At 47.5% G+C, this 142,869-nt stretch overlaps 6 protein-coding genes across 9 annotated transcripts in view; all 6 read right to left on the bottom strand.

Annotated features, from left to right (window-relative positions):
* Window positions 1-29,078: 29,078 nt before the first annotated feature.
* Window positions 29,079-32,532, bottom strand: LOC141963288 (uncharacterized). Its single transcript, XM_074912481.1, has one exon. It carries the CDS (start codon window positions 32,530-32,532, stop codon window positions 29,695-29,697), a length of 2,838 nt encoding a protein of 945 aa, XP_074768582.1. The 3' UTR covers window positions 29,079-29,694.
* A 3,770-nt stretch (window positions 32,533-36,302) lies between these two features.
* Window positions 36,303-39,159, bottom strand: CPN2 (carboxypeptidase N subunit 2). Its single transcript, XM_074912227.1, has 2 exons — window positions 39,036-39,159; window positions 36,303-38,148 (listed from the first exon to the last, which is right to left on the bottom strand). Exons 1-2 carry the CDS (start codon window positions 39,045-39,047, stop codon window positions 36,502-36,504), a joined length of 1,659 nt encoding a protein of 552 aa, XP_074768328.1. The 5' UTR covers window positions 39,048-39,159; the 3' UTR covers window positions 36,303-36,501.
* Window positions 39,160-40,229: 1,070 nt separating this feature from the next.
* On the bottom strand, window positions 40,230-43,481 carry LRRC15 (leucine rich repeat containing 15). The gene has a single exon (XM_074912196.1). The coding sequence runs from the start codon at window positions 43,479-43,481 to the stop codon at window positions 41,754-41,756; it is 1,728 nt and encodes a 575-aa protein (XP_074768297.1). The 3' UTR covers window positions 40,230-41,753.
* Window positions 43,482-54,289: 10,808 nt separating this feature from the next.
* GP5 (glycoprotein V platelet) lies at window positions 54,290-56,212 on the bottom strand. The gene has a single exon (XM_074912723.1). It carries the CDS (start codon window positions 56,210-56,212, stop codon window positions 54,290-54,292), a length of 1,923 nt encoding a protein of 640 aa, XP_074768824.1.
* Window positions 56,213-60,089: 3,877 nt separating this feature from the next.
* Window positions 60,090-122,045, bottom strand: ATP13A3 (ATPase 13A3). 4 transcript variants are annotated; one of them, XM_074911654.1, is made up of 34 exons: window positions 121,871-122,045; window positions 120,449-120,502; window positions 99,082-99,175; window positions 96,909-97,082; window positions 95,939-96,109; window positions 95,562-95,632; window positions 91,879-91,959; window positions 90,101-90,170; window positions 89,110-89,244; window positions 88,244-88,316; window positions 87,350-87,481; window positions 86,162-86,341; window positions 83,127-83,284; window positions 82,283-82,471; window positions 81,293-81,354; window positions 80,562-80,712; window positions 80,013-80,129; window positions 78,986-79,003; window positions 78,741-78,894; window positions 78,534-78,654; window positions 77,220-77,344; window positions 76,124-76,302; window positions 75,552-75,674; window positions 75,389-75,468; window positions 74,681-74,723; window positions 74,474-74,583; window positions 73,551-73,647; window positions 72,630-72,702; window positions 71,631-71,808; window positions 70,778-70,965; window positions 70,234-70,322; window positions 69,925-70,005; window positions 65,989-66,078; window positions 60,090-64,469 (listed from the first exon to the last, which is right to left on the bottom strand). In XM_074911654.1, exons 2-34 carry the CDS (start codon window positions 120,484-120,486, stop codon window positions 64,272-64,274), a joined length of 3,843 nt encoding a protein of 1,280 aa, XP_074767755.1. In that variant the 5' UTR covers window positions 120,487-120,502; window positions 121,871-122,045; the 3' UTR covers window positions 60,090-64,271. The 4 variants fall into 4 exon arrangements, with proteins under 4 accessions (XP_074767755.1, XP_074767754.1, XP_074767756.1 ...); XM_074911653.1 differs by having other exon boundaries at window positions 121,909-122,045; XM_074911655.1 differs by having other exon boundaries at window positions 89,110-89,217; window positions 121,909-122,045.
* Window positions 122,046-141,411: 19,366 nt separating this feature from the next.
* The window catches only part of TMEM44 (transmembrane protein 44), a 2,033-nt gene continuing 575 nt past the window's right edge, over window positions 141,412-142,869 (bottom strand). Inside the window, exons 3-5 of the mRNA XM_074912480.1 lie at window positions 142,532-142,698; window positions 141,976-142,062; window positions 141,412-141,507 (exon numbers count right to left, since the gene is read on the bottom strand). Coding sequence (XP_074768581.1) covers window positions 141,412-141,507; window positions 141,976-142,062; window positions 142,532-142,698 — 350 coding nt within the window. The remainder of the gene's footprint in view (window positions 141,508-141,975; window positions 142,063-142,531; window positions 142,699-142,869) is intronic.

Raw genomic sequence — 142,869 nt, 5'->3', positions numbered from 1 at the left:
GGACTATCTCTCTCTAACTGTGAGCAGCAACTGACCCCTTTGACTTGGGGATGCCCCATTTCCAGGCGAGATGGAAGCCCTAGATAGAGGTGAGCAGCAGTCTCGGTTACAGCTTGCATCGCCCTTCTTAACAAGTCCTAACTCAGAGCGGACAGCTTTAAAACGTGCCAGGATCCACTGGGGATTCCTTCCAAATCCTGCTGCAAAAGCTTGTTGGATTTTGTCTGGATCAGCCAGGTGCTTGACTGTATCCAGGTGCTGGGGTAATGAAAGCTGGGGATATAGATAGACCAGACAGATTAAACCTGCTGGGGTTTGAGTCCCTCCCCAGCTTCCTCTCCCCTTCTCCCTGTATACAAACACATTCTCCTGATCTGAAAATACTTCTTGGGGTGGATTTTGAAGGGGGAGAGAGGGGTGTGTCTGGGATCTCTCTGCAGGGTGTAGCGAGGAGGTTGGGGCCAGTTGCTACTCTCGTATAAAGGGACTGCAGGGGCTCATCTCCCTGGATGATACAGAAGAGCGTCCCCTTCTCTGTCTCCCAACACCTTGCTAGCCTGCCTTCATTGCCACGCTCATGGTGCTATCCTGCAGCCAGGTTTTGTGTCCCAGGCTTGGGAATCTGCTATGCCTAAGGGAGGCGTTTAGCCATATGGGCTGAGCCTATGTCCCTTTCACCAGCCATAGCGTCACCTTTCTGTGCTGGAGGTACCCGAGCCCACCTTGTGTTCAGAGAAGTGGTCACAGGAACTGTCTGGGAATTGCATCAGGTCAACTACATGTGTGGAGCTGATGCAGACCAGTACCGCATCACCTGTAGGAGCTGAGGCTGTTCCAGCTTTGCAGAGTTCCTTCTCTACCGAAGCGGTTGATTTGGAAAGCACATTAGAAAAAAAAAAAAAAAGACTTTGCTGTAGGCTAATGGAGAACACATAGCAGATCCAGGAATGAAAGACAAGATGAACCTATTTGCTAATGGAGTTTAAATAGCCTAGTATAAAGCCATGCTTGGACTGGTTTCTCCAAAGCTTTCTGTGTTTACTCTGTCCCACAGCCTGTTGACATGAGAGATCTGCTTGAGTTTGTGAGCTTTGAGGGGATCAGAGCAATTCCCAGGAGCTGCGCTCTTGATGCCAATTCACTGAGCCCGTGACAAATTGGGATGACAAATGCAGGCTATGGTTTCCTGGATCGTTATATGCAGGAGTTACCCTTGAGGTGCAGCAAGGGCCTTCAATCTGGTGAGGCGGGATGAGCAGGCAGGGGTAAGGGAGGGATGGGGTGCTAGGGAAAGGACAGGGCTGAGCTGCTGGATGGTGGCCCCCCATTTGGCTGTGACCCTGCACAGGGCTGTGGAAGGCAGGTAGCAAAAGGGACTGGACTCGGTGCTGTCAGACAGCATGCAGCTCCTGTTGGCTTCCCTGGGCACCCTGCTGAGCCCTGCCCACCAGCAGGGAAGACCCTGGGGAGGGCTGGAGCCGCATCTGTCTGTCCCTCTCACTTTATGGCTCTTGGTCTTGTAAGTGGTTTGCCACAGTCTGGTGTGTGCATTTGCAGCCCAGAGAGCGCTGAGCTGGAGGGAGCAGTGCTCCATCCCTGCCTGCAGCACGCCTGCATGGGGGTCTGCGGGCTGGGCACTTTGCCTGCCACCCCAGCACCCTGCCATGCTCCCTGCCCACCATGGAGCTTACGTCCCTGGCTACCCCTCCATCCCTGCAGCTCCCTTCCATCGGCCGCTCCTGCCGTCCCAGGAAACCTGTCATTAAAGTCAATTAACTTTTCCCACACTCCTCCCGAGCAGCGCAAAAACCCCTCCTCGCTTCCTCCTTGGCTCTTAAGTGCTACCATATGGCACAGGCCCCCGTGCCCCCCCCACGCCTGCCCTGCCTTTGATTCCAGCCAGACAGCCGGAGCTTTATGATTTAAGCCGGGAGAGCCCTCGTACCAAGCCCTGGGCCGCTCTGCGGCCAAGGTGGTTTTTTTAGCAGGCAAGGCTGTTTTCTGGCAGGAAATGAATAGCTCCCAGATGAGCTCAGGAACCTGAGAGGTCGTGAGAAAGGAGCGAACCCCCGGCGCGGTGGCGGGCTGCCAGGCGGCGCGGGGAGCGCGGGAGGGAACGCGCTGCTGCCGCCGGCACACGAGCCCGCTCTGGCCCCCGCTGGCAGGCGGCGAGGCCGAACGCCGGCAGCCCGTGGCCGAACGCCGGCAGCCCGCTGCCGCACGCCGCCCGCACGCCTCAGACGAGACCCGGCCCCGCGGCGGCACAGCCCCCCAGCCGGCTGTCCCAAACCATGGTCCTCGTTCGTGCCAAGGGCCTGCGGCTGCCGGCTGACCTTGGGCTGGGATCCAGGCATCCGGCCTGCAGAGAGCATGGCGTTGGTGGAAAAGCAGGCTGGCAGCCCGGCTGGGATGAGGGGGGAGCGAGACAGGAGGTCTTAAGGTGCCGGGGCAAGAGCCCCCCAGGACCAGCGCTGCAAACCTCTCTTGGGGGCTGCCTGTGACGGGCGTGCGAACAGGTTTGGGCATGGCTGGTTGTTGCTGGGACCAGGATGCTCCAGCTCCCCGCCCTGATCAGGGCACACAGCCCGATGGTGGGGCCAGATCCTGCCCAGACCCAGGCATCCCGTGACTGGGGCTTGCACCAGCACCTTGAGGCCAGTGCCCGCCTCTGCTCTGCCGCTGCCCTCAGGGCAGGGCAGGGAAGGGGACCTGTGATTTACAGGGGTGACATGTGTTTTACTTAAAACAAGTCAAACAAAAGACTGGTTTGTTTTGCGGAGTGCAGACTTCCTGGGGGGGTCAGCCCAGACAAATGACTCCACTCCTGTTCATTAAACATTCCCGGCCACACCATCAGCTGGCGCTGGGGACCATGTTCCCGGCTGGGCTGGGACAAACTTGTCCCCTTCACAGACTGCAGCAGGAGCCATTTCTGACATCCCCTGCCCCAGCAGAGCTGTGCCCACGGCACAGCCATGCCAGAGCCGTGCCCCAGGGCTACCACCTCCCTGTCACGGTGCCTTGCAAGTGCCCAAGGACAGTGGTTTGACCCACACAGGCTGTGGTCCGCTCTTCTTGCACACAGCCATGGCTCAGCCCTGGGCTGGCACCCATGACGAGCACCGGGAGCAGGCTGCGGGCACGTGTCCTTCGGCCAGCACCGCAGTGAGGGTGGCATGGGGGCTGTGTAGCATCGGGGGGGTGTGGGGCTAGAGGGGGTCTTTCCCCAGTATCTTTGCCGAGGAGGGCACAGGGGCAGCAGCACAGGACAGAGGTGCTGTTGCTGAAGGACAGCCATGGAGGTAGGGCTCCCTCAATCTGTAATGATTAGGAAGCTGTTTCCAGCCAGGGTTTATTGCCTATAAAGCCAGCTCAGCACAACTGCTGGGGCATTAACTCTTATCTGCCCGGCACGGTAAGAGCCCTGGGCTTTGCTTTCAGGCCTGAGGAGAGCAAACACCCGGGGCAGGGCACCGTGCCCTGTGGCCCTGGGGACATAGCCGGTGTCCTGTGTGGGGTGGACATGCCGCCTTGGCATATGCTTCCAACACCCCTGGCCCCAGCTCCCTTCGCCTGCTGCACAGGGGCAAGCAGCAGGAGCCCGGCCGCAGGAGCGAAGGCTTAGTACCCGAACTCCTGAGGGGTTCAGCTGTACAAAAGCAGCATCCTCCTTAATTAAAAGCAGACTTGCTGTAACGAGCCTGCCAGCACACCAGCGTGGCTCAGGCAGCTCTGCTAGAGCAGAGGCTGGGACTCTGCCTCACCGTGAGACTAGAACATGCAGTGACCCAGGGGCTGGGAGCCAGGGCAGGGTCACCCTGTGACTCCCTGTGAAGCCATGTCTCCCTTTGTGCCCTCCCAGCCACCCCGAGGAGACACAGCCTGTCTCAGATACAGCCTGCTGCTGCTTAATACCCCACTAAAAGTCATCCCTAAAATGCCCCTGGGGAGGGTCCTGCCCCCCAAGTGGGGCTCCACGCCATCCCCAGGCTCTTGGCTCCCATCACACTGCCAGGAGCATGCCTGCCCTGCAAGGGAGACGTCTACCAGGCAGCACCGGGAGGAGGCTGCTCGTTGCTTTGGGTTCTTGGGAACCCGGATGGCACACACCCCTCTGGATCTGGGCACACCAGGGTGCCTCGCAAGAGGCTTTCTGAGGGTGCCCTGTGTTTTGTCGGCTTTTTTTGGCTGCCAAGGAGGTCAGAGGGCTGTCAGCAATGACTGGAGGCTGCCACGGCTCTTCCCGCTGCAGAAGATGGGCTGCAGCTCTGTTCTCTGGAAAACATTATGAGTTTTTGAAACCATAAAACAATCTGGCTGGTGTCTCTCCCTCTGACGTTGGAAATCTGGACAGCGTTTGTACCAAGAGAGGGAGCAGGATGTAGAGACACATGCTGAACCTCGCAGTTACGTATCTTGCCTGGCTCTCGCTCCCACAGCCCTGCTGCAGCCCAGGCACAGATAAGCCCCCATCTCTGGCAGCCCTGACACACGTAGGGCATCTGCCAAACAGGGGAGACAGTTCTGGGCCTGAGCCCACCACAGCCCAGCAGTGTCTTCACTGAGGCTAACAACTAGTATAAAGAAGACCAACACAGGCTGATCCTGCCGTGTTTGGGAAACATTTGGCTTTGTTTGCAGCTCCAGCATCAGGCTGAGCCCCATCCCTGCCGCAATCATCAGCAGGCTCAGCTCTGGACCTGGGAGACAACCTGCCTTTGTCCCAGCAGTGAAATGAATCTGTTTTATGGCAGGGGAGAGCAAATGGTCTGCTGCACTCGGGTTCAACTGCAACACGTAAATGAAGAGAATTACCAGAGCCCTTCCTGGCTACGGAGGAGAGACCAGGACATCCTCAGGGCCCCATCATGATGGGTGCTGGAGGAGACGATGAGCCTGGGAAGGGGATGGGGAAGCTTTGGGATGGTGATGTGCTGGGCCAAAGCCTTCCACTAGGCAGCATTCCAAACCAAACCAGTCCCACATGTAGTGGATGGACAAGTAAATTAGAGCCCTCATCTCCAGCTCTGCATCTGGGAGGGCTCTGGCTGGTCAGCAGCTGCACGAGGGTCTCACGGCCAGGACCCCAGAGGGCCTGATGGATGCTTCCTTTCTCCCTGCAGCCAATCCTCACTCCTCACCATGGGGTCGGCGCTGGCTTGTCCCGCAGCACGGAGCTCCACACTTCCCTTCCCACGGCATGGCTTGCTTTCAGCCATCCTTCGGCATTCATTGTGCTCGAAACAGAGGGGCTGGCAGCTGGACAGCCCGGGCTGGTGTTTCTGAGCGGGCTCCAAGCAGCTGTTTGTGCTCGCAGACGGCGCTGGCGCTGCTTGCCTTCCCTGCTGGGCTCAACTGCGTGCGGGCAGGCTGCAGGCAGAGGCTGTGGGCAGCCCCCTGCCTGTGGCGCTGCCTGTTTGGGTCAGCTCTTCCTGGAGGTTTGTGAGCAGATCTGGTGCTAGGTACTGGGTGAGCGGGGTCACGTCTCCCCAAAGGGATGAGGAGCTGGACCACCATGGCCACCCACTGCTGGACAAATGGACAAGGGCAGTGGGATGGGAGCAGGCAAACCAGCAAGGGGCCTTGACCTGCATTGTGCTTGCTCAGACAGCATCACAGAGAGCACGAGGGTCGCAAGACACCTCTCAAGGAGCTCATCCTGCACAGAGCACCTCATGGCATGGCTGCTGCTCCCTGCTCCCGCCCTTGCCGCCTGCGACAAACCTTGCACAGGGTGAGGGCTTCCTTATCGCCCGGTGTTTGCCTGTCTGGAGGAGCATGCTGCAGACAGAGCTGGTTAACCATCACCCATGGGAAACAGGACAGGAAAAGGTCTGATGGAACTGGCTGTCCATGGCCCCCATCCTTCATGGGGAGCCTCAGACCCCAGCTGGCCCCATGCACTTGCTGGTGGCTGTGGGCTGCTCCAGCAATGGCTTTGGTGTCAGCCACATTTCACAGCTCAGAGATGTCCCTCCTGCATTAAAGCCTGCTGAGACCCTCCTCCCAAAGTAAACAGGAGTTAGTTTATTGCTTGCTGGAGTCGTTTCCCTGGGAGGTCAGGAGGGCTCTCCTTTGGGCTTGTGACAGCCTGCTAAGCTCCGCTGAGCTAAGGTGTTATGAGAGCACCATGCACTGTGAAGAACAGCATTTACCCCTGGCGATGCCTGCAGCCTGCTCTAAACCCTGGGACAAAGTCCTGTTTGTCTTCCCTTGCTCTTCAGGGTGCTGTGCTCTGGGCTCCCCTGCCTGCTTGTTTATGGCACTGGTGCAGAAAATTGCAATGGCTGTAATTGCCAGTGGTTTGCTGATTTTGCGCCTGCCCAGTTTGCTGGGCCAGAGACAAAAGCCCTAAATCCCCTTACAAGGTTTGAAATCATGTCATCCCAACAAGCAAGAAGGGGAAATGATTTACTTACACATTTGCTTAAAGAGTGCCTGGATGTTAAAATAAGACTGGTACACCTCAGGGCAAGAACAACTCCAGCATCCCTGGGGACTGCCCTGTAACACCGGCTCGCTGCCCCCACATACCTCCCAGCACGGGGGAAGCAGCTGGACACCCCCACACCCCTTCCAGGCTTCATGTGCGGGAGGCCAACACCCGCACAGGCTGCCAGCTCTTCTTCTGGCACCAAGCCCTCTGCAGCCCAGGCAAATTGGCAGAAAGCTTTCTCCGGGGGCCGAGGCACCACAGACCCAGGCTAAGTGTGCCCGAGCCAACCCAGCATCCCGGAGGACCACTCCTGGCAGGGTCCCTGCCTCCAGCCGGATGCTGCCGGGAGGGTCCGCAGGCTTTGGAGAGGGGGGAAACCCCACCCCGCGTGTGAGAGCCCAGCAGGAGCTCGGCAGCAGCTGCAGCCGGGCTGAGCAGAACGATGCAAGATGTCTGGAGACGGCCAGCTACCGGCAGGAGCGCGTGGGAGAGGAGCTGCCCGCCACCGGGCTCTGCCTGAACGCAGGAGGGACCACACAGACGCTTCGCCGTCCGGCCCTTCGCAGCCTTGAGGCGCCTGGGAAGAGCAGCACAGATTCTCCATCCGCCCCCAGGCTGGATCCCCCCTCCAAGGCTGCTTGATCACCCCCAAAAATATAGAGGGGGGGGCAGTGCAGCCGCTGGCAGGGGGCTGGGGAAGCTGTGCTTGTGCAGCTGGGTGCTGGGGGGTGGGTCAGGCATTGGTCTCAGGCCTGAGGGGGGTCACTATGTCTGAGGGGGCTTTGCACAGAACCCCAGGGAGAAGGGAATGAGGATCTGGCCCTGGGAGAAGGGCAGCAGAGCTGAGGCTGGTGTCAGCACAACACAGTGATGGGCACAGGGACACCCCGACGTGTCGTGCAGCCACAGCCTTGTGCTGTACAAGCCGAGGAGCACAAGCTTGGCTACAGCCCTGCCAAGTCCACAGGGAAGGACCCTGTGCACAGCCACATAGGAGCACATTTGCACAGAAAGAGTAAAACTTCAGACACCGGGTGTTGTTTCAACCCCAGAGCCTCCTCAATAGCGAGCTGCCCTCCGGAGACCTCCCCTCTGGCCGCAGAATGGAAGTAGCAGCCTCAGCACTTTGGCGGGAGCAGCGAGCTTTCTGCCTCCCGGCCCCACTGAATAGCGGCAGAATTCATTATAGCCCCGTTCACTTCTCCCTCCAATTATGCCCCTGGACAATGGGCTGGGGCTGCGGCGGAAGGTCCTTTTCAGGACGTGCCGGTGGCAGGACGTGCTGCTGGGGCTCGGCTGAGAGCCCCTTTGCTGGAGGGCAGTGACCTGAGTCCAGCAAATGCCACTTTTTGGCCTGGGCGGTGAGCGTGCATGGGGCGACACGGCCAGCCCGGCACCAGGGACGGGGGGATGCTCCCTGCAGGGTGGGAAGCACTTGTTAATGAGAGCTAGCTCCAGTCTGCAACAGCCCCACACACCTGCAGTATGGGGGGATTTGGGCCAAAAGTAAGATATCGATGATTAATTAAGTACTAGAGTGTCGTTTTGTCTTTACAAACACAGTGGTGATTCAGCCCATCTGGCACTTCTCTCTGCACAGTGACTCTGGAGTCAACAAAGACCTCAGGTGCTATTTGCATCGTGGCTCTGGCTCAAGGAACTGAGCTTCTGCAGGTGACACCACACATCCAAGGACAGATGTCTTCCTTGCTGTGCTGTGGCCACCCAGATCACCTTTCTCCAGCCAGCCATGTGTAGGCCATCAGCTGCTAAGGTGGGGAAACTGGCAGCAATCATCGCCGGAGCCCACTGGGGCTCTCTGAGAACCTGGAGCGGTGCTTGGGGGTCACAAGATGGACATGACACCAGGTAAGAGCTGGTCTTCACCGGTCCCTCCCTGGTTGCTTGGAGAGTCCCCCCTCTTCCAGAGATGCTCTGTCCCAACCATACCCATTGCCACACAGCTCCCCAGCTCTGCCCAGTGGAGCAGAACTTGCTGGAGGGAGATCTGAGGGTGGTTGATGCTTCGAGCACACTTTGGTGTGGCGAAAGGGGGAAGGGGCAGGTGCCCAAAGCCCACAGACTTCACAGGGGGATTTCCATCTGTACAGGCAGGGAGAGCCTGGAGGTCTGTGCAGCCACCCCATCTCTTTCACCATGGGCTTTGGAAGATGTAAGGGCTGTTTTGGAGGAGCTGGCACAGGGGAGCCTATCCTGGCACAGCCAAGGCCATGCACATCACCAAAGCAGGCTGTACCCCAAGCTGGAGAGCCTGCAGAGAAACCCCGGGGGAGCACAGTAAGGGCTGAGGATGTTTCCGATGGAGGCAGACAGGACACTCAGCCTACTTAGTTTATCAGGAAGAAGATCAAGAGGCGGCTTGATTACAGTCACAAGGACCTTGGTGCGTAAGTACCTTGGCAGAAATAACAAGCCATGTACTTAAAAGCTCTTTAATCTAGCAGGGAAAAGCAAAACAAGGGCCAATTGCTCCACATTTCTAGCAGTCCGGGTGATTAACTCCAGGAGAGGCAGGAACCCAGGCTGCTGCAGGGCTGGCTGGGGGCTCCCACCCCAGCATCACCTGGAGCAGCATATTTAACATAAGGTACAAGAAACTTCTGGAGATGACAGAGGGGCTGCAGGGCTGGGGCAGCATGGGGTGGCTCATTAAATGCTTTGGCTGCAGAGGGCACACCTCTTCTTGGCAGGTGAAGTGGCCACTGCTGGTCCTTGGGACACGGCAGGGTGCAGGTGGCATTGCCCAGGAGCAGTGAGTAGCATGGCAAGGGGCAGGTGGCTCTGGCCGCAGAATCTGCAAAATGGCAGCTGAAAGCTCTTTATGCTAGAGGGATCTCCAGCTGCTGAGGTTCGAGCTCTGGGGCAGAGGGACCATTGATCCCCTCTCTGCAAGTTCAAACCCAAGCAAAATCTCCTGAGGCCACAGAGGAGCTGGATCACCCAGCAGCCAGCAGCACCTGAAGCTGGTCCCAGTAATGTGCTCCTGGGATCTCCTACTGGACACAGCTAAGAGGTGCTAGGCAGCTGCGACTCCATCATTCCAAAAGCATGGTGATGCAAGAGGAATGGAGCAGCTATCTCACAGAGACTTTCATTTTTCTATATAAATCCTATTTTTCCCCTGTTTTTTACAGTTTTCTGGTTAAAAATCAACAGCGTGGCCAGGGCCCTGTTGCAAAGCATCAGGTGGGGGTGTTGGTGCGGGGCTCCCTGTGCAGCCCTGATGCCCGGCGTGCCGCCAGCGGGGCTAACAAAAGGCCAGCAGCAGGGCCAGCCCGTGCTGGGAGCGCCGCGGTGCTGCTGCTGAATAGCTCTTCCCGCACAGAGGAAGGCATGAAGAGGCGTAATCAAATAAGGGTATCAGCATGGTGCTCCTTGAACGGCGCTCCCAGCGAGAGCCGGCGGTGGGGCCGGGCGGAGGTGACAGGTATCTTTATCCTACCACGCAGGAGAGCTCCAACATCCCGCTGGCAGGAATTTGTCTGCAAATTTTCCTCCATTGAAAGGAGCGAGGGGGCCAGCGAGGCGCGGGCTGAGATGATCGCTTGATTAAGGCCGGGGCAGGCGAGGTGGAGAGACGGGGCAGCTCCCGGGGAGCTGTGCTCCCAGCCCTTAACCTCTCCTCGGGAGACCGCAAATTATATCTGTTAATGTATCAGCCCCCTGGTATTCTACAAATAAGTCGTCTGGCTAAGTGCGTGTCAGACATTCGCAGGAGGAGATGTTACCTTTTCATCACTTAATCATTTTCATTATCATCATTTAATTTATCTCGCAATAAACTTTAACCCGGTGAGTCCCGGGGAAGGCAGGTAAAGAGGCTTACCAGCCCAGCTGGACTGTAAACACAAGCAGGAGGCACCGGCTGCAGAAGGGGTTTGAAGAGAAAAGGGAAATGGGTTTCCCTGCTCCCCCATGGAAACGGGAAACCCTTTGCCGCAGGGGCAGGAGTATTCTCATCCCCGCTTCCCATCCCGTCCCCCTGCCAGCTGGGGTGTGCAGAGATGGGGTCCCCCTGTGTCGGGGACTGGCCAGAAGGAGGATGCTCCCCCGGTGTACCGGGGCTGGGGAGAGGGGGGTGCACATCACACATTCCCCCTGGGTGCCAGAAGTGATTTACACAGTGCACCCGAGAGCAGAGTCAATTAAGGTCACATTTCTGTGTTGCTAAACAACAGGCGGCTCTGGGTTCAGGCCCGCTGAAAAGAAAACAAAAGCCACCCCTTGAAACGGGGGCTTTGAGAGGGTTCAAAGGAGCACGAAACAAAAGGCGGGCTTTGTGGGCTGCCCTCGCCCGCGCCTTCCCGGGCCCTTCCGCCACCAGAGACACCGTTAATGTGGCAAGGGGGAGTTTTTAATTGTCCAGCACAAACAATGCTGGCATATTTAGGCCGGCCTCATTACAGAGCCATCCGAAATGCTTGAGAGGCATTCCCACCGCTTAGCATAAATAGCAGAAACGCTCTTTCACAAGCAGAGCAGGTCCCATCTGCTCCCAGTCCGTCCTCACCTTGACTTGCAATGGTGAGCCCGTGGGGTCAGCCCCTCTGCCCCGCTGCTCCCAAACCCCGGCGCGGGAACCTGTCTCCCTGCCCTCAGCTCATCCCGCTGTAGGGTGCTCCCTGCACCCCGCAGGAGCGGAAGGCAGGAGACATGGGAGTCTGCAGTGAGGGGTGCTCGACCAAATTTGCTGGTGGTGGGAGCTCCAGCTGGGGTTTGCTCTGCCCGCCTGGCTCTGGCAGCTCGGCCACGGGTGATGGGGGTTTTGAGGGGCATCACTCTGGTCAGGCTCCTGACCAGACAGGGTCTTTTGCATGTAGCCTGATGTCCCTCAGGGGGAATGAGACAGAGAAGATCTTGGGGACTTTCCCCAGCTGGGCAGAGCCAGAATCAGGAATAACACTGACATTTCCCAGAGAGACCCAAACCTGACTGGGGACCGGGCTTTGGGCTCTTGTCAGCCATGGCTGTTTCAGGTTTACACCGCATAGCACTTACCAGAGCTCCCTACCAGCTTCCCAGTGGGTGCATGGGTGCTCTTGACCGCAGCAGTGTCCCACCAGCCCCTTGCAGTGAGCCATGCCAGCAGGCCATCCCCCTGACCGGGCAGAGGAGCACGTGGCTGGGAGGGGGCTGCCCTGTCAGGGACGCAGCCCCCCGGGGCTGGGAACTGGCATGGCTGCGGATGCCGCTGGGCCAGCTGCTGCCGCCAAGCCCAGCCATGCGCCTGGCATTTCCCAGGCAAGTGGTGCTGACAGGTTGCAGCCCAGCAGCCAAGGCAAGGGCAGAGCTGTGCTGAGTGGGGCGACGCGGCTGCCGGCACCACCGGGCCGGAGAGCTGGCACTGCGGCACAGAGACAAGCCAGCCCCAACCCCCTGGGCTGGGGGTGCCTGCAGGGACCGAGCTCCCCTCCCTGCACCCGGATGGCTGGGAGTAGTAAAGGCACTGTGGCCACCCACCCTGCGTGTCCCACATGTTCAGGGAGCACAGGGATCCCTTCGCAGCCCAAGCAGTTTCTGTGCACCCCACCCTGCCTGGCTCCCCACCTTCCCCCAGGACTTGCGGCTCCCGTCCCTGGAGCGAGCCGCCCCGGCAGCCGCGGGCAGCCTGGTGCAGGGCACTCGGGGCGGTTAGCCTGTTTTCACCGCGTGGGTCTTGGCAAAGAGCCTCGTCAGCCCACAGGGATCAAAGCGAGCGGCGTTTCCCAACCGATACCTGATCCTGGAGCTGGAAGGGAGCCGGGAGGCTGCTGAGTGCCTCCTGCACCGCTCCCACCGCCACGCAGTGCCGAGCGTGCTGAGGGCCCCGTGCTGCCGGGCTGTGTTTTATGGCACTGTGGTTTCTGCCAGCTCCCTCTTCGCCCCCTTTGCCTCCCCTTACTTGGAGGCAACCAGCTCCCCACGCCCCACAGTTTATTAAAAATCCTGGGTACCTTGGAAGAGACAACACAATAGTGTACTTGTTACAGCTGCCTCGTATTAATAGACTGCCCCTTTTGATTTTAGAGTGGAACTTCTGGCAGAAAACCAGAATCCAAAAGGGAAAATGGCTGTAAAACTCAGCAAAAAGGGGAGCAGGGGGGAGGGGGAAAGCCCCCAGCTTTGATCAGAAAGGCTTGAAGATGAACCGCAGTGATGCCCAGGCATATTTGCTAGAGGTGAAGCTCAGTTGCAGAGGGGAGCCAGGGCAGGCGTGGAGGTGGCTGGCCGGGGCGGCAGTGGGGCTGGGGTGGAAGGGAACTACAGCAGCCAGAGGTTCAAAGGCCTCTGCAGCGAGGAGCAGAATTGGAGGATTATTCACTTTCTATATTTTCACTCCTGCAGCACACATGGGAATCTAATTGGCCAGGATGAGAAATACAGCCAGACAGCTTACAAGTGGGCTCGAGAAGACAGAAAAATATTTGCAGCTGCAAGCCATTAAAGGCAAACCCAGCCTCGCTCTTACACTTTAATTACCCTGCTGTACGCTCTCCTCCGTGTACCAGAGCTAACGTCAGTTCAAAAACCTTTCTGATCTTAAAAAGCCAAGCGCAACACCTGGCTGCACCAGGGCAGCAGCGCTCCGGTACAGTGAGAGCTGCACACCTCGCAGGGCATCCAGGCATCAGCTCTCCCCACCACCCTAATGCACACCCTGACACTGCTTCTGCAAGGCTGACAGCAGCCCTGAGCCCTGCCCAAAGGGGTTAAGCTTGGCTTTTTATGGAGGGAGGGAGCCCAGCCTCGTGAGGCTGGGGCTTCTCGTGCAGCTCATGCTCTGCAGGGTCTGTCCAGGCTCATCCCAGCATCTCCCAGCAGTCGCGGCGTGTGGCAAAGCCCTTTGCAGGGTGATGTCCACGGGTGCACCCTCCCAGCCTCCCCAGCTATATTGCTTCTTCTGCATTTCAGCCAAGCCGCTTATTCCCCAGGATCCAAAAGCACTTGTTGGGTAGATTTTTCCCTTCCCGGCACCTAGACCCACACTGATGGCTGGAGGCAAAGGGTGACGGAGGGACCCCATCTCCACCATGGCAGCCACACGTCCAGGTGACTCTTCTCTTCCCAGTGCTGTGGGCCTTGAGGCTGCCCAGGGGACCACGCTGCCCGCGGCTGCAGCGCAGCCACCCTGGGGTGCTGGTGGCACAGCACTGCCCGTGGGGGCGATCAGGATTTAGCGAGGGGTGGTGGAGCGGCAGTCACAGCCCAGCCTGCCCAGCCACCACCGTGCTGCTCCCGGCTCCTTTGGCTGCTCATTTCCTTTTCCGCTCCTGCAGTGACACCGAAGATGTTATTGCAGGTGCCGGCCCGGCCCCACTTGCTCCCCCACATGGTTCAGCCTGCTTCTCCTGAAACCTGAGGAGAAGTGAACTCATTTTATGTCATTTTATTTCAATGCTCTGAGGGTTAACCCTGTGCCAGGCATTTTTAATCCAGCTATAAACAGAGGAGAGGGGCTGCAACTTTGCTTAATGGGGCAATATTTTATTATTTTGAAGCTTTGATGCAATCTCCTTCCAAATGCATGAGCTGCATGGGGGGGAAGAGAGTGTTTGAGTCTGGACTCATTTTAAATTGAGCTTAAAGTTACTTGGCGACATCACTGCAGGACATAGGTGAGGACCCCAATAGATGGGGAAGGACCCTCAGGTGGAAGATCTGAGATGAATATATGGTGTTTGCACTAGTTTGAGACATTAAACCCAGGTGTGTGCATGGGATAAAGGGAAGACCCGTCTGGAAGTGCTGGTGCTGGGACTGTGCACTGGGGTGTAGGCAGGGAGCTCTCTGGTCCTGAGTCCCCATAGTGCTGATCCTGGGAGGCTGAGAGAGCTGCCCTGCTTCTGGGCAATATGCTTCAAGTCTAGCAAGGAAACACAGGGCCAGGCGGGCTCAGGTGCAGCCCAGCAGAGTCTCGCAGGCAGGACAGCACAGCGCCGCAGCACTGCCGGCAGCCCCGGCAGGCCTCCACACATGGAATGCAGCCAGCAGGACCCAGCCTTTCTCTCTCCTGCCCCAAACCCTGCCAACGTGGCAGGAGCTGGCAGGGAGGGCAGAGTGCTGTGCCCTGGGAGCCCACCCATGCCCAAGGGTGGGAGGAGGCGGCCACAGCCTTGGCCGACAGCTGTGGAGGGTGAAGTGAAGGCTAAATGAGGATGCTGGCTGCTCCTGCCTGCCATCCCAGTGCTGCTCCTGCAAATCACCCAGTGGAAGATGAAAATCAAACCCCAATGGGAAGATGATGCTCGGGGCTGGGCTAAGAGCCAAAGGAGTAGTTAGCTCCTCCACAAGGTACAGGCCAGCAGGGACCTTTACAGGCATCATGTCCCTAGCAGCAATTTGCTATGAGCTGGTCTCACTCCTTGGAGGGGGTGGAGGTTCCCTGTGCCCCCCAGGAGAGGACTGGCCAGGGGACATGTCTCAGGGCTGGGGAGCCGGGTGGCTGCCGCGTGCCTGGGCCAGCACTGGGGCTGCTCCCGACTCTGCCCCGCTCGGCTGCTCCCGGCCCCTGCCAAGCCCCGGGGGGCAGCACGGGGGGAGCGGGGGCTCCAGATTGGAACCACATGGAAGCACATTCGCAACGAATTAGGCCGTGAGCCAGCAGCTCTTGCTTGGCCGGGTGTGCAGCCAATCTTTGGGGATTGTCAGCTCCTCCCAGGTTTCCACAGCGGATGTTCCCCGGCCAGAGCGCAGCTGGGCTCTGCGCGAAGCCGTGGCCAAGGCAGCCCAGAAGGAGATGAGCACACGCATGGGCAGGGACCCCCACCCACACGCGCAGCCCAGCCAGGTTGAGCAGGGCTCTGCATGCTCCCCACCCCAGCTGGGGATGCTTTTTGGGGGTGAGGATACCCCAGAGCTCTGGGGGAAGAGGAGATGGTGCACAGGAGGGGTTATTCAGCTGCTTCCCAGCCTGGCAGCCCTGGGGTGAGGGGACAGCTGCAGCGGGCATCATGTCTCCCTGCCTGCCCCAGCTCACAAACACCTCAAGCTGTACCCAAAATTTGGCAGCCGGAGAGCTGTGGCTCAGGCACTGGTGTGAAATTGCATCTCGGGGGTACCTGAGAAAAGGGCTGAGCCCAGAAGTGGGGAAGAAAAGCTCCACCTGGCAGCCCTCACGGTGGGCAAGAGGGTTAAACCAGTGGTACAGAAAGGCTTTGAGTGTGCATGTCAAAGAATGACACTAACAACTCATGTGACAACCTGCCAGGAAAACTTTTCAGATCATAATTCGCAAAGCGTTTGTATCATGTTCCCTTCCTGTTTAAAAAGGCAATATGGAAACCATGCAAGGGGTTATTTGCTGGTCAGGCCGGTTTGCTGGTTACACTCCCTGTCACGCGCGTCCCTTTAGGAAGTGATGCCACCATGGCAGACATCATTTCTAAAAATAACACCATCCCATGCATTAGTCTCCAGTGCATTTGTTCTAATAATTCATTCCCAGTTAAAGAATAATGGCTAATGATTAGCAGTGGGTGCATACTAAGCGCCTGGCAGAGTAAGAAATTGGGTTGCCTCTCCACAAACCACCTAAGCATCTTCATTGGTGGCATGTCCTACCGATGGCAGAGGACAGAGAGGGGGTGCTGTCTTCCTCTGCCCAGCCCAGCCATTTCAGCCCCCACAAACCTGTCAGCAGTATTTCATCAATCCTCCCCCACTTCTAAAAGACAAATCCTGAGGGCACCCAGAGTCCTGACATAGCCACGGAACCACAGCACAGGTGCTTGACTGGATGTGTGGGGGCCCCAGCAGCGCTGCAGCTCTCCAGTAAGGCCGTGTCTGCTGTAAAACAGACTCTTGATTTGTGAGTAAGGATATTTATGAAATGACAGGCTGCAGTGTTAATCTCTGGTTGGCAAGCAAGCATGCCAGCAGCGTGGCAGCCGGACACAGCCTGTGAAAGCCTTTTGCCACAGTCCAGGCAGAGAGGCTCTTGGGGAGGTCCTGGAGATCAGACCATCTGCCGGTGGGTTTCACCTCCAGCATTTTGCATGGCCCCAGCTCCCCGACACCCGCACTGCCCGTGCCTGGCTCCCGGCACAGAGGGACTGGGACAGGATCTGCCCGTGTGTGGGCATCCCCAGCTGCAGGAGCTGACCTGCGAGCCCCTCCGCGTGTTCCTACTAATGGCCCTGCTGCAACAGCGGCCCAAACACAACTCCCCCTCGGATTTTTTATCACCCGCATAGCGCTGGCGAAGGAAGGGAGGCCACCGCCAGGGAACATCTGGGCTCCATTGCTCATTGTCTGGCAATTAATGTCAGTGCTGAAGACAGAAGGGACGTCAGATATTAAATAAACACAACCGCACTCTGCAGACCGAAACAGCCCCCCCGGGGAAAGGCACACATGCACCCGCATCCGCACACCCCCCCGGCACGGCCCCGGCCAGGGCGCAGGACACGGGCGGCTTGCCGCACACACGTGTGAGCACAGCCACACACGCTCGCAGGCTCCCACACAGCTTGGGTTTCACGTCAGCTAAGGCAGAGCAGGGGAAAAAAATAGAGCTCCTTTTCCTTTTTCATTTTCCAGCAGGCAGATTACATCTGCAAGTGCAGAAACTGCCAAAAACTCTACCCTGTGAAACAGGGTGATGCAGGGAAGGTGGTTGGGCCCCCCCGGGGTCTGGGTTGGCTGGTACCCCCACAGCCAAAGCTGGTGCTTGGGGTCTCACTCCTGGGCTGGACACATGCCTCTGGCAAGCAGCAGCCATGTGCTGGTCCCTGTGGGTGTGCACTTCACACCTGGGGCTGTGTGGGCTGTGCCCTGCCTTTACCACCACAACCAGCCCCTCCTGCTGCCCCCAGGGTCCCGGCACTGCCCGGCACATTGTGGGGCTGATGGCAAATTAGCACAAGGCCCTGCCCTATGGGTTTCTGTGCATCCTGCCAGCCAAACAGCAGGGATGGACAGTCCCACCCCGCATTCCATCAGGCTGGTTAAAGTCTGTGTTTTCCCCCTCCCTTCCACTTCAGTGGACACCAAAAACCTTTTCTCCTGCCCTTTCCCTGCCTGTGCTCAGAGGCAGAGCAAGTGTGAGAGCAGCTGGATCCCTGGCGAGCAGGGAGGCTGCCTGGCCACTGCGCAATGGCAGACGCATGCCTCAGTGCTGCTCCTGTGGGCTGCCAGCCCCTGGGCAGAGCAAGCTGGTGTGCTGTTTAGTTCACAGGCTGGGGCAGGTATTCCCCACGGGCTGCCTCACACCAGGCAGAGGATGCACAGCTGGGCCGCTGGCCCAGCTCCAGCTCACAGATCAAGCCAGCGGGTTGCCGGAGTGCAGCAGGGCTCAGCATTACCCCAGGGTTCAGGCTGTGGCACGGGGCTGGGCTTGGCTTCACTCTGCGGCATGGATGCTGCTCTGACGTGTGTGTAAGAGCCACACCACAGCACCAGGGCATGACACAGGCTGACGCTTGCCTTGCAGATGTCCCAGCACAGCATAAGGATGTTTCTGACCTCTGCCCGCTGTTGCTGCATCACTGGAGCAAAGTTTCCTGCATCCCAGCATCTTCCATCAAACAAGGGGTGTTTCAGCAAGGCTCATTCACCCTGTGCAAGTGTGGGGTGGAAAGCAAAACAGAGCAGGCTGGTAGGTGCCCAGGCTCAACCTGGGTGGTCTGTCATCCCATCTGCCCTTAAACCTGTGAGTCCTGTAAAGGGCAGCAAGGAAAGGGACAGGCAGTGAAACATGTCCTGTTCACACAGGAGAGGAGTGTGGCACCAGCCAAGGGCAATGCACAGGGCTTCTGCTCCTGTGTGCAGCAGGGACTCATTAGCTCAGGGCTGGCTGTGCCTACTTTATTCTCTGGAAGCTTTTGTTCTCTTACAGAAATGTAGTCTCTCTCTCCCTCACCCTTAGCCTCTTTTAATATTAAGGTCAATAGGTTGACGATTAAGCAGGAAAAGGGCATGAAGAATCAACCAAATTAAATCTTGTGTGCAAACAGGTGGGTGTGAAATTTCAATCAATGGCTGGTGTTAGCGGGGACCCCCGGGATCCCGATTTCCCAGGGGAAGACTGGGCAGCCCCAGGGGGATTTAGGTACAAAAACTCCAGACATGGGAGAATAGAAAAAAGTCTTCTCAAAAACCAATATTGACAAGGTCCCTGTGTTTGCACCCCGGCTTTCCCCAGCAGCACAAAGGGAGATGATTATCCTGGGTCCGGTGGGGAGGGGATGACGGGAGCTCAAAGGTGAGCCGGGCCCCCCCTGTCTCCCCTGGCCCCAGCCCCTCCGCTTAATCCCCCTCTAGCCTGAGCTTTGAAGTCGCCAGAGGTCGAATACGGGATGTAAATCACGTTAGCCGCAGTGTGTGATCACAACGCCGCTGTGAGACAATGCCATGCTTCCCCCAGTGCCCAGGCATCCCGCCGCGCCACAGCCAGCACCGGGCTATAAACAGCCCCGAGCCGGGGACGAAAGCGGGGACCGAGGGTGGGCTGCAGTGGGGGGCATCCATTGCAGGCGGGAGAGAGCCTCATGCTCCGCCACGGAGCCAGGAGCGGGAGCCACGGTGGGCACCGGCACCCAGCGGCCGCGGGGCTGCTGATAGCAGGAGGCTCATCCCTGGGATTAATTAGCAAAGGCTGTGGCTGCAGAGCAATGTAAAACACGAGGCATTTGCTGGGGCGTTGGTTACCGGGGCTGTCCTGCAGCGTTGCACATCTTGTAAGCATTAGCATCACGTAAGAGGAGCTTACACAGAAGGACATGGGGTTTATTGGGTTGTAAACCGCGTTGTTCCCGTTACAGTAACGATGTTGCTGGTAGAGAAATGTGCCTTTCGCACACGAGGCTCTGGAACCAGGTGTGCCAGGAGGAAACAGCAGGGTTTGGAGGCTCTGTGGTCACCACTGGGATAACAGAGAGAAACAAAGCAGGCGTGGGAGAGAGCAGGAGGAGGCACCAAGGAGATGATACCGCTGCGCCCAGGGCTGCTGTGCCTTTCAGCCCTCTGCATGTATCTGTCCCAGACCCGGCTCGCCAGTGCTCAGCCCCCCTGCTCCCCGACATGGGGCTGCACACCCTGCCCGCTGCCTGAGAAGTTCAGATCCAAGGCGCAAGGGGTGACTGGGATACAGCAAGTATCTGCCAGCTCCACAGCTCTGTTCTGCTGCCCCTCACTCTGCTTTGTGCTGGCACTCGCACTGACTCCCGCGGCACCTGGGAAGATGTGACACATGGGGTTTGCTGCCCAGCACAGCACAAGGGCAATGCTGCCTGAGTGAGCATCCCTGAGCACCAAACGCTTCACTGTTCTGTGGAAAAATCTCCCGTATTTCATTTTCCCTTAGCCAAGGAAGCAGCCTCCAGAAAATGTGATGGTGGACCCAAATAATTAACCCGTTTCATTTTTTTCAACTATCAAAAATGCATCCATCCTCTGCAGGCAGCAAGTCGGCTGTTTTCAGTCTTTTTTCAGCATTTCACACACAAACCAGGACTGATTGTCCAAGACCATCAGCAGAGCTTATCTGCCATCACTGTCTGGCTGCACAGATCTGGATGAGCATGACCCCACCAGCCTGGCTCCAAATGCCCCTGGTTTCTCCCCAGAGCTGCTACCCACCTCGGTGGCCCCAGCACATCTTCCCAAGCAAGCGCCTGGTGGGAAACACAGGACCTGTGACCCTCCCCCCCGGTGATGAGTGACAGAGAAGAGCTGGGTGATGCCAGGGATCTGAACCACATGGCATCAATGTGACCACACGTACCCACTAACGGGACGCAGGCACGGGCACCACCCCAGCTCACCCCCTGGGCTCCCCTTTGCTCCTCTGCAGCTGGAGGGGCTGCTCCATCCCTGCCTGCTGCTCCAGCGCCTGAGCACAGGACCCTGGCAGTCAGAAAATATCTGCTTTCAAAGCTTTTTTTCTTTCTTCTTAATTGGGAAACCGGATGATTTTTTTTTTAAAAAAAAAAACAAAATATGTTGTTATTGTGGAAAATATCTGCTCTCCACAGAAAATGCCTTGCGTTTGCTGTACACATTGTGGGCCATACCAGAAAACATCTGATGTGCTTCCAAAACCGCCGGGGCATTTCTTTTCCTATTAGAGTGGAAATTTTCTTCAGGAAACGAGTTTTACCTAGTTTGCACTGACATTTGCCGCAGCAGAAAGCTCTTTTCTGCAGAAAGTAGCTCTGTCCCCATGCTACCCCTCCAGCTCTGGGAGGTGGCACTGTAGGGGCACCCTGGCATGATCAGGCACCCAGCCCTGCAGCACAAATCCTGTCTTTGGCCCAAGCTTTGGCCCAAGTCCTGTGGGCCACCAAGCACCGACCACCAGCACCCGCTAGGCCTGGTCCGAGGGAGAACCATGGCTTCTTGGGGCAAGATGACATGTGTTTGAGAAACACAGAGGAAAATACATTATTTTAGTCCTATCAACAGCTTCCCGGTGCCATGCGAGAGCAGAGAGGAGCTCAGCATGCCCACCAGGCTCCCAGGGTCACGCTGGCCCAAGAGCAGTTATGGAGATGCCCTTTTCTGCCACACTATGTGAGCTGCCTGACACTACGGCACTGCTCTTTGTCCCAGGTAGGAAGAAAGGTCTGAAATTTACTGTGGAATAGCAATGTTTGACTATTGGATCCGGAAAAGTGACCTGATTGTATCACCATATCTTCTGCCTGTATTGCTGGTGTTTCGAAATGTGAAGTACTAACAGTGCCTAAGACAAACATCTAATATATTTAATATTAGCCAGTATGGCTGTACAGCATCAACACTAATTGAAAGTTTTGAAAGATAAGTCAAAACCAAACACTGCCATTTCAATTTAGCATTTCCCATGCTTATTCTATAGAAATGGGAAAAAAATATGAAAGAATCTCCCGAAAATCATGCAAAACTTCACTCGTGTCTTTAAAATTAATCTGTGATTAGCATAGATGTCAGGATAGTGATTATAGCAACTCTACCCATTGGTTTTCCTTCTGTGTCTATAGTACAAGGTAGGAAACACCTGGGGATGACTGTTATGGTCCCTCACAACAGCTCCATCTGGGTCTGAGTCTGACAACCTGGGACCTAAACTCTGTCTGGCTCGGGAGGAGATGCACCCTTTCCAGGTGTAACTGGAACTTCTCCCTCCAGAAATGCCTCTGGGGACAGTAAAGAAAATTACCCGTGTCTTCCCACCTGAAACACGCCCTGTTTACTAACCTGCCCCCATCAAGCTTTTATAGGTGCAAAACCACAGCGGCTCGCCTCGCACACTGGCAAGCTCAGGGTCTCGTTAGGCGAGGGCTGGCGTCGCTGGCAGCAAAGCCCCTGAAGATGCTGCGGTGCCGCGCGGCACAGCCAGCCAGGACACAGCCATATTCTGAATTTCTTTCTTTTTTTTTTCAAACAGACTTCTGAAAAAACATCTGTGCCCCAAGCCTGCACCGGAGCTGAAGATCAAAATAAAGGACTCTTGTCTTTTTATTAAGCATTTTAGCAAACGTGACTATTACATTCATATTATATTTCCCTGTTTTGTACAAACACATTTAAGTCAGCACTAAGAGGATTATGTTTATGGCACACCAATCTCTGCTCAAATGGGCTGACTAAAGAAACTCTTGTTAAACAGTATTTTCTCTAATGCCTGTTGCTTTTCTTCCTTGCTTTAGTGCTCAGACATCTATCCAGGCTACCTAAAGCCACCCTCCTCATAAGCTTTCAGATCAAGACTCTTCCCTCCTCCACCCCCCTCCACACCCTTTAATACAGCTGAAGATGAACATTAGTGCTTGGTTCAACTGCACTGGAAAGGGAAAGGGCAGATTCATCAAAATCTTTATACCTCCATAGAAAAATGTAGCCTTTTGCCTTTCCTCAAGTGAATGCCTTTTCTAGAGGGTATTCATTAGAGGTTCGGTCTGTTTTTGCAGACAGCTCCACAGATGTTGACATTTTTTTTCTTCACTGGGTTAAGACGCCTTCTATAGGCTTTCAGTCTTCATTTGTTACTTCTTTATTATCCAAGAAGGGTTTTTCTTTCTTTTTTTTTTCTTCTTTTTTTTTTTTGTCTTTCTTCCCAAGGAGTTGACTTGGTTCTCTGAAGAGAGCAGTGGTAGTCAGGCTCATTATTATCTCAGACCCTTTTTCATCGCCCCGGCAGGCCGGCCGGGGCCGCGGGGCCATTGTGGCGGAGCAGCAGGTAGCTGTGGCACGGCGGGGTCAGCGCTCCGGCCGGCACAACGCCTTTGTGCGCCCGCCTCGTGCTGCCGGCTCCATTTGTCCAGTGGTGGGAAAGGTCAGGAGCACGCTGCCACTCCGTACCTGAGGTTTTGTCTCCAGCCGCTGCCAAGAGCTTCTGGAAATAATTTGTTGGAAAGCAATAGCAGGAGCTAGTGGGGAAGCAGAGTGAAGGGGTGGAGGTGTGCCGGCGGGGATGGGGGTGGTACCAGGGCTGTATCAGAGATGCTGTGTCTTGGCCAGAGCTGCCGCGTGCTGCTCAGGAAGCCACAGGCTTGCCACGGTCCACAGGGCTCAATATCATCACCTTTACACATTGAGATACCCAGTTTCCCATGGTGAACTTTGCAAAGAGAGCAATTTGGCTCAGGTGGAGGCTTAAAGCATGATGCAGGCAGCACCCTGCACTGATGAGCCCATCTCTGAGACCAAACACACCACTCTTCAGTCAGGACCCATCGCCCTTGCCTGCAGACATACACCAGCCAAATACTCATCCCAGTGCCAGCAGCTATCCAAATACCTCTACCCCAGCTCCCAAAGAAAATTTACTCTGTATCTAGAGATTTTTCCCCAAGAAAGATTCCTGGAACAGACGTGGGGACAGACAAAGGCATCATAATTCAAGTGGTGCTTCAGGACCTGCCGTAACAGAAACCAGAGGTAAGGACTCCAGCCTATTCACAGCTGGGCTCATTGTGTTGCCCTGCCATTGCAGGCCATGCATTATCTCGGGGAAAAGGAAAACCCTCCTGCTCCTCCCGGGAGCCCTCCTGGCCCATTCTCACACTGGCCAGGGTCACCAGCCCCACAGCCATGGGGCTCCCCAGGCATGCTCCCAGCATGAGCGTGCAGAGGTGACAGGTATCTTTATCCCACCACCCAGGAGAGCTCCAGCATCCCACTGGCAGGAATTTGTCTGCAAATTTTCCCCCATTGAAAGGAGAGAGGGGGCTGACATGATTGCTTGATTACAGCCAGGGCAGGCAAGGTGGAGAGACAGGGAAGCTCCCAGAGAGTGGTGCTCCCAGCCCTTAACGTCTCCTCCCCAGCCTGATGATTTAATGCCTTAGCGGGGCATGTCGGCTCCAGCCATGGGGCAGCGGGTGGGCATTAAGGGTGACATGATCCCAAATAGCGCTTGCTGTCTAAATAACGCCGGCTGTGGTTGGGAAGGCAGGTGTCTGGCCTGCAGGCACAGCATCCTCCTGCCTTCACAGCACCACAGGGTTGTGCTGCTGCCGGGTGCTCATGCCAGGTGCCCCAGTGGTCCCCAGCTGCCCTTGGCCAGGCAAAGGAGAAGCAGGAGAGGAGCAGCTCCTCGCTGCCAGCTGCAGCCCTGTGTCACAGCCTGGGACACTGAGCTCACTGGCTGGAGTCAGGATGGGAATAATGATGCAGACACCAAAAAACACCTCATCCAGCCCCCTCCAGGATGCTAAAAGCTCCTGCCATTTTCCCTTTTTATCACAGCCTTAGCAAGAGAGATCCCATTAGCTCTACACACCATCCCTGGGGAAACAGTGCTGATAGATGTGTGAGATCAAGCAGGTGGATTTTCTTTTCATCACTTATGCCAGAGAAGTCTTACACTGCTAAAATCAAGAAGAGAATGAGCCAGCTCTTGCAGCCTGCTAGTGATCCAGGCAGAGTGTCACAGCTGGATTTCACGTGCCTTGCTCTGTGCTGGTGCCTGGGGGCTGCCTGGCCTCATGGGAGGGCAGGATCTGGCCCAGAACAGCACTGACTCAGAAGCACTTTCCCTGGGACTGGACTCCCCATTTCCTCCTGCACAGGGATCGATCCCCTCTCAGCTCAGCATTTCACCCCAGCAAACTCCCAGCACAACCACAGGCTGAAAGCAGATTTTCTATAAAAGCAAAGCAACGGCATCCCTGGCTGTGCCTGCCCTTTCTCACGTTTGTGTCAGCCGTTTTTTCCCCCAAGCGTGCTGCAGGCTGGCTGGTGCTGGCTGGCTGGCACTCACACGCACCGACCAGCATCAAGGATGTGAAGGAGCCCCGGTGCAGGATCCATAGCAGCCTTCACATGAACATTGCAAGCACTGAGGTTTATAACCCAGAAAATCTGGGCTCTGAAGGGCTCTATCTGGCAGGGCAGGAGGCGTGCCGCCCTGCCCAGAGCCACTTTTATGCCATTGTGCCTTTTCAGCATTGCATTAAGGCAGCCAAAGAAGGGGGATTTTTAATGGTTCCAGGGGAACAAAGCGGGAACATTCGGCCCAACTTCATTACAGAATCATCTGAAACGCTTGAGGAACGTTTCCCACTAATTATCATAAATAGCCGAAAAAAATCTTTCCCTCCCAAAGCAGGTTCCAGCTGCCCCTCTGTGTTTTCTCACCTCCACTTCCAATAGCTTGACCTTGCCCCTGCACAAAGGGGAGACCCCATCTCCGCTCCCCCTGCACTCGGGGGCTCTAAAGAAATACAAACAGGCAGCAGATTAACAGCACTTGTTTGCACCTTAAACAAACAGGCGACTTCCGCCCCGCTGGGCTCTCCCGCTGCCCAAGGGAGGATGCGCCCGCTGGTTTTCCTTGCCCTTGCTCTCATGCCCTGCCCAAATTTCTGGATAAAAGCATGAGCAGCACAAGGCATGAAGCAGGAGGAACAAGGATGGGAACACCAGGGGTGCCAGCTCTGTACCCCCTTGAGCTCTGTCCCCCATGCCTGGGTGTCCTCTTGCTGCCCCAGCTGCCCTGGGTAGGGGGTCAGGCCCCAGCATGGTGGCACGTGGCTGCAGCCCTGTTGCAAGAGAGCTGAGAGATGCCAAGGCCAAAGCAGATGAATGAATGTGCCAGTTCAGCTCCTGCCCTGTGCATCTCCCAGGGCTTCTCAGCAAGGAGCAGCCTGACACGGCTGGATGGGTGCTGTGAGTGGGCAGGGGGAGGGATGCTGCAGGTGAAGGATGGGGAGGGAGAGACGGACTGTCCAGAGGACACACGGAGGAGTGGTGGTGTTGTTCAAAAAAATCACCTGCATCGAGAGGGCACAGCAGCAACACTGAGAAATTACTTCCAGACCACAATCATCTCTGTTGAGTGCAATAGGGAATGGATGGGTGCTGGACACACCTGCCCAGCTGGTTCTTAGGTGATCCCAGGAGCCGCAGCTGCCTTTGCCAGGGAGCTGCCCCAGATGGGGTCCTCACCCTGCAGGTCCCATGTCACCTGTCCCACCCGTCCAGGTGGCACTCCCAGCACATCCTTGCTCCTACGGGACCTGGACCCAAACCAGCCCCTTCTCGCCCTGCCCACAGCACACAGAGCAGCCAGCTCCCAGCCCCCCCACCACACTGGGGAAGGCAGCCACAAGAGATGTGTGTGGGCTCAAACCACGCCAGCAACTGGTGAGACGCTGCTCCCGGCACAGCTACGGCACATGTTTGGGACCGGTACATGAGGCGGATGCCTGCGGAGGAAGCCACGGCAGCACGGCTGCGGGCTGGGGCAGGTTCCCAGCAGCAAGCCAGCAGTGGGACTTGCCCGCTGGAGGCCCAGGTTTGCTCCCTGCCTGCATTATTGTACAAACCCCCCATGCAGGTGTTCTTCCTGCCAGCCACAAGAAAGGGCTGTCACTGGTGAGCCCCTTTCCTGCCCATGGGGTGCCTCAGGGGCAGGAAGGGGACCGGAGGCAGGTGTCAGGGGCAGGCCACTGCACCCGCAGCACGGGGGGCTCCCAGCAGGGCTGACAGGCAGAGGGGTTACAGGTCGGTACTGCAGCATGATGACAGGGCTGCGGGGACCACGTCTCATCTGCACAGGGCAAAAAGAGAGCCAGTGGTGGCTGTGGGACTCCCACGATGTGCTGGAGAGCCCTTGGTCCCAGCAACACTCAAGGACATGCACACACAGTGTCTCATCTCTGCTTCTAACTGGTTGTCACCTGAGGCTAACTATGAGGACCTCAGGCAGTCGCAGCAACTGGGAAGAGGTTTACAGTATCACAAGTAGCCTGCAGATGCCACACAGAGATGCTCACCCTTTTTTTTCCAAAGCAAGAACCAGGGGCATCCCATGCAAGAAGGGGTGAGTGAGGGGAGAGCAGGCAGGGGTGATGCTTCATTCAGTGCATGGCCAGTCCTGGGCACTCCTTGCCACAGGGTTACCTGTGTTCAGAGAAACCAGAGAAATTCAAGGATGCAAAAAATCAAGCATTACTCAGTGCAATGGCTGTCCCGCAAAGGGCTGCCTGGGCTGCCCGCAGCAGAGCGGGAGGGTGTGCTGGGGGCTGTGCCACTCCCTGGGCATCTGCCCCAGCCACATTCCTCTCTGCTGGAAGGAAAGCCTCTCATTGGCATCACAGCGAGGTGCAGCTCCAAAGCGGCAAACCTGTACACGGGTCTCCCCAGTGCAGATCCTCCTGTGCTCTGTCCCATTCCTACATGCTCTCTGGCTGCTCTTGCTCAGTGATCAGGAAACCCAAGCGTCTTCCCCCCCAAGGCTGCCCAGGCACATCACCCCCAGGACAACCTGCATCCCACCCGCCTCTCAGCTCCTTCCCTTCTGGGGGACACCAGAGTGAGCAGGGGCAAACAGGAATGGCTGCTAATTCCTCCCAGCCCAGCATACCTGTAGCCCTCCAGGGACTGGCCCCACAGCGATGGAAGGAGCTGGCTCCTGCCTGCGAGCCAGCTGCACCAGCCTGGCCCCGGGAACACGGGCGGCTGTATTTTCATTGCAAATTAGAAATCAATCATAGCAGGAAATTCCCGTGCTGAGAACACCCTGGCTATTATTATTTTACAGCACTCAGAGGTGTTCCGGGCACTTAGAAAGACGTGGCCCTTTTGGGGTATTATGGGGCAAATTAGTTTTAAAGGCTGCTATAGGAATGTCGGCCATTCGGTTTCCGGAGCAGGATGGGCACAGGTGGAGGCTGCAGGGCTTTGTGCTGCTTTCAGATACACCACTGCTCTGCAGAGGGAATCAGCATGCTCCAGTGTGAACACCTCTAGCCTGACCCCAGCTTTATTAATAACAAGTAATTAATATGAGAGCGGACGTGCCTTGTGTCTCTGAAGACCTTTTAAGATGTGATTATGTTGTGCTAATCTCACCCCGAAGTACTTCCCTGTTTAGACTGCACTGGGCCATTAAATATCTGAAAAGCCAGTGGAGACCCCCCCCTCACCACCTCGGGAAGTGCTTGGGTTCTGTTCCCCAGCAGCCAGGCCCCACTTTCAAACCCTCTAAATCAAGTATTAAGTTGAGCCCATCTGGACTGCCAGGAAAAACACTCCCTCCCCCTCATCTGTGTCTCATTACCTGCCGTGCCAGCCCCGGCCCTGGAGCCGCTCGCTCCATCCCGCCCAGATGTGCTGCCCCACGCTCGCCTCCCGTATTTCACAGCCGTCAGCAGGACTTCAAGGAGCAGCCGAAGGGCCTGTAACACTGCACAGGCTCTTAGCAAAGACATATATCCAGGTCCCTAACGCATAGCTGCAGGCACATACCCTGATGTGAAGCCTCTTTCCCCTCCCTTGCTCTTGCACCAGGCAGGGACTGCTCGGGCGTCCTTGGCCAGGAGATCTGGGCCACTTCCCCATGGCTCTCTGCCCAGCACATGTCTGGACTATTGATTTTCAGGGGTTCTTCCCCCGAGACCCCCCAAAGCCAGGCGGCCCTGTGCCCCACACCTGGGGAAGTGCACCCAAAGGCAGGGCAGGATGGAGCAGGTGCCAGCAGCAAAGGCGAGGAGCTGAAGAACTCCTGAAGACAGGAAATGCAACCCTGTAGTAACCAGGGTGATCAAAGCTGGGAGCAGCTTGCCTGCACAGGGCGAAGTCAACACTGAGCCTAGAGCAAACTAAACTACCCAAAGACTCAAACCAAGGAACAACCCCTGTGTTCATTGGCTCAAAAATCTCCTGGGCTAAAGCTTTCTGGTGAAAGTTTCAGCACTTTCTGCAATAGCAGAAATGCCACAGAAACAGCCACTTTTGTTTAAGTGTGGCACTTTCCTGGCCCTGTCAGCATCCCAGGACTGCAGAGGTGAAGGTGCACATCAGCCCTTCAGTTATGAGGGGAGTTAGCCCCTTCCTCCCAAGCTTCCAAAGAGCCAGCGTCCAGCCTGCAGATGGGCTCAGCATCAGGTGATGTTATGGTATGAGAACCACATGGCTGGCCATGCTCAGCCATGACTTCTGGAGAGGCCAGGGCAGGCAGCATCACAAAGAGGTTTGGGGACATGAGATTTAAGAGGGGAAAGAAAAGCATGTCTGCTGTCTCACTATGCTGCTGCACATTAGGCAGGTGTGCAACCCTGGTCCTACACCAGCCCCTGAGGGCTAGCACTGACTGGGGACCCCACACTCCAGCAAGCAACAGGAATCCCCCACACCAGTCACGGTGAGAACAGCCCTAGGATGAAAATAGTCCTCTCGCCAGCCCTTCAGTGCACAGCAGAGGTGCAGGGGAGACTTTAATATCAGTGAGGAGGAAAGGGGTCAGGGAGAGGGGAAGAGGTCAGAGTCCTGTGATGGACGTATGGGCACTGACACATCCCACAACACGACATGCCGAAGAAGCCGGTGTGAGGGGTGGGAAGCCTTGGGATGTCATTCCCCAAGGACTCCTTGCACCCTGCAGATAGGTACCTGCCAGGGATGGGGAGGAGATGCAGGCAGGAGCCCCGGCCAGACCCTGCAAGCAAGAGCGGGCCGTGCCCGAGGTCCAGCTTGGTCCCCTGCTGGCCGGGTGCGGGCTCTCAAGCATTTCGGTGCGGTGCCTCCGGGGCCACTGGCCGCCCTCGCTGCTCCCGGTGGCCCTGGCCCGGCGGTGGCAGCCACTGCCTGTGTCGGGATGCCATCTAGTGTCGCTTGGCAGAAGGGCCTGTCAGGCAGTGACGCCGTGCATAGTTTCCCCAGGCTCACAACACCTCCAGGGGTCAGCTGGGAGGCACCCCAAAACAGCCTGGGTGCTGGGACACCCACCCCGGGGGCACGGTCTGTACCCCAGGACATACGCACCCCATGGCCAGCACAGCTTCAGACCCCAAAGGAGGACGATGGGCATTGCCCAGGTCATGAAGCGAAGCTCACAGCGGTGCCAGGGCTTGCTCAGGGGGCCCGGGGGCAGCCAGGGCTTGGAGCGTCAGCAGCCTCACCGGTGGCACAGGGGGGCCCCGGCGGCGGGTGACTCGGTGCAGCAGAAGGGCGAGCCTCCCCCACAGCAACATGCAGCCTGCCTGCAGCGCCAGCGCGGCCAGGCCCAGGGCCAGGGACACCCAGCAGTGCCACGGGCTGGACCGCAGGGCGAAGCCCCAGGCACGATGGCTGCTGCGGGCCAGGGGTGGGGGAACCGGCCAGGGGCCCATAGGATCTGGCAGCGGGGGGACGGGAGGTGTCGGAAGCAGGATGGTGCTTGCAGGGCTGGGAGCAGGCCGGGTGCCAACCGTGGACAAGCCCCATGCAGTGGCATGGTCCTGCTCCCTGTCTGGCACGGGAGCATGGTGGGACGGGGAGTGTGAGGCCAGTGGGACCATGCCCGGCACAGCAGTCCTGGGGGGTGGCCAGAGTGCCTTGGGGGGGGCTGAGACAAGGGAGATGCTGGGTATTCCCCGTGGGATGGTGGCTGGCCTCTCTGTGGGCACCAGAAGAGCAGGAGGTACTTCTCTGGTGGTGGCTGCCAGTGGGCTGGTTGGCACCAGTGTGGTGGCAGAAGCTAGAGTGGGCAGTGCAGGCTCTGGACTGGTGGCCCCAGGAGGCTGTAGGCTTATGAAGGCTGGAGCTGGACACAGGCTGAAGGCCTCCTGTGGCACAGCTGGCAACGGGGTGTTGATAGAAGCCTTGGGCAGCATGGTTGATGATGGGGTGGCAATGGAGGCCTTTGGCAGCACATTTGGTGGTGTGTTGATGGAGACCTCAGGCAGCACAGTTGGTGGTGGGGTTGTGATGGAGACCTTCAGCAGCACAGCTGATGATGGGGTGGTGATGGAGGCTTTTGTCATCATGGTTGATGGTGGTGTGGTGATGGAGGGCTTGGGCAGCACAGCTGGTGATGGGGTGGTCATGAAGACGTTCGGCAGCACAGTTGATGATGGGGTGTTGATGGAGGCTTTTGTCATCATGGTTGATGGTGGTGTGGTGATGGAGGGCTTGGGCAGCACAGCTGGTGATGGGGTGGTCATGAAGACCTTCGGCAGCACAGCTGATGATGGGGTGGTGATGGAGGCTTTTGGCATCATGGTTGATGGTGGTGTGGCGATGGAGGACTTGGGCAGCACAGCTGATGATGGGGAGGCTTTTGGCATCATGGTTGGTGGTGGTGTGACGATGGAGGACTTGGGCAGCACAGTTGGTGATGGGGTGGTGATGAAGACCTTCGGCAGCACAGCTGATGATGGGGTGGTAATGAAGGCCTTAGATGGCACGGCTGGTGATGGAGTGGTGAAGAAGGCCTCCTTTGGCATGGTTGGCAATGTGACAGAGGTGGCCACAGGTGACAGCATGGTTGGAAGTGCCACAATGGGAAGGGCTGCCAATGACAGTGTGGTTGGTGCTGCAGTGGGCAAGGCTCCGGGTGACAGCAAGGTTGACATCCCTTGTGATGATGTGGAGGTAAATGGCAGAGATGGGGTAAAAGAAGCTGAAAGAAGCAGAGTATCTGGGCAAATTAAGCGGTCATCCCTCAGTGATGTCACTGCTTGTCCTGACAGGTGGGGTGGACTCTTGCATGACACTTGGGTGGACAAGTTGACCTTCTCCCTGTTGCCCAGGATCCAGCTGTGCAGGTAGTACAGGTTGCAGTCACATCTCCATGGGTTCCCACTCAGATACACTGAACTGAGCTTCTTCAGGGGGTCCAGGAGCCCTCGTGGGACACTCTCCAGCTGGTTCTTCCAAAGGTTGAGAGTTTTCAGATCTGGGAGAGAAGCAAACACCTCATCATCCAGAGCAGAGAGCTGATTTGTGTCCAGTTGGAGGTCCAAGAGCTTGCTGAGCCCAGTGAAGGCTCCTCTTGGCAGGGCTGCTAGCTGGTTGTGAGACAAGATGAGTTTGCCAAGAGATGTGAGGTTGGCAAAGATGCCATCTGGAAGTGTGGCCAAACTGTTCCTGCCCAGATCCAGTTCTCGCAGGTGTGGCATGATGTCAAAAAGACAGCAGGAGAGCTCCGTAATATGGTTTGAACCCAGAGTCAGCAGCTTCAGTTTTTTTAAACCAAAAAAGCCCTGAGGTGGGAGAAGCCTGATGAGGTTGTTGTCCAAAAGGAGTGTCTCCAGGTGAGGCAGGCTCCTCAGGAGCATGGGTGGCAGTTCCCTGAGCCTGTTCCTCTGGAGACTGAGCTCCAGCAGCCCCCACTGACTGTCTAGCAGCCCCTCTGGGAGGTCTTGCAACTCATTCTCATACAGCCGGAGGACTTGCAGCCGGTGGAGTTTGCTAAAGGCATCCCCAGGAAGCGTTGTGAGCCTGTTTCTAGACAGGTCCAGAAATGTTAGATTGACAAGAGAATCAAAAATGCCTTCTGGAAGAGAAGGGATTGCATTGATGTGCAGGGAGAGCTCTCCCAAATTTTCCAACCCATCAAACAGACCTTTGGGGATGTATCTGAGGTGGCTGTCTCTCAGCTCTAGCCTCTGCAAGCTTGGGAGGTTTTGGAAAGTGCCCGCAGCTAGTTCTTCTAACAAGGCACCAGAGATGTCCAAGTCCCTCAGCTTGTCCAAATTATCAAAGGCTCCAGGTTCAACTGTCTTGATCTTGTTGCCAATAAACAAAATCTTGATCAGGTTGGGCATGTACCTGAAGGCACCTTTCCTTATAGCAGTGATGCTGGTTTGCACAAAGATCATCTCAGAAATGAAGGGTTTTGCAATCTTTGGGATCTCTTTGACATCATTTCTTGTCCCTCTGTAGACCTCCTGGTAGTATTTGGGCATTTCATATGGATCTTCACCCAGGATTTGATCTTGGCATTTATGAGGATGGAAGGAGAGGAAGAAAAGGAAAAGGAAAAGGAAAAGGAAAAGGAAAAGATGGTACATTGTCCTGAAAAAGAGGTTTCAAAAACCAGTTATGAAGAACAAAAAAAATCTCTGTCCATAGCTCATGAACTGTGGTAGCACACTGTCGTTCAGCTCTCAGGACTCTTCTATTCACATATCATGACTCATTTTATGAGAAAGAGAGAGACCGTACAAGCCCACGTACACTGCATTTACAAGAGTTCACTGCCATTGGTACCGAGGGATGGAGACGAACGGGGAGCGAGCCAGCTCATGGCTCGGCACTGGGAGATGCTCCAGGGGGCAGAGGACTGGACAGTCTGTTCTCTGGCCCTTCTTCTCCCACATTTGGGCTGTAGGCTTGGCCTCTGTCTGGGTGAAGAAGGCAAAGTGCTGCTGCCCATTAGCACTGCCCCAGTGGGTCCAGTTACTCAGCAGGGCAACAGCCCATTCATGCAACAACAGAAGCAGTCAGCCCTGCGCTTGCTAATGAGGGATCAGCAAAGGTTCCAGGAGCCAGCCAAGACCAGATGACCTTGTTTACTGAGAATTTCCACACTGTGCTGGATGAACTTACTATTTCAGTTCAGGGGAATGATTTAAAACATTTAAAACATGGCTTCTAAGCATCTCCTTTTCAGGATTCTTGCTAATGGCATCATATTTTGGCCTTGGTTATGCACCTCTGTTAGATAGAAATGGTTAACTTGTGAACAGACACCAAGCTTTAGAGCAAGGTTCATTAAAGGACGATGACATTTCCACAGATAAACTCTTTAATACCTAACATTTAGGGCCCTGACCTGCAATTAGAAAGTGAAGTCACTGACGTACACCCACCAGTAGCCATGTAAAGTCCACTATTTCCATTGAGTTACCTGGAAACAGCCAGCTAACACATGAGCTGGGCTTTAACAGCTGTGAGCATTGTACTGGGACCATAGTTTCCAGCTTGTGATTCACAGCCCTGGGTGGGAGCAGGGGAAAGGGCTGTGGGTTGCTTCTTGGGTGTCCATCAAAGCTGACCATGCAAAAAAACTTATGCTGGGAGGTTAAATTTGCTATGAAAGGTGGGTTTTTTTGAAAAATGTTGAGAGGTCAGCAAATACAGGAGGTTGAAAGCCACTGGGTTGAAAGAGAAACCGATGGGAGGTATGTGCCAGCTGCCCCGCAGGGTTCCCCAGGGCAGAAGCTGCTGCTGATCTCTGCTCATCCTCACCCAGGGAGACTCGGGTGCAGGAGCCGGGGGTGTGGGTGCAAAAGTGCCTGCTCCACTTCAGCTGCAGGGGCAGCTCAATGGGTTAAATGCACAGGTGGGAATGGCTGGGCTGAGGGCATGCGGATGAAAATAAACAGTTCTGAACTGCAAAGCTCTTTTAAAAACCTCCCTCACGTTGTCTGGCTGTGGTGGACTTCAGTGTGGTCCCTTGCTTGGCCCACCCTCCAACAATGCAGGGACACAGAGGGACAGACCCAGCTCACGGCACTGCAGCCTCTCCTCCTCCTTACTGCAAGGAAACAATCAACAGTCCCCCAGAACCGCCCTTCCCGGCACATTTTAAATAGCAAAAAAAAGCATTTTGCATCACTTACTTGGCCGAGCACTTGGGAACGAGTCCAGCCACCGGAGTGAGCCCTGCCGTGTGAGGAGTGAGGCCACCAGACAGGGGGTTCCATCACCTAGCCAGCTCTTTATCCACAGCCCAGGCACAAGGCTTGGTTTTGCAAGGGGTCAGGGCAGAGGTCTGTGTGGGGAGATAAGGCACGCCCGGGTTGCAGGCAGCGAAGCTGTGCCCCCGGTGTGGGAGGCTGTTGCAGAAACTTCTCGGAGAGGATGCAGGCATGTACTCCCCAAGCGTTATCTGCTCGTGCCACTTGACTAGTCACATTCAGGGAAACCTGAAGATCTCCGGGACAGCCTGTTTTGTAGCTGACGGTCTCTGCAGTCTCATATCTCCACCAGTGTAAGCCACCAGCTTCACAGACAGCACCCCCGCCAACACAACAGAAAGGAGTTTTCCTATTTAAAGTAGCTGGCTGTTTCCTTCCTCAGGAATTGGCTTATGTAGCTAAAGGTGCTGCTCTGAAGCCATTTGTTTGAGCTTATAACAGGGTTAACGTCTGTGGCCAGACACACACTGACACCTGAGCTCTGGGTTCAGCCCCACGGCCGTAGGGCTGGGGCTGAGCGTTGTGCTCCCCTCCACCCTGGCACAAGCCAAAGACCCTCCCGCAATGATACCCAGGGCTCCTGGCCGGTGCAGGGCACCATGTGGGAAGAAACACCCTGTCTGATGCAAAGACTTAAAAGTGACAAGGCATCCATCACTTCCCAATGGATAATTGCACTAATTGCATTTAAATATTTCTTCTCTAGTTTCCTCCTGCTCTTAGTAAGGCTTAGCTTGTGCTTGACAGGCTTCACTATACCTTTCTTGGCAAATTTAAAAACACTCAAACTACTGCACATTTTCAGCAGCCTTACCCCTTTCCACTGTCAATGCCGGATGCATCCAGGTCCCTGCCTGGTGCCAGGCTGCTCCAGAGGCTGGAGGGTGGCAGGAACCAGTGTGCGTGAGGGGACAGAGCTCGCAGCAGGAGTGACACCCAGGCTGTGGTGTGGCAGCTGTGACAGTGTTTGGGGAGCTGCAGCCAGCCACAGCATCCCTGGTCCAGGCTTAGACGTGGCCACGCCAGAGTCACCTGGGAGATGGCTGCAGCACAGTGGCAGTCCCCTGTGCAGGGTGGCTGAGTGGAACTATGTCTGGGTGTGCAGCATTGCCCACCTGCCCTCCAGGAGCACGGGGCCAGCAGTCCAGAGCACGGCTGGGATCATCGCCCACTGCCGGGGAAGGTCAGGCTAACACCACACGGAGACTCGGCTCTGCTCCCGGCTGGGCAGCAGCAGGAAGGGGCTGGCAGAGACGCACAGCCCCAGGCGAGGAGCCCAGCTCCCCAGTCACTGCGGGAAGGCTGGCTCAGAGGCTGGCCAGGTGCAGGCAGGGCTCTCCCAGCATTGCCTGGCCCAGGAGATCCCAGGTCCCAGCAGCTGGGAGACGGTGTGGGAGCACCACACCACAACTCCGGGCATCAGCAGCCTGCTGGGCGTGCACCTTGCACACACACACACATACACACACCCACGAACACACACACGTGCATGCACACACACACGCTCTCTTAGCCCACCTTACCTGCCAACCCCTGAGCGGACAGTGCTGCTGGGACTTTGTGCCCCATCTCCATGGGTCCCTGAGCCTCTCTGGAGCAGATTGAGGGGCTGCAGGCCAAGCCCTGCCAGGGTGGGTTGGGGACCTGCCGGTGTGCAGCCCTGGGCTGGAGTCCCCGCTGCAGCCGCACAGCCCGTGCCCCTCGCCGGGCAGTCGGCAGCACTCGCCCACCCTTGGACACCCCACAGCAAACCCGTGCCCTGGGGTTAGGGCCAGGCTGCAGCTGGGCCTCTGCACTGCTGAGGGAAACGGGGCAGGAGGTGGGGCTGGAGAGCTGCAGCAGGCAGAGCTGAGCACCCCAGAGCGCGGCATCTTCCCACCGCCAGGCACCTGCAACCCTGCCACACCGGCACAGCCCCAGCCCAGTCCCCACCGGACCACAGTGACCTTCACCGCTGCCCCCAGATACACGGGCAGAGGCGGGGGAACAGTTTCCCCTCTCTGCCATGGGAACTGGTTGCACAGAAATAATACATACAGTTTAATTATCTTTGAAATACACAGGAAACGCAGAGCTGGAAGGATAAATACCACCAGGCCAGCTCTTGTGGAGAGGTTGGTGTTGGCTGATGACCGTGGTACGGGTAGTGAAGTGAGACGGGGTGCTGTTTCCCAGGCAGGTCCAGAGGGTGCCAATGCAAGAGCAGCGCAGAAGCAGGTGCCTGCCCGAGCCCTAGGGCACAGCAGGGGGACCTGGTGACGTGGCCTCATCCCCGTTCTGTGCTCTGACAAGGACGCTGACCTGCAGTGTGCCACAGCGGGAGTGCAGCACCCAGGCATCCTGGTACACCAGCCCTGGCCCCGATGTCTGCCTGGGAGGAGTAGGAGGCGGAAGGCGAAGGCTGAGCTGCTGGCAGCTCGTGGCATCGCAGGCCACGCTTACAGTGCCCTCAGCGTTGCTGTAGATGCACTGCCCCGGAGCATTCTTCCCCGGCTCCCCATCCCAGCCCTCCTCTGGGGGAATGCCAGGAGCTCCCGGGCACTCCAGCTGCCCCTGAGGGACCTCCATCAGGGACCGTCCCTGGAGAGCGGCCGGGCTGGCACAGGAGGCTTGCGCATGGATGAGGGGCTCAGCAAAGGTCTGGAGCCAGCCCAGGAGATAGGCGAGGCCGCAGTCACAGGCCCAGGGGTTGTTGGCCAGCAACACGTGTGCCAGCTCCTCGTTGGCATCAAAGAGCCCCGGGGGCAGGTGGGACAGGTGGTTGTGGACCAGTGCCAGGGTGGTGAGGAGGGGCAGCCCGGCCAGCAGCCCAGCCGGCAGGCTGGAGAAGTTGTTATGGCTCAGCTGCAGTGTCACCAGCCCCGCTAGCCCCTGGAAAACCCCAGCAGGGAGGTGGCCCATGGCGTTGTGTGAGAGCACCAGGGTCTGCAGTGCCGACAGATTGGAGAAGAGCTGCTGAGGCAGAGTCTCCAGCTGGTTGCGAGCCAGAGAGAGGTAGAGCAGGTGAGGGGTGCTGGTGAAGAGGGCGGCAGGCAGGGCGGCCAGGCGGTTACCCTCCAGGCTGAGAACTGTGAGGTTGGGAAGACTGGCAAAGATGTCAGGAGCCAGGCTGGCCAGGGCATTGTGCTGCAGCTGCAGCCGCTGCAGCCCCCCCAGTCCGGCAAAGGCGCCGGCTGGCAGCTCCTCCAGCTGGTTACCATCCAGGTGGAGCTCAGCCAGCCGGCCCAGAGCTCTGAAAGCACCAGGGCACACCTGTGCCAGCAGATTGTCACTGAGCTTGAGGAGGTGAAGGGCAGCAAGGGGAGACAGCAGTCCGGCTGGCAACTCGGTCAGGAGGTTCTGTGAGAGGTCCAGGGTCTGGAGGTGCTGGAGTGGGTGGAAGATGTTGGGAGGCAGCACCTCGATCTTGTTCCCTGCCAAGCGCAGCTCCTGCAGATGGTAGGTGGTGGTGAAGAGCCCTGGCTGCAGGGAGCGGATGGCATTGGCACCCAGGGAGAGCTTGCTGAGGCTGGGCAGCCCCACCAGCACCTCTGGGATGACTGCTGCCAAGGGGTTGCCTGACACTTCCAGCTCAGCAAGGCTGGGCAGCTCCTGAAAGGCGCCAGCCTCCAGCTCTTGGATGTTGTTGTTGAGGAAGACCAGCTTGGTGAGGGTGGTGCTGGAGCCCAGGGCTCCTCTGCGGATGCTGCTCAGGGCCGTCTCCACAAAGAAGAGATGGGTGACATTCCCCGGCAGGCCTGCGGGGATCTCCCTCATCTTCTCCTCCGAGCAGAAGACTTTGGAGGTGTCGTAGCACTGGCAGGTGGGAGGGCAGGGCAGGGGCAGCCCCCTCACCAGCAGGGACCCCAGCCCCAGCAGTGCATAGACCACCAGCCTGCACTGGAAAAGGAGCCAAGGCTCAGTCCCTGCCTTGGCGAGGCAGAAATCTGCACCCACAGGTGGGTGCTGCTGGGGGTGCAGCTCCTGCAGCCAGAAGTGCAATGGGAGCAACCTCTGGCACGCTGCACGGGCATCCCTCCAGCCCCAGTTGCCCACACCACCCCTTGCAAGAATGGAGAGCGCTTCCCTCCCAGACGTCTCCCTGCCTGGCTTGTGTGGCGTATCAGGGCTCTTCCTCTGCACCCCAGCCCACCCTGTGACAACCAAAGGTCCCCATGTCCTGCAGAGCAGCAGCCAAGGTAGGACCCATGTGGTCCCACGGGGGTCTTGGGGGAACTTGTGGCCTTGCAGGATGTCTCCACGGGCACAAAGCTGGGCTCTGGGGTGGAGAAGCATGTGAAGCATGGGGATGGGCTGCACACACTGGGTGATGGGGACAATGCTGCAGGGCTGCTCTGTGCTCAGTGACAAAAGAAGTGGGCTCCAACAGTTGCATTTCTAATTGCCCATCAAGTACTTCTTTCTCTTCAAGCAACCGGAGCAGCATCAGACCTGCCCAAGAGGTATTCAACTTGACCAAATGCCTGTTCACAGCCCACAGGAGGCACTTCTTGAGGCGGTGGCCTCTAAACCTCTGCCAGTCCCTCCCTACTTGGGATACATGCCAGTGCTGCCCCGTGATGGGGGATTCTGCCCACCCCACAGCAACGCGCACCTGACAAAACCCCCGCGCAATTGGGGCTGTCCTGGACTTACACCAGCACTCAAGTACAATGTTGGGCTTGGCTTTCCCTTCCCACCATCTCACTTGTTTTCACCAGAGCCAACAGTATCTCCCACCCATCCCTGGCCCCCCAGACTACCCGAGGAGCATGGCCACCACTTACCGAGCATGGCATTGTGGAGACTGCCACCAAACCTGCGGCAGGTTTGCAGGGACGCTGCTCGCCAAGATGGGACAATATTTTCTGGGGCGGATGGGAAGCTGGCTGATGAGCTGTTCCTGCTGGGGCGGAGCTGCCCCTTGCTGCTTATCGGCAACAACAACCCGTGTCCTTGGAGTGCTTCAAAAAACAACCCGGCCCCAGAGGGACTGGAGGTGAGGCCAGAGGCAGCCGCCAGCAAGGATCCTGGCAGGGAAGCGAGGTCCCAGCCCCGGATGTCCACTGGCCTGGGGACGGTGGCAGGGTGCTGCTGTCACAGCTCCTACACCAAGCTCAGCACATTTGTTTCCAGCCACCCCCCAAGAGACCCCCTGGATTTTATTAAATCTCACTGAGAAATGGTGCTAGCAGGCATCTCCTGCACAAGAGAGAGGGCAGGCACAGCTTAGCAAGGCAAAGCAATGCCGTGGGGAAGGGACCACTCTGGGACCATCTTGTTGAAATGCACCAGATGTTTTGCAGCCTGTGACGTGCACCCAGCCAGTGGTGGGCTGGCCAGAGGGACCTAAGGACCACCAGGACTCCCTGGGAGCTTGCAACCTGCCTGGGGGAGCAGCATACACCACCTTAAGGGCTGCCTTGCCTGTGTTGTAACGGGCTGTGGTGGTGGCAGCCAGGGGCAGGAGGAGGGACACTTAGGTGCACTCAGCCAGACTGATGGAGCAGACCGTGGTGCACAAACTCAGCTGGCACAAGCCAGAGGCAGCTCTGAAGGGAGTCGAGAGAGCTCCCCACCACCCTGGGTGGTGCTGGGTCAACCCTGGGGGCTCTGCTCCAGGGAGCGGACTGCGCAAGAGGCAGTCAGTGTCTCCATCGAGGACCTTGCTGAGGTCTCAGCTCACTCTCCCAAAGCCATCCCACTGCTGTTCAATGGCTGAGCCTTCCTTACTCCTTCACCCCAGGCTGGAGCCCAGTGACCAGCACAGGCTCTGTGACCACAGCCCACTAACCCTCTCCCAGCCCCACCAGCCTGGATGGGCTTTTCCTCAACACAAATAAAATCTCTCCAGAGTGGAAATCAATTGCAGCTCCTGTCCCTGCTGGGTCATTCCCTGGCTCCGCACTGCTGAGGAGAGAATAAACAGCTCTTGGCACTGGGGGCGGTCAACTGCATTTTAATGGAGAGGTCACAGAGCATCACCCAACAGCCCCACGGCACAGTTTCATGTCTCCCGCCACAGTGTGGGTCTCATCCCAGAGAAGCATCCCATCATGTGCATGAACGTAGGACTGCTTGTGCCAGCACTGGTTCCTAGGGTGCTGTGAGTAGCCAGCACTATGGGGTGCACACCAGGTGTGACCCTCATCCCATGGCAGTGATCTCCAGGCAGCCTGGCACCGCTGCACCACACCCAGAGGTGAGCTGGACCTCTCTGGCCGTGCCACAGCTGGAGGAGGCAGGGTGGCCACTGGATGCAGGGGCTGCGGGGGGGGTGTTACAGCACCCACCTGCAAATTGCAGAGCAGCCAGTGCTTGCTGACATCCCCCCACACTGTGCGCTGCCAGCGTCCCCACTGCCTGAGGACTGTGAGCAGGCAGCAGGACTGGGCACGTACAGGAGGACACTGGAGGGAGGAGGAGGAAGAGGAAGAAGCTTTGCCAGGCAGAGCAGGCTGCTCACTAGCTGGTGAAGCGTGCACGAGGGTATTGAGGCAGCGAGGACCAGGGATGGGGTGTAGCAGGAGCAGCCCTGGGGCACAAGCACAGGAACCTCCCCCAGCCCTGGCAGACTTCACACCCATCGTCCCACCCCTATAATTCCCCCACAGTGGGGGCCGGTACAAGCCCCCCAGCCCCCTGCGGGGTTGGGACAGGGTACTGCAGGCACAGCCACAGGAGGGTTGGCACCAGTGTGCAGCGAGGGCTCAGGGGCTGCCGCTGCACCCAGACGCCAGCATGCTGCCCCGCGGCTGTCCTGGCAGGAGATGCACAAGGGCGTGGGGAGCAGGAGGCTGGCTGTGGGAGCAGAGGAAGATGCTGGCTGTGCTCTGGCCTGCCCTGCCTGTAGGCAGGGAGGGCAGCTTGGACGCGGCCAAGTCACTCAGGGTGTGCCACCCTAGCAGTCCTGGCAGCCCTGTCCCACGGGGATCCCTGCCCGGACACAGGAGAGCTACAAAGCAGCACAAGGACCTGCCGCTCTGCCGGGGGCGAAGGTGCTCGCTCAGCTCCTGGCCCTGCGTGAGGGCCAGCGCCTGCCTGTCCAGGCAGGGCCAGAGGCTGAAGGCAGGGCGGTGGCGGGGGAAAGATGGCGAGGAGAGGCAGCCCTGGAGGGGACGATGCAAGGTGAAGGATGGGGAAGTCCTGTTGTTTGGGGTAAGCACCATCATGGCCAGGCTGTGGCTCCCTGCTCAAAGGGCTCCACTCAGCACCCTGCACCCCAGCTGCTGGCCCCTGGACAGGGAATGAGCACAGAGGCTGCACTTGGAGGCAGGAGGGGCTGGGGACAGAGGGTAGACATGGGAGGTCACCCAGACGGGATGCCCTGCTGCAGAGCAGGGACAGGACAAAGCAGAGCAGGACAGGGGACTCGCAGCACACAGGGTGGTGCTGGCTCATCCCAGTCAGCAAGGGCAGCTGATGAAGAGCCACTGTCATGCCCCTTGGCCCCATGGGGAGGGGATGCCCCATCAGCACTGCTCCTCCCAGGGTCTGCAGGGTGCTCAGGCTTCATTGGGTGCCTTCATCCTCATGAGCACAACATGGCTCTTCTTCCTACAGCCATAGACCACCAGCGCCACCAGAGCAGCGAGCAGGGCCACACAGACCAGCACGATGACCGCCACCACCACCCCACTCTGCATGCGCGTCAGCCCCCACCACCCCCTCTCCTCTTCCTCCTCCTCCTCCTCCTCTTCCTGTGGGGAGACTGGCAACCCCATGGGGGGCTCCGTCCAGGCACCCTCTGGCAAAGCCACCTCAGAGGGGCGAGCAGGGAGCAGGGTGCTGGGATGGGGGGAGGCAGTGGGGAGCTGGGGGTCAAGGAGCTGGTCCCGCGGCAGCCCAGTAATGGGGGTGCCCCGCAGGGCAGGGGGCTGGGCACACAGGGGGGGAGTGTCGCCCACCTTGTGGGGGTTGTCCTCCAGCCAGCCCCGCAAGGGCAGGATACCCTCATCACAGCGCCAGGAATTGTTGTGCAGCTTCACCTCTCGCAGGGTGGCCAGGGGGGAGAAGATGCCAGCTGGCAGGTACTCCAGGGCGTTGGAGTGCAGCTGCAGGTGCCGCAGCCCTGGAGTGGACCCGAAGAGGCCCCGTGGCAGTGCCTGAAGCTGGTTGTGGTGAAGAGAGATGTTCTGCAGCTTGGGCAGCCCCTCCAGTGCCCGGGCATCCAGGCGGCGCAGGGCATTGGAGTGCAGGGACAGCTCCAGCAGCTCCCCCAAGCCCCGGAAAGCCCCCGGAGCCACCGAGCGCAGCCGGTTCTTGCTGAGGACCAGGAGCTGCAGCTGGGTGAGGTTGCTGAAAACAGCAGTGGGAAGGGTGGAAAGCTCATTCTCATAAAGCCACAGCTCCCGCAGGTTGGGCATGGGCCCAAAGGCGCTGGGGGAGATGTCCCGCAGGCGGTTGACATGCAGAGTGATCTTGGCAAGGGCTTGCAGGGGCAAGAAGACGCCACTCGGCAGGGCGGTGAGGAGGTTGTTGGACAGGTAGAGCTTCTGCAGGTTCCCATTGTGCACGAAGAGCTCCGGGGACAGTATCTCCAGCTGGTTCTGGTGCAACCCCAGCTCCTGCAGCTCCGGCAGCCCATCGAAGGCGCCTGCTGGGATCTGCCGCAGCCGGTTCTCATAGAGCCGCAGCACCTGCAGCCGCGCCAGCCGCTCGAAGGCCCTGGGCGGCAGGCGGTCGATATTGTTCCTGGCCAGGTTGAGCTTGGTGAGGCTGGTAAGTTGGTTGAACACCCCCTCGTTCAGCTCCTGCAGGTTGTTTCCGTGCAGCTGTAGCTCCTTCAGGTTGCTCAGGTGGGCGAAGTGGGAAGGCTCAACCTGGAGGATCTGGTTGCTGGAAAGGAGCAGAGACTCCAGCTTGCCCAGGGGCTCAAAGACCTGCACAGGGAGCTCCTGCAGCTTGTTGCTGGCCAGACTGAGGTAGCGCAGGTCGGGCAGGTGCTGGAAGGCCCCAGGGCTGATGCGCGACAGGTTGTTCTTCTCGATGCGCAGCCCAATCAGCAGGGAGGCGTTGCCAAAGGACGAGTCACCCAGCTCGGTGATGCGTGTGTTGATGATCTGGAGGGTCATGGCGTTTGCAGGGATGGGGCTGGGGACCGTGGTGATGCCGGTGCCGGAACACTCCACCTGGGCAGTGCGGACACACTGGCACTGCTCTGGGCACTGGCCACTGGCCAGCTGGATGCCCAGCAGCAGCAGCAGACACCACTGCCAGCCTCCCTGCTCCATTGGGCCTGCAGCAAAAACAAAGGAGGGCAGCTCAGTCCCTACAATTTCCCAGCTCCCAGGGCCACAGCCAGGGATGGGTGCTGCTTTTGCCCAGGAAAAGGCCACAGAGGCCGTGGCCATCCTGCCCTCAGCATGGCAGTGAGGCAGAGGACGGGTGAGGAAGGCTAGGAGAAGGCAGGGCTGGGCACAGCCCAGGCAGGAGTACAGAGTGGGACAGAGCCGGGGCCACAGCGCCTGGCGGCCATACCACAGCTATTAGTGGCATCCCTGGCGTCCCCCTTGCTTGGCTCTTCCAGCAGCCAGGAGTGTGGTTTCCTGTTTTGCAGCAAGCGCGGTGAGCTGCTACCAGTGGCACTGGCCTCCTGGCACCAGCAGGCAGCTGAGACCTTCAGCAGAGCCAGTCTGTGACACCCGCAGCCAAGAGGGTCCTGGGGATGCTTGTGGGGGCAGGAAGAAGGGTGCTGCCCCCAGCACCCCCAAGCACCCTCCTGGCTCTGCCTGGCAGTAAGCAGAGCTGAGCTCCTGTGGCAGAGCCAAGAGCAGGGCAGGCTCTCGCTGCCCAGGTATGCTTTCACTCCAACCCTGCAGGAGCCTGGGTCAATGGGACCCTCTGCCAGGTCCCCAGCCCAGGCTGGGTACAGGGGTGGCCCTGCTTGCAGACCATCCCCAGCAGAAAGTCTCAGCCCTGACTGATCTGGGCTGTGAGGGCAGGGTACCCAGTGTTGGCACCTGTATGCAGGCTGGTCCCAGGAGTAGTGTCCAGGGAACCCTCGAGCCTCAGGGGACTGAGGGGTTTACAGCAGGGCCCTCCATCACCCCACAAGCATGGCCACCGTGGACACCCTCTCCTTCCTCCTCTGGCCTGGGAGCTTCCTCCCTCCCTAGATTAAAACAGCAGCCTGGTGCCAAGCTGGCATGGAGCAGCCCCCCACTAACAGCTTTGAGCAGCACAAGGGAGGGAGAAAATCCACGTTTCCCCTGGCCCTGAGCATGGCTCAGCCAGACAGACAAGTTCAGCAGTGCATGGGTATGGGCACAGTGTCCCGGCTGGCACAGCACCCCAGGGTGCTGGGTCACAGCCCCTGCCCCCCGCCCCGGGCTCCCTCCAGGGAACATGCTTACACGCTGGCTCTCCGGCAGGGAGGGAGGAACCATCCACAAGCCAGCACAGTTTATGTTTCCCATATGGAAACAATTTGCATCCAAGAACAGCTTCGTTTATAGCGAGCCATTTATAAACTTCCCCAAACACTCTGAACATCAAAAGCCCAGCTCATGTCACTCCCTCGTAAGGCAGCTCAGAGAGCATCCACGCTGGAGCGTCCTTCAGGAAAGACAGCTGAAAACAATTTATCTCCTCTTTTCTTCTAGGGACAAAAAGCTTACAGACCAAGCAGCTGAATATTCCCTACTGCTCAGCCCCACAACATCCCACTGCTCCTAACCTCAGCCCCCCTAAAGGTTACTTTTCTCCCCTTAATTTTCTCTGTTGGTTATTTCAGATAGGTCGCCTGTGCAACTATTTCAACTCCCACAGTGCCTGAGTGGTGTCGCTTTTTTGGAGAGCCCTTGCAAGACAAACATCTCCATCAAATCAAAAGATGCTGAACATGCAGATCCCACCACCGAACCACCACCACCCCTCAGAGCTGCCCAGGGAGTCCCCTGGGCCCGGGGCCACTCACAGGGCTGGTAGAGGAGAAGAGACTCACCCGAGTGTCCTGCAGCCACAAGCGCCGAGCAAGCACAGCTCTGTGCTGGCAAGAGAGCCGAGTGTGGTTCATGCTTCCCCTCCCAGTATATAACCCGTCCAAATCAATGAATCAGCACAGGGGCAGCGTCGGGGTTAGGGAAAGCGCTGGAGCAGAGCTGCTTCCAACTCCTGTTTCCTCGGCAAACACAGCAATAGTCTCAAGGATGAAGTTTTGGGTTTCCCTCTCCTGAACCCCAGTGCTCTTGTTTGAAGACAAGCAGATGGCCCCGTGAACGCACTGCTCATGTCAGCCAGCACCCAAGTGGCAGCTCAGTCCCCTGGTTCCTGGAGCGACATGACTGGGTGACCTGGCCCATGGGGGCAGGCGAGGCAAAGCCAGGTCCCTGGGCACAGTCCTGCACTTCACTGTCACACATTCACACCCGGGCTGCTCCACGGCATCGCCTCAGCACATGCACAGTGCTTGCCTCCCTGGCTACAGCTTCTGCAAGTGCCAGGACCTCTGGCTGTGCCGCAGGCCAGGGCCAGCAGTGCAGGCAGCCCCCAGCACCCCAACCCCGCCCAGGGCCACAGCTCTGGTTCACTGCCCCCAGCCACTGATGCAAACGGGCCAGGAACCAACAAGCTCTGCCTCACAGGCACCTCACCCAGCCCAGCCTGGGAGTGGGCACCAAGCAGGGGTCAGAGGCATGACTAATGCCAGCCAGAGGCCAGGCTGCTTCAGAGAGCCCCCGGCAAGCCAGAGCGCTTCCCACCAGCACTGCCATGCCTGCCAGTGCTGAGAAACCCCCTCAACTCCAGTCACAGGCAGCCTTACAACCCCAAAACAGCACATGCTGCCACCTCCCAGGGGCTGCCGTGGCTGTGCCACAGCCCGCACACTGCCCATCCTCAGCAGCCCTGACACATGGGTGATGGAGTCCAGCACCCAGCAGTGTCTGGCAGGCTGGGTACAAGCCCATCCCACCCACTTGTTTAGGGCACCTGCTACCACCCTTCCCGTACCTCCTCCAGTCCATGTGGGTGCACAGGGTTTCCCCTGGTCCCCACGGCCCAGCCCATGTCCTCCCCCCGTCCCTTTCCTGGGCAATCCCAGTCCAGCAGCTGCTGGGAACGGATATTCGGGAGGAAGCAGCTAAGGCAAGCCAGCACGTGTGGCCCGTTTGGGCTTCCCAGAGCTGGAGCAGCCCTGTGCTAACCACGGGGCAGCTGGTATTTTCCTGACCATGTCTAATTCCATCTCAGCCCACCCATGTTTCCACCAGCCGCAGCAGCCCCTGCTCAGGTCCCAGCCAGCACTAACAAGCTGCTCAAGATGGGAATAGCACGGGACTGCTGCCGGAGAGGCGGGAGGAAGGCTGCTCCATCCCCATGCTGCAGTGGGTCCTGCCGTGCCACGAGGGGTGGGAGAGCACAGGGCAGTGCTGGGGACAGGGACACTCTTCAAAGAGGGGACCAGACATCAAACTGCAGGGATGGAGAGGGGAATATCCAGCCAGACTCAGAGGAAGGTGACAGGGATCGTGGGAAGAGGGTAGGGAGTGGGGCCACAGCCAGAGGCAACCACTCCTGGTATGTCAGATTGTATGGGGGGCCTGGCTGCCATGGGACATGCTGGATGGCCATGGACCCCTCCCTGGCCGTGGAGCGAGCACCGAGGCTGGGGCTACCCCCAGCCACGCTCCCTGCCCAGGCATTTGGTCATGGAGAAGGGGCATTCTGAAACCACCACCCACAAGTGCTTTAGCCCACGCTCTGTTGACACAGCAGATTTTCCCAGCACTGTGGTTCCCAAAATAACCTCCTCGCTTCCTTGACAGCAGTGCAGCTGGAGGTCAGGCAGTGGGCTTGGATGCTGCCCGCTGCCTGCAGCCCTTGCAGGAAAGCAGAGCTCTCATGGCCTTATCTCACTCTTATCGCCGGCTCTGTCTGCCTGACGCCAGCGCCAGCACTGCTGGGTTCCTGCCTGCTCTGACTCATCCCAGAAGCACACAGCTTTTCAGCAAGGCAACACAGAAATTAAACCCCAGCACTTCCGAAAAACCACCACCCGAAGCCCAGTCCACAGAGGAATGTCAGACTCAGCTGCTTCCAAGCAGCGGTGCCCCAGGCGGGAACAAGGATGAAGTGGTTGGTACCCTCAAACACTCTGCCCCCAGGAAGGGGGGTGGTCAGGTTATGGCCATTACAGCCATGCAGAGTGCCCAAAGTTTCAGAGGAGCTCAGACAACAGCCCTGTCAAAAACCCAGCTGCCTCTGCCCAGGCCTAGGGAACTTGGCTCCTGCTCCTGGCTCAGAAGAATGAATCTGTTTTCAAGACATGCCTAAAAATAAAGTAAGGCTGAGTAACAACTCAAGCCTGTGCACCGCACCCGCAGCAGAGAGGGAGCCACTCCCGGAGGTGAGCGCACAGGAGCTTGCCCCAGGCTATGCACAAGGGAGAGAAGCAGCCGGTGTGAGAGCTTGAGACAGCAGCATGGACACGCTCTGCACATCTGGAGGGGAGAAACAGTTCCTCGAGACAGCATGTGGATGTGAGTGAGGGTGAGGTAAGTGTTTTGCAGAGGGAGGATGCTCTGCATAACTGTGAGCTCACATGGTGCTGGATGGCGTGGAGCAAGCCTCGCACCGCAGGAAAGCCCCAGGGTCCGGCAGTGCTCTGGGAACCTTCCCCACCTCCAGCTGCACTGGCCAGAGAAAGGCTGAACCTCCCAGTCCAAGCCTGGGATGGCATGGAGTCACTGCCATGTCCCTATGCCTCTAAGGGGAAGATGGACCCCAAGGGAGGGCATCTGCCAGACCCTGTGTCCCCATGAGATAGGACTGGCAGCGGAATCTGTGCTCAGGGCTGGACTGGGTGGCAGCTCCTTCCCCCAAAGCCCCCAGCCCTCCTCCTCTGCACAAGCACAGTTTTCTCATCCCTCACCAAAGGCAGTGGCTGAATGCCATAGTGAAGGAAAAGCCAGAGTGCATGGTGCTGCCTCACAACCCCTCTGCTGCCGGCAGCCACTGCCCGGGCTGGAGGTGCCCTTGCACCCGAGAGCCCCCAGCACTTTCTGCAGGCATTTCTCCACCTGCTGCTGAGCCCACAGGAGGGCTGAAGGTCCTGGGGCAAGTAGTCCCAGCTAGCACTACCCCTTGCATTTTGACATAACCCTGCCTAGGGCTTCTGAAGGTGGGCAGGGCCAGAAGCAGGCAACCCTTGGCCACACTCTCTGAGCCACTAGCATTTAATGCAGTCTGGGTTCCCAGTGCCACCACAGCTCCTGTCTGTCCTGTGACCTCTCACACAAGCCCCAGTGCTCCCCCACACCAAGCTCTGCCCCAAAACACAACCGGCCAGAGAGGATCCAGAAGCCTCAGAACAGGAGTGTCACCAGTTTTTGGGGAGGTCTGCCTCGCTCCCGGACAGCGGGACTGTCCTGGGTCTGTCAGTGCTGGCACACCTCCAGCGCATCCTCACAGCAGGGGTGGTGGACCCAGCAAAGCAGAGCAGCTCTGAATCACCAAGGGACTTGAGACTGCTTGGAAAAAATCATGTAATTGCTAAAATTAGCAGTTTGTGGGCTTGGCTGGGAGAGTGCATTGCTCATCTGCCAAACAGCTGAGCACACTCACCCACACCGTGCTGCTGCACAGCCCAGCAGTCCCAGTTCCCCCCAGCGCTCGCCTCAGCCCCTGCTCCCCTCACACCTCCAGCTCTAGCTGAAATGGCCCCCCTGGGAAGGATGGGACATCCGCAGACCCCACTGTTGCCCTCAGCACAGGGCTGGGACCCCCCTCACTTATTTTACACTGCTGCAAAGTGCTCACCACACAAAGAAACCCCCACGGTGGCCCCCAGTGCTCGCTGAGACTGGCTGTCCCAGGGCATCGGGCCAAACTCTGCTGAAGCAGAGGAGGGGGGTGGAGGGTTGGGCCAGGGGCCAGAGGAAGGGGTCCCCTCAGTGCTTTAGCACAGACACCTCCAGGCCTGAGTCCTGCAGCAGGACACACAGACTTGAGCCAGAGCTGATGGATGAAGGAGAGTACATTCATCCCTCAGGCACCAGTGCTGGGGCCCCCCCATCAATTAGAGAGGCACCAGCAGCCCCTTCCCCACCACACGCCCACTCTAAGCCTTGAGGAGCCCAGAGAGCTCCTCCATCGGGCCAGTGAGCCAGCTCCTTGCGGCATTTTCAGCTCCCTGCTTGACGAATGCAGGGCCAGGGCTGCCTTGCTGCTCACAGCCACAGGATGCCACCTCTGCATCTGCCCCAAGGGATGGGGACATGTCCTGCCTTCTCTGGGAAAGTGCATGTGCAGGGTGGGAGTTTTGGGAAGAAGCAGAGGCCCTGGTCTCTCCAGAATGGGGTGCAGGGCTGGCCATCAGACTAACCTCCATCCAAGCACCAGCACAAGACCCATCACAACTCCCCTGGAGCTTGAGAAAAATGGCATTTAGAATCTCCAGCACAATCAGGACTTGCTCAGGCAGCAGAACTGTCGTCTTCAGGCTCGGCCCTGGCCCAAGCGCCGAGCGATAGCAGCAGCACACAGGGCTTGGCGCAGGCTCAGGGCAGCGCTAGGCTGGAAGGAATGCGGGGCTTGCAGCCAAGTCCGCCTGGAGAGATAATCCAAAGCGGAAAGAGCTTGTCCGATGGGCGCTGAGAGGTGGGGGGGAAAGGATCAGCTGGAGCAGGAGGCAATGGCAGGGGACTATCTCTGCTCATGCATTGAGAGGTGGTTGCTGGATCAGCTTCACCCCGTTCCCCATCTCTGTAAAGCCATCCCTGGCACCAGAGAGTGCCCCAGGGACCCCTTTGCAACATCCCAAGGGGGAAGGGGCCCCATGTCTCCCCAGTGCCCAGGGAAAGGCAGCAGAGGAGGACACAGCAGGCAGGGGAGCCGCTGCCAGCCTCCCTGGCTCCCTGCCCTGGGCTTTTTTTACCTAGAGAGACACAAAAAGCACAGCTGGAAGTCTGGCATGTGGGGGAGAAACACAATAGTCCTACAGCAGCAATTGCACAAGAGCAGCCCCCAACACTGCAGTGAAGTGGGACTCACCCCATGGCCCAAGCAAGAGGCCTTATTGACCCATAAACACCCAGGCGGGAAGGGGATGCAAGGCCAGACTTTGACTACAAAAATGAAGGCATTAACACCTCCAGAGCTTGCCCATCTGGATGAAGCAGTGGCAAAGCAGGAGCTTCAGGCCTCCCAATCACTGTAAGAGTTTGTAAACACTTGCAACCCCAGCCTTGTCCCACTGGTACGTGCCTTTGGCTGCATCTCCTTCCAGCTATTCCGTCATCCCTAGGAAATGCCGTGCTCTGATATCGTGGCTGCTGAATCAGCATCCCCAGGCGAGATGTGCTGGTTGGAGGCCTGGAGGAGACACGGCCAATGCTCCATAACGTCAGGCAGGGGGTCCCAGAGCTGCTGCCTTGCAGCCAGCCGTTGCACGCACTCCTGAGCCACGGAGCACTGCTGGGTGCCTTCTCTGAGCACATCTGCTGTCACTCAGCTTCTCTTTGCCACTGGAAGAGGGAAGATCTGAGGTACAGGCTCCGATCTCACTGCTGTGCACTGGAGGCACCTACCCGAGCTCACTCCCCTCTGTGAGCAGCAACAAGGACCCTCCAGCAGCTACTAGCCTCACATAGCAGAGGTGAGACAGAAAGGACGGAGACACTAGGGACATAAGCACAGGACACAGGTGTGGGTGGCTTGGAAGGGTCCTGCAGCAGCTGGGAAACAGGCAGAGAGCTGCCAGCACTTAGGGCAGCAGTTAATTCTCTCTTCACCACCCGGCTCTTCGGGGTCTCTCTGCACTCAAGTCCTGACAAGCAAAGGAGAATGGTGCCTGCTGTGACATCAGGCTGGAAACACACTGCGTACTTCCATGGGCCGGCATTGGGGATTAGAGCTCCTACTGCTCCAGGATTTCCTAAAGCAGAGAGAGCAGGAGCAACTGCCACAGAAACAAGCATTTGAGGGAACGGAGTGAGTTACAGAAGATGCCTGGCTAGGCTGCGTTTTTGATGTATCCCAAGCACTCCCAATGAGGATGGGTCCCCTGAGGCAGCTCCTGGACTCAAGGACTGGTTAACATGCAGGGCTGTTAACCCATGACTCTGCATCCCATACAGGAGCCAAGAGTATGAAGTTGAGACCCCTCAGCCACTGAGTGCAGACGTGCTTCACATCCACCCTTTCCCCCGGAGCAGGGACCCCCCAGACCAGGGACTAGACACCTCCAACCTTTTCCAGCCCACTCTACCCCCATGCCCAGCCTGGTGCCGAAGGCTGGGCAGTAGATCATGAAGATGTGGGATGCAGAGACCAGGAAAAAGCTTGCCAATACACTGGTGATGGCAAGCCATCCGTGTCTGGAGACAGCAGCAAGGCAGTGCTGCCCAGAGAGAGGGCCTGAGGTGCAGCTGCACTTTTCCCCGAAGAGACCTTCCCGCTGCCTCCCCACCTGACATAACCACCATCACCTGACCTCCGGGCAAAACGGAGATGAGATTTAAACAAGCATATCCTTGGATTTCCCAGGCCAGAGAGTTTTGCAGGAAGGGCTGAGCTCTGCTGGGCAACAAGCAATGAATCAGAGGCGGCTCAAAACAGGACAGCTCAGAGGAAGAGTTAGTAAAACACCCCAGGCCCTTATTGCTCCAGCCTTTTGTTGTCTGCTGACTTCACTTCCCCGTCTGGCTCAAGAGTGGGGAAAGCCCGATGACAGCATGTAAAGACGAATCATCCTCCTCTTAGCACTTGACTGTACAGAGCCATGTGCCAAAGCCCCCACGTGCTCAACAACTGTGGACCGGGAGCCCAAGGAGCCGTGCAGAGACCCAGCTGGCCTCACTGCAGGGCTGGGGTGGCCAAAGGAGGGTGCAGAAAGATGGCAGCTGCTGCTAACCCCCTACTCTGCCAGAGGTCAGACATCAGGGTGTTGTATGCCCATATGGCAACCAAACTGTTGCTTTTTCTTAGAAATCAGTGTGCATCCGAGTGCCCATAGCCCTGGGTGCACTGCTTCAGTGCCTCACCAAGGCAAACAATAACCAGTATCATTTGTAGAACAATTTCCTTGTTAGTCCAGATTATACTTATCTCCTCCCTGCTGCAAGCAGATGCTTGCGTGGCATCAGTATGACATGCTGAGGCTGGCACAACACTAACTGGTCATTACAGTTGTCCAACCAAGAACCTAAATTTGTAACAACTGTCTTCTTTTAAGCACTAGCATGTAACCACCCAGAACCACCACCAAGAAAGCTTTCTGTTGCTTTTGTGTTTACTATACAGCAATAAATACTCTGGAGTTTCTGTTTATGAATCAGTCCCAGTTTGCTTTGCATCCACTGTAGCAACTCGTATTTCTCCTTTAGAAGCCAGGCTCACTAAATTTTGTTAAACCTCACTAGCAAGACAATGGTTATTTAACACCATAGAAGTACATAGTCTTTTCACAGCCTAGAAGAAGTATTCAAGTCCAGCAGCAGAGCACCCTGAAACAAAGCAGTCTTTAGCTTATTTTCATTGCCTGAAGTAACACATAGCAGGGATCAAGCAACAAACCTGCAGCAAATGCAAGCTCTCTTCACCTCAGGCTTGCACTGTGCCATTTCAAGGCTATCCAGGAAAGACCTCAACAGTCAGAAAGTCAGTAAGGCTACAAAAGGACTCCTAGAGTATAGGGCCTCCTGCCCAAGGAGCCAGGAAACCACACCCAGAGGCTTTTGAGCAGGACATTAGAGTTTTTGAGAACAAGCTAAGTCACGTAATTAAGAAAAAAAGCTAATAATTAAATCCAAGAGCTACCAAAGCACATGCAGTCCAACAGCTACCAGTCTACTTGCAAACTAAAATATTCACGCAATTCAAAATAGTAATAAACATTTCAGCATGAAGACCAAAATTCACACCATTGCCTTGTAGTTGCCTTTGTATATCAACACTTGAAAGGGCTGGAAGTCAGGGCGTAATACGGTAAAAAATACAGAGACTGAATATGCTACTGCATAGTGCAGTTTGATGGAGGTGTGTCTGTTCCTCAGCCAACTTCAAAAAATGTGGTGACGCTTCAGGGCCCTCAGTTCAGACAGGCTCCCTGTCACTTTGCTGCACCCCCATGTTTTGCCAGACAAGCCCAGGAGAGAGCATCCCTTTTCTCTCCCAGCTCAGTCGGGACCAGGTCTCAAACCAGCCATGCTCCTGGGGAGCCAAGCCTCAGTCCCAGGCATCTGCCCAGGTGCTCTGCTTTCACAACTCAATGCATCATGCCGTGAATAGGACCTTGCTTTTCAGACCACCGGTCAAAGTTTAAGGATGAAAGTGTTTACTTAAAGTTCAGAGTTGTAGTAATGTTACAAGGTTTCCAGAAAAACAATCAAACAACAAAATACATCACGATTATACTTCCTAGCCTAGCATCTTACTTATCTTCCTCTGGTTAAGCTAGAGGAAAGCACTGTTAGCCTAAAACAGTTCCCCTCCCTCCTGCCATGTCCTGGAAAGGGGCTGAGGACAGAAAGCAAAACCCAAGACACTTGGGTCATACCATTCTGCCCCCATTCCCATTTTTTAAAGTTCTTTTCCAGCATCTCCTCCCAAAAATACCATTTGTTTTCTCAATAAGGAGACAAAACATTGCAGGCAGTATAAGGCATAGGAGAGTCTGGAGTGCTACAGACAACCTCTAAAGCCCGGTTAAAGCCGTGTTCCTGTGTAGACTTCCCTACGTTGATGCCACTTCCATCGGAGCAGCGTGAGCACGACAGCAGGCAGTGGTGTCTGGCAGGGACAGGGCTGCGGTCCAGAGCAGGCAACTACTAGTACGCACGTAAAGGTGACCACAGATTTTCTTTCAGCTCTCCCTCTGGGTTCATGCACCAAGTGCTGTAGCAATATACAGCGATTACAACCACTTTTGGCAAACACTGTAAGATACATAAAAGTGCATTTTCATTATGCTGTAAAGACAAGGTCTTTATGGATCTTGCTATGAAGATTCGTAATCCATATCCAAATCAAGTGTCAACTGCCCAATTGCTCAAAATGCATCCAAAACAATGCTTCTAATCCTCTCTTTGGTTGATATTCTCTATCTTCTTAAAAATGCTACCAGAACTACAGGCTGAGCAGGAGTATTTTTGGAGTGCAGGAGTTGCCTGGTTTTACCCATCACATATAGACTGAGCACAATGGTTACAGTCTGGAGTGCTAAAATCAAACTGTGAAGGCACAAGAATAGCTGACAATAAGCAACTCCAGTATTAAAATAGGGTTGAGCACTCCTGCGGGCTGGCAACTCCTCCCACCAGGCAAGAGTCATTAAATCTGTTCCTCTGACACTGTTGGTTTGTACTGTGATGCTGGGAGAAGTTTGGGTTGGAACAGCTGAGAAGTGAAACTTAGGCTGTCTGACATCTTCACCATGTGAGTGGGTAAAACCTGGAGTTGCAAGAGGAATTGATGTGGGTGTGCTGGTGTCCATGTCGGGCACCACTGTTACAGCAGTCTCCCAAGATGATGTTAAATGTGCCGTCACAAGAGGTGAAGTCTGGGAATAAGTTGAGCTGGATGTCCAGGATGCAATGGCTGTGCTTGACACACACTTCAGGTGATCAACTGTTAGAGCTACAAGAGAAATATTCTGTAGAGCCAGCGGGCTGCGACACACCAAAGACTGCACATTTTTAACTGTCTTCGTGCTCTTTTGGAGCCACTCTTGGAAGCCAAGAATTTGGCAATCACATTTCCAAGGGTTGTCATCAAGGAAGACTTCTTGCAGCTCAGGTAAAGCAGTAAAGAAGTCTCCAGGAAGAGACTGCAGCTTAGTACTATTCAGGTAAACTTTCTGAAGGTGCTTGAGATTATGAAAGAGGTTTCTAGGGAGAACCTCAAGTCTCTTATCAAAAAGGGAAATGTTGTGCAGTTTCTGAAGGCTCAGGAAGATGCCCTCTGGCAAACTGGAAATATTATTTGTATGCAGAGAAAGGCCCCGCAGTTCATTCAGACCACTGAATACATTCTTAGGAAGAACACTAAGCTCTGGATTAAAACTCAGCACAAGAAGCTCTAAATTTGTCAAGTTACTGAACACAAAATCTGGTATGGTTGAGAGCTTTGTGTGATACAGCCACAGGCTACCAAGATGCCTCATTTCTCCAAACAATACTTCTGGAAGAGACTTCAGTGGGTTCTTGTACAAGGTCAATTTAGAGAGGTCATGCAAGTGCAGAAAGAGCCCAGGAGGCAAAACCTCAAGCTTGTTTCTGGAGAGCGTTAGGCTTTTCAGCTTATGAAGACAATGAAATGCATCAGGGGCGATGGACTGGATGTTATTGGAATGCAGGAAGAGTTCCAGCAGCTCCTTCAGGCTATCAAACATACCAGACTCTATTGAAGACAGCCTGTTAAAATACAGCATCAGCTTCTCAAGCCTGCTTAACGCACTAAATATATTTTTAGGCAGTACTGCCAGATAATTTCTTGACAAGTTCAGTAATTTGAGTTTGGTGAGTTTCTTCAGAATGCCACTAGGAAGTGCTGTTAGTTGGTTTTTATTCAAGAAAAGCTCCTTCAAAATAGCTAGTTTGTCAAACAGGTTTTCTTCAATGGATTTCAACCTGTTATTTTCAATGATCAACTGCTGAAGCTGTACCATGTCATCAAACACTTCTGGGGAAAGTTCAACCAGCTTATTATCTAGCAGTTTGAGGGCTTTTAGCCTTCTTAAGCCTTTAAAAGCCATTGGTGAAATCAGAGAGATGTTGTTTGAAGACAAGATGAGATGCTGCAGTTCCACCATCCCAGAAAAAACATCCCCCAAGTATGTTACATTAGTGTCTGTTATGTGAATTTCTGTCATGTTGCAAGGCAGATTTAACAATTCCAGGTCTTTTATGTGAGGACCAGAGCAATTAATTGTATTTTTTGAAGAGCAGTCACACTTCTCAGGACAAATAGATGCATCCAACTGGAAGAAAAGCTTGATCATCACTGACAAATGCAACACCAACATCCTCATTGAAGTGCCAGAAACATTAGCTGTTACAAGAGATAAGAGAGAGTCAGGATTTGATCACAGGTAGTTAATAACTTAGCAGCCAAAGTTGTGCGAATATATCATAAAACCTGCAAATGTGTGCAAGATTTCTCTTGGCTTGAAAGCAAACTTCAAAATCTGTTACTGTTGACTGCTAATATTTTTAAGGTGGCCAGCTTACACTGAGAAGTACAGATAAAGCTCTTTTGTAAATCAAGTATTCCTTGTTTATATTTGTACTAGTCAAGCATAATAAAATCATGATGGAACTAAGTAGTCACAAGGCATGTATTTATTTGAACAGAAAAGCATTGTACTAAGTTACACACAGAAAGTCTTTAAAAAAAAAAATTATCAAAAGGTCCTGCACCCACAATGTTTTCTTACTGTAGGTTACTGGAGGTTTAAAACTCCAGTTCAGCCTGCAGAAATAGATAATGGAGGTACAAAGGGTGTTCTACATTTTAAGTGGCCAAAAGCAAAACAGCACACACAGTTCTGTTAAATCATCTCTCAGCATTAGCAAGTGATCGCTTCTTGTAACAGCCCAAGAACACACAAGAAGCAGCAGGCTATTTTTGACATAGCCTGAAATAACACACAAGAACTCAGGTAGCACAGGACAGTGGTGAGCCTCTGATAGCCAATGAGACTCATCTCAACAGATTAACGCAATACTAAGTTATCAGTGGTATTAAAAATATGATGAAATGAGAGAAAAGAAAGGCATGAAGTTAGCTAGAAAGCTGTAGCAATAGAGGTATATCTGCATGAAACAAGTCACAAAGTTGGAAAGTTGTAGAGATTTCCAAACAAAAAAAGGAACAGGAAAGCAATCATTGTAGCTGTAACGATAATATTTAAGAGAGCAAGTCAAACAGAGATCCACAGTTTAGAAATACTTCCTTAGTGAAATCAGCAAGTCCAAGTGTATCAGAAACCTGCAAGTCAAGCACCTGGCTCATCAGCAGGAGAAGCACCAGCTGGGACTGCTGGAATAGCTGGGTAAATTCTGCAGATGTAACTGGAATAGCTAACACCATCATGTCAGTCTTCAGCATCACGAAGACTGGGGGAAGAGGGCAGCTCCATCTCAACATACCCTTTTCCAGGGTGAGGATGAAGCTCTCCCATATCAACCCCACAGACATCAGTACAAACCCCATCACTTAAAAAGAAAGGTGGGGAAGCAGAACTTCTCACATGCCTGAACTGCTGACAAGAACATAACATGGATCAAAAACAGCTGCTGCACCAAAAAAAAGCAAGAGTAAGTACTTTCAAAAAAGCCAAAACTGTAAAAAAATTCTTGGTTAGGTTCAGAGTGCTGAAGACTGGTACAATCTGCATCCCTTCCTTGGGAAGGAAAGGACACGCTGTCCAGTGGTATCAACTACCACCAATGTGGTGCTGCAAAGCAAGCTCTTACTGGGCCTTCTACAACTCTTTCAATGAGGCTAACTCACCAGAAAAATTGTGAGATTGTACCCTTCCAAAGGACTTTTCCATGTTGAAGAATTTTTTGGAGGATCTTGCCCTCCTAGTAATCCCCCCAGGCCAAAACCAACCATCTCTCATAAACCAGCGATGCCTTCAACTCAATGAACTTGTAAGGCAGCCTGTCCCTGATCCTACCCATCCCCACCTCAGCACACTGACGATGAGCACGCCCAGGGCAGCTGCTGAGCCGCTTCTGGGTGGTGCCTAAGCACAACCTTCCACACAGGGCAGAAATGCACCAAGAAATGTTGGTTTCAAGCCCGGACTGGTATCTCAACCTGCACCAACTCAACCCAAGACCACAGGAGTACAGGATTCACTGAGACAAGAGAAATAAGGATCTAGAAACCAAACTGGGGGAAAAAACCCCAAAACCCCCAAACTGTTATGCTACAGCCTGCAAATGCACGTCTCTCAGAGGGCATGACTGCAGGCCAGAGTCTGTAAAATAACAGGCTAATGCTAGACTATATAGACTGGGGATGTCTGTTTTCCTGGTCACGTAACAAAAGGTGAGAGTATTCAAAAAAACAAGCTTAGAGACACTCAGCAGTGCTGGAAGACATACATTTCTGCAATGCAATGGTAGAAATTCTTTGCAAGAGATTAAGGCCACAAGCACATGACTGGCACAGGAACTGGATAATCCTATGGATCTCAAACATGCAGAGCTGCTAATGGTGTTTTGTTTTGGTAGGGTTTTTCTGAGGAGTATTTAAACTTCTATAACTGAAGATTTTAACAGTAGAGAACAGTAAGGTCCACATAAGGGTCATAATTATACATTCCTGTACATTAAAGTTCTCAAACTCTCACATGAGACACCTGGCATTCCAGAAAGGACACCAGCTTGGCTGGTCATTTCCCATGTTCTGGTTTACAGCCTCTTTCCCTTTCCACCACCCCCTCAGCGTTTCTCAAGACTATGAAAGGATGCCAGAAGTGATACATTAATACTGTTACTATAGTAAGTCACAGTCAGCTTTGAACTTAGTTTCATTGAATACTGAGCACATCTATCATTTACTATGGTGCTTAACTTTTTTACCTTCTTGCATGAAAAAGGAGTTTTGAACTGTGCCTTAGAAACTTATCTGCTTTTTAGAGCAACTTATTAGGAGAATAGCAGGCAATCAGGCTTCACCATGATTCTGCACTTTAAATGGGAAGTAAACCAGCAAAACGCATCCTCTAGATAACACTTTCACCCATATTTGGTTAACTACTGTGAATGTTTAAAGAATATTTTAAGCTTCAGAGCAGATTTTGCCTGCATTCAGTTGTGTAAGCAATAAGCTTCCATAGGTTGTGTGCAACTCCAAAAGTAGAATTTGAGACAACTCACAGAACAGGAGAAAGTTTGAAGTCACATGTGCGACAGCACAACACACACTTGTAGCTTCTCTGACAGTGTTCAAACTGGAGCACGTGTTTCAACCAACCTAGTGCAAACCTTGGTAAAGTCAGAAATCTACATTTCAACATGAATTATGATCAGAAATTTTCAATTTGTTAGTTTCACCACAGTCTGCTACACAGGTGCACTGGGTTTTCGAGTGGACACATCTGCTTTGAACAACCAAGTGACTGATATGTACCTTCAAAAGGCTGCTCTGACTTTTACTTTCTTGCACGACTGGCGTCAAAGCAATCTGAGTAAGGAATGAAGATTTTACTTAACGTTTTGATTAAACAATCCAGGATTGACCCATGTGGTTTGTTTTTCCTCCAGGTCTTCTGGAGTCACAGGCCAACAAAACCTAAAGCCTTGAAAGATTCTGAAGAGAGAAAAGCTTTAAGACAGCAAAATATTAGCTTCAAAATTGAAAGATTAAGTTTTTGTAATTAAGTAACCAGGTGTATCAGACACCATCAGTTTCTTGTCTTCAAGTTTAAAATAACTTTGCTTTGCCAATGAATATTTAAATGGAAGGCAAGTCGCAGGATGGAAAAGATATCTTCATTTCTGTGTGATTTTTCTGAAGATGACTGCAACAACAGTGACAGCTCACAACCAGGAACATTTGCCCAAGAGTTTTTTCAAGATAATGCCTCCCACATGTTAAGGAACAGAAGGAACATCTGGATAACAGAAGGTAGAAACAAGCTGCTATCACTTGTACAAGGTCTGACTTTAAAATGGCTTTCATAAGCCACCAGGTGAAAGTAGAGTCAGCATGATCCCACTGCGGACCTGCTGGCACGCAGCATGCACACTCCTCCAGCCCCATCCTCCAACATGCAGAGGCACTGAACAAGATACCCCTGACATCAGTGGGAGTAAACCTGTATTCTGCCACAAGCTTTGGATGTAATTGTGTAAAGAACAATTTCACGAAACTAACGAAAAGAGTTAAAATATCTGTTCATTTTAATTTTATTTTTCAAAGAGCTTCGGTCACAAAAATGATTTACAAGTCTATTTACAACTCTATTGTACAGTTATTTATGTATGCCTCTTGACAACAGGGTACCATTCTAGAGCAGCAATACATATTTTAAATACAAAGATGTAGTATCATTTCAGATTTAAAAATAAAAAGGAAGCTGAGCTTCTAGAGAGCGCTGTAATGGTGAACCTTTTAATCTGTGTTAGGCTTGAGGAATTCATGACAAACTGAGTAGTTTCTGGTTTACATAATTATCAAACAAGCTGCAGTTTGTTGAAAATAGCTTTAAAAACCTGAAGCTTTACCGTATAAAATCAACATATTCAAGACTCTAAAAATTGTCAAAAACCCACAGCTTTCCCTTAGATGTACAAAAACCTAAGTTTACAATTCAGAATTTCATGGGAGAAATCCTACAGAACTTTAGCTCTCTCATTTTGTGATGACCAACATAAGCATTAAAAATTTGCAGCATAAAAGGACTCCACATCTGCTTAGTATTACACTGTATATACATATACAGTACAGGATTATTTACGCAATTTGGGATGACTGTTCAGCACAACCTTCATGAAGAAAGAAAAAATAAATAGAATTAAAAATCCAACAACTTTTTAAAAAGTGCAACAGTAAGAGTTTCCAATTTAAAGTTACATGAATATGGACAGTCAGTTCTGTGGGTGTTTTAGCCGCTTCTACTCAAGCATTATTTGCAGCATTTTCTTTTTACAGTAGTTTTAGTTCTATAATAAATGAAACTAGAGTTACTGCTAATTGAATCTGAAGGGAAGAGAAAAGAAATTTTAAAAATAACCCTGAGGGATATACAATTTAATGATCTTGCAATTTATTTCTAAAAAGTAACATTTATTATTTAGCAATTGCTTTTCTGGATAGACCAGTCCTTTAAGTATGTGCATAAATAATATTTAAAAATCAGTAATATTTACAAATCCTAATACATCAAAGTAAAATACGTACAGATTAAAGTCTGCATACACAAATAATTTAATAATAAATCAAACTCCTCAATGTAAGGCCAAAATATACAGCAGGAAGAAAACGTCTACCAAGTATCTAGTGGAGCTCACTACATTGGTCAGTTCACCCGAATTCAGACTTCCAAGATGAACATTAGAAGAGTTTCTTTTCACTACAAACTGAATTTCATCTTACTTCAAAGCAGGAACTGAATACACTAGTGCAGATCTAGTTTGCTGCATTTCTGAAAACCAGAAAAAGTAAACTGCTCAAAATGAGAAAAATTATAGGTGGCCAAACTCAGCTCTTGGGCAGGAAGGCATAAATCCCAATAATTGCAGAAGATGCAAAAGCTTATTTTGTGGCTGAACTTGCAACAACAAGAAGGATTCTCAGAAAAGCTGATTTATTATTCTTGACTAAGCGTCAGAAGCAAATAGGTCAGAGCTCAAGCATGCAACCTCAAGAACATTTACTAACACTGAATGCATACCTTGAGGAAACTAGCTCCCATTTGCAAAATATTCAAGTTTAATAGGCTCATGACCCATTAGTCACTCAATCAAGTGAAGACATTTGGCAATTTCAGTTTTAGTAAGGTTTCCCTCTAAAATGTTCTCTGAAGACAAGCCCACCTTAACAAGCTGTTTCCTATTCACTGTCTAGGTAAGTTTAATAGAGTGAAGATTGAAATACTAGCTTCAGAAACCAAGCAAGCTGAGAGAAATTATCAGTTTAGAGAAAGTATTAAGCAAAAGCATATAAAAGGGAAAGATACAAATATTTTCTTTAATTTCTGATGGAACAACTGAGTTAAAACAGTCAGCGAAATGGAAAGGAAAAGCTTATGTGTTTAAGGATAAGTCACAGCTCCCAGGTCCAAGATGCATAGCTTCACAACATTTCTCATTAAATATTATTTTTCTTTAAATTTGAATACTACTTACGCAGCTGAGAATTACTCTTCATCAATTATTCCATGGTACAAAGATTTTGTAAAATCAACATTGACAGAAAGTAGCCAACTGACTCAAGTTCATGATTAATTGATCCAAATCCACAATTGCAGACCCCTTAAAAGCTACCAATGTTGTTCGACGCTTATGACCATAAGAAGCCAGGATAATAAGACTTTTACATTGCTCTATTGAATGAATGCTAAGCAAACCACTTCCCCCTTCCTCCCGCTCCACCCCTCAAAAGCAAACAACAACAACAAAAAATAATCAGGAAGAGTTGACAGCTGGACTGGAGGATAGTACACCATAGGCATACCATTTATGAGGAGCAAGTGCTAATAACTTAAACCCCCAAGTTCTAGGAAGAAGTCTTCCAAACCATTTAGCACCACTTTAAAATTCCCCATTGGCACAGTATGTTCAACACTGCAGAAACCATAACATGAACAGCGGGAGACACTGTCCATACTGCCTTACAGAACAGCACAAGGGAATTAGGCCCGACCTGAAAAAATTCCCCTTATTAAAGTAATGGTGGAATGGAATTGTCTCCACAGGAATTTAAAATGAAAAAACCCAACCCCCCCTCAAATTCCATCATCAGAATATGCTCACTTCAGAATGATCGCAAGTGGCCAGGGAGTTTGGGGCCCTCCCTCCTCAACTACTCTAAAGGACCAGACTCCCTTCTCTAAAGGATTTCTACAGAATCGTGACTTCTCCAGATCCCCTCCCAAAGCCTGGAGGTGTCTGAACCAGTCATTTGCATCTGGTCAAGTCAGACTGACCACGAGGCAATACTTTATCATCTTCACAAAAACATCAAAGGCGACTCTTCTGAAAGTTAGGAAGTTGAAGATGGTTTGGAAATAAGTAATTTGTGGTTTTAAAAGAAAAAGAAAAGTTTTAAGCTTTGTATGTGAAGACAATGCCTACCCCTACATCTTTGCAGACCTATTTTTCTAGTGGTCTTGTGTTTTGACACCGCCTAATGGCAAAATGATGTATCGCTACCCCAGGTGCTTAAGCAGCATTATTGGTGATGCAAGCTTTTATTTTTTTTTTAAATAAATAAAATCCATACAAGCCTTATAGTTCTGCAGCAAGACAGATTTTAGCTCATCTATTTTTTCTTAATTTTGTTTCATACAGCTACATATAGTGCTTAAGACACTAGCAGACTCTTTGAAATGCGTATGTTTTCAACATGCACAAATCCCAAGCATGGGCATGTGAAAATATTCCTCCCTCCCACCCTTATTTCCCTTGCAGCAGTAACTCTGGTCTTACTACTTCAAGGTATATAGGAAAACTATCGTAAGATTTACAAATAAATCATGGTCCACAAATGGATAATCTAACCTTTCTGCTGGAAAAAGAAAGGTCTGTGGAGAAATGCATAGCTAAATGTAATAAAACATGAGACAGAAGAAAGCGTTAAGATTCTCCAGCCTTCCTTCTCCAAAAACTTTAGAGTGTAGCCAAATGTCTCCTCCTCTGGAGGCTACCTAAGCCCTTCCTTGGGGTTAGCTAGAAAGGCAGCTAAGAACCCACTTGAAAAGCAATGTGCTTTCCTCTTAAGGACAGAGCATATTGCTTCTATAGCATTCCCAATTCCTGCTGTGGCAGACTAAAGAATTAAACTTATAACCCAAACATTACACCTGGAGACAGTCCTTACTCATAGGGACAAACTTAGAGGTACACACACCAAAACTTTAGAACCATTCTGAGGCACAAAGCTTTTCAACAGTGAATATTAAAAAAAAAAAAAAAAAGAACAAAACAAAAACATGACAAGGTTATGTGCCTCTACTACTACCATGAGACCATTACATCATACGGTTTACATGAACATGTGCCCGGGTAAGCAGGTTAGAACAATGATTAAGATATTCCAGGCAAATAAAGTGAACCTGGTTTTAACTGCCCTGCAGTTTAAACCTTCAAATACATCTCATTTAGGAATAATGAAATTTAAAAGAAGGTGGAAGGAACACAATCATTTCTGTTCTGCCTAAGGGAACCTACATTTTTAAAATGTATAGCTATAAGATGTCTGACTCTGAACTTCGTATTCAGAGAGACAAAACAGCTGGAAACATCTGCATTAGAATGACATTTAGCGTACTGTAATTTCAAATAAAGCCTTAAAAGTACATTCTTCTGAATACTACTAAAGACACATGTCACCAAGATCCACTGTTATGTTACAGTGATGATTTGATATGAACCATTTCCTTGGGATGGTACTTTTGCTTCTGTTGTTGTTCTGGGTTTTGGTGGCCATTCTGGATCAACCAGCAGTTCCTGAGCTAGATGCATATACTTGGCTTTTGGTGTCTTCTCTCTACAGCCAAACAGGGAAGAAAGGAAACAGACTCCACAGCGATCCACAGCCTCCTGCAGAAGTAAACAGATTTGAAAACTGGATTACCATGAGAAAAAATTAATCTAACAGTACAGTAAATCGCTAGAAGAAAAACTAGTATTTTAGTTTCTAATTTACTATTTCATTATCACATTGGACCTAGAAATAGTACAGAAATTCTTTTGTGTCATCTTCTCTATACTATGATAGCAATGGCATTTAAAAAACATTAAGAAAAAACAAGTATTCTGCATTATTGTAACACCTAAGGTCACCAACAGCTTTTATACATAAAATATGATAGTTTCAATAAACACAGGTATAATAGGCACTATCAAATTATGTTACTACTGAAGAATAAAAGCCTGGTCTAGAAAAAGCAGTCAAATTCCCAGAATCTCAAAATGCTTCTTAAGGACTGGATTGTTTATCTGAAGGCAGCCAGCCAGCCAAAAGTGGCAGAATTTAACTTGCTGCCACTGTGAAACCTAAGTCCTAGTAGTTATTGAAACACACACAAATTATTGAACTTAAGTCTTCCTTCCTATTTTTCCTCTCCCAGTCCTAAATGCACGTAACTTAACTATCTGGAGAAGAGAAACACCATTCCTCATGCTCAATACTGGATCCCTCTCACGTCTAGACAGAGAACCTATCACCTGCAGGGCTGACACTGTAACGGAGATATATTCTAATTCTGTGGTTTTCTTCATGCTCTGTATTTCTATCAGTTGGTGAACTGAACCAAATATGATCCTTAAGCCCAACTTCCATTCTTCAGTGAACACAAAGCAATTCATTCTTGAATAGTCTCAAAAGGATAAATGTAAATCTGAAATGAATACATCTATAAAATTTAGTGCTGAGAAATAAACCATTGTAATTCTAGCAAGAACAAATGTACAACCAGCTAAAAGCAATAAGCCAACAGGCTTAAAGAAAAAGCTAGTTTTTATGAGATTCCCATAGATTTCCTTCATGTATTAATGACAGAGGGGCCAGACCAGACCAAGATTCACGATCACCTAAAAAGCAGAAGCTAAATCCTTCAGTCTCCTAAACATCTGATGTAGCAATAATGTACTTTCATTTGCATTTTTTTTTTCCCGTTTGTACGTGCTATAAATTACTGTTCTCAGACGATGATCTAAAACTCTAAACCATATTAATTCAACAAAGTACTGGATTAGACCCAGCATCAGCAATTCTGTTTCCAAGCAAATCAAGGCATTCCCAGTCCTGGCATGCTAACTTGTGACAACACAAAGAAGATTTGCTAATGTGCAAACTGAAGATAAGGTGAGAAAAGACTTAAAAGCAATCCTCTGTGTTTGCTTCACGGTTCTTGTATACAGAGCTAAATTCTTAAGTGTCAACAAGGAGAAAAATATAAAACCAGAAGCCTTTCCTTTTAATATCCTAGTTACAGAAACCTAATTTAAGCATTCTTAAGCTTAAGATAAGGTAACAGACACTTATAGATCATTAAAAGACAAAACTGAATTAATCTGCATGCACTCAAATGATGACAGCAAAATACTAGTCTCCAACCTGAGGCGGCTGGGGTATGGTGAGGCGATATTCTCCTTGTTTTTCTCGATTGAACACAACCTTCCAAAGGATCATATCAAGGAGGACATTCTGTGAGACATTGCAGTGAGCGGGAAGAATTAAAGAAACTAATGATCATTTGTTAGTGTGCACATTACAAATAAAACCTGAAATAGTGTGTTAGGCATAACTAAATCAGTGCCAGGCAAAATGGAGAGTTTACATTACTTGTCAGTACTTAAGTGATAAACAGTTTCATTCTTAAAGTGCTCACATGGGATTTAAGAACATGAACATGTACTTTAAATCAACAGCAACAATGACCAAAACTGCACCCATCAATATAGGTAAAAAACATAAATAAACATTCTTCATGTGTTTCAATACTCCAATAAACCTGTGAAGCACCACAGACATGAGTGCTTAAAGCCACTTCCCCTCAAACCATCTTGAACATTATGGTGTACTTCATGCTGGAGCTATGCTTTGTTCATAGTTTGCCACTGGTTTAAAACATTCTCAGAAAAGCTTCAGTGGGGTGGCAAAGCTGAGCCATCAGCGGGAGGTCTGAAGGAATCCTGTAGGAGCAGTTCCAGATTTTGGAAAAGAGGGCAGAAGTTGAACAGTATGTTCAGTACATCTGGTTATTCTCATACGGCTGTGTGGGTGGACTGGAAAGCCCTGAACAAATCTGGCAACACAGGTGTGAACCTGCATCTTCCATGGCCTTGAGCCTACAGCTCTGCTCTTTGGACAGGTTCCATTTCTAACATCCAACTTCTGCTATTGAGAAAGGGGAACTGACTAGCCAGACTTTTGTAACTGATTTTATAATGCTTATGATTTTATGACATACCAAACTTTTATATTGCTTTTATAAAGCATTTGCCAACAAATCTTCAGCTTGTTAGACATTCATTTCTTGCAGCCAGTCTGGTTTAAGTATGTCTATACCAGGCAACAGGGGTAAGGAGGAACATCTGCTAGGATCTGCCTTTGTTATGCAATATTTTCTATCATCTGGTAGAAAGAATATGCATGCTTTGTTAACCTAGTCTGGCACCCACATGGAAGAAGCAGCTTTACACAGTATTTCAGAAAACATGTTTGGGACAACCAGAGTCAGAAGCAATTCCTGCTGCAGAAGCAATGAAGAAACTACATATGATTGTAGTGTGGCACAAAAGTGTCAGACTGGCAAGTGTGACAAAAGAAGATAGATCCAATCCGTTAAGTATCTCATCAGGATGAGACACTTAAGAGGCAATTACTGAGGGATTATTCTCAGCAGAACAAACTCTAGGTGATATACATACAGAGTACCTTGCTAAAAGAAATAAGGAGATGCCACCAGCAGCTCTACCTAGATACTCAGAATATGACCCGTGCTACTCAGTAACTGTGTAATGAGCAGAAAATCCAGCCAGGTACAGGAGGACAGAAAGGCAATGAGCTATACTGGAAGTGAAGGAATAAAATAGCCCGTGACTGGGCGTAATGAGATGGCACCACATGAAAAAACTTCAGGGAGTCTAAAGTAATACTGCTGGAGTTGGACAAATACAGTTCGAAAGGTGGAACAAAAAAAGGTTGAAGTTACAGAAGGTGAAGCGTGATCATAAAACAAAGTTTGGGATTTGAGGATCACTAGACAATCGAAGGATTGGACATCTGCTGTACAGGAAGACAACTCTCTGTCTAAACAAAGCATTCAACTAACAGTGAAAGTGGAAGAAACAGATTTTTAAGCCAAAGTAGAACGTCCCAAACAATGTCAAGGAAACTAAATTCTATAGGTACTTATATTCCACTACTAAAGTATGGGCAACAAGATAAAATAGGAAAGTCTGTTTAAAAGGAACGTGACACATCATCCTACCAGTTTTGGTAATGACAGTTAATTGGCTAAAGTGTTGAAAGATGCTAACTCAAACCTGCATAGAAAAAAGAGTGGGTGGGGGTTGAAACACTGGGTGAAAGCAAACACTCTACAGTAATAACATTGCATAGGTTATGTTTAGTGGAAATTCAGAGTTTACAGATTGATGTGGCAACCAACAACGCCCAGGAGTGGAACCTTATGAACATTTAAACCAGAGGAAAACCATCTGTCCTTGAGAGGCACTTGCCGATACATGGATTGACACACTGTACAGACTTTCTACGGGAGCCCTTACACTTCCAGAACAGAAACATGACCAGACTGTATAAGAGAAAGATCACCTGCAGAACAAAGTAATTTTTCAGCAGAAGGTAAGTTTGTTTCTCTCAGTAACGTTTATCACTGGACTGAAAAATTGTAACCACCACCTATTTACACTCCATGTATCAACACAAAGCTCAATTCCAAGGAATAATTTTAGTGCTTAAAAAAAGCTGATTTACCAGAGACATTAATAAAATCAGCAAAACTGACTAGAGAAAGTAAACAGGAAAAAAAATTTCTATCTAGGAGATTTGTTTTATATTTATCAGAAGTCAAAAAAGTCACGATTCTGCAGCGTCAGAACATTTTGTTTCAGTAGCAAAGACAGCAATATACATCAAATTTATCTTTTAATAAAAGTAGGCAAAAAAGAAAGCTATTAAGAGTTTAGTAGTACAAAAAAAATTAAAGAATTAAAGGGCATAAAAGAAAACATCACAAGCAGGGTTAGAGTAAATATAGGACAATGTAAGAAAGGCACAGGATCTTTAGGAGAGAATAAACTTGTTAAAAACAAGGCAAAGGCCATAAAATTAGTATTTACTGCCACGTTTTGGAAAAGTCAAGTTATTGCCTATCATATTAAAACACTGAAAAACATGTTCCAATATGCAGCAACGTAATAGCATATATTGCAAATTCTATTTGGAACATTTTGAACGCAAAGCCTTGATAATTTTGATTAAAGTATCAAAAAACCCGAAAACTTTGGTTGATTTTATTTTTACTAAGTCACAAAAAGGGAAGAAAACTAGTCAACTGGAAAGAGTATTAATGCTGTAGTAATCTTCAAAGGCCAAAACAGTATGATCCAAGCAAACATTATTCTGGTTACTTTGATAGCAATCCCTCACATAGTAATGGAAATGCTGACTAGAAGCTGCAGAAAATGTTATACACTAAAAACAGATAATTGTAGTGTGCAAGTGCCACATAATGTTGAAAGGCTTTTTCATCTTACAGAAAAAGAAGAGTGACTAATGGCTGCAACCAAAACACAAATGTATTCAGGTTGGAAATAAGGCATCAATTTAACAGGGAGAAGAACTAACCACAGGAATAAATGACTGACTTCGAATCCAGATTCCTTCTGGAAGATGTGTCTGTCAAACTTGGATTCTTGGAAACAACATAGGGATACCTGGATGAAAGGTAGGGCATGTTTCTGCCCGCATTAACTCTGGAATTACAGCAGAAGAGGTCAATATCCAGAGTGATTGACTTTGGACAAGCTCAGGGCTGGAAAAAAAAGATCTGCATGAACATCTCTACTTCTGGACTTGGATCAGATTAGATGAACAAGGTATATAGACCTGAATTATTCTGAACAATAAGCTAGGTGTATGATCCAGCTGAATGAAGATGGGCTCCTCTAAGGATTTCATATAGTTCTTTTACTATGTTATGTTATTCTGAACTGAATTAATGCAGCAAATAAATATGAAGAGTATTGTCTCATGAAACAGTTGAAATAATATATAAGTCTTTCAGCTTTTCCCCCCCTCTTAGTTAATAAGAAAGGCTTTAAAATTAGGCTTTTAAACATAGAAAACCTTGACACCTTAAATCTAGCCTACAAGGACATTTTTAGGAATACAGACTTAACAAGAAAACAGTGGCCACTTACACTGGCATGCTGTGAAGAGACCTTCTAAACAAAAGATAAACGTGTACCCTGAAAAAAAACAACCACTGAACAGACAAGTATTTTTTCTATTTGAATGTCTTACCTCTGTCAGCACGGATACAATTGCATTGAAAATAACAATGATGAGAATTCTTAGGCGCCACTCATATGGCACACACACGAGCTGTGAGAAAAAGTTGCCAGAGGTTAGCAACACACATGAAGTAAACACATATTCAAAACAGGTTCAGTTACAAATTCTGCCCCGTCCCATCCCCCTGTTGTCCCCCCCCCCCCCCCCCCCCCCCCCAAGATGCAAAAAGTAAAGCTCTAAAGGGTTCAAGCTTGCCCAAAAAGCAGCCAATCAGTTATCCTAGGAAGTACAGATGCCTGCACACGTGCTGAATCTTACCTCAAGAAATGTGTCAATAGATTCAACAGGATGCAACATGATGAAAAAAATGAAGATATAAAGAACTATCACAGATATAACAAATGGAACTGTAAAAGAAGAAAACCACATTTTAATTGGACCATCTCACAATCAGAATTTTAGACAGTTTTTTCCATGTATCATGAGTTCGTTACTCCCTGGAAATAACCTCTTTTCTCCCTCTAAACCCATTCCAGGCAGATTTTGGCAATACAAGTTGTGCCGATAGCCATAAAGACACAGAAGGCCAGACTCAGTTTCTCACTGGCTCACTTGTGGAGCTGAAACATATATAACACATATACTTCTACAAATAAAGCAACTATTGACACAGATTTCTCCAGACAGTTTAATACTTCCCTATTTCTATCTGTGATTATCAGAGGATAATTGTGCTATGTTCTCCTAGCAACACTTTTACTGCTAAAGTGGCACAAGAGAACTGTCAATCAAGCCACGGACAAACAAGTGCAGAGTCACTTGGAGTTTTACTTGGAACCAGACATAGTAAGAAAGGACTTACAATTCTTGTAGCATGGTTGTCTGAAGGGCTTTCCTTTAGAAAAGACAATTGCCACTATGAGGTACTGAAAACTGGATATAAAAAACAAAGTTGTGTTTTCATAATTTTTAATGTAATGTTCATCATGAAGAGTCTCATTCCCATGGTGTACAGAGCTGGTGTTTGTGGCATCCAATAAGTTACATGCACTATAACATAAAAAACATTTAGCACTGAGTTAAGGAGATAATGCAAACAAGTACTACTTATTAACAAAAGTAATGACAGAATAAACTGCTACAGTATTAAAAAAAGCTTATTCTTGAAAAACTATTACAGGTAGTAAGAAGTAACTCAAAACTGCAGCAAGGAAATAGCCATTTCTGTGAATTCTGAGCTTCAAGCTCTTATGTTTCCAGCTTGTAAGTTCACTGCATAAACTGTTTAGAAACTATCACTGTAGATACACTTTGAAGACAGGTAAGAAAATACTGCAATAAAAAGAAAGATTAAAACACCTCTTCATTTTCAGAAATATTAATTTGATTTACTGGAACTCTAACAGTTTTACTTTATAATATAGAAAAGTTAAAATAGGTCTGAACCATTAATTTCACATTTTGATCCCAACTGTCTCCAACCTGAGGAGTCTTCAGACCCTGCAGTCTGGCTCTGACCCAGTTTTGCCTTTCAGCCATTGGGTAACTCCTATGTATCAGTATGCTTTTCACAAAAAATTCAGCAGACTAACAAGCTGCCGTACAGAAGCTTTATTTACAAAGTTCCCAAAGGGGGTCAATAAAGAAGAGAGCAATTATTGACTATAGCTTTACAATCATTACTGTAACCTGCATGGAGCCACTGAAACACTTACTCAGATTCCGTTGTCCAAGGCTCATACCAGGACTGCTGTTTGACCCAAAAAAACCCAAAGGTTTGGAAAGCAAGGCAGATGATGATCTGAGACAAAACGGAACACAGAAGTGGACCTGAGATAAGACCCGATGGAGGCCTTCGCGCAACAAGTTCCTTCCAAGCAGGGTTCAGACTCACTGCAGTGAGAAAGAAAAACAAATTATACATTACATCATATGGTTTTCAAGAGTTACCCTGTTCACATTCTGTGGAATTAGAACGGCTTGCTGATGACACCACTTTAAAAAATAGTCTAGAACTGCAAGTGTTGAACTACCCTGAAAAGATTATACTGCACTAGAATAATGCCACAGTGCCTTCTACAGGCTGGTTACCCCCAGCAGCACAGGACAGCAGGGGACAATAATAGAAGCCATGAGACCCAAGGAATTCGTAGTGTCTGGCCAAATTCCCTTTGTCTGGCACAAGGACGTATAGCTCATCTCCTCAGTTTTCATCTGCCATCGCTCCAAAGAAGCAGTTTTATTAAACTTGAAAATGGAATTCTACTGTTAGCCAGTAAACTGAGTGCTAGGTTCACAGGTGGAATCAAACACTTCATGAGGTAACAGGTTTCAAATATAACGTTTTCTGGACACAAATTCAACTAAAAATGCAAGAACTCAAAACATTTGAGAAAGATGATGTTGGAACAACTCCCATTTTGAGTCCAAAAACAGTGTCCTCACGTCAGTAGAGATTTATGAGTTTCTGTACTGTGAAGAACTCAAATCATGCCCACAGCCTGCTTGGTTTCCGTATGAGAACATTTCACAAACTTCAGATGAATCTAACTCTGTATACAGTGGCGTGGGTTTTTTTAATGCATATACTGTAGCAGACATAACATCTTAACTGTATGTCACAGTGTTTACTCCAAACAGCATGCAGCTAAAGAAAATCTAACCAAGCAAAAACTACTTCAGAGGCCAAGCACAATATCTTGCACAATACTTACTAGTGAAGACAACCACCAAAATGATTGCCAAGTCAATGAAGAGAAACTGGAAGTCTCCCAAATTGCTCAGGATCTAGACAGAAATCACAACTGAAACATTGGTAATTTCTTCACACCAAGAAACGTCTTACAGTAACACTCCTATAGCATTAATTCTTTAATTTCACTCTAAACAAGACAGTCTCGGTCAAACTGGCTTTCTTTATCTGCAGAAGTCTTGAGTACTCTATAATTCGCAGATCAATTCATGAAGTATCAAGGTATGAAACCATTTCAGTTTCAAGATTTGTTTGTAATCAAACATACATTACTGAATCTTACAAACTAATGAAATAATAGCTTCAGCCCACAGTTCTTTAAACACCATATCAAGTCATACAGCTGTCAAAGCTTCTATCTCAAAGGTCCTTTAGTACTCTGCATGTTTAACTTAATCAGAATACAAATTAAAATACAGAATTTCTAACACATGCCATATTATGAATCTGATCATATTAGCAGGAAATAATCTGCTTTGCATTTTTCACCCTCCTAACTCAATACTTGCGAGTTGCTCTCTTTCAATCCTTACATAGAAGGAATGCATTGCCCTTTATTTAAAGTTAGGCTATTTTAAAATGCTGACCGTTTTTAAGTAATCGGAAATTGTATTTTTCTTCAATTTATATGCTTATTTGGACTAAGAAAAGTCTCCCGCTGTAGAGACTTTCTATTCACAGGCTTTAGTGACTGCCTTTTTAAAATAGGTGTGTTTTTTATATAGTTAAAAAAAGAGCAAAAAGTACTAACACTTCTATAGTCCAGTTTTCAGAATGCAGGTGTTGTGTACTCAAGGACTTGCAGCAATTTATATTAAATATCTACCAATTTTCAAATCTCTGAATTATACTGACACCACTTAAGCACTTACAGAATACTTACAGAATATAGTAGAGTAACACTGATGTACTGAATAATGCTGTATAATGCCATGAACTTAAATACACAGAAGGAAGTTATTAAAGCAGCACGGCCTTCCCTGTCAAAACAAATGCAATCATGTAACTAGAAAGCTTTCTGTGCAAGCAGTTAAATCCTGCTTAGCAAAATGTTAGCTGCAATTAAACACATGAGCAAACCCTTTGAGGGACATTAGGCTGAAGACATACAGAGAAAACGGGGTCAGAATGGTACACTTTCAAGTATACTGAAGTTGTGAGCATGCCTCCTGAACTGAGCCACCACCTTACTTTGTTGTTCTTTGGACTTTATGTGGTTTTCCAGCAGAGGTTTTAAAATGAAGGTCTGCTTGCAAAAGCATCTATGAAGCACTAGTTAACTGCATGGATTGAATGAACAAGCAGCCACCAGAGTTGCTGACTTGAGAATTTTTTTTGATTATGCATTACTTCAGTAGTTCCATGCAGACTTAACTAGATTTTCTCTGGCTGACCTTTATCCAAAATTATTACCTAGCTTCCAACTCCAGAAATTGGTCAAACCCTATTTAGAATATTTGTTTTCTACTTTGTATGGTGCTGAGCAATTATGTGATTAATTTTACTGTTTGCAGTTACACACAGCCTTTATGGAAACTAGCATAATCACTAAGACATCAAATTAAATACTAACTACGTAAAAGCTCACTCACCCTCTAAAAAATTAACTTCACATGGACAAAAGGGTTTTTAACAGAATATTAAATCATGCCATGCAAGCCTTTGCTCAGAGTACCTTCAGTAAAGAAACCAAACTACTAAAAATGTATGGCTTGTTAATTCAAACTGGCCTCCTACAGCATATACTAATATGGGGTATGCAAAGAGTTACACAGACGAATTTACGTTCACAGTAAGTGGCATTACCTGATCAGCTTTGGCACACAGGAAATACTAGGTGTCCTGGAAGTGAATGGTGATGCCACAGAAGCCTCAAGTTCAGACAAAGATATACCACCATGTGCCCTCTTCAGCGCCTGTCGGTTGACATTGAAACGGAAAACATTTTAAAACTTGCTTTCAGATGCAAAATTTAACTGAACAGTTCTGTATAAAAAATAAAAATACACTTACGCCACAGTCATTTGCTCCATCTCCACACATGCCCACATAGTAACTATAAAAACCAAACAGATGTCAGCATTCTGGACCATTCCCTAATCACAGTTCATTTAGCTTATTTCATTAAATACTTCTGTATTACTTGACTTATTCAGGGTTTGCAAAATAATGAGTGATCGTTAATGCTGAAAGCAATTACTGCTGCCATTACACATATAAGGAAATAGACAGAGAAGTAACGTGACTTAGCCAGGTCAATCAAACCAATAATGGTTATCAGTCCTCTATCATCCCAAGATGGTGTAAAGCATCTTTGCTCTAGACAGAGACTTGTGTAGTATTTTGTATAGTTGCAAGGCCTAACACCAACAGACAGTAGTATACTGACCCTCAGTGAACAGTGTATCCTGTTAATACTACTTTAATACACAGAAAACGTTTGATGATTTAAGCCAAGCAACTAGATTTATAAAATACATTAGTCAGTTTAGTTATTGGTAATTTATAACTTCATTAAAGTCTGAAACTTTCACAACTAGCCAGCAGATGGTACTACTCTCATTCCTGCTCAGCTAATAGGCTGATTTGCCAACTTAAGGAAATTATATTAGCCCAGCCTTTTTCACCTGGCAAAACAGCTAGCACCATACATAATTTCTTCCTCCTATCACACCAAACACTGTCGACCCTCCCACTTTCTGTGCTTAAGCAAATACTTACTCTACATTTTGTAAAGCTTCCACCAACTGAGTTTTCTGATCAGGCGCCATGCGAGCAAACACAGTGCCATGTAACACAAGCTGGAAGACAGAAGATTTCTTAACGCTCACAGGGAAAAGTCTGTTCACCATTAAAAGTGTTCATACTCAAGTAAAACGCTCACCTTGGGTACCAGGTCCTGAAAATGCTCCAAAATCACTGCAAATGACTTTCCATTCATTGCAAAATGGTATTTGGTCATCTGGAGATCCTCAAGGCTTTCATGGACCAATTTAACTGGAATATCCTATCAAAAATAGTTTAATACTCTAGCTGTAGTGTATTTACACAGATGCCTTGTAATTTCAAACTAATACTCACAGGGCTATTCCTAGAGATTCCCCAGCAGAAGAAGTTTCTGACAGTGTTACTAAAAAAACCCTTCATACAATGAAAATACTTATTAGTAAGAAAATGGGGTTTAATGTTTCAATTACAAGCAGCTAGAGCTGTCTAAATATAATGAAATGTGAAAAAAAACATATCCTGCACAATTAACATGTCAAATGTTATATCAGCTGAAAAACTAGCTTCCCCAGCTGTTTTACTGTTGTTTGGTATTTTAAGATCTGAAAGTTAACTAGTATATCAATTTTGATTTGACGCTTAATAGCAGATTTGCTTTTTAACAGAGTAAGACACCCAACAGTAAAACTAACTGCTTACACTCTAAGAGCATAATAATGCCCATATTACCTCTGAGTTTATGGCTGGTGATGAACTAGTGCATTTTGCGAGGGTATCTGCATAATGCCAGTTGATCCTGGCAGCCTGCCCATCCTTTGGAGGTAGTGCTTCAGCAATAATGACCTTATCCTGAGGTAGAATCATTCCACAATCTCTGGCCACAGAGATAGCAGTTAACATGTTATCCCCTGTTAAACAATTGCATTTAAAAAGGTTTCAGTTAGAAAAGTATCAATAGCATATACTGATATTTCACATAAGAGAAAAAGCTAAGAAAGCCAGTTTTAAACTAGGAGGAGGACTGCCTAATGTACCAGTGATAACCTTAGGGCAAACCAAGCCTAAAGACAAAATTCAAAGCCTAGCCTGTTAAGCCCCTCCCCTGCGCTAACATCACCAAGAACTTTGTATGCTTCTTTCAGCCGTAAAGATCTCTTACGGACAAAATCTTATTGAAAATCAAGCAGAAAACATGCAGCCATTTAAAATACCACTTTTTAAATTCGGTCACAGAACATGCAAACACTGAGTTGCATTGCTAGCCTACCCAAATGTTATTCCAAAGTTGCATTTGGAATCACCCAATACCTGTGATTTAAAATGCACACACATATTGCCAGGAAAACACCGAGCACAGATACCTAGCCTGCTTATGGGGACATAAGTCATTCTTACAAAAATTCAACCTCCAAAGTGATTTCTCATAATATAAATCAAAATTGTAGGGACTCTCAGGAGGTTATCCTGCTCAAAGCAGGGTCAGCCATAAGATTAGATGAGGACTTTCAACCTAGGCTGATCTGGAAGACCTCTAAGGTTTTTCATCCTTCGATTCAGTATAAATTAACTTGTGCATGGAGCTAGGAAGAGGAAGCTATGAAGTAGAAATAATCCCTATACTAGCTTCTGATCTCTGACTTGCCAAAGCAACTTTCACTCAAAAAGAAAGACCAGTGTCTGAATATTCTCACAAAAGTTTCCAAACTTCCTTCTTGCGATAATTACAGTGTAATGTCAGCCTATTGACACTAAAATTTGACTTCATACACTATAAGACCAAAGAGATGGATTTTTCCCTTTTGAGTATGAATGTTTATATGCTAACCTGTAACCATGACAGTGCGAATGTTGGCTTTATGCAAATCTTCAAGTACAGCAGGGGTTTCTTGCTTTAGCTTGTTTTGCATTATAATTAACCCCATAAAATCCATGTTGCTTTCAATAGCATCTCTGTAGAAAAGGAGGCAAGGAAGAGAACATTACAATAATTACAATTATTAGATGTAGCTTAAAGAGCCTGGTTTTCTGTTTATCAAAGAGAAATGTTTATTTTTAACCATGAAAATCTGCTTTATAAAAAGTGACCTGATAAATATAATCATTCACATTTATACTTATTTCCCTTGATTTAACTGAAAAACAGTATGAGAAACCTTGTTTCCTCAAGCACAATTTTTAGTTTGTTCCAGAAGAAGTCTTTCTAAAATAAATTACATTCTCAAAAAGATTATTGCTAGAAAAAGTGCTCCAAAGCTAACTGCATTCACAGTCAGAATTTAAGATTTCTTTAGAATGCACATCTATCTCTAATTTCCAAATCAGATGCACCTTAATACACAAGCTACCAAATTATGTTATCAAGGCTAGTAAGATTAATAGACATTAGCTAATTAAGTGAAGCGACTAATTAACTTTGGTTAACATGCAAGTCAGTTATGTTTACAGGTCTTGGGTGTTTTACTGCTACTGCAGATTTTCACACCTTAAATTGGAAAACCCATTTCTTTGCTTTGTACTACTTTGCAAAAAAGTTCATCTCATACACAGAACTGACAGAACAAAGTCAAAGCTGTCATTTTCATAGTGATACTACACTTCCAAACACTATGGAAAAGGTAGAATTATCCACAAAACTAGAACCAGTTAAAAAATAATTAACAGGAAATACTACTCTTTGAAGGAAGAAACCTTTCTACCTTCCAAGTCTTTCTGATAAGCCTTGCAATGAAAAAATGGACTCACTACCTACAGCAGATCAAGAAACTAAATCAAACATGCACAAGAGGGTTTCCACTACATGCCATTGTCTTTAATAGACACAGATGATATAAGTATGTTCAGGTAACAAAGAAACAGATGAGGTTTTTCTGCCATGTTAGCACCACAAAAAATTAGTATTACGTTCATTTCAAGCTTAAAAATGTTCCTCAGAATTCACATTACTGCAGAAAAACTTATTTATCTTAAATCTCTATGAATTGTCCAGGATACAAAAAGAATGCACAGAAATACATATGATAAGACAGAAGAAAGCTGAAGAGTGGGAATCAATTTAAACAAAAGTAAACATTATATAATTAATCCAAAGCATGCAGCTTCTAAAGCCTGTTACTCATTAAAAAAGCAAAGTCACTCTTACCTATTAATAGTCTGGACTTTGTGCCATGTAAGCTTAGACTCCAATTTTCTGTGAGCAAGAGCAATAACTCGGAAGCCCTGCTTAGTATATTCTTCCAGGACACACTCAAAGTCAACGGGAACTTTAAAAAAGTCAAGTTTAGAGTTATTAATATTATCCATATTACTGCTGAGCTACACAAGAAATAAAAATAGTTTGTTCCTTTACCTGTTTCCTGCTTACACAAGCTGGCAATCACTTCAGGAGCACCTTTCATATAAGCATCCATTCTCTTCTCCCCTAGAACTCTTGCTATTACACACATACGCTGCAAAACTGAAGAAAATGGAAACTGGCGCACAATTCCAATCTCATAACTGGTCTGTGTCATAGAGGAGGGAAGGAAGGAAACAGTTACATCCACATACGCTATAGAAAAAATGGACATGATTAACTGAAAAAAACAAACTTACCGAAAGCTCAAACAATTCCTAAAAAAAGAAAAAATACATTTACTGTAAATATTAAATGTTAAGGTTTTTTTCAGCTACAGACTATTTCAACATAAATCAGTAAATGAATCTACACAGCACTCTCAATATAAAGTTACATTGTATTTGCAATGGATTTCATAAAAGTTGAATATGAATATACTGTGTCTCTTTAGTATCCTTTACTTTAAGTGAGACATAGTAGAACTTTAGAGCTTGAATTCTTGATTAGGGTTTGCAAGACTTTTACCTTTCACAGTCCAACCTGTGTCTGTTTAGCCTATGTAAATGATGAAAGTACTACGGTATTTTAGAATGAGGTCATGATTAAGTATATCCCCCCAAAAATAATGTAATAATTTTCAAAAATGCTCACATCAGCTACTGCACAGTAATTACTGTTATGCATGTACACCGAGTTCTGAACAAAAAACGATGCTTCCATCTGCTATAGAATAAGACTCATACAGAGGAATCAACTTGCTATACCCTCCCACTACCTTGCTCTGCGATAATCTGAATATAGTCACATGCTTAAATTTCCCCTCTGAAGTATTAAAAAATACTTCAAAATACAGGTAGAAGAAAATTTTAAATCTGCAAAGTATATTTTATTTTTAACTCAGCACTTAATTAAAGCATACATCTCTAAGGTACAATGGTGACAAAAATACTGTGCCCTGCTGTGACATTAACAAATGATTGTTTTAACTGAAACTGCAAGGTGAGCACACCTAACCACTTCATTAGCACACTAAGAATTTGGTAATGATATTAATAGTAAACACGCGTAAGCTCCGAAAGCATCACAGCACTTTATAACCAGTAATAAAGCTGACAATCAGTCCGCTCACCCTGAAAGTGGCATATACAACACTATAAACATGTCTTCTCTATCTTTGCCATCAAAAACCACACAGTTTTGATCCTGTTTGAATTATATCAGCCAGAACCACATTGCAATTTGTAAAATGCATTTGTTTAACACAATTGCTTTGAATTTTTATACCATTTCTTGATTTGTTGCTTGCTTGGATTCTGGGAAAAGTTGTTTTGAAGGTCGAACCACTGTCGGCATGATTCGATTATGAAGGGCTGTTTCCTCTTCAGTTGCTTCTTCTAAAATCTGTATTAAAAATAATCAACTAATTGATACATTCATTAACTTTGATTTTCTCATAATGTAATTTTCAGGAAAAAAACGGGCTTGGAAGTCAGCCCAAGGTGGAATGATCTTTCTAAACAAGATTTCCTGTGAGAATTAATTGTCTTAATTTAGCAGTTAAGATCCACTTAGCTATTTTACATGTTTATTGTATGCATCGAAACTTTGCCACACACATCAAAGTAGTAAATTAGCTCTTCAGATTCTCTCAGTTCTATGAATTGTTGCACAGATATTAAAACTTCCTTTGACACACAAGCACTGTCAAAAGCCCACTGCTTCAGTTACAGCTTGAAACAGCATATAATGGCTTATCTTGTATGTAACAGCATCGGAAATTTCTGATTACTCATGTTAAAAATGTTACTTCTCTTGAAACAAGCAGACACTTACCCATCCTATTGCTTCAAACATCTTCAAGTCAAGCGGATCCCCAGAAAGTACCCCCTCAATTTTTGTAAGGGAATGACAAGTTGCCATGCAAGCAACAAACTCAGACTTCAGCAAGTTCTCACTGCAAGCCCTCTCTTCCGGCAAAAGGAAACTAAAACAATGAAGTAATAATATACTTAGCACTATAATTATTTATTATGAGCCAATTCAAAAGGTTTGTTTAGATTAACAGAAGAAAATTGACTGCACAAGTCTCTTCACTTCTATTTTTGCACACCACAGTAAACAGATTAAAGCTCTGGGCTGGAATCTTCAGAAACAGTCACAAAATCTGTCTCCTTCAAAAACTTTGTTAATTCACCATCTAGTTTGATTCCTCATACAGAGGTGTGTTACCACTGTCATTAGCTAACCTAATTCATTTTAGCAGCCCAAAAAGTCATCACTTAGGAGGACAGGATTAAGGAAACATGCTATCTTTTAACTGCATCTTTTCTGCAGTATGAACCTAACAAGGTCTTACAATTCAACAAATTAAATTCCACCTCGGCCTCCTAAGTCAGCTATACCATTCCTTATACCTAAACCATATTTTGAGTTGCATTCTTACAGCTCATTACAGAAATGCAAAACACATATGAGCTCACATTGAATTTTCTACTCTATTCTGCTGAAGCTGTTAAGGCACAACTAAGTATCATATTTGCTATCAGTTCTGAGCTTATCCTTACCACGCATTTTCCACCCGTTGAATTCCCCAAAGATCCAAGCCATCCTCAGTAAGTGTGCCAGTCTGAAAAAAAGCAACAAGGGAAATGGCAAGAAAAAGCCTTCAGAAGCAAGTTATCCTCAGGTAAAGTAAAAATTAACAGCTAATTAACCAAATCACCCCTGAACAATATATTTTATCTTGTTTTCACTTAAAAATCAATACTTCAGCACAGGAAATACAGTATCTCCATTGCTTTTTGCTAGTAACTAAGTTTCAGCTCTGTTAAATAACTTAAAAAAACATCCAAAGCAATCATGTCCCTCCTTGGAGACAGAGCAAATGAAACAGACCCTTAAAATTCAAATATGATGGCTCAACATCTCTATATTCAGAGGTTGGAGGCAACAGAAAATAGGTACTAAATCCTTAGTACTACTTTCTTACATGCTAAAACAGTAACTGGAATACATTTACAAAGGGAAGAATATATTTCGAGTGGATACTTAAGATCTTAAATACAAATCTAAGGAAGAAAATAAATTTTAGCTAAGAATTAGCTAAAAGAAAAGGATTCTGGCCACCAGCATTACTGTCTTCCACTCAAGTTTCTGTTAAGAAATAACAACAGAATATGCTGGTTTGGCTTTTCATTGAAATATATGGAAGTGAGAAACAAGTCTGACTACACACCTCAATTTTCCAGAAGCCTGTGTACTAAATAAAACTCTTAATAGACCCCAACTCTCACATTTCTGAGGTGCCAGTAGTAAGTTAGGACTTGGGAATCTCGAGATAAGAAAGCCGCTCTGCATTATAACAGCTTTTTAGAACAGACTAAATCAAGTGAGTTAACAGGTGGTAAACACTGAATACCTGGAAGCTAACAGGACAAAAACTTTCTAACTTACACTAGAGTAATGAATTTTCCTGTAGTTGCTAGTCTATACAAATTCCCACGTATAACAGTGCCTCTCCAGGTGGCAACATAAAGTTTCAAAATTCACCTAACCTTATCAAAACACACAAGATTCAGCTGGCCACATATATTTATCCTTTGTGGGCTGATGCAGAAAATGCCAATTTTTTTCAACCTTCTTTGTGCATAAACAATGCCAGCAGTCATGGCAGCAGGGAGCGCTGGAGGCACCGTGATAGTGATAATGTCAAGAGACTCTATGATGATGGTATGAGCTGGAACCTGCAATAAAGGTCAGAGTTAATGATCAAGAACTCACCACTTAAAGATTCACTACCCCACTGAAATGTTACATCATTGTTACCAAAGGCAAATCCACACATTGCTTTCCCCAGCAGAGCATGTTCTGGATTGCCCGGAAACCTAGCACAATCTTCACCCACCATCAGCAACCATGATAATCCAGTCTTAAATCATCCACCACCTGTAACTTCAAGTTTTCACTTCTTCCCTTGCAAATACATTACTTTAGAACAGTAACTGAATAATGCAAAATTCTGAGAAAAAAAAATTAGTTTTCAGTGACCAATTTCCTGCTAAGAACTTTTTTGCCTGCAGCATACTTTAGATGTGCTATATTCTGTTTCTTCCAACTGGTTATCAGTTAGATGGTAATCTTACATATAATAGAAATAAAATTCCAGTAATTGGGTCAATAGAAATTGAGGTAAACTCAAACTTCACTGTAATATATCCGAATTCTGCTTCTCTGCTGAATTTTGTTCTCAGCTTGTCTCTCTCATTCCATTGATACAAAATAAAGCAAACCAATTTTCACTTAAAAATCAAATTACTTCTCACCATCTGACGTATGTCAGAAATCATCATCAACCCTTTTCTAAAATAAGATGTTTCTGGACCAGAAATTAAAACATACCTCATTTAAGATGCTATTGACAACCGTGTAAAGAAATCCAATGCCTGCCACCACCACCAGAGACAGAAGAAACAAATAGGCATCTCTGTAGAGTTTAAAATCAGTTGGCTTTGGATAGAGTATGGAACGAACAAGCTGTCCTTTAGCAGTACTAAAGCCTAGAAAAAAGAAGTAGTAAGTTATTAAAAGTACAAACAAGAGCAAAGCTATTCAAATATATTAAAAACCTCAATGAAACCCTTAAGCTACTCATTTCATTAGGAGTGTTTCTCAATATACAGTAATAGATGTTTTGCAATACTATAATTAAGGTGCTTCAAAATTGTACATGCACATTATACTAAGTACTTTTATGGCAAGGACATGCAGCTGATGCAAATGAACCCCTCTTCTACAGCAGCAGTAAACCCTCAAATGGTTTGGATTGGAAGAGTTTGTTGTACTGCATTTTGTCCCTCAGAGTGCAGAGCTAGTGGGTATATTTATCAGTTCTCTAATTAAGCCAGGCCTTGCAAAAAGAAAATAACTTCTCCATAGATTCCAACTGTAAGCACTTAAATGGAAAGTCTCTGTAAGCTTGACAGCCAGAAAGAAAGATTCAGAAACAACTGCAGTACAGAATCATCTACCTTTTGGTGAAACCCATCCCTTGATCTCATTTTGCACCTAAATTAGGACACTAGACTTCTAAGGGTCTCAAGTCAGTCAATAGATAACTTTAGATCTGCCTTGAAACTTTGCTTCAACATGGGAAGAGGCCAACACCAGTGCTCAATTTTGTATGTCCAAAACATTTTTTACCTGCTTAGACTTCAAAGTCTGCTACTACAACCTCGTTATCAATGTTAGGTCTGCTGGCATTAGGGACAGCTGCTTGGCAGCTTCTCAGTCTGCAAGCCATCACAGCAAAGACTAAGCCCTCCACACTGGTATCTGGCATACAAGGTTCTGTCAGAACAAAGCAGCTATTGCATCAGTCTTGAAGAAGATGAGTTCACAGCAAGAGAAACGAGGCGTGAAGCCTCCAGGCTTTGAATGTGCTACTGCAAAATACAAACCATGGGCCTGTTTAGAGAAGTTCACCATGTCAGTATGTACTTGAGTATTTAGTCATGAATGCTTTGTAATTTGCAACAGCAGTCAAAAAGAAAAAAAATCAGAACTAATTTTGATTTTTTTAAATGGTTTTGCAGAATGTTCTGTAGCTGCATAGGCTAGAACACACTAGGGTAAAACAATAAATGAAAACCTCATGTGACGTCTTAAGAACACGCTGGACACGCAGATAGCTTCAGTGAACATTTCTATCCTCTAAAAAAAATTACCAGTTTTGAATTCTTTACAATTACAATAGGAACCACAATGACATATGCACTAACATATCCATAAACTGAATTTCAGCAGGAAAAAAAAGAGAATATATTTATTTCATCAGTATTTTATGCATATTTCAGCTGTAACCTCAAATATTTCATATTAAAGATTTAACTCTGAGGAGTATTGCGAGTACAGTCCCAGCAGATCAACCATACCCCAATGTATGACAAGATGAAGACTACATGTCTTTGCACACAACCATACGGAGTTCTGCTCTCCTAGAATTATTTTAAGGACTAAATTTGCTAGTATCTTCAATTTTGTGGCACCCCTTTAGTTCTTACTATCAGATATCTTCGGAGAGAGAAGCTACAAGTGCTGTGACATCTATCCAGTTCTCTGGAGTGGGAAATTACCTACTTGCCTAAAAGCCATCCCGGTAAACCAGACAGAACAGAGAGGATTTTATATCCCTTTACTCCTCTCTACATGTGTTACAGTCGTAGCAGGAAAAGTGTACTTGTCCATATGTAAAATCTGAACAAGGTCCACAGAGCTAAATTCATCTTGTTTACAACTTAGGAGCTAACTCTGACCTGTCATGTGCAAAGAGTAGATAAAAAAATTACTTCAGGGCAGTAGGACTCTGTGTTGGAAGCAATTGCAATTCTCCTTGCAAGAGTTCCAAACCCTGGTTTCAGACTTCGGACAAAAAAAAGCATTACCCTTCTTGCAGAGTAGAAGTAAGTCTTCAGCAGTTCTTTTCTATTGCTGTTTTGGAACTCCTATGTGTACATACACCTCAGGCTGGGCACATAAAACCTCTTATTTAAGAAACAACAGAAGTTGAGATGGATATTATTAAAGGGGAGGTGTGTTCAAGAGAAGGAAAATACTCTTCTTTGAAAAAATACAAATAAAAGCCTCTAGAAAGACATTAATGAATTTAATTAAAAAATCAGAACATTTACTGCTAAAACAGACTAAAAGAAGGTGAAGAGAAGACACCAGAGAAAGAAGAGGTTTATTAGGATGAAGTTACTTGTAAGAAAACTTGCTTTAAGTAGTATTCTAGTCAATGTAGTCAAATTTATTCTATCCAATTCTACTGGAGCTTGGATTATAGCTTACATTCATCTATTTGTGGTAGTTTTCTTAAGACCATCCTTACAAAGCAGAATCCTGCAACTACTTTAGTCTGTGCAATTGTTTTTAATAGAACATCTGTATTATCTACAACCAAACTTAACATACTAGTATGAATAAGCACTTCCATAGAAAAGGCTAGATTGAACACATTTTTTAAGCAAATGTTATGTGCTTTGACAAAACTATGGACAAAGAAAAACATTTGACATTGCCAGTGCCTCCACTAAAATAAGCCATTTCCCACTACCCATGCAATTCAATAGTATGACAAACCTTTTCAAAGAGGCATATGTAGTTCAACCAACAAACCATAAAAGACATCTAAAGGACCTGAAAATGCATTCAGGTAAGTTTTAAAATTATGATAAAGACTAATTCACTTTCTTTTTTGCCAGTTGATACTCTCCAGGCCATCATCTGGTTCTATTACTGTTGTAAGACATTTATCAAATTATTGGGGGCATACTCATTTATTCAAGCTTAGCAACATTCAACACAATACTCCAAAGTATCAGTTGACATACACCTACAAAAGCAAGTAGTCATTAACAAGTGATAACAATCAATACCTGTTCTCACTACTAGAGCTTTGACCAATTCTCCAGTATAAAAACGGGTTTGAATGACATTGGTTCCACAGAACAAAGTATGCCGTTTATGCACTTCTGGACTGTATATTTCATCTCCCATTGCTTTTGGATATTCTGAAGGATTTGGTAGATTTATCTTTGTGACAGGAACACTTTCACCTTAAAAGCAAAAAGAGTGTCTAAGCAAGATCAAGTAAGAACAGGCATTTTTCCTTCACAACTTCAAGTAGAACAACATAATCTCACTTCATCAGCACAGAAGCAGACATGGAAGAAGTCACCTTCCTTTCACCATGTTATAAGGCAGTCTCTCACCTATTAGCCTCAGCTCACCAGATTCATTATCCAAATCCTATTTAATTCTGTTTGTTATTCACCAATACAGACTTTATGCCTCTTACTTCAAATCAGATAGGTGTAAAATACAGTTATTGAAAGAAAACAGAACAAGCTTCCTTCTCCTGCTCTGAGGCATCATCCACCTTTACTCAGAAAAACTAGAAGATGAAGAAAACTATCTTCAGCTCCTTTGGTGACTGAGTACACTGCAATCAATTTTTATCATTTACTAGCAACAGCTGGAAGCTTAAGTATATTCAAAGAATTGAACATGATAAAACACACAATTGTTGAACTACTATTTTCTAAATGCTGCCAGTTTGGACAGATTATCCTAGGAATAACAAAAAGTCCATCCTATTCACTGAAACTATCCTTCAAATACATCAGGTCTCCAGTTTCAGCGTATACAGGCATAACTTGAAATAGTAATTTATGTTCTTAAATAAAGCAGCACATTCTACTCACTACCTTCATTCTTGGGAGCAGCTAACAAGTTTGGGCAAAAAATTTCTGGAGAAACATATTGCAGAACTCAGTCTGCACTGAGAACACCAAGTCAAGAGGCAGGAAGACAAACTATCAAGAAAACTTTTCAGCAAGAAACCATCACTCATTTTTAGAGTTGCCAAGCAGTACCAGTTAGTTGTTGCAGATACGTACTTGTGTTCTGCTTAAGTACTTAGGAGCATGTGTCATTGCAAAAACATACACATTTCAAAAAAAATAAACATATCCACTTCTGCTAGAACATACTGCAAGTTAAGCATGCACACAGGTATAAACTAATAGGCTTAGCCACCCAAAACTGTGTCAAGTTTACTTTACCTGTTAACATACTTTCATTTACAATGCAAGTACCACTGAGAAGTACCGCATCACAGGGCATAATTGTCCCATTAGATGGAATCAACATGATATCTCCAGGCACAAGGTCGGTGGAAAGGATTTCTTCTATTTCTGAGTATTAAAACACAAAAAAGTTTACCTGAAAATATCCATCATCTACAAAACCTGACAGAGATCCTCTTGGCCAAGATTCAGGTGGTGACAATTCAGATATATTCCATTTCATTAATGGCATTATTATGAAGAGTTTTTGAAAAGATATGGAAAAAGCCACTGATAAACCCAATTCCATCATAGATTAAACTCTAGACCATGTGGATATAGTTCATCATAATAAATGAAAGGAATAAAGCTTGTACAAAAGATATTAACAATTAACTACAGTATAGCTTCAGTACAAAGATGAAAGTCCAACACAAATGTATGTCTCACAAAAGAGTATCACAAACCACAACCTACCCATCTTCAACTACTATGGTATCCAAATGAGCAGAAGTCCAGAAATCAACTTGCAGACCCTTCTGGGTAATAAACTGTAATGGAAATCCCATGCATGCATGTCTTTAAGCCAAGAAAGAAACTACAATGACAGCTATATATCTGGAGTTGTAGATAATGAGAAACAGGAATAGGACAAGCACCTCATCTAGAGCAAACCTGATACTCACTAAAAATATCATCTAGAAAGATAATCCTGAACAGATGATTATTCTGTCTAAATTCCACTTTGCAACTTCTCCTCTTCCCATGCTATTTCGCTAAGAAATGCAAGCATTTCAAGCTGATCAAAGAAAGAACAGATGCACACGAACTTTGCACTTATACTTAATGAACAGTTTAAACTCAGCCTTCCAAACCACCTGTGAAATTTACCTTGGTTTCCTCTGCAGACAGAAACCCTGACAATGCTGTGAGCTGCTACCATGTCATGTAACATAACATATTGCTGCAAAGGGGAGAAAACAGTTTATTACTTAAAAGCACAGGTTGTTTTCTTCTAAATGTACATTCTGTCTCTACAAGTAGAAGTGATGAGATTCTTTATTAACATTCTTTTACAACAGATGTTACTCAAAACATTCTCTTGAACACAGTTTAGGAAACTCAATGGAAAATAAAGTTTTAGTGCATCAACCTGTACAGGTTCCTACTTCTAACAGCATTTTGGAAGCAAATTCACATTGCCACGCAAAATTTTAAAAAAAACATGTAGTCATTAATATACATAAGTAAAAACTGCAGTAGTTGTGTGAATTTGGATTAATGTAAATTTTTTTTTTGTCTCTGGTCTGAATTCAGAGAATGCAGTTTAAGGATAATTACTACTTTAATTTCCATCAGCTATTATGAAGTCTACAAAGAAAAATGCATCACCAATTTAACAATCCACACGTTTGGCTGGTGCTCAATTTTGTTAAACTTTTTCAAACAATGCAAGATGAAATCACTAATGTCAACACAACTTGATACATAAACTTGTGTTCAGGTTTTATTTACGTGCAGTAGTGTTTCTTTTATCTGAGGTTAACCTACTGATTTCAACAGCATGGAAAATCTGCAGAGAAGGGTCTCAAAGAGAACTGTAAATCCAAATTCTTGCAGCTCAAAAAGGGAAGACCCATAACAATATTCTACATGTATACCTCTGAAAAATTTTTAAAGATTTGTAGGCAATTTCACATCAAAATAAACCAATATGTAAAAAGCTGAAAAGATGCATCTGTTTTCTTTGAACTTACCTTTCTAATGGTGTAGAGTGAGCTAACAATGGATATTACAGACATGATCACAATTGCTAATGCATAGTAGTGATATTCATCAGTGATCCACAATATCACACTGAACAACTGAAAAATGTAAAAAGGGTTGAGAACCTAGAAGAGTGACAGAACATTAAAGTTACACCAAAAGGTCACAAGCATTCTCCATCAGAAGAGTCAGAATCATCCTTCTCCTCCATGGAGGAGAAAACCCCTCAGTTCTTTATATACAATATTTTTGTCTCTTTTGACAAACTGATCCCTCTGCTTCACTACGTACTCAACCTGTCAAAAACACAGTTCTCACTAATACAAGAACACATATTTTTAAGACTGCATTTTTCCCTACACCTCAAAGCAAAATGATAGGAACATCTGTTGCACCTTGTTACATTCTTGAATTAATATGGATGTTATTATCTATTGCTAATTAATAAATACACTGACACCTCAAGCTCTTATTCCATTAGTTCAGGTTGGAGAGTTCCTTTGTTCAAAAGTTTCTACCATGCATTATTATAGCACATGGATAAACAAAATTATTCAAATCCACCTGATAAAAGGAAAATGGAACAAATCCAATAAAAGTATATGCAAAACCACATTTGATTCAATGTGTATGCTGTAATGTATAATCCCTGGGCTGATAATGGAGAACACAACTGGTCATTTTATGTTCGAAATTAACAATAAAAAATAAGATACATATCATTTCAAAGAATTCTGACACATTTTCTAACATCCTTTTAAGGCACCAGGTTGTGAACTCTGAAGAGCTCATAGCTAAGGTCTCTTTAGATTGGAGAGCTCAAAAAATAAAGGTCCATATCATTTTGCTTTATATTGCTGGGCTCTGGGGGAAGGTTTCTGTTTTACGTGATTACTCACAGACCAATCCAACAGTCATTGTTCTTTAATTAGCTTTTAATTATATACTTTTTAAAAAAATTTGTTGAAGAAAAGATCTCACCTCCTTAATCAGAAGCTTAAAAATGGAAGGCACTTTCACAGCAATTTCATTTACTCCATAGAATGCTTTTCTGCATTAAAAAAAAATTAAGACAGTTAATTTTATTAGAAATCTTATTCACTTCAAAGTAATTCCATTAATATGAGAAAGTATAAAATATTACTTCATCTGTGGCTCCTTTTATTTATCATACTGATTCAAAAGGTGTTTATCAGGAAACATTTACCCAGTGAAGTGTTCCAATGCAAAGATAATTATTTTGTATTTCAATTTAAACTAACTTAATTTTTAGGTTCTTTCAAAATTAGATTTTCCTGTAAACTGTGTAAAGGTCCAATGTTATTACACATGTAATTCTGAAAGGCAATATGGGGTTGTCATTAAATTAAGCTCAAACAAGTGTTAACTCTTACTCTGCAGTAAGACACTGTTTTCATGGTTCTGTATCTTAGCTTTATCCTTAGCATGGAGAAAGGCAAATTATGAAGGGGGAACAAGAAACTAACCTCTGATTGGATGTGAGCTGGTTAAGTGACACTGACATGAAGAAGCCTTTAAAGGATGTTCTTCAAGAAAAAAGCTTTTATTGTAGGAAAAGATACAAACTGACAAAAAGTGGTATGATGAGCAAGCAAATGCTTCCACATTTTAAAACTCTAAGAAGGTCTCATTTCAAAAAACAGCCAGGAATGCCACAGAAGCCAAACTATAATAAATAGGCACATCAATAATTAAGTACATATTGCAGCTTGCTGTTCACATTTGAGCACTAAGAAATCCCTGAACTACATACCATTAAAGTTACATTTTAAATGTTTTTTTCTAAACCAAGTTCTTCCTGTGCACTTATGTCCCTTGACAGTTATATTTACACTAAAATGGCATGTTAAAGAATTAATTTTTTACCCCCCAGTTATTTTTTGCCAACTGGAATTAAAAGAAAAAGCAGGGAATGCCTTTGGCCCCAGCAAGCTATGGGACACACCTGTGACACTAACTAAGCTTTTAAAATTAAAGCCAAAGTCCTGAGACCTGGGAAGTTTCAGCCTGATCTTCCTAAAATAAGAAATGAGTTACAGTGTAGGCTAAGTTTTCTGCTTCCTGGTATCCAATATTCCTTCTCAGCCATCTAGCACACTATCCCCTCTCTCACAATGACCAAGGACGGGAAAGAAACTAAGAAGCAACAGAGTGATCTCCCTCAGTGTTTCCTTCAGCAATCTGCATCTTGAGACTAATAAGAATCTTTCCATCTAAAGAAGTCCTGATGGACTTTTCCACTCAGATTCAGTCTATTTGTCTCTGAACTGATACATGCCCTTCAACAATGACAATAAGTTAACGGTAACATTTATGTCTCTTAAAGGTGAGTTATGTGGAAAAAAAAACCCTACTTTGTTTTACATCAACTGTCAAATTTCACTGTATACCTGCCAACATGGTTGAAAACACAACTGCTTGCTATTCAGTTTGTACACTTATTTCAAAATGATAAGTAGTAAATATGATTTCAGAAATATATTCTGAATTACTTTAAGCAACACTTTAATTCCCATGGTTAGTGTAGTTTGAGGAAAGTCAACACTATCAGAGTCTAGTTCCTACTCAATGCATAGGTAAGAAAAACAAGAATTTCATGCATCTAACAGCCTTCTTTGAAGAAAGCGTAAAAGCCTGTCTGTAAACACTAATCACTCAACTGTCTTCTAACTTTGCTAACACTGTGAGCACAGGTAATGGAACAAAACCACTTCTTCCCTCAATTAATATAATATTACCTGTAATCATGCATTCCCTTTGTCAGTCCTGTGCTGTGTTCATTATGAATTGAAGAACAGAACGTAGATTCATCTAGACCTCTAAGTAAAGGAAAAAGTCAGTAAGTTATTTAAGAAACTTTGTATTTAAGTATTCAGTAACACAAAAGAGCTAGGTCTTTGTCAAGAGTTACACCATATTATAAAAGAACAAAGTCTACAGATTAATGTCTGTCTAGCTATTTTTGTCACAGCTGCAGATACCAGACATGTTAAAAGAAGTCCTCTTGTTGACATGTCTTACTCCATAGGACAGTCGTATCTATTTCAACCAAAATTAAGGTACACTTAAAACTGAAGTAAAAGACTAGCTTAACTAGTATTCAAAGGCCTCTAAAAAGAAAAAGTAAGCACGTTTTTTAAAACATTATATGAAATCAATATGGATTAGTATTTCTTCAGATTATCTTTCGTCTCTAGTAATGGAAGCATTTTAGAAACTATTATTAATCAATTTTACTGAAGCTATTTTGCAGCATTTCGCTATCAAAATTTTATCCATGACTAGGTAAAGTACAGCCTACATTTTAAGTATTTCCTTATCATTCATCTTCACAGGACTTTTCTACATGCTGTGAAAGCATATGCTATAATTTAGAAGATCTACAGATAGCAGGCACACCTGAAACATCACAACGTTTTCTGCTGTGGGATCATTTCAACTACTAAACTCAGTGAGATATATCATGCACAATATCCAGGCATTTTCTAGCAGACATACTTTGAATGCACCAGAAAATATCATTACCTTCCAAAAGGCTTTCACAGTTGCCATTACAAAACTAGCACTATTCAACACAAGTCTTTTTAATATTGGATATCTATTAAGTTATCTACTGAAAAGGATTCAGAGTTGTCCCAGCTAAGAAAAAACCTCTTTATTGTGCATATACAGTAACAATTATTTCCATTCTCTAGAACACAGGAAAAGGTTTAAACATCGTCACCATTGCAAAGGTCAGGACCATGCTTCTGCCAACTTTTCGTAAAAGAACAGAAGGTGAAAATGTTAATGTGTTCACCTGGCCATAGGCCTACAAGGTTTCCCTAAAAGTTTTCAAGTTCAAGGATTTCAAAATTACAATTTTTAGATTAATAAATATATAATTTTCTGTGAATAACTGTGCCTTTCTCCCCATTCTATCCCAAATGATTCAATTTTTCTTTTCCTGAACAAAAAGGAACGTAACACTGCGTTTAAGAAGGGTCCCTAAAATGAAGTATGGTATGCAACTATGAATACCTATCTGTGTAACATCCATGCAAAGACAAAGCTTCTAGCAGGATATCATTTGCTTTTTACAGTACTGTTACAGTACTGAATTCCCAGGCCATTTTAAAAAAATAAAATCCCTGTGTGCACACAGTTTATTACATAAAGCACTCATCAACTCCAAGATTCCGTTGACACCAGCTAAAACAAAACAGACATACAAGGTCAAAGTTGCATCCTCTTTGGCTATGTGACCAAGTCTGATTTAGTTTAAGAACAATTACACTTGCATTTCCTGTGTTTGAAACTGTAATCTTAATATTACATTATTATAAAAAGAACAATGGTACAAAAGCAAGTTCTCGTAACTGAATTAGTTGCCCAAGAAATCTTAATTTGCCTCCCTTCTGTACTGTGTTAAGTCTTTAATTATGTGATCAAACTGTTCTGTCTCTGGATACTTGCACAGTGAACTGCATAGAGTGAATCTATCTTCACGATGCATTACTGTACTTAGATCACAACTACAACTATTACGTTGCTTGCCTTATGGACTTTAAGGCCCTCAGTCTCATATACCCTCTATTTACAAGTATTAGCTTTATTCTCTGCCATGTTATTAGCTAATACCAATTTCTGGGTTGTACATAAACTAAGAGGAGATTAAGAAAATGAAGGACAAGTTTTTAAGACTTCTTTCCAGAACATTATCATTCATAAATTCAGCTATTATTTCACAGATGATATCTAGTACTTCATATGATCATACCTAATTCACTTTGAAGTTACAGCAAACTCTCATTCTTATTTGACCTTGTGCAAAAGTGACTTAGTACTCTGCCTGTATTGGGCATGTCTCAGATCCAGCTGTTTCTCCTCTTCATCATCCAATTGCTAAATAATAGCGTCCAGCTCAGCTACAGTACCTGACTAAACAAGTGGTCAGGCTCAGTTGTCGTTAATACATCAAACAAATGAAAGTTTGGCATATCAGCAAGAATGTGATTGAATAAATGCTCACATAACTTCACAGGCATATTTGAGATTTTTCCAGGGCTTATAAATTGGCTGAGTTATCACAAGAACATCAAAAGGCACAGTCAAAGAGCCAACAAAAGCCAAGTTTCAAGTCACTGCTTTAATGCTAAGGAATATTTTTTTTTCTTAACACGTAGAGTCGTATGATTTTTTTCCCATATCTGTTCTTAGAGTAAAAGTATAGTTTTTCAGGTTTTTTTAATCTCATCTGTGGGAAATATTCCCTTTTGAACAGTTTAAATTAGCAACACTATATGCACGAAAACAAGACCCTGTAATGCAAAATGACAAGCATTACTACCTGAACCACTAATTCTTGGGAGGCTTAACATAAAAAATGCATACAAAGCTTTTAATTATTTACACATGAACTGAGACATTTCCACCCTCCCAGAGGAGTGGCTCAGTTTTGTAACTGCTTGTATTATGATCACTTCTTTAAATTGTTGCCATTGCTGATAATTTTCCATACTATTTGCACACGTTTTTTTCAAAAACGTAAGAAACATTTGCAGACTATGTTTCTTACTACAGAAATTTTGGCTGTTTTATTTTCCTTCAGTCACTGGCCATTAATTTTTCTATGTGTAGTGCTTGGACTTTTCCACATGATAGTTCAAGGCAGTGAACACTGATTTAAGTTAAAAAGAGGTTATATTTCTGATCTGAACTTCTTAACAAGCAATTGTCAAAAACAGATAAGCCTGTTTTCATTTAACTTGTTAGCACTATGAGAAGGCCTTATCAGTAGCACCAGAAAAAAGAACTTTCTTCTTTAACCATCATGCAACAGTGCTGCTGGATAAAAGAAAATACAGCACATCAAATTTAGTGAGCATGGCTAACACTGCCCACTGAAAGACATTTTCTTATCAATGCAAGAGACTTGGTTTTGTTACTGAAGAGTAACAAAAGAAGGATCAAATTCAGCTCAACCGGACGAAAATGTGGCAGCAGACCTACACAAAGGTGAGCAACAAGGTGTTTGGTGAATTGCCCTCTTCCTAGACACTCCTTTTGGGTCTAGTTCAGCAGCAACACAAAACATGTAATTTATTCCATCGGGGTGTATAGAAGGAGACCTACTGTCTATAAACAGGTGCTCTAATTCTCAAATGACACTCCAAGAACAGGCAAAAAGCCTGCAGAGGCATGCAGCCTGTCACTCTATACGAATCATGCTTGATAAAGGTAGATTAAACAAATACCTTCCTTCCAAAGTGGCACCAAGTTAAAATCTCCCTGCTCTCACTATGGTTTAAACAAAGACTCAATGAGCTAAAACAGCTGGTCAGAATACGATACTGATTTTCACCACATTCTTAGGCATGCTACTGTACTTTTTTAAAAATGAATTTTGAAGCACAACACAAAAGAAAAAAAGTATTCTTACCGTACAACATCAAAATTTTGAACTGAATCATTCCAGAAATACTTCACACTGTGGTGTGTGAAATAACGAATCTATAAGGGTAACAGACATAGATATCGTATTAGCACCACTTAAGACCTCTTCTGACTTTATCCTGGAGTGACGGAAAGTGAATTAGAAAAACTTCACTGAAAAATGAAGTTTTCTTTCAAAATAATCTTTCTAGAATTCCATAATTTCCACTTACAGGTTACTGAGGAAAAGATTTGTGCTCCACCTCAAGTGAGCCTTTTAGTCAAAAGTAGCAGCTTATGTGTACTGTATTGTGGCGTGTTTACTCTAGATACTACTTGAGATACTTTGAAAATTAGCAGCTGTAGTATTGCAGGTTTACTTACCGGCAAATATTTTTTCAAATCATTTTTATTCTCTTCTGCAGCAGATTCACAGAAATGAACAGCATGGCCATTTGAAACCTTGTGTACAATAGGGTTAGGATTCTGTAAAGGATTGGCTCCCAAAGAAGGCATAACGCGAACCTTTGCACAAAACCATATCTTGAATTCATCCTTAAAAAGAGGGGAAAAAATTAGTTGGTTGAAATGCTACTGAAACAGCATTGTACTACAATAGCTGTAGCAAAACTTGTCAACAACAGATGACAGATTAGTAGAGCCCATACATATAACTACAGAAGATATTCCCAAGTTAATATCAGCTATCTTAAGAATATTTTCTTTCCACAATTCTGAAAACATATTTTGTAAGGAATTTTTTTTTTTTTAAAGCAATGAGTCTTGATACTTGAATTTTTACATCTTCAGCCCTTACACAATTTAATATAGTTGTCCCACAGTAGGAGGAACTATGGGATTCCTATGCATTCAGCTGCACCACCCTGCAACTCCAAATAACTAAGTACTTAACACAAGATCATAACCAGGGACTGTGCACAGTAACTACGGAGGAAGAAAACCACTTTAAATCAAACCACACCTGGGTCCACAGTTACACCTTAATTCAACAAATGTGTCTTTCCTGAATGAGGGAGGGAAAACCTGAAAACCATGTTATCAGCTTATATCAACACGGTATCTGTTCTGTGAGTTTTGATGACAACAGCATTCGTGTATTTAATTCTTAAAATCCAAAAGCTAAAACTTTCTTTCTGCTATGCCCTCTGCAAACAGCTGTCAGTCTTCCCATATGAGCAGGAAAGCTACGTACAGTACCAAGGAGCACAGTTCTGCAGTGCTGTAAAACAAAATCACATCTACATTGGAGGCAAGGATTTGTGTATCTTAGCAAGCAGCAGAGGGATGTGAAACAACTGCAAACTGGAAGAAGCACATCCTCCCATAGACTTACAGTTGTTCTCAGCAGAACCACTTCACAGTCTCTAAGTGTAGTCCTTTTGCATGTTGTTTTCACACGCCACTGAGGCATCCAGTAGAGGAGGAGGAGAAGAAAGCCACCAGAACAGATCACTCCTACAGTAACTAGCACCAACTTCCAACGACACAGATCATAACCATAGATCTCCTGCATGGAAACAGAAACAAATAACAGAGTGACCCTCTTTAATTGCTCTGACTTGGGAAGCCACCATTAATTTTTCATAAAGCGTGGTATTTAAAGCGAATCAAATTTCAAAGCCATTTTCTCCTTTTTCTTTTCTGGGGGAAGGAAAGATTTTAAAAACTTAATACATTATGGGGAGGCAACAAAGAGGAGGACTGTTGTGTTCAGTCAGAAATCTAAACATCAGTAAAAGCCTCAGAAAGGCAGAGCATACGCATTGTTTACAACATTTAATTACAGGACCTGTCTCCTCTCTGCATTGCTCCCTAAGGACTTAGGTTGCAACACAGCCTGTCTTAACTCCCAGTGAACAACCACATTTTTCACCAGGACCATGACCTAGTACAAGCCAACTACGCAGTAAAGAACAAAAGCATATTTGGTTTTGTCAAATGCTGATTTTATCAAGCATTTGATTAGCCAGCATACATAGTTTTGAATGCTAGCATAGCATTAGTTTTTGTTGCTAGAGGAATTTCATGTTTTGTAAACAAGCATGTAAATATTTGTCAAACACTACTGTTTAGTAGAGAAACTGGCTTATTTTGCCTGTCATTTTAATAAGAAATGCTACTAAGGGATTATTAGAAACTGCAAGCCGCACTGTCAAAGGTTCTGTAACTTGCACCAGCTGGAAAAATCCTCTTCTCCCATTAAAAAACCCACAAAGTATTAAGTGTGCCTTGGTCAAAGGCAAGTACCAACTTAACCTGATGACAGCTAGGAAAAGAAAATAATTCAGTGACTTACTAGATGCTGTGTTACATTCCTGAGCTTCGCATTACATCATTAGATTATATTTCCTGCTGCAAAAGGGCAATGAAATGGCCCATTGAGTCCCACCCACATTGTTCATACTGACACCAACTTTTTGCAAATTTTTTTTGTACTTTTCATTAAACACTATTAGAAATTGTTTAAACTCCCTTCCTAAGAAAAGGCTTTTCAACAAGTTTGTTTTGCAGCCTTCTTCAGCTGACAAGAAGCAGAGACAAAACCCATACTCTCACCCCCCAAAACACTGGAGTCAGCATTCACACTCCTTTCCAATAAAAACAGGTGGGTGAAAGACAGCAGGAGAGTTCAAAGCTTCTTTTGGGGCAAAACAAAATCAATTCTTACAAAAAGCATTTATTTTAGTGATCAGACCATAAGCATTTCAGTTTCATTTTTTGTTGTAAGGTGTATTTGCCTACTCTCCATATTAAAGCTGGTCTAGTGAAGAGCAGCTTTTCCTAGCTGCACACACAAAGAAGTAACGAGGACATCAATTCACAGGAATCTACCATTTTTTAAAGCAAAAATCCCTACATGTCCCAGATATTTTCTGCTGTCTCTAGAATGGGCTAGAAATTTAAAGACCAGCTGCCACTATTTTCCTGTCAAAGCTAACTGCTGTATCTTCCAGGACAGTAATAAGAGACATCATTGCTCTAGTAGGAAGCAAAGTTTGTGTACTACCAAATACCCATAAAACTGTTTGCCATGTTTTAGGGAGTGGGTCTTATTTGCATAAATATGAATACGCAAGAGTATGCAGAGGACAGTCTGATTATGAAGTGTTAACCTGTTTTAAATGACAAGAAAAAAGCTCTAAGATTTGGAGAAAAGAAAGAAAAACCAAAAACTTTGCTGCCATTTTCCTTTAAAAAGCAAAAAGCTGTTTAAGTACCAAAATCTTTTATCTGTTGGACTGCTGAACTCAAGGTACCCAATCCAGAACCTTTGCAAAGGTTTTCAACAAAAACATTCCTCATACCAAGACTAGATTTCTGGTATTTGATAGATTTTGATAGATTTTTGGTATTAACCAAAAGAATATTATCTAGGGTAACCTTATAAAATTGCTAAATTAATTTAAACGGAGACAGTCCACTTCCTGGTGTGCTATGCCCCATTTAGAAAGAAAACCATAAGTGTTTCTTTCACTGTATAAAAATAGACAAACAGAATTAATTACCATCTCCTCCTCCTCTGCTTTATTGACAAATTTCTTTTCTTCTTTCTCCATGTTTAGTACGATATGGAACTTCTCAACTTGAGATATGGAAGACCTTTAACAACAAAAATTAAAAATTGAAGCAACATTACTGATTGTATACCTAACTACCAGGTTGTTTTGAGTTATTTTCTCTAAGTGCATACACATAAAACACACTGACAACATATTAATATTGATCTTAAATTTGCACTGATACTAGTGTCCAGTAGTAATGACCCATGGAGGTCTACTAAAGCTTTAAGATTGAACACTGGATGAATATAGTGAAATATTGCAAAAACAGCAGGCTCTGAAGGAGGGAAAAGAGCTTGTACCAATTTAACTTCATACAATTAATTCTACATGCAGCAAACAGGTTTTGGTACATGCTACAAACTTCACAATGGAAACTAAGTTAAAATAGTAAAAAAAAAAAGCTTAAAATTAGGTCAAGATTACACATTTCTATCATTCTATACTGTAATAACTCCAATCAGATGTTTTCAGAAGCTGGGCTATCCTCCACAAGGAAAGACACTGTACCCCTAAGATGTGCATTTCTCATCTGAAGAAAAAAAAGTATGTGCTAAAAATGTTTAGTCCCCAGTTTAATATTTCTAAATCAAAATATGCTTAATGGTTTTCTTTCCAATTCTTTTACCATTCAGTCTTTATCAATTGGTTCATTTCTTACTGTAAATCTCATAGTTGCAAATCTTCAAGGGTCCTCTGAGTACAGATTATGATCACAAGTTTCATGAATAGGGCAAGGCATGAAAAAATATGAAGTTGACTAAGAGATTAACATATTGCACACAGATCCCTATTCCAATAGCGAAGAACTACAAACAAAAGGCTACAACACACTACAAGGTTCATCAGAAGCTTCAACATCACCTGAAGAAAATGAAAGATACCAAGCCAAAAAGCTAAATTTTTGAAAATAAAATTGTATCTAGCCTTCATTTGGGCACCACTGTACATGTTAATTGTATACAATTTATAATTAATGTGCCCATATTTGATTTCCACAGGGCTATTTACCATAGTTAAAACCACTGAATAGCCAGCGCTCACTGCCAAGGCATGGATTAACTATCATTCTCTGCACTGACATTGTAAAACCTTTGGTTTTATTTACTGCACATAGTATCTCCCTGAAGACAGCATTTACTACCACAGCACATGAGCAGTCCTCAGATATTAAAGACTCACTGTCATAGCACAAGTAGTTATTGTAACTGACATTTTTCAAACAGAAGGCTGTTACAAAAAAAAAAAAAAAAAAATCAAGGTGAAAGCCATCCACTTAACTTCAGCTAAGCTGTCCACGGAAGACTAGGATGCCACTATTCAAAATACTTAATACTAGGTAGCATTATGATAAAAGCACAACCATTACCAACTCCTTTGCTGTCATTAAGTCCCCAACACTTTCACAAATTAGATCACCAAACTTCAAGTCAGATCCTCTCAAAGCCAGCCCCTGGATCCATGCACTTGCATTCAGCAGCAATGCCAGCTTGCCAACTTCAAAAGGTCCTTCCTCCCAACTCCTGCAGTTTATCAACATCATCACATCCTCACGTGTTCTCTGCAAGCTACCACCTCCTTTCCAGTTAAGCCAACAAATGAAGCAGGAACCCAACAGAGAAGGTTTCCGTTGCTGCCCAAATCTGGATCTCCTCAGACATCTACTCTCACTGCTGAATAAGGTCCTTCCTAGTGGAAAAAACACACACTCGAAGCAAAAAACTGTATCACAACACAGGCCTCAGTCACAGGTGAAAAACAACTTGGCACTTCATAAACTGAGTGCCTGATACAGCTTGTATTTGTTCTGTATGGAAGGAAGCGAATTTGATAACAACTGTCATCTTTGATAGAAATACCAGCTCACATGCTCCTTGCTTTAAGCTGAAAATTTTCTATTACTATCCAGTGCTGAACTATGAATACCTTTCTTACTGCAGATTAATCTGGAAATTAAGCCAAAATATGTGCACTACTGATACTTCCTTATCTGTTACATAAGTCATGCAAGTTCTAAACAACATTTTTGTTTAAATTGCCACTTCACTAAACAGCTTTTTATCCTTGGAAAGATATATATATGAAACCAGTTAAAATCTGTCCTAAACTTACAGAGGATTGCTGAGCAAGCTCCTGAGAACAATCTTTGAATTAATAACATCAAACAACTTTATGTACACTATACAATCACATTTTCAGTCAAGAAGCCATGCAGACAAAGTTTTGTGTATTTACAGAATTATACTTCTAATAGAGTTCACAGCTCCATAAGAGAATTATTAGATTTATCATACTTGAACTAGCCTGCTCTTAAACAAGCATGCATTTCCCCACTATAGTGTACTGCAACTTCAAAAACAGTGCCTGCAGGCAAAACTCCAATCTTGATGAACATTTCTAGCAACAACTGTACTTGATACAGGAAAGCACCAGGCAGCAAAATAAATACAAACAACCTCAAGATCAATCTCAACTGAGATTTCCATATGGCCAACACGTCAGAACAGGCACCTTATGGGACACTGCGGCAGCATGAGAGAAAAATGCAATTGCTCTAATTTAGGGCTGTTCCACAGCTAGTAAAGAGTGTTGAGCCGTTGGTCTGAAGAAGCATTAAGGGAAATCTCAGCACTGAGAGCACCAGCAATAATTCCTGTGATTCACTGAGTTCTTTGAACAGCTGGGTAGAGTCACACAGGGAATACACAAGGAGCATTAGGAGGTTATTTTTAACTCACATCATTATCTCCATCTGCATTATTTTATACAGACTCATTCACTGAGCAACATTCAACTAGCGCATACATTCTCAATATTTTACATACTGCCTGTAATTTTCCATGCTAAACTCAAATTCAAATCTCTAAAATAAGAGAACATCAGAGATCTTTCCTTAGCTTTCCTTAGCTGATGGGTCATGAAAATCATTACTATTCAGCAATGAACAGCACTTGTTCTCCAATCTCATCCCTTTTGGCACATTATCAGCCCAAGCTCATCATCAAGAGCTCAGACACAGAACTGCTTTGGGTTTGTTTCTTACTGCCCTGCTGAAAGTTGGGGTTGAACACCACCACCATGGATGGGTTCCACAGGGCTGCCCTCTCTGGAGGTGACTTCAAGTTGCTTGCTTCAGACTGAATAAAGTAGTAGCATCTCACCAATTCAGGGAGACTTTAGCAATCAGCATTTGATCTTTACTTCTTTCTAAAATATGGTAGAAAATTAGAAATATTTCAATACTTGAAAATTTAATTCAGTATTTAAATACATTTTACTAGTATTACAATTGAAGTGAGGTTGAAATCCACGCAAAAGCAACAAACTCAGGAATATACAAAGTGCCTCCGATGCAAGGGATGCCACTCAGTCTCTCTGTCACAAGTTCCCTGAAGTGAATAGCTAGAGAAGTCCTCTTCCCCTTTAACAAACTGAAAATATCAACTAAAAAGCACTATTTATTCCTTTTGAAAAAAGGGCACAAAACCAATAGAAATGGTCAAAGTTACTGTCGCTCCACTTGCATAATTTTTACACATTGAGGTACTGTATAGCTAAGCACAGAGCCAGAAAACTAGGAAATATCAAAAAGGTCTGTAAAAGAAATGCTGTTTGCCACTGAGAGGATGAAATTATTTGCAACATTTTAGAACATAGGTATAAATTTAACAAATGGTGATCAGCTGAGCAGTGTCCAAACTGTAACTACTTCTAAGAGATACATTTGAATCAGAAGCTTAAACAGTAAATCTGCAACTCCGTAAAAAAAGTATGTTTCAAAATTAAATTAAACTGCATTTGCTATTTCCCTCTGTCCTGAAGAGTATGTAGCTATGAGTAGGACAGCACCTGCAGTTTCATATTTAAGTATTATTTTGGAGCTAAAGTAGATCACAAATTGAATCACTGAAGAAATGACAGCAGTGTACAGACCTTAAAACTACATGCATTCCCTGCAGTGAAGTTGCACCTTTTCTGAATTACTACACCAGTATCTTTTTGTTGATCTATCCTGATTGCTTAATCAGGATATCAAGCAGTTCTGCCAGAATACTTATAGGCAATAGACATTTGTGTAGCAATAGTATAAAAAGTGCACATGAACTCATGGCATATTTATTAAGGAAAATGTTGTTAAAGAAAGAACTACAGTAAATCTCAATCAGTATGCCTGAAGAGTTCTGCAAGCCACACTTTTGAAGGACTACCAGCTTATCTGAAGTCAGTTTTCTAATAGTTGGCATAATTAACAAACTAGTCCAGTGCAAATTCTACCCTTTGAGTTTGATTTGTGGTGTGGAAATCGGAGATCTTCCCTCTGTTCTCCTCAACATTTGTCCCGAATTCATAAACCTTAAAAACTAATTCTGCTTTAGAATACATACCTTGTTGCCATCAGTTTATTCTTCCAGTTTTCCAGTTTAACTGGAAAGTTTTATAATTTCAAAAGAAAAATTCCAAGATCTGGAAAGACTAATTACAAAAGAAGAAAGTTTTGAAATTTCCTGCAGTCACTGGGTAACTTAAATACCAAGTTTCTCAGATGACAATATAATTTTGAAAGCTCAAGTCTTTACTAAAATCCATGTAAGGATATGCATTAAAAAAACTATCAAGTTCTTACATATACTTATGCTCTGTCATTATTCATCTGCTTAAAATATGCAAGTAAATAAGCTTACAAACTTTTATCTTAAACATTCCTTATTTTATTCTTTTCAGATATTTGTAAAAATCCTGAGATAACTAAAATATTTCTCTTACCAACAAGCAGTCCAGCAGCTGTCCTCTGCACTTGCTTTTGTTATCATGAGTTAGTGAGGCAGTTCTTAATAACTGAGACCCTATCTACAAGGGAAGTCCTGACAAATGAACTATTTTGTCTAAAATCTAAAAAAAAGTCTCCAAGGGCTTTTCAAACTGTTATCAAAAGATTAACATATCAAAGAAAATTTGGCACTGCTTGGAATGCCTTTTTTTTTTTCTCTCTTCCCTCCAGTGTGCCTGAACAATTGCAAGACTGTGGCTGGGCTGGCATGGAGGCTGCGCTTCCAGGCATCAGCCGCCTGCTCCAGCTCCTTCTATTCAAACCACAAATGTCTCACCAGAAGCCTGCAGACAGTTTCAGGTCTATGCATGAGACCTGATACTATCTGGCCTGCTAAAAACATATATGCTTCTGACCAAACCCTTCCTTGTATTACAGATGTTGCGAGTGAAGACAACACTCATGTTGAGGAGCTAATAGATGATAAAGGCAGCAGTTAAAAAATACACACATTTCTCACTCTCAGAATTCTACTGCTTATCACTGAGCACAATGAAGCCACCACACACAGCAAATTATACTGCCTTTGAGATCAAGTGCTACAAAGCTGAAATGGGTAATTTGGTCACTGCAGAAATAAGTTACTTTTCTGTACAGGACAGGGATCAGCAGCACTGCTGCAGTAAGAACACAAAGGGCTAATGAAAAGATCTAGCAAAGCAGACAGGAAAAGCAAGACATGCATGAAAGAGGCCAAATTTTAAAATCACCTATGTGCAGACATTATGTCAATCTTCCTCAGCTCCCTACATAATCACTAAATCATCAAATAAGCCAAGCACCATAAACTTCTACAGGAAGATAATTAAGACCAAAAAAACCTAACTGACCTGTCCAGCGAAAGATCATGATATAGATCAAATATGAAGTATATTCCTGAAATCTGATCTAGTGTCTGAGTGACCTGTCTGGATCTCCTGGGTCCAAAAGAATCCATTACAGTATCTTTAAGGGCTACTGAAAGACTAAACATCCTTTTCCAGAACTTACAACAAATTCACCCTCCACTAAGAGACAAGACACTTCACCGCTCTTGAGTTGAAAATTAAGTTTCTAAATGGCCTGATGTCACTGTAAGTCTTTTCATATTTCTGAATTATATAGTATCTGAAGTATGTTCTTAACTGTAGACAGTTCCTCTGGCACAGCAGACAGACATCTTATTCAACTGTATCCTGACTGGCTGTCAAACCACAGAGAAAACCCTTTTATTCTGAAAATATAAAGCCAAACATTATTTTAGTCACCCAGAAATTAAACGTTTCTGCACTTCAGGGCCATACTCCAACCCTTTCAACCTAACAGGTAACACATATTACAAAGGCAGCGTTTACCACCAGGATTTATGCTTGTTCCAGGAACACACCATTCCCACACATGGAGAGCAGTTACCAAACCAAGTCCATTTTTCCACATATTATGGTAAAGGGTTTCAGTATTCATGCAATGGACCTATAGGCAGTAATTACATTTACTGAACACCAACTAACACTCAATCTCTGCCATTCTAGCAGTTATGAAATTAAAAACTGAAGTAGTACTCAAACTAGAAGAGCAGTAACAGGCCAGGAAAAGGTATAAAACTATCTTCTGAGAATACATTCCGTTTCAAAATAGATCAGATTTCTTAGGAAAGATGAAAATGCAGCCTGGGCTACAGTTGACCATTAGCAGAAGAGAATGGCAGTAAATTTTACAAAGCCATAGCCAAAGGAGAAGCGTATTCTTTTGCCCCTTCACAGAAGCCAGCTTTTCACATCACCCTACAAGGGCTGTGTATCAGGTGCTGCACAGCAGGACTTGGCACATCCAAGAAAACAGCAGTGCTCTGGAAGACAGTTCTGCACTTGTACCTCAGGCCAAATGCCAAAAATTGTTCTGAATATTAAGTGTATTTCAAAATTTGAATGTTATAATATACCCGTATTCATGTAAAACAAAGTACCTCTTATCTAACTACGAGCAGTAAAAAGACAGTGAAAATGCTTCTTTAAAATCATTCCAGAAAGATTGAGAACTCTTTTCCCCCAGGCCACAGAAACATTTCAAAGCAGAAAAAAAAAAAGTAAAAAACCCCTGTTCTTGACTCAAAATCTCCTTTGCCATCCTGCTAATGAGACCTCCTGGTCTACACAACACTTGGCAGCACTGACCATGCAAAGCTGCACTCAATACATCACTTTCAATGTGTGTGCAATATTTAATCTGATGTCAGAATTGCCAGCAGCCGAGGAAAGAAGTTCTAGGTATAGCTTAACAGACCAGACTCTAGAAAAAGCACACTTTTAAATGGAGCTATAAAAAAAAAAAGGAAGTCTTATCAGCTATTACTACTTGAGCTTGCAGCTCCTGCCCATGCCAACTGCCAATGAGTACAATACCTGAAAAGTTGAATCTAAAAACACTGACTTCATTTAAAATGCATTGTACCAATAAATAAATGGACAGAGACATAAGACTAAGATGATGTAAAAAAATATATATTTTTAGGAGTACATTCTTCTCAAACCGTATCACATAATGTACTGCACAATTAAAAAAATAAGCAAACTGGAACAGAACATTTCAAGCTTTCAAGAGCTGAAACCAAAGCTTATGTCCAAGACACTATGGGCAGAAGTCCCATATTTACCTTCCAGTTCTTCTCCTTTACATAAGGGATCCTATTTCAGCATCTATGAAAATAACGTACCCAAAATTTCTCCAGTGGCTGCTTTTGGAAAGATTGGCAGGACCTGCAGTCACTGAAAATTTTAAAAAGGCCATTTTTAAACAGACTTGCAATTACAAATGGTAGGAGTTGATTTTAAAGGCTGTAAGAATAAAATCCATATTCTGACATCTTGTATGTTATCAGGATCCATCCATCCCTCACTCCTTTGTCCAGGTATCTTCTGAAAGAAAACAGCTTCCAAAGTCCCTTTTTATGGATTCTTACAGTCTTCAAGGAACTCATCAACACAGGTGTGCCCTGTACTCCGCCTTTCTGCACCTCTCATGTGCACCACTGTTGCCCCATCAACAGTGACAAGCTCCACTTAGTATCTAGGACCACAGCCATGATTTGGGGCAGATGGCGTTATGCTACACCGTGGACTTGGAGGGATCCATACACCTGAGCTGCAGCACAACGCTAGAGACATCTCACACCACGTGAGAGCCTGTCTTTGCCTCCCCCCAAAGTATGAAAGCCATGTCGCTCAGACCACTTCAAAACTGAAACAGATCCCTTTATATCTGACACAAAACTTAGCCAAAAGTCTGGGGATATCACATTTTTCTGACCATAAAAACCAAAGGTTATCGCATTTTACTCCAACATACACAATGATAACCTTACATGTGTCATTTAAATTTCTTTTTAAAGCTTTCAGTATTATTTTAACATACCGATATTTTCACTAGTTTGTAGTTCACATTACAAACACAAAAGACACTCTCTTTCAGAAGCACCTTCAATCGGAGAAATGCACCTTACATCAATGGAAGCCGATGCAGTTTACAGTTCTCCAGTACCTTGTGGCTGAACCCTTCAATATGAAGTTATCCACATAACATACAATAAATGTTTGGTAAGACATACAAGCTAAGAGAACTATGGAAGATCAAAAGTCCTCCAGCTATATTTTGAAAGGAGTTAAGGTTATAATTTGTACTACAAACAAAGCTTAACACTTTAGTCAACTAACCAAGCTCTAACAATAAGAATGACATAATAGTTTAATGAATACATGGAAATTTTACAAGTACACGAGCTAAGTTTTAACAAAGCCCTCCACTCAATACCTATTTTATCACTTCCCATCTTGGGCTTTCTGTTATAATGCAAGCTTTTGTTTCTGTGTTTAGGCTTAAGGAAGACCATTGTATCCAACAATCACCAAACCAAAATTGTATTTACATTTGTAGAGTGTATTCTTTGTAAAGTATACTTTTTGCAGGCTGCAATAGCAATTGCAATGTTTATAGTAGAATACATGCTACATTAAAGAAAGATAATTCTACATCTAACAATAAACTCAGTATCGCAATTCATCATCACAACAAAGTACTATAGCCAATACTATACTCAAAACTTACTAACTGGTCTTGGATTGTTATTTTCAGACCATTTTAAAATTTGCTATTAATGCTGTAACAGCACATGCACAAATCGAAGGCCTATTAGAAGAGAATTTTAGAAAGCAGTCATTCATATCAAGGACAACTAGTTGAGCACTTCACCACCTAATCTTCCCAGCATCTCACTTATTTCAAGCAGCAGCTATTTACATTAATGAAAGTTTTCAATCGATAAATCAAGCACTGAAATTCAAAATTGCCCAAAGCTTGTTCCCACTCTCAGGCACACAGAAATACAGTCTTTCCTTGTTTCTTTTTTAGATTTCTGGATCTCCTACCTGGCTGCCATGAGGGAACGAAGATCTGTTCCACAGTCAGGGAATCCAATAAAGCATACATTTATTTTAGATGCTTATTGTTTCTTTCCTCTCTTGGAAGAGTATACTAGACATTTGGGTTAGAATTCACAGACTTTGACAACAGGGACAATGAAATGTTTTATTTATTCTTGGAAAAGAAAGTTAAGCTGTTTCAAACTCCTTGGGTAAGGCATGGCGCCATTACACCCACCATGAATTTTCAATAGCTGAGCACTGAAACTGTTTCCAAAAAGACGTTCCTTTCTTGCATGGGGCGTGAACTTTACTCAGTCCTTCTATTTGATTAAATAACCAGGACTATTATGGTCAGATAATGGAGATGGCAAAGATGCCCCATCCCAGCACCAAGAGAACTGCAACTATTTTAGCGGAGAATTGGGAATTTGAAGACCCAGGTCCAGCAACAATGGGTCCTTTCAAGGAAGCATTTCCCCTCAGGGGCTGTGCCAAGAGCCCAACCTTTCCTGTGTGGCTGCCGCCTTATTGTACAATGTAGAGTATCTGCTTCCTGGGATATATTTGCTTTTGTAGTATGGATGCTCAGTAAAAGGAGGCAATGACTTTTTTTCCTCTTCCTCTTAAATTCCTGGAAAATATTTCTGAGGTTAACACAAGAACATTTGAATAAAATTTCTGTTCACCTACAAGAAGATCATCGAGCACAACCAGACTAATCACAAGAGAAGAACCTTCCTCTAAAGTTTAGACAATTAACTTTTTCCTCAAAAGCACATATAGTTGGCATACAGCTATGACTACAGCACAGTTAAGAGAACCAGTCATATTCATCATAAGCCAGCAATCTGCTTTAGCATCTTTTTCTTTCCCATTGTAGGTATGACTTAGTACTTTTCACTGCTTTCAGCAGAGCATTCCGAGACAAAGCAGTAGTACTTCTTTACACTTTTACGAAGTCGTGATGTGAAACTTAAAGATTCTTTAAGTTCAACCACGTGACTGCTAAATGCACACAGAGTATCTTCCAGATCAACAGAAATAACGTCAAATCATACTCACTTCTAAAAATTAATTCTGTAATATCTATACATGCAAATAGGTTAAACTTCAGCACTTAGATGTGTTTTTTCTAATGTTTACTGAAAGTGTCATTTTTTAAAGTCATAATAAATTGATACAAAGCCTTAAGTATGTGGTACATTCACTTTACTTAGATCAGAAACACTTCAGAGAAAGAGCTCTTCTTGCGTACAACCAACCCACCAATCAACAGAAATACTACGGATGACAAATTGCTAAAGCTCTAAATATCATATAACAACACTAAAAATTATAGGTTGTATCAAATAATTTAACACAATTTAAGATGTCAGGCAGGACAATTTATTTGCCTTAATCAAATTTTAATAACAGAAAAATCTGCAAACAAGTTCCATTCAGAGATTAGACTGTTGTAGAGGACAACTTTCTTAGGCACAGGAATTTATACAGCCTGACATCTTAGCTCCTGAAAATGATTAATTTACTCTCAGAACTACCATGAGGTACAATGAGAAAAACAATGGAAAAAGTTCCACTCTCTATGGCCATGAACAGAAGTTTGACAAAGACAAGAAGAAAACAGATGTACAGGACTGTAACATTTAATTCAATGCCTCCATGCCTGTCATGTAAACTTTGGCTGATGTCCACCTAGCTACTACGTCCCAGTCATTCAGAACAGTCCTACAAACCCAGATGATCTTCAACAATTTAGTAAACAGTTATCCCTCAGAGAAGGACTTCCACAATCCATGAAATTAAATGAACTCACAGCAGTCTGCTACAATATGTTTCATCACTGCCTTAAATAGCTCAGTCTAAATGATACTTTGCAGCACCCCTCGGGAATGATTTCCACAGCACCAGCAGTAGGAGACATCTTCTGTATAATGGAAACAGACGCTGCAAAAATCTGACACATGATCTCCCTTCAAATGCTGTAATCTTCTCAGCACCAATGACAGTCAGTAAAGGTCTTCAAATTCCCAGTAAACAACAGTTTTTGGTTATAGTCAACTTTTATCTCGCACACTTACCTAAAAGAACTTCATATCATGACTAAAGCAATATTTACATCAGCAGAGTGACTTTTTTTTTTTAGTTTTCTTCTTTCCTAGCCTATAAACTTTTTTGTAACAGTACTAAGAGATGTAACTGATGTATCAATCTCCTCTGCTGTAAGAAGGAAAGTTAGTTGTAAGTACGTACATTAAATGTATCAAGGAGCACTCTTTCCTCAAATGCTGACTTCACTAACTGAAATATCACCAACTGTCTAACCAAATACTCACAAGTAGCCTCTTCTCAGGTACCTCTGGTCCAGATACTGTACTCAGATTTCCCCCATCAGCCTTGTTTTTTCTTACGCATTATATATACAGAGGTCAGCTTTCTGAAGCACCGTTAAGGACTGCCACAATCCTCCACATACACTGAATGCTTAAGTAGCTTTTATTCTATACTGTTGGACCGAAAGTAAACCAAGGAACAGAAAGCCTGGCTGCAGGCTAATAGAGCAATAAAATAACAGTCCCTGAAAGGCTGGACCAAATGTGCACTTAGCCAAGCATCCCAAAATGCAGAGATGACGTCAAGGAGCCATCACAGGGAGAGTCATATAATGATACTTCCCAGTAGACTCTCTCCAGTCCCAGTGATTTGCAGTTCAAGAGTTTTGTGAGCCAAATACCATATCATCTTATTTAATACTGTGGTTTTTTCTTAATTTTTTTAAAATATTTTGGGGCACATTTTAAGCTTGCCAACATTCTGCAAAGAACTGCAGAGTTCATGGAGAAGGATTTTTTTCCTTATTTTGACCCTCCATCTACTAGTTTCATGTGAAGCCTCCTACTTGTTTGTATTTGAAGGGGAATGAAGTCATGCCTTATTTACTCCCTCCCTACCACCTATGATTCTTTTATAAACTGTTTTATCCCACACCCTTCAGTCCTCTCCATGCAGAAAGGACTAACAGCTTCCCTTACTGAGGTCATCCCATACTTCTTATCATCTTTGTCACCATCTTTCACAGTTCTGCTATGTATCTTTAATACAATGTCTCATCCCCCTTAAGAATTTGCACATAACAAATAACACATTAATGCCACAAGTGAATTAGAAAATAGTACACTACACAAATAGCTAATTAACACCAGTTAAAAATAATTTTTCAAGAGCAGAAGTGTCAGTTCTCTCATACATATTCAGACTTCACAGGTAAGCGGAAGAGAAGTCACACACTTCTAGAAGCACCTGCTGCTTATATTAAATGTTGGTGTTAAAAAAAAAAAAAGGAACAGAAGCATTAAATACCCTTACGTATATTACAAATACACATATCTCATGTGGACATGGTTCTGGGCAACTGGTTCTAGGCAGCCCTGATTGAGCAGGGGGGCTGGACAAGACGACGTGCAGAGGGCACTTCCAGCCTTAACCATCCTGTGAGTCTGTGATTCCACTTATCATACCAGCACATTTTCATAAAAGAACATTCAAACAATGGTGGCTCACAAGATGAGAGATTTAAAATAAACATTTTAATGACTTTTTGCAAGTCATCAAGGAATTAAACTCGCAATTACATAAGTAATAAATTCCTCATCATCAAAGTCCCAGATCCCTGAAATATCTCTAGAACACAAGAAGTTCCCATCGGAACTATCCTGACATGCCATTTCTGATGAGCACAAGTCTTTCTGGATTTCTGGTTTACAAGGTGAAGCTAATGTTTCTATTCCAAATGGTGCCACAGCATCCAAATCCCCACCGCCATCTTGCAACTTCAAACCCCATGGTAAAGGGATCAAGGGCAGAGCACAGAATATATCTGAGAACACTTCAGACACAAAGTAATGAATGGGTTTTTTTATTCTGGCTTTCTACACAAAGGAAGAGGGGCTGGACATCCACAGTTTACCACAGGGCAGCTCTCTCAAAGTTGACACCTCACTCTGAAGCTTCAACTGGCTCATAAGACTTAAGCATAAACTGCACCCCTTGTAGAGGCTCTGCAGAGTCCTCAAATTCATACGGTCATTACAGAAGCTACAGCAGAGTAGCTTGAGTCCAGATGCAGTAGGCTTTATCCAAGGAAGCTGCCAAACCAGCCTGATTAATAGTTAGAAATCCACGTGTGCAACTTTCCCACAGATGTTAACTCCCACTTTACCTCCAAACATACCAACATACCAACCACCTTAAGTTTTAAAAATGCCTTCATTTACAAGGTAGAACGAAAGAACTTAGGAAGGACCCAACTTAAACACTATCGCAACTCAATGTATGAATACGCACTTTGATTTCTCCTTGGCCACAGCACTCAGGAAAGGAAATTCACAAGCAACTACTTTATCTGAATGGAAGCAAAACAATCAAAAAAGTTTCAAAAAAGACTGAAGCTCTGAACATTACCTTATCTCTACAGAACATTAAGAAGGGAATCAGCCACAAAGGCTGTTTTTTCTACTATCCTCCAAGCTGATGCTATAGGCATCAAGCCCATTTTAATAGCTGAATTTAATAGATACTCTATCACACTTGCAAAATTAAGAAATATTAACTTAGCTAAGATCAAAATTAGCATTAAAGGAATGAGGATGTTTCCTGATGGATAAAAGCATCGATTTAAGACACATGCTTCTGGAATCTAGCAAAGGTAAGATGGGAGGATACAGTGAAACACAGAGCAGACTATTCACCACAAAATACTGCCCCATGAACTCAGACGTCTAACTCAACTCCCCAGGTGTAGCTCAACATCCACAGTATCAAAATTTACAGTCTCCAAGAAAAATGAGCTTTACAAAAGGTGAACTACTTCAATATAGCAGTAAGTCTTCAGAAAGCACAGGGTGCACACCAAAATATTCTCAACATGATACAGCTTCTGTTGACAGTAGCTAATCAACTCACACAAGTACTGTCTGACTATGGTCTGTGTAAATTCTCCTACCACATCCATCAATGTTACATGTAACAAAAGCATCACCTGACTTCAGCTGGACAGACGATTATGGCATTTAATATATCATTGCTTCCCAGACATTTATGCCATCAAAGATAACAGCAAGCAGAAGAAACTGAGGCACTCTATGTTTGTTCCACATGCAAGATGCACACTGCACAAATTCAAAATACTTTGCACTGAAACCTGAGCAAAACACTCCTATGATCCATTCTACCAATGAAGTTATGTGGACCAGCAATCTCCCAGCAAAGAGATAGCAGCAATTTAATGCATCAGATAATCACTACTGCAATGACCACAGGCTAAGAACTGGCATTACAAATGCTATTAGCATACCACTACCAGTTTGAGGCATAAAGCCCCTTCATAACAGATGCTCAGAATGCAGTTATACCAGTGGTCTTGCTACTGACAAAAGCTGTCTCTCTGGGAAAGGGATAATGCTGGATAAAGGAAAGGGTGGCATAAGGAAGAGCACTATGAGGATACCTACATTTGCATGCTATAGAGTAAGGACTAACAAGCTGACAAGACCATAAGTTATTTCTGATTGTGGTCTCCCCCTACAAAAGGCATACAATTTGTGTGGGGAAACATTATGTGTTCCTGTATTTCTGTCTGTTTATTACTACAATAAAGCTATTTCTGCTGCAGAAGACATGGTCACAAGAAAGTGCAATTTATATTGCAAACAAAAAATAAAATCTGTAGATGAACTGATGAAACTTAAGAAGTCAGGAGCCTAAGTATACTTTCAACCAACAGAGACTGCACAACAGCTGCCTTTCAAGTGCTTCTGTTCTCTCAGACACATCAGACCTGCCTCTGCTCCAGACACATGCCCTCCACCATGGATTGATCTCATCCAAGCACTAGATAACTGTCATAGCAGTACAATTGTACAGACCAACAAATAAACAGAAGCGGTGTTTGAAGCCTGGCTGTCCAAACCGAAGTCAAAACCATTACTCCCTTTCACACCACAGGTCTTCAATATTGCTAGTATTAACGTTCAGTAGATTGTCTCTAGAAATAAAGCATGGCTATGATGCAGGAGAACAATGTTAAAACCCTCTCTTGAAACGCTACTTAACTTTTTTGTGGTCCTTGCCAAATGGACCAACTGAAGATAGGGTTAATCCAAAGAATGCACTCTGCTAGACTGCACATTTGACAGGCTTTTTATGTTACTGCTTGAATTACCAGTTGAAAAGAACTTTTTGCTGGCTTGTCAGATCTGGAGTACTGCTATAGTGACAGAAGCACCAGTTTTAGACAGCAGCACCCTCAGCCAAAGACTGCTCAAAGCCAATGGAACAACCCTTTGAATTCCCTGGGCTTTGGATCAAGCCTTCACAACTCAGTGACAATGGCAGATATATTAAGATTCTTTCACTCCTGTAAGATAAAAACAGTCCCCATGTTTGAGAAACAGAGGTAAGAAAACTATCCCTCTGTTCAGAAAAAAAAAATTGTCTAGCAATTCAACAGTAATAAGACTTTTCAGGAAATTCATCTGTACCCAAAAGTTATATGATTCAATAACTACTACTACAGGGTGAGGGTAAAGTCAGGCAGGTAATGCAACGTAACCACCAACACACCATACAATCTCCACATTGGAGGTCAACCCTTATCTACATCACTGAACTTTCAGCTCCTGCTATCTACCACTGCATTAAACGTATCCTCTGGAAGATAAGTTCTCCCCATTGTTGACGTTAAACGCTGTGGCAGATCTAAAGGCCAGAGTTCACAAGGGTAACTGTACTTTTCTCCATTAATTGAGACACGGTATGACAGCAAAATGCAGAGGATTAATTTAAATGTTTCCACACATTCCAGTTATCTTACAAACCAATCACTGAAATAGAAGGAATAGTTGGATCTTTTGTTTTGTCATGCAGTCCACTGCAGACAAAAAGAATCAAAAGGAATTACAAAAGTGCATGAAAATAATGATATATAAAATAGCACGGCTATACTCGCAGTTCAACTTTCCACTTTGAAATCTGTCCTCACCTAGGTCCCTGTACTGGTGAATATACCAAAGTATGTGTCTGTCAAAAAGATCTTCAAAGCCAAAAGTGGACCTTTCTAAGTATGGATCAAAAGCATTAAGATTACCATCCAAGTCTAAAGCAGTAATCTGAAACTGCTAAAATGATCGAAAATTCCTCAGTGCTCTGCTACACTAAAGTTACACACACACACATATTGTCATCCTGTAGGGTCTCCGCCATGAAGGTTTAGAATATCCTGACAGCACAAGAAAACTTGCTCCATTTGCATGAGGCAGCATCCCACAGAAGACAGTAACATCCCAAACACTGTATGTTTGCAAACTGATAGTCTAGCCATTTGAACCTGTGTAAGGTCTAAACTCACATGATATGACCGAGTGATGGACAAGAAGAATTCCACATATTTCCACCTCCCTGGCCCAAACTTGACACAAATTAAAACTAGAATCCTATAAAATGAGATGAAAGGGAAGGACATCAATAGAGAGCTTAGTCTATTCCCCAAACTAAACCAACTATACCAACACATGAACGTGTTCTTCATGGCCAACAGTAAAAGACTTCTTAAAGTACAATTTTTAATGCGATAAAGTTAAAAGCTTAATCAGTGTTCTCCTTGATGAAACAATCCCATTTCAACCTGCCCATTGTGGTCACTGAAAATAGCATTTCCTTCTTACAAATCTTTTAAATACTTGAAATCTCTTACACTCCCCTTATTCTCCTCATCTCTTGCCAAAATCACTCAGATTTTCTTCCATCTTTATGAAGTTGTTTCCTCGAACTCTGATCATTTGTATTTCTCTCCTCTGAACTCTTTCCAAGTGGTCCAAATTCTTCTTGAATTTTGGCACCCAAAACAGATGCTGTCTGCACATTGAGAGTATACCAACAGCAAATAAAGCCAACGGATTTAAACTTTACATCTCACAGACAATACTCCTGTTTAACCATCCCAGCAAGAGATATCTGCCTCTTCTGCAAACAGCATGACACTGACTCATGTTCAACTTGTGATCCAGTACACCCCCAGGTCCTTTTTCTAGTACCTAACCAGTTATTCCTCACCCTACATTTGCACAGCTGATAATTCCTGCCTAAGTGCAGCTCTGCATTTGTCCCTATTGAATGTCATCCTATTTTTCAGGTCATTTTGAACTCTCATCATGTCCTCCAACACAGTCCCTGAGAATTTAATAAGCACATTTAATCAGACAACTGACTGATGCTTTCATTAAAGGCAACTGTACCCAGGACAGAACCCTTTAACATAACCTCTCATTTCAACACTGAATCATTAATTACCATTTTCCAAATAGGATCATCTACCCCATTTTGCACATTTCCTAGACTACTTTCCCCAGATCATGTCTCCATCTACTTACGAAGCCACCAAAATATGGAAAACCTTTTTAAATAAATCAATCTATCATGAGACAAGACCTCCACTGCTTCTGCCATAGCCACAAAACCTTCTGCTCTGCCGTAAAAAGGTATTAGACTCTGGACATAATTAGTTTTCCCACAAATCAGTTCATGCTGCTATTCTTCTCATAGCTATCTTCCAAGCACTTGAAAATAGAATGTTTGCTTATTAAACTCAACTGATGGAAAAAACTGAGATAAAGTGAACTGTCATACTTCAATTCCTCTTTCTCAGCTCTCTTCCATTATAACTCTCTGAAGACTCATCCTTTGCCAGTCTTATAGTACTGCTGAGTATTTCTAGCTAATATTTTTAAATTTTTTGAGCTGCTTCGAGAATTATACAGTGAAGCTTATCAGGGCCAGCTAACATAAGAACATCTAGTGGAAGTACACGGTAGTGTAAAATACTACCTCATCACAAGTATTAATAAGATCAAGCACCTGCATGACAGTTAGAGAAGACAAGCAAAACAGGAAAACAGGCACTAAGCACTTTAAATGTTCTGCACCTTCTGTAGATACATATGTTCTCCATTGAATCAAGAGACACATTTCTCAATCTTCCTCCTGCTATTAACCTACTTCTACGGGAACCTTGCTAGCTTTTATGCCTCTTGCCAGTTGCAATTCCATGTGCACTTTGGCCTTTCCAGTATCTGCCTCTACTATTCTTTCATACATATTCTTCGTAATGTGACTTACTTTCATGATCTACATACATTTTTTTCTTGCATCCAAAGTCAGTAAAAGCTTGTAAGTTGGTCTTACTACTTTCTCTGCTTCTCAAAAGCCTTCCGATTTTGCTGTTCTGCCTCCTACCCTTTATAAGGATCACGAGCTCTGATTTCATAGCAATTGCCATTTATCACCTTTCATTCTGACATCCTCTAGCTAGAATAAAATCTAAAGGAGTTCAGTTGTACCCTGTAAACTGAAAACGTCACCATCACATAACTTTGATCAAAGTCAAAAAAGAAGAGTTAGGTACTTTGATTTTGAAGGATGGTCTTTTGATAGGATTACCAAGATGACTGACACTGCATGACTTCAGAGCAAGCAGCTAGACTCTATGGTCACAGAGACCCCTTCCCAATCTCAACCCATGGCCAGCACTCCATCCAGATGGTGCTGAAGTTATGTATTTTACAAAAGGAGCAGCAAGATACAGCACTTCAGATTTTTGCACAGATCACATCCAGAACTCCTGAACAGTAACTGTGAATCACTCATCCTTTTTTATTTAAGTCTGCCTGTCAGCTACCAAAGATTAAAGTTTATAGTCTTATTTCAATCAGGAATAAAGGTGTCAGACTTGACGCTATAATACAACTACAGTTTACTACAAACTGAACTTTTGTTCTCTGCTACGCAGGTTATTTAACAAAGGAAGCAGCTTTTTTTATGAATGAAAACTATTTTTAGCTCATTGTGTAATAGTGAAAGGGAAACACTTTAGCATTACTGTTATTTAAAATATGTTTTAAATGGCTAATTGGGAAATTAGGATTTTTGACCTGGATTTACTTTGTATGAACTCTCCTATGCTAAACATGACCAGATCCAAGCACTAGTCAGAGTGTTGTGGCTTTTTCACCTCTGAGAAGAACACAAAACATACTAATTTGCATAATACCGTGCCTACAGACCCAAAGCAGGTTTGGCTGTACTAGATGCCACGCTGTGGAGCCCAGTAATCCCAGCCCAAAAAAGCACACACTTAAATATACACTCAGTTCTCCAATGCAAGTCTTTAAGCCATTCAAAAGGTGAGTCTAAACACCCTGCAGAAGCATACATTTTTACATTATGCTGATGCTGTCTGGGCACTGAGAACACGAAATTAAGGAAGCCCTTTTTTCTAACCTCCAAAACTCAGAGTTTTAGAAGAATTAACTAAAGGACTTTGTTTCACAAGGTATTAAAGGAATGAAACCTCTTCCCTCCATGCCAGCTACTATCAGGTTCATACCAGACAGGCATTTAATAAGGAAAAGTGTTAGAGCAGTTCTCCCTGGTCTGCTGTTAAAGATGCTGAAGCGTACCACTCAGATATTTTTTACATCAGAGGCAGCAATTCCTACAACAGACCTTGGACAAGCTAAGTCAAAGTAATCCACTGCTGACACTCTACAGAAATAAAGCAAACAGTATCTGAAGTTTTCCAGAAAAAGGAGAAGGGTGCAATGGTTAAAATGCTTGACAAAAACCTGGCCTTTCCATATCAGTTCCCAGTTCTAGTACAGATTTCCCAGGTCGGGCAACCCACTTAGACCTGGCTTTAACGATAAAAAGTTATTTTACTCCCACAGAATAATTGGAATTTATCTCTATACCACTGAAAATTTGTGTCTTGTTGACTGTTTTATACTCCACACAGAAGACAGTGAGGATACTACCTCCTCAAGGCAAACAAGAAAAATTAACCTGAGGGCTCCATGTCAGTACAGATTTTTTAATTTATTAAAATAATTTATTAGGACCACAACAAAACAGCTTGTTTTATGCACCATGCCTGTCACATGGCACCCTAGAAGAGGACTGAATCACGAAGTTTCTCAAATATACTCAGCCGTCATGATGTCATCTCCCTCCCCGCTAGGCAGCCCCCACAGTCCCTTGCCAGGCACTGCAAGCTGCCCAACCAGGCAGCTAGGACACTTCATCCCTCTCTCTTCGGGTTACGGATGAATTAGTGACTGCCTAAGTCATCAAGCCCTCCCTAGAAGAGAAAGCAATGAATGAAAAAGAAATAGTCTGGAAGACAACTAACAAAATTAAGGGGTGAGAGCATAATGAGCTCAAAGTCTAGAGAGCACTACTGGAAAACACCAAGCAGAGCACCTAGAACAGCAGCACTGCTCCCGGGAGATATTCAGGAAGGTGGCAGCTGCTGTCCAGCAGCGCTGCTGGAGACAGTATCTGCAGAATTGCTCAGATCCCTTTCACTGCTTTCTCCTCCTTGTGGACAGTCAGCTCTGGCCAAAGCTAAAGTTAACAAGAAGATCCCTCTTACCATTTTCTGAAGCACTGTAAAAGCTGTGTACTTTGGAGCACAACAGTTTTTCCTGGCTGATCTAGGTGCTCACATTGGAACGCTCCATGCTGCCAGAAGCCAGTGTTCTCCCTCACAGGTGACTACACCAATAATACACAACATTTTTATTTCACCAAGCCATCTTGATGATATGCTTCTTAGAAGTCAGAAGAGTTAAGTCAGTACCAATAAATTTCCAATTCAATTATACAGTTCAAAGTTTACATAGTACATCTTATTTAAACTTTTTGTCATTAGCCAACAAGAAAAAGCAGCTTACAAAACTAGCAGTACGTAGCCCTTACTGTCACACCATATACCAATAGAAACACTTCCTCCGTGTACATGCAGTCAAGATCTATTGCTGTCACCTGTGACACTGCTACACAGACACTGTTTAAGAGGGCCTGACTTACACCATAGGGTATATTTAAGTAATGCAAAAAAAGAATGCTGTTCCTCCACAGGTCAAAAAAAATCATTATTCTACAGGAGACAAGGCTTGTACAGTTTTACTTTAATGAAAGGTAAAAGTAGCAACTCTTTCAGATATGATGGAACTGATGGCAGAAAAATACAGCTAACCTGTCTGAAGAGCCAGTGTGTGGACAAATCTCATACATACAACGGGTGAGTCACCTACAATAAAAAAAAATTTACAGTCAGAGGAATGACTAGGCTAAATGAAACTTAATCTTAATTACCCTAGCTAAGAAAATACTGTAGTTTTAGTGAGTGCATACAGCAAAGAACACACGTTAATGAATTGTAAAACTGGAACAAAACTCTAAGCAAGCTCAGCTGAAGAGGAAGCAGTCAGTCAGCCTGGCCAGACAACTATCAGCGCTCACGTTGGAACAGTTTGGAGTTAACCATCTCCCACTGCTGGAGGCTACGTTATCTCAGCTGAGGGAGACAACAGCTTCGTCCAGGGCTCCAAGTGTCCTCCAACCACAGCACCTGCAGGGATACAGGGATCCGGGGGGGGGTGGGGGCAAAACAGAGCACTAGTGGTAGCAGTAAGCTTTTAGTGCCAATACTGCAGGTACTCAAGTTCTTCTTTACCGTAAGTATCAATGCAGTTTTTAAATCTACCTCATCAATTCCATTTCAATCCTCAGTGTTTAAAAATACAACTAGTAGTCGTTTCTCTCTGAACAAACATAAACAGGCCCCCTCTCTGGGATGAAGCAGTGGTTGTCAGAGGTGCCTGAAGTGGGAGACCACCATCTCCACAGCTCAGCCGACAGAAAAGTACTCTATAACCTTTGTCAACAGCAGCATAAGGGACTGACTCATCTGCTGAAAAATGGATGAGACGCATTGAGTCCTCTCGTACTCTGCTGGGAAAGTTTCTCTCTGGCACACCAGCACTAACATCTCTCACCGACCCCGCCGCTACCAAACACGCTGACGTGTGCCCGAGCAGCCAAACGCTTTATGCGCCGCTGCCTGGGAGCCCCAGCCCGCAGGCAGAGCTGGAAACCGGGCTGAGCGGGCGGAAGCGCAACCGGACTTCTGCCCGAGGTGCAGGAGGTGCCAGCCCGGGGCCCAGGACAGCCGGCGGGCTGCCAGACCGGCGCTGCTGGCGCCAGGCCGGGCAGCGGGCGGGAAGGGGGAACCACCGGGCCGCTGGGAAGGCGCCGCACGTGTCCGGAGACCGTGGCCGGGAGACCCCGGGCAGCCGCGCACGCTGCGCACACGCTCCCGGCCACACGACCGACCCTTCCCCGGGCGGCGGCGGGGGCTGCCCCAGTCGCGGGACCCGCTCCCAGCAGCGCCGGGGGGCCGCTATTCACGGCGGCGGCCCCGCCACGACCCCCCGCGCCCGAGCCGGGCCGGGCCGCCCCGCGGGGGGTGGTGGGGCTCCTGCGGGCAGAGGAGAGGCCGGCGCAGCTGAAGGGCGCTGCGGACGGCCGCGCCGAGCCCCCCCAGGCGGCGCGGGGGGTGCTGCGGAGGGGGAGGGGGGGGCGACGCTAGAGGCCCGGCCCGCGGACCCTCCCTCACCTGCCGGGCCGGGCCCGCCGCCCCGCGGCCCCACTCACCGGCGGCGCCCTCAGCTGAGCCCCATGCCGGCGGGGCGGGCGCGGGACCGGCTCTCCCCCGCCCCACCCCGCCCGCCCGGCGGCGCGCCCGCGGCTGCCTCGTGAGGGCGACCGGATCCGCCGCCAACCGGCTGCACGCGCCGGCCGCGCTGGGCGGGGGCAGGGAGGGGCGCGGAAGTGACGTCGACACGACACGCCCACGCCCCGCGCATCACGCACCGGAAGATCGGGGTGCCGCACGGCGGCGGGGGGGCGGGGGTCGGGGGGGGGCGTGGCCTCTGCGGGGAGGGGCGGGGCTTGGGCGGGGAGGGGAGGGTCGCGGGGCGCGCGGCCGGGGGTGGCCCCGGGCCTGGGGCTGCGGGGCCTCCCCCAGGGCGGGAGCGGCGGCCGCCCGGGGCGCCCCGTGCCGCGCGTGCTGGCTGCGGGGTGTCCCGCAGGCACCGGGGGGCTGGACGTTGCCCCCGAAGGCTGGGGGGGAGACCTCCCATAGAGTCGGGGCCGACTCCTCAAGTTACCCCCAGGGTTATCCCCCAGTCCCCCTCTGCGGTGGGATGGGAGCGGCACCGCAGGGGCGCGCCGGGCCCAGGCCTTTCGAGCCCTCTCGGGGGAGCTGCCCCGTCTGGCGCAGCGCTCCACCGCGGCGGGTACCGCGGCGCCCAGAGGAGCAGGCCGCTGTGGAACTGTGTGTGACCCCTACCTGTGTTACACAGCGGTGAGAGGGTGGGAACGGCTCACAGAAACCCCTTGCCAGAGGTGAGCGACCCCTCTGCGCCGTGGCAGAGGCTCCGCCTGCCGAGGGTCCCCCTGGCAGACCCCGGTCAGGTGTGGGGCACACCCCTGTCCCCATGTTTAGAAAGGCCAATGGGTTTGTCGTTCAGCTCCTCTTGCCCTCAGGCCAACAGGAGTGCCGGAGGGTCTTTCCACACCCCGCTGTCCAATATATACCTGCTTTTAATAACTTGTCTCCGCTTCTGTCAGCTGCCTTTGCCATTCACTAAACAATACGCTTATCTGGAAATGTAATGGTGTCCAAGGAACACGCCTACTGCTCAGGTACTTAGTACTTTCCTCAGCAGCAGCTCCTTCCTGTGGCACTGCTCTCCATGGTGTGTTCAGCTGGGACTTGTGTGTGCTCTGCTCTCAGCGCCTAGAAGCCATAGTTTAATTTTATAAAATTTGCATTGCTCAGAAACACCCAGCCAGGAGAGCCAGCGAGGGCGGCGTGCCTGACAGCCCACTCTATTACTGATACACCGACTTACGCATCTCTCCAGACACTACACCGACTTATGCATCTCTCCAGGCACTATATCAGAAATTATTTTTACTACTTCCAGGTAACATATAAAGATAATCAAGGGACACCTGTGTGACTTCACTAAACATACCCTCAGGTGGATGATGGGATGAGTTTTCAGATGCATCCATTAAAGATTTTGAAGAGTGCTGTAAATCATTTAGGGGATTTGTAAACCACAATAGTGTCTGTATTTATTTTCACATAGTACTATTTTTTTCCCAATAGTTTTTTCCTCTACTGCAAATTATGGGAGCTGTTGACTGTTACATCTCATTGCATGCAGGGGCCCAACAGGGGCTATATCCATCTGGCAGAGCATCCCATTGCCCAGCAGCGCTCTCGGCTTCCCACACAAGCTCCAGTGACCCCACAGCTCCAATGTGAGTCAGCCCAGCATGGGGATCCAGCAGGAAACTCTGCCAGTAATACAAAGAAAAGAAAAGAAAAGGCATAATTTTCTGTTGGCCCAGTGAGTTGAACTGATTCACTAGGCAGGCATGTGACCACTATTTAAGGGAACAAGAGGAAAAGAAAAGGAGAAACAAAACTGCCCCTTTTGGCAGTCGCCCACAGATCAGCCATAATACCAAGTGCTCTGACTCAAGTCAGGACGGTCACCTTCCTCTGCTCAAAAAAAAAGAAAAAATTAAAAACATGTATTTTCTGTTAATCACAGAATCATTCAGGTTGGAAAAGACCCTTGGGATCATCGAGTCCAACCATCAGCCCGACTCTACAAAGTTCTCCCCTACACCATATCCCGCAGCATCTCATCCAAACGACCCTTAAACAAATCCAGGGATGGTGACTCCACCACCTCCCTGGGCAGCCTATTCCACTGTCTGACCACTCTTTCTATGAAAAATTCTTTCATAATGTCCAGTCTGAACCTCTCCTGTTGCAGTTTAAAGCCATTCCCTCTTGTTCTATCGCTATTTACCTGTGTTAACTCTAGTACTGTCGCAGTTTCATTCTGAGTTGACTGCATGCTTCGTCGTCCTTCTTACCACCTTTGCCAAAGGCTGGTGTCAGCCTAGCCAAGCTTTGGATTTCTGCTTACCTGGGACATACCAGTTACTGGGTTTTATATAATGACTCAACAGTTACTTCCCCTGATTTTCTGGAAATTCAGTGGCACAGTGTTTGCTACGAAATCAGTACTAAGGGTTCGGTGATCTTATCACAGTTTTTAAAATACTTTTGCATGCAAGTTTTAAAGACAGGTATTAACCAGTGGTTTTCATTCACTCTGGTTACACGTGGAAGACAAAAATACCTACTTAACTGGAGACATTGTTCTGTCCATTTTCCAAATGAAGAACGGAAAAAATCAATGAATCATTTCAGCTTTTCACTGGATTGTCATTGTCTTTGTCTAACATCCAACCTAAAACACTGCTAGGATTTTCTTTGTACCTCAAGGAAATGCCACTGGGTGGTGATCAATAGTATTGACCATATATATTTTCACTGAATTTCCCTAATTCATTACCCCTGTTTGCAAACTGTTGATTGCTATCAGCTTGCCAAGTTTCCACCTATATTTGCCATTATTGTTGCCTATACCTCCCCTTTTAAGCAGGATGTTTTATTTCATTTTAAAACCAGTAAAGCCTCTTTTGGTGACACTGAAATTGTGTTTGAGTCATCTGATAATACATTGGTGAAGAACTCCCCCAATTTCCATTCGGGTCACACTGAAGTATTTCCTCAGGCTCACTTTTGCTCATAACTGCTTTCAGCCTTGCAAGCTTAGCAGCAGTGTCCCCATTAAAGTCATAAGAAGGCAGGGAGATGGAAGTGGGTACCTCTCCACCCAGATATTGATGGAAAAACAGAGGCAAAACGCATAAGCAGAAGTAGCAGACACCCATACAGACCTCGAAACATGATTATTAGAAGCCAAGGAGATTTTTTTTGGACTAAGTATTGACTTGTTAAAAGAGCCTACCATATGACTCAAAGGAAAAATATTATGAAGTTATTAGTGCTATTAAACAGAAGCTCTTATTCTGCCATTCCCTATTAGTAAAAAGAGTAAAAAAATTTGCTTTGATACATGCATTTCTATGTTCTTCATCAAAATTCCTTTAGTCATTTTCAATTAAAGATTAATTTCTCATCACATTTTTCAACGAATTGCATCTTCTAATGTATTATCTTTATCCCCATTAGAAGGTTTCCCTTAACACCTAATTGCTTTTCTTTTTCAGTCACTGGCAAATTTGAACTCGTTTATTGCTTCACAAACCTCAAACCATGCAGGCTTTTATTAATTCAGAGATTAATTTTGTGGTTGGCATGTTCCCTCCACCCATCTCCTTAAGCTGTTTCTCAGCTGCTTTCCAGCTCTCTTGGCATCACTCTGGTTTGTACTGCTGGAAGTGTCTGGCAACCTCTGCTCTCCTGCAGCATTGCTGGCTGCAGTTTCTCTAGGGAAGGAACAGGTCACAGGGCATCACAAGTTATTTCTAGGTATACACCTAGAAATCATGCTGTTCAGTGCTTTTAAGCATCAGGTGTTCAAACTGATAGGAAAAAAAAAGAAAACAACAACAACAAAAAAACCAAGAAAAACAACAGTTTCTCTCTGTTCAGTTCACCTTAGTGAGACTGGATGACAGAGCCAGAGCACATAGTCCATCACTGTCACCACTTCTGGGAATGTTACAGCCATTCAGAGTCAGTGTAATTCCTGGAGACTTTGCTCAGTAAAGTGGGGGCAGGCAAACAGCTTGGGGCTTGAGGACAGGAGTAGTAATTCTTGAAGCCTTTCTTAATGGGCTTCCCATGACTATTTTGATTTCATAGTTACATATATTCCACCAGAACCTGGACGGGGTACAGATTCCACAATAAAACTTACCAGCTCCTTTACAGCTTTCTGCAAATAGAACATTTTTCACACATGACGTTTCTCCGTGGCTCTCTCCCACCACCTTTTGTGCAGTGTCCAGGGCGTACGCTGTTTTCTGTGTCTGGCTTTGCCCCACCAAACCCTGCACTCACCCAGGCAAGGCACAGATGTGCTGAACAACACTTATTAGGTGTATGGCATTTAGTGAGTCTCCAGCTGACTAATCACATTTTACGTGCTTTCCCAGACTGACTGTATCCACTGTTATCTCTCATCTTAAACTGTAAATCTTTCAAGGCAGACTGGCTTTGTTACCTGTTGTATATTACCTAGCTGACAGGGCCCAAGGGTTTTACATGCTTCAGTGATAAACAGCGTACGTATCATTTTGTTTTATGAACATTTGCACAGTTTTTCTCCTTTGCACATGATTTCTAAATCAACCAGGACAAGAACCTATCTGGAGATCACGTTTGTGTATGAAATCTATCTTGTGCCAAAACTAAGATATCCAAGTAGCAGAGAAAATAAATCAAAACCTACTGTTTATTTATTCAGTCTCTTTAATGTGTATATATGAGCGTGTTCCACCCTGCCTTTTCTGGTAGGGCTGTATAAATATGTGCCTTAGCTCAGAGGAGGTTATGAGACCCACCTCCACAGTGCACAGGCGCCCAGCTGGCTGCATGTGGTCCCAGATGCTGCAAGCACACCTCTGCTAGCCCTGTGCCACCAAGACCTCCCCGGGGACAGCCGTGGGGCCTCCTGTGGGACACCTCTGGCCTCGTTTGACTTTCCTGGCAAGGGTGTTACATGGTTAGAGGACGAATTCCCCTTGGCTCACTCTCTCTAATCCCCATACATCCCTAGCCAAATAAAAAGACCCTCATAAGAAAAGAAGCTGAGAGTGTATAAGGCTCTGAGTCACAAAGGGCAAGGAATTGGCTGTGGGTGGACATGACATTCCTCCTCCCACCTTTATTTGTTTTCCCTGACCTCAGCTGCTTGCAGGCTCTGTCAGCTGAGATTTTCAAGTTCAGTAGGTTGGCAACAGCAGTGGCATCACCGCTACGCTGGGCTCTCAGACGTGGGCACAGGATCCGCACCAGAACATCTGACTCTCGAACTGGGTGCCAGAGCTCATGAACATACAGGCAGGTATATGATGACCCATGAAATGGAGGTTAGCAGTGTGCAATTACAGTTGTACTCTTCAGGAGGATGATTCATAGGCAGTCGAAAGCCACAAGTCTTTAAAAAAAGTCTCCCTTGAAAGCTCCTTAAAATACTTCGGCAAGCCTGAGTTGTTAAACAATTTATTATCACTTCTCTGCCAGAAGAGCTTGTGAAACAGCTTAAAGAGCAAATTGTACAAAGTGCCCAAGATTGTCACAGATGAAACCTTTCTTTTCCCTTGTGCCACCCAATCCTTTTTCCCCCCTTTCCCCAGACATCCAGTTCTTCTTGGTTTAAAATAGCCTGGCTAGTTATTTCCATTACAACAGCAGCATATTTAATAAGTCACATGCCTTTAGCAGCAGTCAGAGTGAAAGGGGAATTCATTGCTCCATTTACTCCAACAAGATCTTAAATAGTCACTTTTTATAGTAGATGGAATAAGTAATACTGTGCTTTCCCATTCCTCTCACTAGCCCCACGACTGCCATGGGAAGCAGTAAAGGAGGTCACGCCTGTCTCCAGGTTATTTCTCAGGCCCTTTGAAGAGTATTCCCTCCACAGAAGTTACCATCCCCTCCTCCCCGGGCTCCCTGCTGCCACAGAGCAGTAACTGAATCACTGTGCAGCTACTTGGCACGTCCTTTCTGTGGGTACTTGTCCCTTTCCTCCCCTGCCCTCTTTATTTTAAATTATGCAGAAGTCTTTCAGTCAATAGGACTATCAGACTTTGCCTAGCCTGTATCATACCTAAAGAAAAGTAGGATCTGAGTGCCTTTACCTGCTTTCATGCCTCCACCATATTATTTCTTAAAGCTGCCATGCAGTGTGCACCCAAAAGCTCACTGATGGATCGTCTCCACCAAGGACACCAGTCTCCTGATGGCTTGCATGGGGCTTGCCACATCCAGTCCCCATGCTGGGCTGAAATCCTTGGGCACTGCATCAGCACTGGTGATGGAAACAGCAGAACAAAGGCTGTTGCACTATGAAGGAGAGCTGAGTTTGGTAGCAGTTGTCCCAGACAGAGGGAAAAATTGCCAAGGGGACCCAGGAGGTACCTGCACAGCTACTGACTTCACTGCGAAGTATTCCAGTGAATGGGGGGAGCTCCACCCACACCAATGGACAGCATAAACACAATACTAGGTAATCTATTGACAGATAAACTGCCCCAAGACAGCTACGAAAAATAAAGCAACTATCTAAACACAGCTAAAAGAAATATGCAGGCAAACCTCAAATGCAAGACTCTTGAGAAACCATCACTTTTGCCTAGCAGAGTACAACTGGCAAAGGGCAGGCGCTTGTGCATTTATTATTTGGCTACAAGGGGACAGTGAAATGAATCTGCCTCTCACTGCCCACCCAGCACAGAGGACAGATTCAAGCTCTCTGGCAACTTTCCTAGCTGGAGAAGGAGATATCCTCTCCAGCTGAAGAATGCACACACACCACTAATGGACCTCGGCATCTAGCACCACGATGTTTTGATTTCATATTAGAATTGCTTGAAAATAGGGCCTTTAATACCTCTATTGTTGTACATTTCTCTCTCAAAGTATGTTTAAAGGACTTAATCAGACTCGTTTCCTTAATTTCAAGCATATCTCTGAAAATGTATTATCCCAGGCCGATGGCATCAAAGAGTGAATTAGGAATAAAGCCAAGTGAATAAAAACAAAGATACTTCCTTTCAGTTACTGTGCAGCCTTCACAGCCTGCAGAGCATTAGAGCTGCTGAAATACCACTGGCACATTCTTCAAGATCTGCAAATTAGTGCCTTGCTTTTATACCCTTGGCGGGAAGCAAGGACACGATCCCTGTTACACTTAGCCCAACAAGGGCTGTGCTGTGATGAGCAGCTTTAGATTTGCAGCACAGAAAAAATGTCTTTAAACTATTGCTGTTTGGTTTCCCAGTTTCTGAGACATGTTTATCATAGCAAAGTTCCCCTATTGACAAAAAACCCCTCTGGATTTGATTTTTATAGCATATGCAATGCTTGCTTTCACTTTCTGTCCTTTGACATCAAAGCAGAAGCTCTTGCAGCCATCCTGGGCCAGGCTGAAGGTCCACGTAGAACATTGTTCTGGCCACCACTGATGGGAGCTGGCCCAGAGCGGGCAAGCATGCAGCAAAGAGCTGAAGTGCACTGAAACCCAGGGTGAGGAGAGAGCTGGCGTACCCTCCCATCAGGGAATCAAACACAAATCTCCCTTTTACTGCCATGCCACTGGCGCTGCAACACGGGCAGGATGGGGGCAGGGGTTTGGCATCCACAGCTTCTCCAGGGGTTCATCACAGATCTCAAACCAAGATGCCCCTGTCCTGCCAGGATAAGGAACAACTCCTAACCCCTGCTGTGCCTGGAGAGAGGACACAATTTTAACAGCATGGTCCATGGCAGAGCAAGCAAAGTTATTGCTGAAGTGACTTAGGCAACCTCGTTCTCACAGCACCTCCTGGGAAACTGCCCGGCAGACCGGCAGTCAGTGTTGCTACAACAAAGCAGAGGGCTGGGGAGCCTTTCTTTTGCTTCGTGCTCTCCAGGGCAAGGCTGGGCTGGGCCTGCTTTCAGAAAGCACAGGGGCCAGAGCCTGTGTGCATCTCCTCTCCTTGGCATGGTGCCTTGAGAGGGAGGCTGAGCAGGTTACTCGGCCTGGTCGTTTGGCCCACCGTCAGTCATCCTCGTTAATAACTTTTCCATCTCCATTATTTCAACTAAACAGGTAAAGTCCACAAGTTTATTACAGTCTATGCTTCTGCAATGCCCTCTGCCACCCCAGCAGCATTGCTGCCATCCGGACCTGCAAGCCCAGCCCACATGGCCCAGCCCCAGCTGGAACAGAGCAGGAGCTAAATGTGCTGATGGGCAAAGGCCATCTTGTGTAAGGGTCAGAGAAACTGAAAAGCAGTTCCTAGGGTGGCAGAAAGCCTTGGGAACACAAGCAGCACAGTCCAGTAAGTGCAGGACAAGAGACAAGCATGCCTGCTTGTTGGCCTTGGCAAGGTGTACCTGCGCAGCACAGCAGCATCCAAAGGCTCCTGCTTGGAGGAACACAGAGCTACCTGGCACAGAGCCCAGGCCCGGGGGTCCTCCCTCCAGCTCTCCTCCCTTCCTGAGCTTCCCCAGGTGAGGCAGGGGAGCATCCCCAGCATGGGAGCCAGTTCGGGGAGGCTGGGTTTGCGGCACCCCAGAGCACTGGGCAGGGTGGACAGTGGGCAAAGCTGCACAGCCAGGGAGCCCCTGGGCTACAGACAGCCCCACGCACAAAAGTGCATGAACAAGCTTTACAAAACACAAGGGAAGTTCGTGTTTGAGGCTCATCTTGCTTTTCTGAAAACTACAGACTTTAGAAGTTACCTGCTTTTCATTGCCCCCTGCTTTCGAAGCCACACTGCTCAGGTTCCCTCCAGCTCTCCAGCCTTTCCTCAGCAACAGCTGGGCCTGGAGATAGCACCAGGAAAAAGTTCAGGAGGACAGTCACTCACTGACAAGAGCCAGCTTTTTCCATGCCCGGCCACGGTAGCATGGTGACACAGCTCAGCAGTGCTGCAGCCTGACAGAAATGGGCAGGTTTGGGCTTTTTCCTTCCCCCAGCCCATGCCAGAAGATGGTTTCCCCCGACTCTTCCTTCCACAGCTCAGCAGGGTAGCAGCTCCAAAGACACCACTTCTAAGCAGTAGCTAATGCTGAACAAGAAGCTGCTGGATCCTTTCCATCATCCCTTGCCCTCTGGGGTCCTTTCTTTTCCATCTGTAAGGTATTAGCATAAGAAATGACTAATTTACCTTTGCAGCTCCACCCTAACAAAGCAAGCTCATCTGCCTCCTCAGGACAGGTCATGCCCTGACAAACATCTGGCTGCTCAATTGCTCCAGACACTTCTTGGGTCTCTGCAGACAGCAGACTGCAGGGCATGAGGAGACAAGTGCTGAGTAGTTTTGGGGTGAAGCAGCTTTCAAGTCCCTGCCCTGGGCTGAGCAAACAGCAACATGCTCTTGGCGGTTGGGAAACCCAAAGGGAGAACTGTGGAAGGAAGAGGGGTGCTTCTGTGACAATACGTCCCACCTGCTCACATATGCATGCCAAGGAAGGCACCCACGTGCACATGTCTGTGCACTCCATCCAGGCTTCCCGCAGCCTTCCCGCCAGCGGCACAGCACAGGCTGATGGAGACCTCTCCAAAGGGCTGTGTCTGTGGAGAGGATGTTCTTGGGGCCCTTGAGGGCTTCATCCAAGACATCTGGCCACACTGCTCCAGCAGCTATGCCTGACACCCAGGACCAGGCTGGTCCCTCCTTCCCTCCTGTCCACAGCTACAAAACTGGTAGAGATGAATACCCCCCTTCACGGCCAAAGCAGGTGACCTCAAGTCACCCTGTGGAACAAAGGACACCCAGCAAACGTACTGAAACCACTAGATCTGCCCAAACCTGACCTAGTGCAAGCCCTGTCCCCAGCCAAGCTGGTGATGTCTGCTGAGCACAGCATCCCCGGTGCACCTCTCAGGGAGGGGGAGCCGAGCAGCCAGATGCAACTGCAGCCCCTCAGGAAGAGCCTCCTCCAAAGCTGCGCACACTCAGAGCATTCCCACCCTGGCCATTGTTTTGGGAATGGCTGGAAAATGTCAGCAGGGCTCTGGGTGCGGGTGGGGGGTCAGGAAAAAGGAAAAGATGATGATTAGATTTTTTTTTTAAATCAGCCAATAAATTATATTAACTTTTCCATTGACCTTTTGTCGGGTCACATTATCAGACTGGTGAATATGGTTCATGAAGATAGTATTATGCTCAGATTTCAAACTGCGCAGAAAGTGCATCCCAAGCAATATGCCAAAATGGAAACATTGGCTCCGCTGGAGGGGTGTGCTGCTCATTACCCTCCTGAGGAAGGCCAGATCCAGTCCCTACAAATATTTTATATATATAATTTCCTAGGGAGGCTGGGGATTTCATAAGGTCTGGCTTTGTCAATGGTGCCATTTACGGCTTTCTTCTTGAGATTGTGGCGGCATTGGAGCTGCCTGCAGGGGGACCAGCTTGCAGCAGATCTCACCTTCCTGCCCATGCTTGGCCAACAAGCCATCGTGCTGACAGCTGGGAATGGGCAGCTTTCCTCGGCCAGGGCATGAACACTGGCCTCGCATCATGGTGCCACCTTTAGGATGGGATGAAGTTCAAAGCACAGGAGGGAAGAGGGTGTGAGGGTGCACCTGCATGCACTGGGTGCCTGCAAGGGTAAAGGGGAGCACTGATGATCCTGGCAGCCCTTGCCTCAGGCAGGTTTACCAGGTGTTGGCAGGACTGCAGCATTGTGCCGCATCATATCAGCTCCGTATCATGAAGCCAGCGGCAACAGCTCCTTCTGCAGCCATGGCACCTTCCAGGAGTGCCAGCAGGGAGCAGGGAGCGTGCCAGCCCATGGGAGCCAGCATGACCCTGCTGACCCTGGGGATGTCCTGGTTCTCAGGTCTCAGAGAGCCACTTTACCCTTTTGGACTGTGGGCCCAGCCCAGACAGAGGCCTCCTCTCACCCCCTGCCAGCCCAGCAAGGACAAAATTAGCCTCCCCTGCGTGTGTGCCGGGTAGAAGAGCCACAATTGTATCTCAGGAAAGCATTATTGTACTCCACTAGCCCTATCTTATCAGGGAAAGGAAAATGGGACTTTGACAAATTGCCTCTGTCACAGCCGGGGTAAGCACATGATTTTCAGTAATCGCCCACCCTGGCTGCAGCACTGCCACGGCCACTATTGTTCCCGGCCCGGCGCTGCGCCATGTGGGGCCCGGGCAGCCGCGACCCTCCTGAAGGTGACAGCGCACACAGGGCCCCGGCCACGCTGGCTTTGGCTGCACTCTGTACATTGTGTTTGCAGGTGGGGATCCAGTTGAAGTTAGATTGATCCCTTTATCAGGAGCCTTCAAGTGCTGATAAGGTGACATCACCCCTGAGCAGAGCCGGGACTTGAACTCTTTTGCAGGGGGAGATGGTTATCAGGGGCTCTTGGCAGGGCTGAGCTCGCTCTTCAGCCCTGCAGCTGGAAGCAGAGCCACCCTCTGAGCCTCTGACATGATAGGAAGGATTTGTTTTGCTTTGCACAATGGCTGCTCAGATCCTGTCCAACAGTGGTGCCAAGAGCAGTGAAGGACACTTCAAAGGCACTCAGCTTCACACTGCCATGGCACAGGGATCCAGCGTGGCCAGTGGCCATCCTGCCCCTGGCACACTCAGCCTGACCCCAGGGGCAGCTCAGTCCTTGAAACACCAGCTGCAACAAGGGGCACGTGGTTCCCAGTCCCAAGGCAAAGAGGATCATCACCTGAAGAGTTTATGTCATCTCACCTGGAAGCCCAAGAGCATCCCACAAGCCCATCTCTGCCTGCAGCACATCCCCACAGGGAGGAGAGCTGGTCATTCCTGCCTTCTCTCCACTCCTTGCTGCTGCAAGGCCACCTGGGGACCATCCCCAGCAGGGCTGGGAGGGCTGAAAGAACCTCCTGATTGGGTCCAGATACCCCACAAACTACATACCCTGGCAGAGCAGGGAGCAGCAGCTGCTTGGCTCACCTCTGCCACAAGCCACAGGGCAGAAGACCCAAAAGACAATTGTGATGGCTACTGGGACAGCCAGCACAAGCACACAATGATGTTCCACGGGGGACGCCTGTCCAGTCTGCTCAGTTCACCTGCCTCGAGGGGTAACAGCACAGGGGCCATGCTAGGGGCATACAGCAAACCTCATTGCTTTGCATCGTGTAGCTGCAGCAGGTCTGGCCTGGCAGCAGTGCTGGGAACACTCGAGGACTCTCTGCATTGAGAAAACCTCTTCACCCTGACACATGTGACTGGCTGTTGTTGGTGTGATCTCCATCAGAGGTGCTGGTGCCAGTGGTAGCTCCCCAAATACCCCAGCAGAAGCACCCAGTGAGGACTACAGGGAGCAGGCAGAGAGGTAACAGCAAACTGTGCTGCACAGATGTTACAGGGCTTTGTGCCCGTTTTTGCTCTGCTGCCAGGTCCTGCTTCCCAAGGAAGGATGAAGGGCTGGACTGTCAGGTGCCTCAAGCTCACAACCGTCCGATCAAAGATGCTGCTGTCCCGATTCCTGCACGTCTCCCCATGCCTACATCTCAGTCCTCCCCTTTCCAGAGCTGGGCCATCAGTGTAAAACTAAAGGGGAAAAAAAACAGGTGGACTGAATACAAGATCTGAAAGGGCTGAGACCACTGATCTCCCCTTGCTGCACCCCAGGGCAGAGAGCAAGTGCAGCCACCATGGAGCTGCAAACCATAGTAATGTGTGATGTGCCCAAGCCCCAGCACCTTCCAGTGCAGCTCCTCTTTTTGCTCGGGTCCCTGAAGCCTGCAACATTCCTTCCCACAGCCTGAGCAAATACCATCACACCCTGTGCAGCTCCCATCGCGGGACCCCCCATGAGAAGGGAGCAGGCGCTGCCCAGCCGGGCACAGCACCGGTCCCACTGTTGTCTGAAGTTCAACTGTTCATGACGGGACAGCAGAGCAGCCCTTGGGCAGACCAGAGGCTCACAGTCTGGGGCCAAAGCAGATCGGGGCAGCCCGGGTGACCTCCTGCAACCCACCCTGCCGCTCCCAGCTGCCACAGCCCGGGGGCTTCCTGAGCCAGAGGGGCAGCCCTGGCCTGCCTCCCTGAACTCCTCTCATCATTCATCCAAGTCTCACTACCCAAAATAGCCCATAATTATTTCCGCAGTTAATTTGGGCCTTCTATGAGCCTGCAGGCTATAATCTGAGTTTGTCTCTGGCCAGCTTCATTTCAGACCTCCCTGTCCCTGTACTCTGAGACACAGCAGAAGCACTTATTCTTTCTTTTCCTCTGCTGTCCTGATGGTACCCACCCCATCACATCCCCTCTTTGGGACATGACACCTCTTCAGAGACTCACCTCCATCTTACTCAGATGCCATCCATGCCCCTCGTTCTTTGTGGCCTGCATAGCTCCAGGCACTTTGGGGAATGTCCAGCACACACACCGACAGGGCAGATTCACGTGCAGCCCTAGCAGCTCCCAGACAGCACTGTGGTCCCATGACCTGCCTCCTCGCTGTCCCTGTCCCCACCACTCTGCCATGCAATACAGCCTGTCACTCTGTCCCCCAGCCACACAGCAGTGCTAGACCCTTTCAACACACTCCACCACCAGCTTTGTGATGTTCATACACTCAACCACTAGCAAACATTGTGGCCTCCCCTTCCTCAGCTCTTCCAGAGCATTTAAAGTAAGATTTCTCTTGTCAGTGCATAAATGAAGGACACGGATGGTCCCATGGGATGGAACAGGAGCAGGCCAGGTTACCTGCTGCTTCAAGGCTCATTGCAAAGCACCGCAAACAAGGCTGCCCGCTGCGCACCCGTGCGACAGCCACGCAGGCTGCCTGTGCCTCACCAGCTCGGGAAATCCTGGCTCGGGCAGACATCCTCCTGTGCTTTAGAAAGCAGCTGAGGTGCCCACCCCACCGTCTGTAGCGGAGACTTTTGTTTCACTTCAGGTTATCTTATCGCCATAGGAAAGGCAATACAGCAGAAGAATTTCCTTTCCTTTATGTTTCCAGCCTTTCCATTGTCTGGCATCTGGATTTCTGAGCCTCGCCACTCTGCAATTCACTCGGGCCTTTGGAAACATGAATGCAGGCACTTATCAGCAGGGGCTCTGCAAAGGCTCCTTTTGCTGCTGCCGGCAAACCAGGCAGGGTCTGGGTGCCCCGGGGCTAAGCCTCAGCAGTTAAGGAGACAACAGGCATTTTCCAGTGCCAGAGGCAGGTGCCAGCTCAGCCATTCTCCTGGAGGGATGGCCGCATCAGGCACCATAGCTTGATGATACTTGACCATGACTGAGACACTGTGGTCTCCCATTTCTTTCTTCCTTCCAGTTTATTTAGCTGGAGCAGAACCCAGAGGCCGGGGCAGGATATGTGCCATTGGGAAGGAGGGACAGCTACAAGCCACCAGCACCACAGAAAAGATTGTGGAAGACAGTGTCAGCCCAGGTCTATAGCAAAGGCTCTTCCCCTGATGTGCTCCTTGTAGGAGCCACCACCACCCATTCTAGGGCAAGAGCTAAGCTCCAGCTGCAGGGAGCAAGTTGTGCTCTCCACCACTCTCCTGTGCAGGAAGATCTTCTCTTCCCCTGTGCTCTGTAGCAGAGAGGAGCAGCAGAGCAGCCAGGCAGGTTGCAAGTCCCCATCCTGGATCCTCTTGCTCCAGCCGAGTGTCCAGGCCACCCAGGGCTTCCCCTCCAGCATCCTGGGGCTGGGGCAGCAGGGCACAGCACGTGGTTTTGAAAGACACAGATGATGTTTGAGATAAAGCAGTACTTCATGTGCAACAAATCCTTCACTGTGGGCTGCAATGTCCTGTGGAGCTGCAGCCCCAACCGTGCTAACACGGCCCAATGCACTTGAACGTGCCCAAACTAGTTGCTCACTCCTGACCTTTCAATGGGTTCCTATGTTTCTTCAGCTTCTTCTGGTCTACACCCCACCCATTTTGAGTCACAAAATCATCCCAGGGCAAGAAATTCACCTCCACAATGCAGGAACTGGCAGCACTCTCCTTTCCAGCAGCCAGCACCTGCCAGGCAGACCACAAGCAATGGGTCAGTCCTCCACATGTAGCACTTAAGACATATATAACCTTCCAGGTGGGTTTCGGTCTTGCTGGTCCCTGGGCTGCAGTGCTAGTTCAACAGGCCAGGGATGGCCAGGAAGCATGGCAGCCACCAGCAGGAAGGCACAGTGGGGACTGTCCCTCTCTCCTGCCTCACTGGGCAGTTCAGCGCGCTTCAATTCCAGAGTCCGCAGACCATGACTGGGAAGGGCTTGTAACCCCCAGTGCTGGGGAAAACACCACCCCAACCAAAAGAGGAGACTGCTGGGTTTAAACCCGGCCATGAGGCTACACCTCTCCCACAGCCCCAATTCCAGGGAGTGCAGCCAAAAGTGGCAGGGAAGTGGGATCCCCACACCCCTTTGCAGCAGGACAAGAGCGAAAGGAGATGCTGGAAGCTGTCACTGCTCCACCCAGGCAGTGTTCTGGGCACAGCATGGCACGGCAGCCTCTGATGGCACCCCAGAGCTTATCACCTCTCCCAGGCCCAGGAGAGCCCTGAGGAATCACCTTCTGCTGTTTACTGCTTGCTCAGACAGGAGGATGGGTGCTCGGGCCATCTTGGAGGGGTTGCAGGTTGTGAGAAGGTGCCTGGGCACAGCACGGAGCAAGGCTGAGCAGCAAGGCTGGGCCGGCTCCACTGCACCGTCACGTCTTCAAAGTCCCACTGTGAAGAGAAAGGAGCAAGCAGTTGGGTGCAAGGGAGCCCCAGGCAGCACTGCTCCCTGGGGCAGCAGGCACAGGATCTGCACCACCTCTTTCCAGAAAGGGGAACTGGTTACTTCTGAAACTAGAATGTATCTAGTTCTCTCTTTCACCGGGACAACGCAAGCAAAGCTCAAAGCAGAACAATGCTGGTTTCCATTTTTCTCATATGTTTCCCTCCCTGCCCAGGCAACATGAGATCGCTCAGGCACACATGGGGCAGTGGCTGAGTGACACGTGGAGCGTATCAAGAGAGAGAGAATCCATTTTCCCTGGGACCCCCACAGCAACAGCTCCTGAGCATCCCCCTGCATTGCCATGAGCACAGCCAGTTCTGAGAGCCACCGAGCAGAGACAGCTCATGTTAAAAACCTTGTGAAGCCTCAAATGAAGCTTGGGCTGGCTCACCAGTGCCAGCCAACACAAAGGGGCTCTGCAGAGGCTTCCGGCTTCCCTTTGCTCTGTGCAGGCAGAAAAAGCCTGGCTAGACTGCAGGAACTTCCCATCAGGGAGACAACGATGTTTCTGTTTCTTTGCCTCAACTGCGGGGCCGGGGATTAGAGAGGGACATTTCCAGGAGGGCAAACACAAGTCTGCTCCACCCAGCAAGTGCAGCCCTCCCGCCCTGACACCACTCATGGGACAGACCCTTTTCCCACAGATGCAGCAATAAAAAACACTAGGGCAGAGTTCCTCTGAGTCAGGAGCAGTTTCTTTTCCTCTTGTCCTCACCACGACCTCTCTTCATGTCCCAAGAGGTTTTGGGTACCTCAAGCATTTAGCCCTGAGGGGATTGTACTCTGAGGCACCCTGGGCACGCAGCTGCTCCCTGCCTCTTTCCCAGCAGCCCAGTGATATTTTTCCCCAATATTTTTGCTGCAAAGAGGAAAAAAAATAAACCCACACCTCAAGAAAAAAGCTGGACTAGAGCCACCACGCAGCAGGGGTAGAGCACAGAGCTGCTCCTCACAGATAATGTGGGGTAGAGGAACATACTGGGGCCGGGCAAGTCCATAAAGCTCACAAGAACAGGAAAGGAGGTGTGAGCAGAAGGGGGGTGGGGGGGAGGCAGAAACTGCTTCTTACTTTAAAGCAAGAGTTTCAGGATAATCAGGAAAGAGCTGCTTAACTTCGGTAGAAACAGCCTGAGAGGGCCTGGATGCAGCTCCTTGCTTGCCAGGGCAAGAGCCGCTTTTCCCACTACGGTTCTCTTGACCATCTTGTGCGCAGGCTGGCTGGAAACGGTGAGATCGTGTGCCAGCCTGCAGGGGTGCATGTGGAGGGAGGCCCCGGGGACCTGCACCTCTGCTGGGATCCCTGACTGGAACAGGACCCAAACCTGCTGAGCTGGGGACGCCTGCCTGCAGCCAGGGCTGCTCCCCCTCTGCCTTGGAAAGGCCGGCCCCTAATGGCAGGAGAGAAGGATTTCAGCCTCCTCCAGAGAAGTAACGAAGTATTTTTGGACCAGGCAGTGACTGCAGAAAGCTGACGAGATATATGCGTGGCAGCCCCATGCAGGTGCAAAGGTCATCATCCCACCCATAGTTGAGCCGAGACATCAGGAAAAGATCAGAGACACCTGACCCTGACAGCCACATGGAGTAGTCTGCAGTAGGGGGACAGACAGGACTTTTTTGCCAAGCTGAGGGAAGTGAGGTTCATACCTCACTGGCCATGGACTGCAGCGTTAGAAGAGCCACAGCATCCCATGGCAGAGCAGCTCGGGGATTTGCAGTCAGTGAGCACATCCTGGCATCCCACTTGCTTGCTCACCCACGATGCTTCCTTTTTCAGGGACAGAGTAAAAAACACTGCTCTCCCCCAAAACAGACTCTGCAAAGCATGTTTTCTAGTAGATGGATGGCCTAGGCAGCAGCTCTGACATGCAACAGCAAGTCTTGTGTGTGAAGGACAGCCCCAGCCTTCTGGGCCTCCAGGTCAGAACTGGTGCCAGTATTGCACCAGCGTCACCTGCACTGAAACTCTCCTGCAGCCAACAGCAGCAGCCCGAGTAGAAAAAGTCCTTAGGAGAAACTAAGCAAGACTACCAAGGAAGTAGCAGGCAAGCTCTGGAAGGGTACGAGTCTTGCCCCTCTCCTGATTAATAAAACTCTGCCAACTAGTAGACAGACAATAAAAGTCCAATATAACACTACTGAGAGGAGCCCTGTGAAATCCCCTCACTTCACAGCAGCTTCTCTGCAGGACCATGTCAACTACAGCTCAGAGTAAAAGACCTTTGAGGGAGCCTGGGACAGCCTGGAGCTCATCCTAGCTCCAGCTTTTTCAGGAGCAGCAATGGATGGGGACACCCCAGGCGGGCAGGCAAGGCTGAGAGCGGGGCTGGCACACTGTGCAAGGGGATGCAGAGATGCTGTGGCGGTTCACCCACACCTTGGCAGAACAAGTGAGTCTCCATGCTCTTTTTCTGCACTCTGCTCTGCAGAGCAGCCTGTGTGCCTCAGCAGTATCCCGGGCATTGCTCTGGGATGGATCTGTCTGAACAGGGCTCTAGACCCATCCCTGGCACCAGGGCTGTCACCTTGTGGGGTAGATGCCTTAATGTACATGCTGCAGCAGGGCAGAGCCCCAAGGGAGAAAAAACAGCATCTAAAGAGCCAGGAAAAGGTACTGACCTCGAGCTCTGAGTTGATGGAGGCAGCGTCAGAGGAGCTGGGTGAGGAGAGCCCAGAGTGCAGGGCTGGGAGCAGGGGGCAGGTGGGGGGCTGTGGCGGCACAGGGCCTGCTGCACCCATCTGTGCCTCCCCGGGCAGCCTTGCCATGCCATAACCAGTCTGATAGGGGACAGAAAGCAAGAGGAGGACATCAAAGTGAGACATCACTGGGGACAGCACCAAACCCCAGCAGTCTCGGTATGCACACAGAACCTCGGGACTCACATTGCAACAGCATCTGCAAGCTGCTGGCCTCTCCCTGCTGTGCAAGACAGCAAGGCAGATGCATCCACTCCCCCAAATCTGGGCATACACCCCAAATCCATCTGCAGAGAGCTCATTCTCTGCCAGAGGTGCAAGAGCATTCCTGACCCCCCAGATCCTGCCCCACCCCCGGGGGGTGCACTGAGCCCTGGCACTCTCACCTGCTGCACCAGCCTGATCATCAGGTCTAAGCAGTGGCTGGCTGCCACCATCCTGGGCCCAGACCTAGGCTTTGGAAACATGTTGAGCGGGGCCCACTTTGCAGCCTGCAAAGGAGAGTTGAGTCACATCAGCTACACCCAGGAGAGCTGCACCCATGCCACAGCCTGCATCCAGAGGCACAGCTCCCATCCCCATCCAACAGCAGTATCGCTCCAGCCACACCACGAACAGGGGACCTGGGTGGGTGAAGGGTAGCACTGAGCTGACACATCTGGGTCCTGCAGCTAGATCCTCCCCACCAGCCTCCCCCCTTGCAACAACCACTGGGGCCGAGGGAGCATCTAAGAGCTGCACACCAGTGCCAAGCTGCTTCCAGGGAACTGCATGTGGCCCTGTGGCGAGGGTGATTTTCCCAGTGCCAGCCATGCCCTGCAGCATGCTGATGCTCCGTGCCCCTCCTCCATGGGGCCCCAGCCCCCAGCATCCCTCCACCCTGCCCTGGGGAGACAGAGCAGTAACACTGCTGAGCAGGGCAGCTCTCCTTTATGCCCTTCAATCAGAGACAGAAAAAAAACCTCTTCTTCCTCTGCTCTTCTGTCATCTTCCTCTCTCTCTCCAGCCAGGAGGGCCCAGGCATCAGGGACCTCTGGTACAAGCTGCTGGCCCATCTGGCTCTTGGCCATGCAGGTGACAAACAGGAGCTGAACCCCCATTAAGGGTATTTCTGGAGTGACAGCGGCCCCATGCCAGTCCCACAGCCCAGGCACCATCCACCTCCATGTCCCAGCCGAGAATCCCGGGAATGAAGCTGGGAAAGGATACAGCCATGTCCAGTGCAGCTGAGCCCAGGGCGATCAGGAGCCAGGGCAGGGCCCTCAGGATGTGCCCAGGCTGCTGGTCACGGGTGACAATCGCTGCTGCGTAGAGGACGCCAGCTGTGGCCGAGCAGAGGGTGGCCCACAGCCGCCTCCGTGTACACGGCTTCCCCCTGCACTGAGCAGCCCAGAGCCTGTTTTGGAGCCACAAACCCCATCCCCAGCTGGGGACACCACCACAGCCAGCACGGGGACCCTGCACCCTGCTGGGAAGGGGGCCGCTGTGCCAAACCCTGCAGCTTCCCTGAGGGCTGAACAGCCAGGAGGGGCTGTGAAGGGGGCACTGGCACCCCACATCCCCCCAAGGCTTTTGCAAGGGGTTGCAGGAGTCACCATCATGGTTGAGAAGCCCTGCCTGGGACTGGGGGGCATAAAGGCAGCCATACCATGTAGATACTTACTGCTCTGGAGAGTGCGGGGGTCCTGACTACGAGGGCAACGAGGGCAGAAAGCAGTCCCAGGACAAAGCCCAGGGCTTCCCTGTTGTCCTAAGGGAGGGAGAAGAAACAGGGGAGGCAAAGGAACCCCTCCATCACAGCCTGCCCAGAGAAGGGGTCTGGAGAGGACCCAGCACCCATCTCCCAGCAGAAGCCCTGTCCCCACCGCCCCAGTCAGCTGCTCCAGACCCCCCTGATGATCCCAAGGACTTCACCCCACTCCTGCCAGCCCAGAAATGCTGCAGCGTGGAGGGGCTGCCTCTCCCAGCCCCCACCCCCTGGGCTGCAGGGCCTGGGGTGGGTTTTGGGGGACCAAAGAGCACCCCTGGATGAGCCTTGGCACCTCAGGGTCACAAAGCTCTGGGAAGCAAAGACACCAGCTTGGGCAGCGCCAGGGTGGCAAAGGGGAAAATTCAACCAAAGCAAACCCACCGGTGCTGAGCCTGGCAGCTGCCTGTGTTCACCCAGGCTCCGCCCGCTGCCCACCCAGCCCTGGGGGAATGATGAGGGGGCAGCTCACCTCGAACACGGCCCCAAGCAGCCTCCGTTGGGCTCCCCTGAGCTGCTCCCGGGACAACCGGGGTCCAGGCACCAGCAGAGACCTGCCAGCACCCAGGGACAGGGGCAGGGTGAGGGCGAGCAGACCATCCCGCAGCCGCTGCCTCCTCCGCTGGCGGAGGGGCAGACCTGCGTGGGACACAGGCTCACTTTCAGGGCATCATCCTCAGGTCAGATTTTGCCCCATCCTGCCCTTGTGGGCTGCACTAGATCCCCCACACCAGGGGCTACCCAGCCACCCCCTGCTCACCCAGGGCACCATGCCACTACCCCAGGTACTGCTGTTCCCAAGGTGCCCAT

This window comes from Athene noctua, chromosome 8, assembly GCF_965140245.1.
Source record: "Athene noctua chromosome 8, bAthNoc1.hap1.1, whole genome shotgun sequence".
In the NCBI taxonomy this organism is placed as follows: Eukaryota; Metazoa; Chordata; class Aves; order Strigiformes; family Strigidae; genus Athene; species Athene noctua.
Note: the sequence above shows the minus strand (reverse complement) of the source record. Positions and strands in the feature narration are given on the sequence as shown.

Bases quoted from the DNA above. Each gene is read 5' to 3' on its own strand.
- ATP13A3 (XM_074911654.1), bottom strand. From the start codon at position 120,486: ATGTATGAGATTTGTCCACACACTGGCTCTTCAGACAG. The intron at 88,317-89,109 runs GTAAGTTCAAAG...TCCCCTTTGCAG, and splicing joins CACTCTACACCATTAGAAAG to CAATATGTTATGTTACATGA. The intron at 73,648-74,473 runs GTAATGCCACTT...TTGTTTTGACAG, and splicing joins TGTGTGCCAAAGCTGATCAG to GGAAGGCCGTGCTGCTTTAA.
- LRRC15 (XM_074912196.1), bottom strand. From the start codon at position 43,481: ATGGAGCAGGGAGGCTGGCAGTGGTGTCTGCTGCTGCTGCTGGGCATC.
- GP5 (XM_074912723.1), bottom strand. From the start codon at position 56,212: ATGTTGGTGTTGCATTTGTCAGTGATGATCAAGCTTTTCTTCCAGTTG.
- LOC141963288 (XM_074912481.1), bottom strand. From the start codon at position 32,532: ATGCCCAAATACTACCAGGAGGTCTACAGAGGGACAAGAAATGATGTC.